The sequence below is a fragment of the Leptidea sinapis genome, chromosome 16 (assembly GCF_905404315.1).
Source record: "Leptidea sinapis chromosome 16, ilLepSina1.1, whole genome shotgun sequence".
NCBI lineage: Eukaryota > Metazoa > Arthropoda > Insecta > Lepidoptera > Pieridae > Leptidea > Leptidea sinapis.
In genome coordinates, this window is record NC_066280.1 from 8165630 (window position 1) to 8309808 (window position 144179).

The 144179-nt window shown below is 34.4% G+C and overlaps 1 protein-coding gene and 1 pseudogene across 1 annotated transcript; one reads left to right on the forward strand and one right to left on the reverse strand.

Moving 5' to 3' along the window:
* Window positions 1–19007: 19007 nt before the first annotated feature.
* On the forward strand, window positions 19008–116231 carry LOC126968677 (leucine-rich repeat-containing protein 24). Its single transcript, XM_050813723.1, has 2 exons — window positions 19008–19151; window positions 113289–116231. Exon 2 carries the CDS (start codon window positions 113334–113336, stop codon window positions 115626–115628), a length of 2295 nt encoding a protein of 764 aa, XP_050669680.1. The 5' UTR covers window positions 19008–19151; window positions 113289–113333; the 3' UTR covers window positions 115629–116231.
* Window positions 116232–137424: 21193 nt separating this feature from the next.
* On the reverse strand, window positions 137425–137885 carry LOC126968759 (nucleoside diphosphate kinase-like; annotated as a pseudogene).
* Window positions 137886–144179: the final 6294 nt, after the last annotated feature.

Sequence of the window (144179 nt, forward strand, 5' to 3'; positions counted from 1 at the left end):
TCAGTGGACTGAAATAGGGGAGGGGAATGATGTAACAAGGAGTAACTCCTTGTTACGTCATCCCGCGTCAATGTGATTTGCGCGGTTGTACATAAAGATTAAAAATATAATTTAAAGAGATTGAAGTGACGCGAAGAAGAAGACAGTCGAAAAGAGAGAATAGATTAGATGATGACGTAAAGTAAGAACGGCCTGCCTTCGGCCTAATACATACTAAAATGTATTGAGATATAGAGAAAATGAATCAAATAAAGTAAATACAAAAAAATATTTTATTCTACACGTGTGAGGGAGGACTCACGCGCTACAATATCTATTTTTATGTCATTGAATTAAGTCAAGCTCCTTTGCAAAGGATGCCGGCTAGATTATGGGTAGCACAATGGCGCCTTTATCTGCCGTGAAGCAGTAATGTGTATACATTATTGTGTTTCGATCTGAAGGGCGCTGTAGCTAGTGAAATTACTGGGCAAATGAGACTTAAATCTAATGTCTCTAGTTGACGAGCGCAGTTGTAGTGCCGCTCAGAATTTTTGGGTATTTCAAGAATCCTGAGCGGCACTGCATTGTAATGGGCAGGGCTTATTAATTACCATCAGCTGAACGTCGTGCTCGTCTCGACCCTTATTCTCATAAAAAAAAACTAATATAGAATTACTGTAATCATTCGATGTCCTAAAATAGCATTCGTAGGCTACCCCCGTATCCTATTTAATTATATCGATACCCTCAAAAAAGAACCACTCTCTATATTTATAGTAACACTTAAAATTACTTAACATTGTATTCATTACATAAACTGCATTATTTACTCGCACTTGATTGCCTCTCTCGAGCTATCACAAGTTAATAAGAAAATAAACAAATGGCCGACATCGCGCTGGCAAGCGCATCGCGATCGAGTTAATTTTTCCAATGAGATTTCTTTCTTCGAATGCCATTCACTTTAGAGATTAATAATTAGTACTCTTGGGAATTGATTGTTCTATATGCTTTCTACTTTTAATTTCATTGTATAGAATTAGGACATAGGATAAGATTTTGCAATTTCAGTTTAAATTTGATAATTATGACAAAACGTCACTCGAACGGTTCGCTCAGTTGCCAGAGCACTGGCACGGAACGCCATAGGTCGTGGGTTTGAGTCCGCATCGTTCATAAAATTTTGTTTTCAAATTTTATTTGTTTATTAGCTCTAGAAGTTAGGGTTATCACTTTAAAAACATAACAAATTGTTTAGATTTACAAGAGCGACATCTCAAGTCATTTTCTAATATCCAAATATTAGGGCTGAACAGGTTATCAACTGTAAATTAGATAATGTAGATGAAGTTACAATCTGAGAGTTGAATAAAGCATACAACATTTTATGACGATACGTCACTCGAACGGTTAGCTCAGTTGGCAGAGCACTGGCACGGAACGCTAGAGGTCGAGTCCCTAATCGTTCATAAAATTTTGTTTTCCTTTTTTTTGTAAATTTGATAAATTGTGTAAATTAATACAAAAATAAGGGGTGGAGAAATGAATTTAAGATCTAAAAATAAATAAATAAATAAATAAATAAATAAATAAATAAATAAATAAATAAATAAATAAATAAATAAATAAATAAATAAATAAATAAATAAATAAATAAATAAATAAATAAATAAATAAATAAATAAATAAATAAATAAATAAATAAATAAATAAATAAATAAATAAATAAATAAATAAATAAATAAATAAATAAATAAATAAATAAATAAATAAATAAATAAATAAATAAATAAGTCATAAGTAAATTAATACAATTTCTTACTTTTTTATTCACGTTTTATCAAGAGACATTGACGTCGCGTCATTGTGTGTCTTCTACCGCATTTATCACGGGGAGTGTTCTGAAGAGCTGATTTACCTGATTCCTGCCGCCGAATTCCACCTTCGCACGACACGCCACAAGTTAGGATATCATCCTCACCATCTGGATGTGTGGCGGTCCTCCACAGTGCGGTTTTCAAGGAGCTTTCTTCCACGTACTACAAAGCTGTGGAATGAGCTTCCTTGTGCGGTGTTTCCGGGACGATACGATATGGGTAACTTCAAAAAAAGCGCGTACACCTTCCTTAAAGGCCGGCAACGCTCCTGTGATTCCTCTGGTGTTGCAAGAGATTGTGGGCGGCGGTGATCACTTAACAACAGGTAAGTACCCGTACCAGTACGCTCCCGACCCGTACGCTCGTTTGTCCTCCTATTCCATAAAAAAAGACAATATTTGTTTTGATTTAATGTAGAACTTAAATTTTATCAATGTGAAAATCCATCTATTTATATTTCACTCTTTTGTATAAATAGTCGTAATTACAAACACTCGAAGGTGTCCAAAATACTTTTGGATTGAATTAGTAAAATCATCCCATAATTATGACAATAAATTATCAATGAATATTATTATTTACTATGTTAGTATTCTAAAATTATTGCTATAATTATGATTAATTTTTATTATTGTATATTGTTGTTGTGTATAGGAAATTGTTTTGTCGAGTTAGTTAGTTAATGGGGTACACGATGTAAGATAAAATAAATTATGTGTAATGTCCCGCATCGTCCATAAAATTTTGTTTTCAAATTTAATTTGTGCATTAATAATTTGGGAGTGTTCTGAAGAGCTGATTTACCTGATTCCTGCCGCCGAATTCCACCTTCGCACGACACGCCACAAGTTAGGATATCATCCTCACCATCTGGATGTGTGGCGGTCCTCCACAGTGCGGTTTTCAAGAAGCTTTCTTCCACGTACTACAAATCTGTGGAATGAGCTTCCTTGTGCGGTGTTTCCGGGACGATACGACATGGGTACCTTCAAAAAAAGCGCGTACACCTTCCTTAAAGGCCGGCAACGCTCCTGTGATTCCTCTGGTGTTGCAAGAGATTGTGGGCGGCGGTGATCACTTAACAACAGGTGACCCGTACGCTCGTTTGTCCTCCTATTCCATAAAAAAAAACAAATATTTGTTTTGATTTAATGTAGAACTAAAATTTTATCAGTGTGAAAATTCATCTATTTTTATTTCACTCTTTTGTATAAATAGTCGTAATTACAAACACTCGAAGGTGTCCAAAATACTTTTGGAATGAATTAGTAAAATCATCCCATAATTATGACAATAAATTATCAATGAATATTATTATTTACTATGTTAGTATTCTAAAATTATTGCTATAATTATGATTAATTTTTATTATTGTATATTGTTGTTGTGTAAAGGAAATTGTTTTGTCGAGTTAGTTAGTTAATGGGGTACACGATGTAAGATAAAATAAATTATGTGTAATGTCCCGCATCGTCCATAAAATTTTGTTTTCAAATTTTATTTGTGCATTAATCCTAGAAGTCAGGGTTATCACTTTAAAAACAAAACAAATAATATTGCTTATCGATTTTCGTAATAGTTTGTAGAATAGTGTACTCTTTCCAGCTACAACCACACCGCATTAATCAATTTAAAATCCCATCCGTTCAGCCAATAATAGAATTGAAAATCCCCAATTCCAGTAAAATTTATCTTCCATTAGGTAGAGAAAACAAATCAAATTGACTCAATTCAAATAGAGGCGAAAAATAAAGGAATACTTCTTTTGTATGTGGAGCCGAGTTTCTGCTGCATATGAATTTAAAACGTTTAAATGGTTTTTCCACTTGGTTGCGGCGTATTGGGTAAATGTTTGTTTTATATTCACTAACGGTGTTATTAGTTGACACATTTTAGACTAATTTTGATTCACGTTGTTGGTTGAATCAATTAAGCTAGTAATCTTGATATCTATATTAGAAAAAGAGACCTATATTATATAGTTAATACCAGTGGGAGGCTACTTTGCACCGGATGACGACGACAATGTGCAATCATTACTGTGTTTCGGTCTGAAGGGCGCCGTAGATAGTGAATTTACTGGGCAAATGAGACTTAACATGTTATGTCTCAAGGTGACGAGCGCAGTTTAAGTGCCTCTCAGAAGTTTTGGGTTTTTCAATAAACCTGAGCGGCACTGCATGGTTATTGACAGAACGTATAAATAACCATCAGCTGATCGTCCTGCTCGTCTGGTCCCATTTTCATAAAAAATATTCCTGTTTTGGAAACAGTAACAACGTTAAGGAAACTCGATTGATTTTTTTTTAAATTTCATCATTCTTTATTACAGAAACCTGGCAAAAACTAATAAAAGGCTCTAAAATATTAAATATCATATTATTTTCACTTTTAAATATACTACTTTCGTATACGAGTAGTACTCATAGACAGGAGTATGTTTTTGGTACTTTGATTATCATTATTAATTTATAGAATAAAAAACCAGTTTGATAAAATTTTTATGTTCTACTAGTTGACCCGACAGACGTTGTTCTGTATATAATAAATAAAATAATGTTTTTTTATGAATTTGTGAATAATATATCATAAAATCAAGGATTATTTTATAAAATATTCTCCCTGTTGTTGTAATGAAATTGTTTTACAGCAGAACTGCCAAACCGTGCGTCAATAAATTCTCTCATAGAAAATGATGTCCATACAAAACAAATATCGGACGACGGGGGACACATCAACGGGAAAACAAAATTGTTGTTTTTATTTAATTCTGAACACTTTCATATTTATTCACCTTTTAAATCTTCCCTGGACTTCCACAAATAATTCAAGATCAAAATTAGCCAAATCGGTCCTGTCGTTCGAGTAGCGAGACTAACGAACAGCAATTCATTTTTATATATATAGATATTCAAAAAGTATAGTACCCGCATCACGTCGACGTCTGGCATTCCATAACCGCGCGATTTGCAAGAAATTTCTTGCCTCACACAGCCACTTTGTGGAATCAATAACCGGCTGATGTTTCCCGAACCGATACGACTTAGGGACCTTCAAGAAAAGAGCATATTCCCTCACCTTAAAGGCTGGCAACACATATCTTGACATCGGGTGGTTGCCTCACCACTCCTCATCGCGTGTGCCTCTTGCTCGTTTTCCACCTCTTATAATATAAAAAAGTAATAAATATAATAAGAACTCTGTTTTTGATTACTTACGGTCGCAGACGTGGTCGCTAACTATGGGCCTTATGAGGAAGCTCAAGGACGCTCAGAGGGCAATGGAAAGGGCTATGCTCGGTGTTTCTCTACGAGATCGAATCAGAAATGAGGAGATCCATAGGAGAACCAAAGGTACCGACAGAGTCCAAATGATTCCGCAGCTGAAGTGGCAGTGGGCAGGGCACATAGTTCGACGAACAGATGGCCGTTGGGGCAGTAAAGTCCTCATATGACGACCACGTACCGGAGGACGCAGTGTTGGTAGGCCCCCCACAAGATGGACCGACGATCTGGTCAAGATCACCTGAATACGCTGGATGAGAGCAGCGCAGGACCGATCGTCGTGGAAATCTTTGGGGGAGGCCTTTTTACAGCAGTGGACGTCTTCCGACTGAGGATGATTTGATTCCTTTTAATTTCTTTAATGCCTCTGAGGCCCTAGCAAATTTTTCTCTGACTGATTGTCATTGCTATTGTATTGTTCTACACTGTAAGTGGTAACGAAAATATAAAATTTATGGTTAACGTCATTCACACATCGGCTTTAGTTGACACAAATGGGTGTTACATGGCGGCTTATTCTCATTCAATAACTACAAGAATTTAATCATTTTCATATTTACTAACCTTAATATTTTCGATTCAAACATGAGCCAGGCTATAAACAAATATAATAAGATAGAAGAATTTGCTCTTAACAAAAACATTCTAGAAAATCTCTTTAATAATACAAAGCATCTCGAACGAACCCTCCCGTAGTAAAATGTCGCATCTCTTATTGACACTTAAAGGGGCCCTTAGCGGCCTATTTGCTGAATAAATAAATTGATTCCGAATCCTTTTTGTACACGCACTCTGCATTCTTATAGCCCTCGAAATGTCTAAGCTTTTGATATTGTCGCCGGCTTTATTAATGAAATAAAGATATTAAAAGATTTGAATTAAATTATCTAACTCAACCAAAAACCGCATTCGAATAGTCAAAGTCAATAGGTATATGTATATTATGTGCCAGCCAAATTTTGGAATTTCTGAAGAAGGTACTGTTAGGTTAATTGCAAAAACTTTTTCTTGGAGGTTGTATTTTTGACGTGGATCAATTGTGTGTTTGATGTTGCAGCTACAATATATCTATCATCCACATTAAATGTTCAATGCAGAACAATAAACAATGATTGTAAATTTATGGAGCCTGCATTTTGAGGTATTTCTATTACGCACTACTTTTTAGGAGGAGAAGCTAAGTCCCTCTGCTATATACTCGTATATAAATGGACACACTTTGAAACCATTTCAACCACATACCAAGGCAGGCTATTTTACTAGAACCCCCAGGAAAACAAAACGATAGACTGTCCTTGGCGAAGCGTACATCCGTACTGCCCCAGCTTTGGGGTCGTAGGAAAATAAGACAAGTATATAAGACAATATAGTCGTTTTCGTCCAATGTTGGAAGCTACTTAAGAACTACTTCCTGATTTTTGGTATGAATTTGAATAATATGGTGGACCTGGTTAATAATGGACTCGTCAAGTTTGGGTTTGTTTTATTCGGCCTGAAAAATATTTTGGTGTTGAATGGCTAATAATGGAGCTGGATGGTAACCATTGGAACTCCTAAGCTAATAAGCCCAAATCGATGGGGTTTTCTTACTTAACAATAGAGCCCATCTGATTTGGGTTCATCTTTTTTGTCTTAGCATACATCAGCACTGGGAATCATCAAATGAATGTGACAATGGTGCTTGCAGGTGGAACGTTTCTCTTGTCTTGGTAACTTTCTAGTCTTGGATAATTTTCAGGATCTGATGATATTCTGAATGGTGACCAGAGGAACTTTTGAGCGATACAAGAAAGATTCGTCGTTTTTTGGGCTTGGTAGTATTTTACTGGCTAGCACGTACAATCACAAATGGTATAGAGGGCCTAAAGAAGGAGGCCAAAGAAATTTTAGGGTCATTAACAGATTAACAGATACTCGTATTAAGAAACTTCTTAACAAAATATAAAAAAATAAATAAAATAAAGATAAAACTAAAAACAAATCTCTATATAATTTTTCTTCATTTAAACAATGTTATATTTTAATGAAATAATAGACATTTTTTTTTAACACCAAAGCCTAAATTTTTCTGGTAAGCTAAATTTCAAGTCATTGGAGCAAGTTGCTTGAATCACACTGCCCACATTCCCATTAGTAACACAGTGTGAGTTAAATAAACAAATTATCCTCCAGCCCTTGTTGCACTCAACTTTAATTACGTTTTCGAAACACGTTACACGAGTGAGAGTGGCCGGTCTTACGTCTGGCCGCTAGTGATGGGAAACCCTTGCGATTTTATTTTATCGAAACATCCATTATTAATTAAAACACAATATTTTTTTTATAAAGATTCTTTTAAAATTACTATAAAATATATTGTATGTTTGATCAGCACCATAGATTTTTTACAATGTAGGCAATGTAATGTCAATAGTGAAAAATATGACGAACGAAGAATTTGAGTAGACAATAAAATAAGCCACACTTGTATCCGCAAAATATATCCTTATCTATACTTAATATTATAAAGCTGCAGTGTTTGTTTGTTTGTTTGTTTGAACGCGCTAATCTCTGGTACTACTGGTCCGATTTGAATGATTCTTTCAGTGTTGGGTAGTCCATTTATCGAGGAAGGCTATGTTTTTCAAAATTAGGGATCCGTAATAAAATTGCTATTTTGTAACACAAGGTGTAAAATCGAAAACCTATTTTTGCGTGCGATGCAAAAACTATTGACAATAGAACAAAATGATGCACAGGCTATAATATAGGCAATATTTTATTACTTATAAAACTATCGCGTGAATTATACTTTATATGGCAAAACAACGTTTGCCGGGTCAGCTAGTATACATATATATTTAAACTACGCTTAAATAAAACTGATAAAAGACGAAGCGAACGTCAAAAGCAAGAGATACAAATTTTGATTAAATAAATATTTTAAGCAACTGATTTTTAAGGAACTTTATAGCGATGTACGCAATAAGTTGTATCTGTCATTTGCCGTTCACAATGCAAGAAATTAACAGAACGTCCTGTTCGTCTCGTCCCTTATTTTCATAAAAAAAATATAGTTTTCTAAATAACTTGAAAAATTGCCCTTCCTTCTCCCTCTTTAAAAACTTAAATTCAATAATAAAAATATTTTGAAAGTAAAAGTAGAATCCATCATAAATCACAAAAACTTTATTCATTTGTTATGATTTGGGTACATCCCTACTTCTCGCATGCATTGAGTTACCGTTTCGCCCTCGCGCCATCAAAAGCGCCAAAAATGAATTTTACAAGAACATGTCTGCGAAAATACAAAGAGTACATCGCCCTATTCCTATATTCATCATTCCCGAAACTCGAAGTTAGCTCAACAACATTCAATTGAACGTAGCATAAGAGATGCCAAATATTTTATAAAAATTTTCATATGACATATATCTTGTACTATCTACCCAACAGTGACAAAATAATCCGCCTCGTAAGTCATCAAAAAACGATTATTGGTGTAGCGTATCGTAATGGGGCTTATTTTTATATTATTATAGATAAATAAATTTTGTCCTCGTGTTTTTTATGGATCACAAACGAGCATACATACGGATAATCTGATGTTATCTGATCACCGTGGCCCATAAAATGTGCACAATTGGTAATTGTTATAAATTCGGAAATATTTATGAAGTAGGCGTTACTTTGCGGAAATCGGCTGGATCACTTGGCGTTGCGTAGAGACGTCGCTTCATTGTGTGTCTTCTACCGCATTTATCACGGGGAGTGTTCCGAAGATCTGTTTAACCTGATTCCTGCCGCCAAATTACACCTTCGCACGACACGCCAAAAGTTAGGATATCATCCCCACCATCTGGATGTGTGGGCGTACTACAAAGCTGTGGTAAGTTTTCTTAAGTGTTAATTCCGCCAATATTTGTCTTTAAAGAATTTTACAAATGATTTAATTCTACAATGATCGCCTAAATCTGGCACGACACACAACACGTCCTGAGGATGCCTCGTGTAGAGGCGAAACACGTGTCGAATTGTTTTAAAAACAAATATTGGCGGAATTAACGCTAAAGAAAACTTAAATAATTTGTATAATTATGGATTTCCGTAAAGTAACGCCTAATTCAATATTTGTTTTATTTTTTTAAGAATTCGACATCCTCAGGACGTGTTGACTCGCCAAAATCTGGCACGAGATTCAAATGAAGTCTCGTTTTTGGATAATTAGGAAATATTGTTAATTCAAGATATTTTTTCAAATACTATTCATAAAAATCACAACAATCATGTTTTAATAGTTTAATTTATTCGTATTCACGTTTTTATTAAAATTATGTGCATATTTATGTTCATATATAAATGTTTATTTTTATAGATTGCAATCATCCTAGTAAAAATTCATACATAATACCAAAAATGTAAATTCTTCTGTTAAAAATGGTAGCAATTAAATGTTATTGCTTTCATTCGTATTCGTAGTTAGTTTCGTATTTAGTCTTAACAATAAAATACTTAAATATAAAGGAATGAACTTTTACCACTAAAGTTTCAATTTTCAAGTTTCATGTAAATTATTATTAAAGTAGCTTTAGAAGTCTTCTAATTATCTTGACAGTGTTTAAGACGAGTATATAGTTGACAGTTAGTTGACGCTTGAGTTGTACCACAGAGCAAGCAACGTTCGGACGCGACGTTATGTCACAGAGATACTGATTACACCGAGAAAGTCTTCACAAAAATGTAAAAAAAAATTGAATGTCTATAGCGTATAAGTGCTGGGACTGGTCACAGCATATGCCGAGCCTGTGCTTATTTACGGCTGATGTTTAATCTAGTTTTATTTTATTATATTTTATGTTAATTTATTGAATTAGGCGTTACTTTGCGGAAATCCATAATTATACAAATGATCTAGGTTTGACTTTGAGTCTAGTCTCGTGCCAGATTTTGGCGAGACAACACGTCCTGAGGATGCCTCGTGTAGAGGCGAAACACGTGTCGAATTGTTTTAAAAACAAATATTGGCGGAATTAACACTAAAGAAAACCTAGATCATTTGTATATTTTATGTTCATATTTAATTTTAAGTAAGTATTATTGTTTTTTGTACTAAGTGTATCTGCAAATAAAATATTTTATTATTATTATTAAATTAAAAAAAATCGGAAAAACTAAAAATCAACCATACGCACAACTTGAAAGTGAATATTTTTTTATTTAATGCTTTATAGTTTTGTTTGTTTTTTAATCCTTTTTGAATGATAACGTAACAGTGAGTGAGAGAGAAAACCTTGCAAGGAGAAGACATAACGTAACCTCCTTAAGGCATACAACTTGTAAACTTGCCTTGATAAAGTTTTAACTTCTGTTGTGTATATTTCGCGTCTTAATATTTATTGGTGAACCGTTGTTTATGCTACAGTTTTAGTTACAAGTCTGTTTTTTTTTTAATGAAAATATGGGACGAGACGAGCAGGACGTTCAGCTGATGGTAATTGATTCGCTCTGCCCATTACAATGCTCGCTCACGATTCTTGAAAAGCCCAAATATTCTAGTCACCTCGAGACATAAGATGTTAAGCTTATTTGCCCAGTAATTTCACTAGCTACGGCGCCCTTTAGACCGAAACAAAGTAATGCTTACACATTACTGCTTCACGGCAGAAATAGGTGCCCTTGTGGTACCCATAATCTAGCCGGCATCCTGTGCAAAGTTAGCTTTTACTCCGAACAAAGCAATAGTATACATACTTTAATTAAGGAGTTCGAATGCCTACTGTGCAGTATTTCAGCAGATCAGTTTAAAGGAAATATTTTAATGTTTTTTTATGGTAAATTTATGTTTTAACGTTTATGAAAACATCCTGTCAGTGAACAAACAATTCTTCATTTGCACCTTTAAATATTAAGGATGTCTGTCAATTACTCATGGTTTCCATCATCAACTCCTATTATATTTTATTAATTAATTTTGGAGATCTGAGGTTACAAATAAAAAAGTACATACAATCGAAGCTGGTTAAAATATATGAAAAACATTAGTCAACAGCGGCCAGTAGGTATGGAACCCATAATTGAGTGATATATTCTAATATAGTGTGAAATTTCATATAACTAACACAAGATAATTACTCTCACTCCTGTATGAAGCCATCAATCCCAGTTACCCCAACTCCGTCTGCAGCGAACGCGTAATGACCTCAGCGAACTACAATATGCGGGGTCAATTCCATCAATAAAATAACACTTTGTATGCGTTTGGGACAGAATTGACCAACAGTCCCCTGACTAATTGTAACTAATTATTAATAATTGAGGGCGTTTCCACAAATGCTGTTTGAAACCTAATTTATTGATAGACTGACGCAAAATTTGTGCCGAGACTTAACTAGATACTATTTGCATTTGATGATTAGTAACCAATTAATTTAAACGTTAATTGTATAGTAATTACAAGGCATTCCGATTATTTCTGACGTTTCGAATCAATAAGTATTTCGTATGGTTTTATAAATGAAGTATAATATGTATTATCTTTTGAGCACAGAATTACGGAAAGAAATGAAATAAGTTAAATTTACACAGAAAAGTAAGCTTTGCAGATGACAAAGAAAATATTTTAAAGTGGGAGGCCCCTTTGCACAGGTTGGGGGCTAGGTTATGGGTACCACAACAACGCCTTTTTCTGCCGTGAAGCAGTAATGTGTAAACAATACTGTGTTTCGGTCTGAAGGGTGTCGTAGCTAGTGAATTTACTGGGCAAATGAGACTTAATATCTTACGTCTCAAGGTCACGAGCGAAATTGTAGTGTCGCTCAGAATTTTTGCGTTTTTCCTGAGCGGCACTGCATTATAATGGGCAGGACTCCATCAGCTGAACGTCCTGCTCGTCTCGTCCCTTATTTTCATTAAAAAAATAATAATATAAAAGATTTACTGCAATATTCACAAAGAAGCTTAAGCTGTTTTTTATTAGACACAGAAAATTATTAGAGTGATCTTTAATATGTTTAACTTTTGAACTAAATTATAGCAAAATTACTAGAACTTTTTGCAATTTGCAAGAAAAATTAAAAAGTACTCATTCTCCTTTTACAACATGAAGTTCTTATAAAGTCTTAACATACCCAAATATTGCCTTATAATTAATATAAATTATACTTCTTTATATAATACTAGCTGACCCGGCAAACGTTGTTTTGCCATATAAAGTATAATTCACGCGATAGTTTTATAAGTAATAAAATATTGCCTATATTATAGCCTATGTCAATAGTTTTTGCAGCGCACGCAAAAATAGGTTTTCGATTTTACACCTTGTGTTACAAAATAGCAATTTTATTACAGATCCCTAATTTTGAAAAAAAAAAAGCTATATATCCTATAGCCTTCCTCGATAAATGTACTACCCAACACTGAAAGAATCATTCAAATCGGACCAGTAGTACCAGAGATTAGCGCGTTCAAACAAACAAACAAACACTGCAGCTTTATAATATTAGTAAAAATTTATATAATACTTCCTTAAAGGCCGGCAACGCTCCTGTGATTCCTCTGGTGTTGCAAGAGATTGTGGGCGGCGATGATAACTTAACACGAGGTGACCCGTACGCTCGTTTGTCCTCCTATTCCATAAAAAAAAATCTATGGAAGAGGAGGATAAATGAGCGTTCAGGTTCACCTGTGTTAAGTGATCAGCCCACCCTCTCAGCGCGGGGTGCGCCAGACCAGAGATGACAGCAATAGTATAATAAATCGAATTTGATAAAACATTAGATAAAAACTAATATTTCTTCATTTTTTTTGTGCAACAGGAGGAGAAACATATGATTATAGTTATAAACGTGTAACTAATGGAATGTCATCACAGCAGCCCATTCTCTCTTGTAACACCAGAGGAACCACAGGAGCGTTGCCGACCTTAAGTAACGTCGAGTAACCATACAAATGAATCAAAAAAACTGAAAACACGTGGAATGCGAGGATCAAACAGACAGCACCATGAAAGTTTCAACGATCACCCTCATTCCTCATGAGATGTCAATAAGTATAAAATTAAAAATTAAACATAAAATTTCTCCTTACGCAGGTAAGTATAGATTACGGAGAAACTTTTAAAAGCCTCTCTTGAGAGCCCAATTCCATGTCAGTGATCTTCGAACAAACTGTGACAGGAATTAGGAAGTTTTGCAATTAGATTCGAGCACCGAGTGTAGACATGCCCTTACAGAGCTCAATGTTAAATGAAAAGGAATTTATAGCTTTTAGTAATGCCTTTGTTATACATAAAGAATTTTTAATGAGTAATGTTTTAGTTGAGTGTTTAAAGCGTAACTTTTCGTAGTACGACATAGTAGGTATTGTTTTAAGTATGCGTGGACAATCTGAGAGAAGGATAAAGACTAAATAATACAAAACAGATTTAAAAATTTAGGCTTTTTGAATGAATTTATTGTTATCCATACATAGTTTGAGCAACCATCATACATAATAGCTTTAAGGGTAAATGTTTACACTTTTATAATAAAGTCCCAGCCACTGTTCAGGCATTATCTATACATAAGTTTATATGTTTTATTAAAAAATGTCTCCGTCGTAAATCCTACTACTCTACAGCTGAATATCTAAGTGATTGGACAGCCTGGGATTAGATTATGTTTACTTTATAGCAATAGCTATGACAGTACAATACTGTATATTTCATTAAAAAGAGCGAAAAAAAAGAATGCAAGGCGAGTTTCTTGCACCCCTTCTTCTCAATCAGAGCGCCATTTGTTTCCGAAGCGGTAGTACTATCTAGTATATTACTAGAAATTATATCAAAAATAATTCTAAATTAATGCCTTTTATGATTGAAAATTTATGCATGAGACATTTTAATTTTTGTAGTGCCTTATATCGAAAACTGCTGGAGCCATTTCGATGAGAATTTCACTCACATCAGTAAGATTATATAAAAAAATATTGAAATCCAACTAACAGATGGCATTTAATATAAATATAAACCTCAATTAATATGATCTTAATTGACTTAATATTAATATGATAATTACATTCTTGAAATAATTACTTTTTGAAATTTAGTTTTATAAATTCAAGCTCATATATATTTTTCATTTTACCATAATAACCAATTCGGAATTATTCAAATTCAAAATCAAATTCAAATATTTTTATTTAAAATAGGATGTGACATCACTTATTGAAAGTCAAAACTACCACCCATTCCAAAACGAATGCCTCAGACCTGAGAAGAATGGGCGCAACAAACTCACCAGGCATTTTCTTTTTCATCAAAAAATAAGTTTACAAAGTAATATTGTACAATTAAACTTATTATATAATTTATATGTATGTTTATATGAATTTATGTATGTTTAAGTAAGTATATTGTATTAAATATATAATTGTCTTGTAACCCATAACACAGGCTATATATGCTTAACTTGGGGCAAGATAATTTGTGTAAAAAGTGTGTCAATATTATTTATTTATTATTATTTATATAATAGCCTGACGGTGGTCGCTCTATTCCCAATCTGTGGTATCATTAAGAAAATCTTTTAAGTTATTGTAACCTTTACCACACAAACGTTATTTAAAAATTCTTTTGAATAACGTAATACTTTTGTTTTTAACATTATCTGGGATCTTATTGTAAAAGCATATAAATCGCCTCACAAAAGATTTACTAACTCGACGTAGCCGATTAGTAGGCATTTATGTCTGCTCCTTGTTCCTGGTGTTAACATTGTGGTTATGACAGTTTTTAGCAAATTCACTTATGTGCCTATGAACACACATTACATTGTCAAGAATACACAAATAAAATATTTTATTGAGAAAATCATTCTTAAACTTAATACTAAAAAAAATGTGTGCAAATAAACAATTCAAACTGTTGTGGTACATTTTATTATGTATGTTAAAGTACTTAACGGATGGTATCTCAAAGAGATCAACCATCTTTTATTCACAAAGCACAACCGCACCGCATTCTTGAATCTAGGCGGATGAGTTCACTCGCAGAATACATTGTATAAACATAAACATAACATCTAAAGAATAAGTATAAATGTAGTGAATTTGAAACCGATAGCGTCCTAAGATTGAAATTTTTATGAGTTGATATCATAAACAATTTTAAATATCTAAGATAATTATACCACAGATTGGGAATGGAGCTAACGCGGGTTCGACTTGGTATCCCGTATCACGATTTGGGGTAAAAAATATTGTAGTTGATAGAGCTTTACTCCACGATTACAATGATACCATTATTATTACAAGGTAATAGACGGCTTTCAAGAAAATAACAAAAAAAAAATCTAACCTAAACAGGTAAATCACGTAAATAAACATACATACATAATAACAATAAACATACTACATGAGCGCTGACATCGCGGCGGGAAGCTAAAAACTGTAATGAAATGATATTGGTTTCTTCGTAAAATATTAGGACAGGAAAAGGGTTCAATCCCATACAGCCATAAATTGTATGAAAAACAGTGAAATGAAATGTAAAAAATAGTCTGTGACAGATTAGACGGCTTCATCAATAATTATTTTTAGATAAAAGGAAAATATTTGTACAAGGGTTCATTGTTCATGTTCATCAATCCCCAAAGCTCTACCAACTAAAATTTATTAAAAATTTAAAAATGGTTAGGTTAGGTTATGTTAGAACAATTAAAACAACGCACGAGCCGAGCGTAGCGTGCCGCGGCAGCGGCCGGCGAGTGCCAGAAACAAATTCTAGACGTTTCCCTTTCTTTCCTCCCCATAAAAATGTCACAATAATTTAAAATATCATAATTTGTGGTTAGGTTATATATAATATTTAGAATACTTTTTTCTCTGCAACGGTGCATTACCTTATATTAGGAGTGGTAGCATTATAATCGTGGACTAAAACTATCAATTACAATATTTTTTACCTCATAATTCGTGCTGCGAGATACTAAGTTTTATCTGCTAGCGCCCTCAGGCTATCTTTGTCGTGTCACGGTTTTTGTTACCAAACTCCTCCAACGGCTGAACCGATTTGTATGAAATTTTGTGTGCATATCGGGTAAGTCTGAGAATCGGCCAACATCTATTTTTCCTACCCCTAAACGATAAGGGTAACGTACCCCTAAATCATTTTTTTTGACAATTTTTTTATTTTTATTTTATTATGATTAAGCATTCAAAAATACATACAACTTCAGATTTTCGCCCTTCTACGATCTACAATTACTATTTTTGTATCGCAACTTTTACATTTTTCTGTTTCATCCACAAATCTGCAATAGAGTCGATGGCAATCAAATACAGTAATTGTAGTACGATATATTATGTAGGTCTGAGAATTAGTTGTATCTTTTTTTATACCCCAAAAATTTTAACCATTGATTTTTTTTAATTTCTTAAATGGCAATACAACGCTTGCTGGTTCAGCTAGTTTAATTAGAAATTTTATTGTGCGATATCCTTTCTACTTCTGAGGAATACTATTTCGAATTGGTAGTTTTTGGCGTTCTATAAGTGATTTTAAATCCAATTTTGAATAAAATATTTCAATTTGAATTTCGAATATAGATATAAGAAAAAATTTGTCAGATATCTCTATATGGAAGTAATATGAGAAATCTTTCCCCGCAAAAATAATTTATTTTTATCCATTTTCGTTGGTATATATAACACAATCACAACTAAAACTAACGCCGTAACTTAACTAAACTAGAGTACACAAGATGACTAGCTAAAATATATTATGTTTAAAATATAATATTACTAGTTGACCCAGCAAACGTTGTATTGCCGATATTAATATCGCGATACGAAAGTAACTGTTGATCGTAGATGGGTGAAAATTTGAAGTTTAAAGTGTAAAATATGTATTTTTTAATGTTGACTCATAATAATACAAATTTAAAAAAAAATGTCAAAAAAAATGATGAAAAATAGATGTTGTCCGATCCTCAGATCTACCCAATATGCACTCAAAATTTCTTGAGAATCGGTCAAGCCGTTTCGAAGGAGTTTAACTACAAACACCGCGACATGAGAATTTTATATATTAGATAATTAAACAATCAAAATTCTAAAATAATTTAGGTGAGTTTGTTGCTGATGAGATTCACATATAAAATAGCAATAAAATGTACGTATGAAGTTATAGATAAGAAACAATTTAAAACTATTAAAAGATTTTATGTAAAGTAGTTATTATAATATATAGAAACTGTGGAAATGTACTCTCTGATCTTACATTGATGACTTGCTGTGATATTTACGACAGTTTTTGTGGAAAAACTCAATATTATTACAAAATGAAATCGAGAAAGAGAGTAAATGTAGAGAAGACCGATGAGGAACTCTCAGTGTGTCGGAGATATCATCATAACGCAGTAACGTGCACCGCACACTAAATTACTCCGAGGAATCTTACAGAATGCTCTCTTGAAAACGTCACGGAATGCAGAAACTATTCAATTTTGACTTACCTCCAGAATACTTGCAACTCGGCGGTCATCTGAAAGGCAAAACCAAATTGCCTTTCATTGAAATGGGGGTCTAAAGCTCTACAAAGCGCATAACTGGCCACATACCTCCATATGTTACCGCATGCAGCAGAGCTGCTCAAGTTTTTGAGTTTAAAGAGGATTCTACGTTATTATAAACTTACTTAGTACATTTATGAAAATTTAATATAAGTTCACAAAAATCGTCACCTTTTTGCTCTTAATAGTGATACACTAGAAATAAGGGATTGCTTGTAACTAGTTCTAGTAGGCTTCATAAGATACATTATAGAATTAAGGGTAAATGTATATACTTCTATAATAAAGTCCCAGCCACTATTCAGGCATTATCTATAAATAAATTTAAATGTTTTATAAAAAAATGGCTCTGTCGTAAATCCTATCACTCCACTGCTGAATATCTAAATGATCGGACAGCCTGGGACTAGATTGTGATTATTTTATAGCGATAGAAATGACTGTAAAATATTGTATATTTTTATTGAAAAGAGCGCAAAAAAAAGAATGCTGGGAGAGTTTCTTGCGCCGCTTCTTCTCTCTCAGAGCGCCATTTGTTTCCGAAGCGGTAGTAGTATCTAGTAGTATAAGAAATGATATCAAAAAGAATTCTAATGGATTCAATTTTGAGTAAATAAATGCCTTTTATGCCTTTACATCTGCCAACAACTACTTTTAAGAATGCTTGTTAGATGATCGTGTTGTACTTGGTATAAGAAAATTATCAACCTTACCAAGGTTGATAATTTTATCAACCTTACCAAGGTTAATGCTTGCTGTAAGAAAAAAATACTAGTGGGACGCTCCTCTGCACAGGATGCCGGCTAGGGTACAACTGCCGTGAAGCAGTAATGTGTAAGCATTATTGTGTTTCGGTCTGAAGGGCGCCATAACTTTATATTACTGGGCAAATAAGACTTAACATCATATGTCTCAAGGTGACGAGCGCAATTGTAACGCCGCTCAAAACTTTTGGATTTTTCAAGAATCCTGAGCGACACTGCCTTGTAATGGGAAGGGCGTATCAGATACCATTAGCTGAACGTCCTCTCCCTACTCCCTTATTTTTATAAGAATAAAGTATTTCAAAGTTGAGAGTCGTGTGAAAGAAGAAATTTGAAAACCAAAAATACGTAACATAACAAACATCCTTTTAAAAATCCGTTCCGTTCCTGACTTTACACATCAATTCAGCGTCAAAAATGCCTTAAATTCAATCCAGCCAGACGTTTTAATTGCACTTTTGCCTAGCACTGCATAGGGAAAGATAAGTGGGTAGTGAAAATAAAGTTGCCGATTCCAACCGCCTGCGCGACGCGAACCCCCACCTTCCCGAACCCACCCCGCAGTCAGTCGAACTCTCTACATGCTCCCCTAATAACGCTTCGATCTCCAGCGAAATTGCGCCAAATTTTATGTGTATGTGTGTGTTGTGGTTACTTTTGAAGTGTCTGAGGTTTTAGTGAGTTGATGTGTGAGGAGTTTCGAGGCACCATCGAAAGGTTTGTAAGTTTTTTGTGTAGATCTATATAATGTTATGGGTTTATTATTGAAGTATAAGCGGGGCAAAGCAAACACCGTGATTTGAACAGAGTAAAGTACATAAAATCCTAAACCTAATGTCGGGTTGTGTTTGAATGGTCCGAAGGACTCATAAATTACATGAGATTTACTCATATAAATAGAAAATCGTTGGAATAATATTACTTTGTTTTTCATTAAGCCATTAACTACATTTTGGAAATCAACTTAGGTACAATTGATTACACAATGAAACTAAGATTATAAATAGATGGTGTAACTTTATGAAATCATTTTTTTTCGCAAACAATAAGGCAAACCTTTTTTAACACTTTTACAAAAATAATCTAGCCTTAAACTAGAACTAAACTACAAGTGCCAGAGAATTATATAAATATTATATAAAAAAATACTCGGAAACAAACACTTAAATAAAAATTACCTGCTTACCTACCGAGATTCAAAACCCTATTTCAGAGATCGTCACTAAGCATTGGCTATGAGATGCTTGGCCCTAATGAAATCACATTTTCGATGTTATTATTAAATTAAATTTCATATTTTTGGGATTTTATATATTTGCTTGGAGAAAGGGCGATTTCGATCGATCTGTCATATTACTAATGAAAATGAAGGAAGCATACATTGTGCTTGTTTTCCAGAAAGGAAAGCAGACATTAGAGATAATAAATTTGTCATGGTCTTAAAAAGTTCAACTATCATCAACCATTCGTATCAACTGCATATTTTAATATAGAAAATTTTCCCAAGAGCTAGACTTGATTCCTATCACCGAACACCACTATTGCAATAAACACCATAAACTCAAATAGTGCGGCTTTCAAGGGATTATTTTTTGATATTTTCCACGCACATGCAAACTATGAAATAAAGTCCCATGCGTGGTATTTCCATAACGACGACACTATCCATACACAATAATTTACTTGCAATACACAGATATGTAGACGTCAAATAACATAATATAATTTTAACATTCCATTCCGACATCGTTACATCCCCAGTCATACAACTTATAGATAATATTTTCTTTGATAAACGTGAGTACCAGTGGGAGGCTCCTTTGCACAGGAAGCCGGCTAGATTATGGGTACCATAAAAGCGCCTGTTTCTGCCGTGAAGCAGCAATGTATAAACATTAATGTGTTTCGGTCTGAAGGACGCCGTAGCTAGTGAATAACTGGGCAAATGAGACTTAATATCTTATGTCTCAAAGTGACGAGGGCAATTGTATTGCCGCTCAGAATATTTGGGGTTTTTCAACAATCCTGAACGGCACTGCATTGTAATGGGTAGGGCGTATCAATTACCATCAGCTGAACGTCCTGCTCGTCTCGTCCGAAATTTTCACAAAAAATTTGTGTTACACATTTAAAGGATTAAAACGCGTGTAATCGTTACTTATCTTACATTAGATTTTTGCGTAAAAGTTGCATTTTTATTTTAGTTAACCCAACGTTTCAAGACCTTTCCAGATCTCGTTTTCAGGGAGACTCAGACAGTGCCCCTAAAATGTAACTTTTACGCAAAAATCTAACGTAAAAACACAGTTACAATTACACGCGTTTTATTCCTTTAAAAGAGTTTTTTTTAAACTCATAGATAAGTTCCGTAGGTATACTATATCATTGTAATAAATACACTATGCTAGGACCAGATGTTATAAAATATAGAGCGACGCATATCATAACTGACAGGTGCTAAAACTAATTTAATAGCCTATTCTCTCAGATTTATTTGTAATCCTTTGCACTGGAATCTATACTTAATATTATAAAGCTGTAGTGTTTGTTTGTTTGTTTGTTTGTTTGAACGCGCTAATCTCTAGTACTACTGGTCCGATTTGAATGATTCTTTCAGTGTTGGGTAGTCCATTTATCGAGGAAGGCTATAGGCTATGTTTTTTTTTCAAAATTTGGGATCCGTAATAAAATTGCTATTTTGTAACACAAGGTGTAAAATCAAAAACCTATTTTTGCGTGCGCTGCAAAAACTTTGAAAATAGAACAAAATGATGTACAGGCTATAGTATAGGCAATATCTTATTACTTATAAAACTATCGCGTGAATTATACTTTATATGGCAAAACAACGTTTGCCGGGTCAGCTAGTTACTTATATGTGTAGAGTACATACACACTGCCAAAGTCAATTGGAAACTATTATCTTTACTTACATTGAGTTCGTGTAAGTAATTTATAACTATAGTTATAGTAAAGCCAGGTGGCATAGCTCAAGCCAGCGCTCTGTATAATTTTACCTCTACGGTTACGCGTGAGTATGCCCCGCTATTCCCTCGGGAAGCGCGTAGAGGGAAACCCCCTTCATCAAACGTTCATGATATTTCCTTTCCTTTTCCAAATGAATATTACAGATGTAATATCACTTTTGATACAACGTTACATTAATAATATACTTACAGCTATGTTGGGAGCTTTTATTATGAGGTAGATATGCGATGAATTAATAATATAAATAGTTTTTACTGATGTTCTCTATATGATTTCAAAAGGGTTTACAATTGTATTGTTGCATCCTAGGATTGTATAGTAGATATCTTATTGCATTCCTTATTTTATCAAACTTTCTTGTCAAAATAGATGCAACTGATGCACTAAAACTATTTCAAGTAGGACTTGGTTGTGAATTGAGGTTAAAACTTGCAATCTACGGTTCATATATGTTTATGCTACGGTTCATAGCTTTTACATTTATCTATCTATATAAAAGAGAATGTATGTTTGTATGTTCCCTAATAACTCCTAAACTATTCGACCGATCTCAATGAAATCATTTGTAATAGATTCGTTGAAGCTCAAGGAAGGTTTGCATATATAATATATATGGCAAAACAACGTTTGCCAGGTCAGCTAGTAAACGATATTTGTGGCCTTATGCAAATTCAAAATATATAATGTCTCAGACTTTAGACGGCGGACGCAAAAAACTCAGCGGTTTTTATTTTAAATAGAAATTTCGTTATAATAAAATGTTATCATAAAATAGCCTTAAGGCGGTCGCTCTATTTCCAAGATGTGTTACCATTTAGAAAGTCAATTATGTTATAGGATTCTTTACCACATACACATCTACCAGTGGGACCTCCTTTGCACAGGACGCCGCGCCGGCTAGATTATGGGTGCCACAACGGCGCCTATCTGCCGTGAAGCAGTAATGTGTAAGCATTAATGTGTTACGGTCTGAAGGGCGCCGTAGCTAGTGAAATTACTTGGCAAATGAGACTTAACATCTTCTGTCTCAAGGTGATGAGCACAGTTGTAGTGCCATTCATAATTTTTGGGGTTTTTTAAGAATCCTGAGTGGCACTGCACTGTAGTTTGTGGGGCGTATCAATTAATTAAACTAGTTATATTGATATCTTTATTATAAAAAGAGACCTAAATTATATAGTTAATCACAGTGGGAGGGATAATTTCTGCTGTGAAGCAGTAATGTGTAAGCATTTCTGTGTTTTGGTCTAAAAGCTAGTGAAATTACTGGGCAAATGAGACTTAACATCAAGGTTTTTCAATAAACCTGAGCGGCATTGTTATTGACAGAGCGTATAAATAACCTAACATCAGCTGAACGTCCTGCTCGTCTCGTCCTTATTTTCATAAAAAAAAAAACATTTTCACGATTCTTTTAATTCTCCCGAGAAATTTGAACATTTACATGTTGTAAAAGTAATTAAATCGCCCAAAAAAAGACTGAACCGAGTAGTAAGCATAACAAGTTTATGTTTGATCCTGGTCTAAACATTATGATTATTACGGTTTCTACTAAATTTGCTAATGAATGTAGAGACAACAGTTTATAATAATGTGCTTATATCATTACATTTTTCTCTTAATAATTTATAATATTATATGACATTGGAATTTGTGATAAAGGTCGGTACACCGGATTTAACGTTACATTATCTGCTCCCAACAAGATTGTTTTATCTATTTTATTCATGTGCTTGGTTACAATTGATAATCAACAAAATATATTCCACTCACAGATATTTGAAATAGGTTTGCTTAAAATAAAACATTCAATTCATTATACGACATTCAAAAAATCTAGTGACACTGATAAAATTAACTATATGTCATATATTGACAAAAACATTTAATTTATAATTTTATAGAACTAATTAGTATTTAAAGAACAGAATAATATATGATATTTAATAACACTATTTATATAAATAAGTATAATAATGTAAAAATAATTATTAATTATTACAAATAGTTAACATCATTAACAACGCTTTCGGAAGGCAGCTGGCAACGTTACCTCCTTGTATGGTCAAACTTATCCTCTGACAGAGGTACGTACCAGACATTAGGCCACCTGTGAAATTGATTAGACGCCTGGATAAGTAAAACAACTCACAAAGTACAAAAACTTAGAACAGTCTGAGTTTTTGTGCCGATGAACTCCAAGTACCCATCGTCTCCACCCCAAAGGGAACAACTTTGTACCCATATTTAATTTTTATCTGTAATTTAATATTGTTTTAAATTAACCTGAACTCACATATTATAACTTAAGCCTTCGGATCTCATTTAATAATGTTATTCTAAAGTAGCTTCTATATATTAACGATGATCAATTGTCACGAAAGCCCCAAAACCCTCATTATTCTGCTCTCTAGATAACATACAGTTAAATTTATACAAAGTTTTATTAATTTAGGTCGTTTGGTAATCTTATTGGATCCTCACATTGACAAGTTCCATCACAAAATCCGACTGGTAATAGTAAACTTTGTAAATTTATCCTTTAAATTTGTCTTCAAGGAAGGGTCAGCTAACCAAAGTTTACTTAAATAAGCCCATTTAAATGATTCCCTTTCTAATATAATCCACCAGTGGGATGCTCCCTTGCACCGGATGGCGGCTAGATTATGGGTACCACAAAGGCGCCTACTTCTTTCGTGAAGCAGTAATGTGTAAGCATTGCTGTGTTTCGGTCTGAAGGGTGCCGCAGCTAGTGAAATAACTGGGCAAATGAGACTTGACAACTTATGTCTCAAAGCAAGACAAGCGCAGTTGTAGTGACCGCTCTGAATTTTTGGGGTTTCTTAAGATTAATCCTGGATTGTAATGAGTAGGGCGTATCAATTACCAACAGCTGAACGTCTCGTCCCTTATTTTCATAAAAAAAATCCTATAATGATATGGATGAATATAATATGAAACTGTCATTAATATTAATAACTAACTTTATACCCGTAACTGCGTCCGCGTACATATGACTGAGGACCTAGTGCTTATCATAATCGTTGTGTCTTAAGTTATAATAACTTTATATTAAATGACGATATCACAATATTTTTTTAAGAAAAGAGCCACGCGTCTAAAGAATAAAATGTCGAAGTATTAATTTAAATCTATCGAGTTGTTTTTCCGTGATGAAATGAGATAAAACAAATGAAAACCTCGATATTTTCTTATACAGATATGAATGCGATATAAATACCTATATATTATTTAACTGTTATGCTTTCACGGAAAAACTATCAAATGAATATGCATTAATTTCTTGTGTATAGTCAAATATATTTTTTTTAATTGTGTTGTATCTCGAAATATTGCGAGTGATTCATATAGCGTGATAAAATTCATTAAGAAATAATGAAATAAAGTTTGAAACACTACTTACACTTCATGTTAAAACGGCATTAACTTGAAAAATTAATGCCGTTTCAGGGAAAATAGGGAATTTAATGTCACTCGAACGGTTGTCTCAGAAGAAAGAGCGCTCGCACGGAACGGGAGAGGTCGCGGTCGGGTTAGAGTACCGCATCATTTATAAATTTTGTTATAAAAATTAATTTATCTGATGTTAAACTATAACGATACATATTTTTTGAAATTATACTGATTATTTACGACACTTATATTTACTGAGGTATGTCTCTATTCATTGTATGTACGGAATAAGAAAAATTTGAATAAAACTTGGAAGAAATTACTTTGCCTTGCAAGCATTTAAGTGTATTCAAGAATCGAGGTCGAATTCAAGAATCATACAATTAAAGTTAGTTAAAATTTATACTAAGTTAAAATCCGATACCAATATTAAAAAATTCATAAGCTCTTTGAAAAAGTTACTTTTGGAAGAACGTTACTATTCTATTAATGAATATTTAGAAAAAAAAATTTTTTGAATGTCTGCCCCTCTCGTTCATTGCTATGCCTTACGAGGTGCGTGTGATCATTATTTAGTAATACAATTTTGTTTAGTTACAAATTTTATTGATTTAAATTAATTCATTAGTACGTATTTTAAAGGATAGCCGAAACTGCTACCCAAACATCACAGCCATAAATTTACTATGAATATTTGACCATAAGAATTTAAACCATGTAAATAAATCATTTAAAAGGGTATTAATCTTTTTCTGTTGTATATAACACTTAATTTAGCATCCAACCACGGACTAGTAAAAAAATAAGGACTCCGTGTCACCTTACATAACAGTGTAGCACCAAAACAAGCCGATTAACGTGTAAATACATAGCCTCACGCACACACTACTACAGGCCGATAGGCGGCCATTATGAGAATTGTCATCGTCTGTGACAGATCAGTTTGCGTCTCAATAAAATATTTTAAAAACCGACGTTCGTTGTGAAAACGTGTAAAAACAATACTACAGAACATTAAAAGTAATTGTGGCCATATATGACTAATTATTAAGGGAGAAAAAATTGTGATACTAGTATCCACACACACACTAGCTTAAAGGTGCCTCACTTGGTAATATCACGGCGCGGAGTCCTTTTTTTTTTTACTAGTCCGTGCATCCAACTTCATCTGGAATCAACTCAGCATTACTTTCGTTTCTGACGAGAAAAATGGACTTCGAATGGCTGATGAAATATTGCCAGCAATAAAATAAATCTATTATAAAGGACAATATAAGTCCACACAATTATACTCTATCTAACAATAATCAACTCATATTTATTTATAAAAGCTACCTCAAGTATTAGATAAATAAATCATAGCATTTCTAAAAGAGCTGAATCGTTGCAAAACTTCAAAGGATTTGTAAAGAACAAATAAAAGCGACACGGATATCGGAATCATGAATTATTTAACGTTAAAACGAAAAACAATTTTAAATCAAAACAAATAGTAATATTATGGTATCGGGCAACATATTCCTGTGTTTTTATAATATTGAATTCGATTACACCGTAAGGAGTTGAACAAGACATACAAGATTTATCAACGATACGTCATTCGAATTGTTCGCTCAGTGGAAATAGCGCTCGCACGGAACGCGAGAAGTCGCGGGTTCGAATCCCACATCGTTCATAAAATAACAAATTGTAATTATATCAAATAATAGTGGTAACGTTCACTACCCCGTCATGAAATTCTGTTCATGAGTTAACAGTACATTTAATTTTAATTCGTTTATTAATACGTCTAGATAGAGCCTCTTGCTGCTAGACCACCTATGAAAACAGGCCAGGTTTATTACTTTAGTGTGCGTGACAAGCTACCTCTTACACTCGCGATTTGTATGTCACTTTGTGTTACTGTACGTGCATTGCTCAAATTAGAGGTTAACTGTCACCCTCAATTTTTTTCGACGTATTCACAGCTGTCACATTATATGTATATGTATAAATGGTGTAAGTTAATTCCATATAAACTAAGTACTAATGAATATGGTATAGAAATGCAAAACACTGTTTTGTATTAGTTTTAGTTTAAGAAATAAGAGAATAAATATTAGGTCCATGAAATTAATTTTATTATTACTGTAACAATGTGTATTTTCCTTGCAAGATAATGTTTATGCATTAGTCTGAGAATAAACCATTGTGGAAATATCGGAGGGTAGACATAAAAACTGTTTGTTCATTAGCATACTACGTTAGACTGGGATACGAGCCAACTTCTATAAAACTGTGTAGCATAAACATGAGTTTTGAACTATTTTGATACATCTATAAAACTTCACTTGAAGTAAACTTGAGATTTAATTAGGCTATATATAAGAGTATACTAGGATGCTGCAGTCGTTGTGATTTGATCAATCGGCTCAAAATATGAATAGCGCGTGCTAATTTAGAATAGTTTGTAAATCATGTTTGTTTTTAATTATAATAATTGAATCAAAATTCAAAATTCTTACTTGACAATTACCTAGAAAATTTCGAAAGCTTTCTATGAGTTCAAAAGTTTTCAAAATCGGTACAGAAATGGCTAAAAACCAATTTAACAAAGAAATCAATTCGAGTCACCCGGTGGGAGATTCACTCAGCTTCGTTTCGCTCAAAAATATATCGGAACACGTGAGGGACCATTTTATCAACAATAACAGCGAGTGTTGTATCATCACTATCATCATCATCAGCCGGAATACGTCCACTGCTGGACAAAGGGCCTCCCCCAAAAATTTCCACGACGATCGGTCCAGCGCTGCCCTCATCCAACGTATTCCCACGATCTCGACCAGATCGTCCGTTTATATTGTGGAGGGCCTACGAACACCACGTCTTCCGGTACGTGGTCGCCATCCAATTTTCTGCCCCAACGGCCAGTCCGTCGAAATTTGTGCCCTGCCCACTGCCACTTAAGTTTCGCAATGATTCGGGCTATGTCGGAAACTTTGGTTGTTTTACGGATCTCCTCATTTCTGATTCGATCTCGCAGGAAACTCGTATATTTAGAAAAAAATTGCAGTATTTGAGACTGCCGATAGAAGTCTTAAAACTTTTAGTAATAAAATTTTAAATTGCATAATGTATAAGAACAATTCAAGTATCAATTAAAATTTATTTTTAAAACTTATTTTTCATAAATTAGTAATCAAACATTATTTCAACAATGCACATTATATACACATAGATCTTTTCACTAAATCTATTCAATTTCACTACTATTGTTGCACAAATACGTCAGCTGTATAACTACAGATTTACTGCTGTAAGCATTTCGGTGACGCGAGCTAACGAGATTTCTTATCGTTTTTTCTTCGAGAGAGAGATGGTTGTGATATTCTTTCGAGACTCACACCCGTCCAAGAACTGCCTAACTATATAAATTTATATTTATTTTATTAATCATTTATTTTTCACTTGCGCCAGTCATGAGCATGTCGGTGACGCGAACCCATAAGATTTTCTCGTAACAAAAAGTGCCCAACGCGGCTAAAGAAGTTTTCACTTCATAATTTTTTGTAGTGTCGGGCATTTTTAATTTTAACCTTTTGTATTTTATATATTGTTAAGTTTAATAACAATAAGTTTTAAAATTTAGTTTAATTTAATTATGTTATTAGGTATGGGAATAAAATCCTTTTCATTTTTTTTAAATTATATTATTATTTTATACATTGTTAATGAATTTGACTGCGTGACAGCACATACAGGGAGGAATTAATGCGGTTTATTTTTATTAAAATCAATGTATTCGTATTTGACGACCTGTATAGCCGAGTGGTTAGCGATCCTACTGTAGAGTAGGTAGACGTTAATATTGTCTCTGGTTTGATGTGAATTGAGAGATGTCATAAAGTGATTGATGGTTGAAAAAAGTGGTGGTTTCATTTCTTGCTCCTAACACGAGATATTTTAGTGGCGGCGAGTTGATAATAGTTATTTATGCAACTGTTGTGTAATAAGGGGTATTAAAACACGAATGTGGATGTATCTCACGAGGCGAAGCCGAGTGTGATAATAGTAACACATGAGTGTTTTAATACCTAATTATCAACAGTTGCATACAAGACTTTATCTACACCCAGAATTTGAATCCTCTAAAAGATTCTGGAACAGTTAGCTTACTGCTAACATTAAAACACCAGTCCTAGTAGTAACCTAATATCATTAATTATTACTGCAAATAAACTAAGTATTAATGAAACAATTATTTATTTTAGTAGTAATTTACATTTTGTATAGTGCAATAATTAAAAGTCACTGGAATATAATGTATTTTTGCAGCGTTTAAAATGAACCGCTCATTTTTTGTAAACAAAACAATAAAAATATCGAAGAAAATTGGCGGGGATTCGAATTTCCTACTTCTTTTTTACGGCGCGCGACGTTCTGGGAGTGTGGAGCGCGCGTAAACGAAAATGTTCTTTTTTTGAAATTCATACAGATACCACGCATCGAGCAATAAGAATGTGGCTGTATGTTGAAACTCTTTGCGCATGAAGGGATAAAAAAAACATAGGAGTGTTGTTATGAAATTCAGTACAACATTACTACACTCTTTTGGGTGATGTAATGGTTATTAGAACATTGGGTGTTTTAATGTTGGCAATAAGCTAACTGTTTCAGAATCTTTAATAGAGGACTTAAAGCATGGGTGTAGATAAAATTAATTAAGTGTAAGTTAGATAACATAAACTACTAAGCTAGAGGTCCCGGGTTCGAATGCCGGTAGGTGCAAGCATTTATATGATGATTATCGATGTTTGTTTCCGAGTCATGGATGTTTATATGTATATATGTATGTTTATATATATTTATCTTTGTTTAAGTAAGTATATTGTATTAAAGATATCGTTGTCTTGCAACCCATAACACAGGCTATATATGCCTCATTTGGGGCAAGATAATTTGTGTAAAAATGTGTGTCAATATTATTATTATTATCATTCTTCAATAAGTATTTTAGGTAAGATAAAAACCTCCAAGTGATTATATGAATAGCAACAATAATTGAAATGTTTCGAGAATACACATAATTCCTGCCCGACTGCCAGGACAATAGGGGTCGTAAAAATAATACCGCTCCAGTGGGACCGGGCGAGGGGATGATGGAAATTGTCAGCCCTTCTAACCGACTTTAAAAACAAGGGTCATGACTCGACTGTTACGTCTTTGTTCTGTTAAAGAAAAATGTTTTATGCTTTGTTTATGAGAAGAAATGTCAAACGAGACGCCATTTTATGTTGATATTTAGTTTTATTACAAATTAAAAAATGTTTGGTATTACGCAATATTGTTTAGATTAATCTACTAAATGCTTATGAATAGCTTTTTTATTCAAATAAAAATCATGTACATAAATAAAATTTGAAAATAAAATTTTATGAACTTTCCGCATAGTTCATAAAATTTTGGTTTCAATTTGTATATTTTGTGTATTTATCCTAGTTGTGTGAGTTTTATCACTTTAAAAACATAACAAATTGTTTAAAAACCAAGTATCCTTAAAAAAATTCTAAAAAACATTATCATTTCACTTGCTACCTCAAAAGTAGGCCTTACCACAACAATCAGGTAAGTAGGTCAAGACACTTTTCGAATTTTTTCCACCTTGTTAATTAAGAATATAATCAATATGTTAAAAGCCGAACATGCTAATACCTCACACAACATTATATTGATATTAAAAAAATCGGATCTTTATAGTCGCCTTTTCAATGACAAATTAATCAAATAAAATTTGTACTTACTGTACGGAGTAACATGTTATTCGATTGAGAATTACATTAACGAACAACAGGGTTAACTAAATTATATACAGAGAGCTTTTTTGGTTATTTTTCAGTTAAGAACTTTGTATATCTCCTTGGAGTTTACTTATTAGCGTTTAGTTTATCTCAACTAATATTTCCTATGCAGAAGGTAAGAAGGAAAGATATTTTTAACCGACTTCAAAAAGGAGGAGGTTCTCAATGCTTTGGGTATTTTTTATGTATGTACATGGATTACACTGCGATTTATTATACGATTAACTTGATTCTTCTTTAGTTAGATGCGCGGAATTTTTGCCATTTGGTTATATAAAAATTTGACATAACTGGGCCTAGTACTTTTCATTGCTTTATTTTTCTAAAATAAAAGATTTTTTAAGTTACTCCTTATAAGAACAGCTATGTGCCAATAAAAGTCTCGTCAAAATCGGTCTAGCCATTTCAGAGATTAGCCGGAACAAACAGACAGACCGACAAAAATTGTAAAAAATGTTACTTTGGTGTATGTACCGTATATATATATTCATATACAAGTGGTAAAAAATGGTTATTTCAATATTACAAACAGACACTCCAATTATATTAATATATATAGATATGTATAGGTTACTAACTTGTGTCCCGATAAGTGGGTCTTAAGCTACCTGTCCATTCATAACTAACAAACGATCTTCACGATATTTCATTATATCACAAGAACCTGAAACAGAGATTCGAAAAGGATTTTTTCGGAGTCAATCTCAAAGGCACGCGGCACATTTCGTATGCACCTACAGCTACTAAAAAAATTACTATTAAACATATTACAGTAAAAAGCAACGAAATCGTATAGTTTGCCTGATTACACTAAAAATAATTATAAATAAGCAATAAGTGGAAGGCTCCTTCGCACAGGGTGCCGGCTAGATTATGGGTACCACAACGGCGCCTATTTCTGCCGTGAAGCATTACTGTGTTTCGGTCTGAAGGGCGCCGTAGGTAGTGAAATTACTGGGCAAATGAGACTTAATATCTTATGTCTCAAGGTGCAGCGCTCAGAATGTTTGGGGTTTTTTACAAGAATCCTGAGCGGAACTACATTGTAATGGGCAGGGCGTATCAATTACCATCAGCTGAACGTTCTGCTCGTCTCGTCCCTTATTTTCATAAAAAACATAAATAAATATAACAGAAGGCACTTCCTACATTCTTTTTTTGGGACACTCGACCTCCTTATCTCAGCGCTATAATAACGATGTAAGGTTAGAACGTGACTGATGTGGCAAAATGTTTGTTAAAAGCTCGGAAACAGGAATATATACGGTTTAGAAATGGATTTTGGTCTTGTTGAAAGTATAGTTCATAGATAATTTGCTAATGAAATCATTATGGCTGTAACAAATCTCTTATTGAATCATAACTTCGAATTTACTACTTCACTTTATTTAAATAAGTTTTTTATTCATGTTTTTTTCTTATATAAATCTGTCTAAGTAAATACTTTATTTAATTTATATAGTTTTTCAGTGGTATTATACTTTATCAATATTATTTAGATAAATCAAATCAAAATCACTTTATTCGTGGATGTTACGGAAATGACGCTTATAATTGTCAGAAAAAAATTTTTGTTTCTTATTTAATCTACCACTTCTTCGTAAAGGATTGAGCTAATGAGAAGAAGTAGCAAGAGACTCATTGCCACTTATTTAAATCAAGAACAATCAAGTACAAATACTACATGCAAATATATTTTTGGTTGATTTGATTTATTATTATTATTTACTTATTCTATTTAAATAAAAGGACTAACTATATTAATAGAACAGATAAACAAACTGTTTTTATATATTATTAAGTATAAGCAGAGCCGACAGACGATGTTCTGTACAAAATAAAAAAAAACTGTTTTATTTTGAATTTGATATAAAATTCAAATTCAAATATTTTTATTCAAAATAGGATTTATAATCACTTATTGAACGTCAAAATCTACCACCCATTCAAAAGAGACTGCCTCAGACCTGAGAAGAATGGGCGCAAGAAACTCAGCGGGTTTTTTTTTATATAAAATATGGATTACAATGTAATATCGTACAATAAACATTAATAATTAAAGAGCCTGAGGGTGTTCGCTTTAATCCCAGTCCGTGGTGTCATTAAGAAAATCGTTTATGCTATAATAACCTTTCCCACACAAACGTTTTTTAACAATTCTTTTAAATTTCGTAACACATATTTTTTGTACATTTTCTGGGATCATATTGTAGAAGCATATACATCGCCCAACAAAAGACTTACTAACTCGACCCAACCGAGTAGTAGGCATAACAAGTTTATGTTTGTTCCTCGTGTTAACATTATGAATGTCACAGTTTCTAGAAAATTCCTCAATGTGCTTATGAACATACAAAACATTATGAAAAATGTATTGAGAAGCAACAGTCAAAATGTTTAGTTCTATAAATTTTTCTCTTAATGATTCTTTAGGACCTAGGTTATAAATCGCGCGAATAGCCCTCTTCTGCAGCACACAGATAGTATTAATATCGGCCGCACTGCCCCATAACAATATACCATAGGACATAATACTATGAAAATAACTAAAGTATACGAATCAGTTCATAACATCAAGAAATATTTCGTAAAATATGCTCCCCGTTGTTATAATGGTATTGTCGCACAAACCGTGCGTCAATAAATTATCTCACAGAAAATATGTCCGTACAAAACTAATTTTGGAAATAAAAATAATTATTGGTCCCAAATCTAAATAAACGCTATCTCTCAAGTTGAACTAAACTGAAGTCCTGAACTCAGTTCACTCTCCTCCACTCCTTTCACTGGAAACAAACATCAGGACACTGAGTTTATAAATATTAAGAAAAACAAAATGGCGCGTAACCGAAAATCGTGACGATTTGCTGCAAAATTTCTCTCATACGTCGATAAAGAAGTTTCACTTCAAAAATATATCATTTGCTAACCATAAAGCAACAACAACTATATTTTCTTTTTGTCGATTTAAAGTTTCAATATCTACTATTGTAAGTGAACCGACAATATCAGCAGTACGGATCGATACAGTCGCTATCTGTTCATTCACAAAGAATGCTACCGTTGAGAATAAGGACAAAATAAATCAATGGAGCATCTGAGTGGCCCTCAGGTGTCTTGTTAGAAAGACTGTATTATACAATCGTTGGAAGCACTTTGAACAATAAATTTATTCAATTGTCTCGGTGACTGGTGGTTAAATTACTGGTGCGTTACTACATTATTGCAAACTGACTCTATAAATACAATATGAATTATTGTACAAATGAAACTGAAAACTGGGCCTTATGAGAAAGCTCATGGTCGTTCAGAGGGCAATAATAATAATCATTATTAAAATATGAAAACAACCATTATACAGCTTCTTAATCTATACAATTAACTAAACACACTATAACTAATTATTATTCAAAGTTAACTTTCATTATTATATGTAACTTAGTGGCTGTCATTAAACTGATTAACCCTATCGTTTCGTACTAGTAAAAACTGTAAAACGAGAGGGCTATGCTCCGTGTTTCCCTGCGAGATTGAATCAGATATGACGATACCCATAGAAGAACCAAAGTTACCGATATAGTCCAAATGATTGCGAAACTGAAGTGGCAGTGGGCAGGGCACATAGTTCCACGGACATATGGCCGTTGGGATAGTAAAGTCCTCGAATGGCGACCACGTACCGGAACACGCAGTGTTGGTAGGCCCATAAGATGGACCGAGTTTCTGGTCAAAATCGGCGGAATTCGTCGGATGAGGGTAGCGCAGGACCGATCGAATCTTTGGGGGAGGCCTTTGTCCAGCAGTGGACGTCTTCCTGCTGATGAATCATCATCAAAATCATCATCAGATGATGATGATAATGAAACTGAAAACAAAATTATATGAACCCGCGGCCTCCTCGTTCCGTGCGAGCGTTCTTTCCAACTGAGCCAACCGTTCGTGCGACGTATTGTTTATTAAATCTTGTATGGTTTGTTCAACTCGCACGGAGCGTGAGAGGTTACGGGTTCCAGTCCCGCATTGTTCATAAAATTTTGTTTTTCAGTGTTATTTGTGTAATTACTCCCAGAAGTGAAGGTTATCACTTTAAAAACATAACAATTGAAATATTATGGTTTACATACCTCGTGAAAACTTGGAGGTAGGTAATTTATTTTATACTAGCTCACCCAACAGATGATGTTCTGTTAAAAATAAAAAACTAATTAATTTATTATAATATAGACCTGGTGTGCAATCTGTCTGTTACTGAAGAGTTTTTCCAGTCAGAGGCTCCTTTGCACACGAAGCCGGCTAGATTATGGGTACCACAATGGTGCCTTTTTCTGCCGTGAAGCAGAAATGTGTAAACCTTTCCGTGTTTCGGTCTGAAGGGCGCCGTAGCTAGTGAAATTACTGGGCAAATAAGACTTAACATCTTATCTCTCAAGGTGACGAGCGCAATTATAGTGCCACAAACCCCACCCACATTTTTGGGTTTTTCAAGATTTTTGAGTGGCACTGCATTGAAATGGGTAGGTCGTATCATCCGACCATCAGCTGATCGTCCTGCTCGTCTCGTCCCTTATTTTATTAAAAAAAGAATTATTTCAAATAACGCTGGGGCTTAAGGTACACCGAAAAACCGTGAGTAAAGTTTTGTTAATAAATAAAATTAAGAAACATCTAAACTTAAGTTTCTTTCTTAAATTTTCTTTATAATGTTATAAAAAATAATTTTTATACCAGGAAAAAACATAAATACTTGTTATGCCAACCGCTCAGTTGAGTCGAGAAAGGTGTTATGTGTTTATTGAGTGATGTATATGCTTTTATATGATTCCAGAAAAACAAATGTGTTATGGAAATTCAAAAGCGGACTAAACAGTGGAAATGGAGCAACCACCTTTAGGCTATTGATAAATTTTATTGTTATTGAATGAAATTTAAAACAAGCCCGCTAACTTTCTTGCGCCCTTTCTTCTCAAGTCTGAGGCATCAATGATTTCGAATGATTGGAAGGTTATCGAAGAGGAGGACAATTCAGCAAATGTGTCACCTGATGTTAAGTGATCACTGCTACAGACATTCTCTTGCAACAAAAGAGGAAACACAGGAGCATTGCTGGCATATTAGGCAAGTGGACACTTTTGCTGAGATTTGCTTTTGATGTTCCATGGTTTGTAGCAAATGAATTATTACACCATGACCTCGGAATACCAAGAGTCAAGGATGAGATAACGAAATTTGCTAAGGCACACAAAACGGCGTCTATTTCTGCCGTGAAGCAGTAACGTGTAAACATTACTGTGTTTCGGTCTGACGTGCGCCGTAGCTAGTGAAATTACCGGGCAAATGAGACTTAATATCTTATGTCTCAAGGTGACGAGCGCAATTATAGTGCCGCTCAGAATTTTTGGGCTTTTCAAGAATCCTGAGCGGCACTGCAATGCAATGGGTAGGGCGTATTAGTTACCATCAGCTGAACGTCCTGCTCGTCTCGTCCCTTATTTTTATAAAAATAAAACTAGAACAGAAAATCACCGTAACATACCAGCAAAAGCCCTAATGAACAAAAGAACGAAAGTATAAAGAAGAATGAAACGCAAAAGACCTCAAGATCCCCTGACCATCCAACCAGATGTTTAACCTTTATGTTATGGAAATTGGCTCTGGCATAGGCTATTCTACGAGCAAGCCAATATATACCAGTAGGACACACACATATTTTTGAATGTCCCAGCGAAGGAGACAGATAATAGTAAAATGAAGACAAAAAAAAACTATTGCTGAGAATTTTCTAGATATTTATGCAGCAATGTCAAAACCATTAACACTTTATTGAATTTAAACCAACCATTTAATGAGTGAGACTTTCAAAATAACGAAACATTCGAAAATTAAAGCATGTTTTGTAAGTCCGGATTAAAAATTCAATTTTCCCCCTCATAACGAGATCGCTACGCATTCAGCCGTGTATGGAACGCTTATTGGGCGAAACCCTTTTATTTTAAAGTACCGGCGACAACGGAAAATTAATTGTGTTGTTGCGATGCTACTTCTATGTTTGTGTTTACTGAAGCATTTCATTGAGAGATAATTAAAAAAGTTTCGTTTGAACCTCAATCAATACGAATTAAAATGGGTAGACCAAGCTGCCTTGGCTTAGTGTTTAGTGTGAAAAGCTGAACTTAGATTGCTTCTAGGTTCCATTTTATATTACAGTTATTGTGTTTTGTTTGAATGTTGTCAGGTTTACTTACGTTGACCTATACCTTCGCAATGTCCTCGGTATTCAGTTGCCCGACAAAATTTCCAACGATCGTCTTTGACAACACTGTCATAAAGATTAAACGCTGCAAATGGATATAAATGAATAAATGGATAGGCTACTCACATCGAATTGATTCCAACCTTATACCGAGACAAGCCCTAGACAAGGAATACGCAAGCGCGGCCATCTAAGGCAAACTTTTTTTAATGAAAATAAGGGACTAGATGAGCAGGACGTTCAGCTGATGGTAGTTGATAGGCCCTGCCCATTACAATTAAGTACTGATAAGGATTCTTGAAGAGCTCTAAAATTCTGAGCGGTACTATAATAATTTCGCTTTCGATGTTAAGTATCATTTGCCCAGTAATTTCATTAGCGACGTCCTTCAGACCGAAACACAAAAATGCTTACACATTACTGTTTCACAGCAGAAATAGGTGCCTAATACTCATTATCTAGCCGGTATCCTGCGCAAAGGAGCCTCCCAATGGTGTTTAAATTTAACTTTGTATTATGGTTGTGTATAAAAAATAAACTTACAATCTTTGATTGAAACATCCATTTAATTAAAATTGAAAACGTCTATTCGTTGTCAAATCAAATCAACTCGTATTTTGTAACTCACACAAAAATTAGCAGAATTATTTAGGTAAACTATGCAAAAAGTTTTAGCTCCAACCTCGATTCGTTATTCCTACTGCGGCAACTTTCATAAAATTGTCGCATATTTTACGTAGAAGAAATACAGAACGAAAAATAGAGTGTTGAAAAATAACATTTCAGGCGAAAGTATTTCTGTGAGATTAGCAAGTGAAATCGTTAACGACGCAGTTTGGAATGAAAAAGGAAAAGAGAGATACAACGAAAATCTTTTGTGCCCTGCTCTTGGGTGTGTTTGTGTTAGCATTATGTATGAAACTTGTCGCTCAAGTGTTTACGTTGAATGCGTAGGACCTAAATACGTGTTTTGCGTCGCGGTTGTGTTATTCGTTTTTCTTTTATGAAAATAAGGGACGAGACGAGCAGATGTTCAGCTAATGGTTATTGATATGCTCTGTCCCTTAAAATTCAGTGCCGATCAGGATTCTTGAAAGACTCATAAATTCTGAGCGGCATAACAACTGCGCTCGTCAACTTGAGACATAAGATGTAAAGTCTCATTTGCCCAGTAATTTCACTAGCTGCGGCGCCCTTCAGACCGAAACATAGTAATGCTTACACATTACAATTTCACGGCAGAAATAGGCGGCGTTGTGGTACCCATAATCTAGCCGGCACCCTGTGCAAAGGAGCCTCCCACTGGTATATTTATTGGTTTATGTTACCTTTTTAGTTTTTATAGATTTTCTAAACAGTTCGTTAATTTAAGTGGATTTTTAGGTCACTTCTGGGATTAAATATATGAATTTAATTTGTACTAAAATATATGGACGATGCGGTACTCAAACTCGCCCCTCTCGGGTTCCGTTCGTGCACTCTGACAAACTGAGCCAACCGTCCGAGTGACGCATCGACTGTAAATCTTGGTTGGTCTTGTTCAACTCTCAGGCTATGGCTCCTAGATATTCTGTTATATTTTTTGTTTTAAGCGTCTCGCGATGTGAATGAAAATAATCATCATAGCTTACTCGCACAAGGTATTATTTGAAGGAAAACAAAACTAGTTTAAGGTGCAATGCTAATTTGGTTTAAAAAAAAAACTAATAGAGCCTCATTGATGAAGCAGCTATTGAAGCAGAATAGTAACTTGTATGAAAGTAAAAGAATTGATAAAGGTTCTTGTCACGAAGAAAATTTTCTAAAAACATATGGATGATTGACATTTAAACATTGTAAAAATCCTTACTATATTTTTTATAAAAAAATCAACTTAAGTCCTTGTGATCGACACAGACGCATGTTTTACCAGAGTCAAACTGAAAGGTCTTTGAAAATATATATTTTAACTAGCTGATTAAGCTAGCTTGTTAATACTTTTCTTATATCTTTACAAAATAGTGTCCATTCACGTCAATACGACAATATCTGATGGAATAACTAAGAGATGCACTTTGCCCACTCGTCCTTGGTGGTCTCTTCAATAGGCTTTTGAGATGCAGCAACTGCTGTCACAGCGTCTATTAAATATTTGTTTTCTTTTTCTTTTATTTTTGGGAATAGATAATAATTGCAAGGTCAGGTCGAAACGGTGGGTGACAGAGTAATTTCACATGACGTGACGTCATCAAATAGTTTAATCATTCGCCTGGTAGTATTAAATACGACAAGACGTTGTCGTATTTAATACTACTGATCCTACTGCGAGGTCGTTTCTTCTGAACTTCTTACAAGACAAGTAGTATACAATTGTTAGTGAACCACTCTGCAGTAACTATTCTTCGATCATCTTAAGCAATTGTCGCATTATGGCCTGTCCTTCTGAAGAACGAGGCCACCTTCTTTTTCCCACGCTTCATCCTCTCTTCACTTAAGTTGGCAACTCCTAGGAAACAGTCGAGAGAGAGAGAATAGGATATCTTTTCGTTTCAGCATCATAACAGTAAATTCAGTGTTCATCACCCATAAGTATGCCAAATACAGCATTTGAGTCACCTCCGTTAAATCTTTCAACCATTTCACGGCTTTCAAAACTTTCAACGATTTTATGCGATTGATTGATATTTTAGGATCGCTTGTAGAAAACTGCGGATATCTCACACTTTTATCAGTCTCTATTATACGCCACACAATACTGATGTTATCTTAAGTCAACGCCGTAGAAGGCCGTCCCTCACGCAGATATAATGATGTGAGATTAGAATCGAAGTCCATTATAACTTTCTTGTTGACTTTAATGACAAACATAAAAAAATATTCTCAATTTGCCGCCAAATCGTAAAACAAAATATGAATAAAATACATATTCAATAATATTAGCAAAGTACTTATTCTAGTATTGTAACGAATAAAATTGCATTAATTTTTTTATGACAAAATGTAATCGTTATAAAACTAATATGCCTATAGTAGTCTCACAAATAAAAAAAATCTAATCGAAAAGACTGCTAGAAATTAAGACTCCAAATCGGCCTTTCGCTTAGAGTACTCGTAGGTCATATCTTCTTAAACTGACCATAATTTTTTGTCCAAGGGGTTTAAATCTGAGCTAGACGAGGCCCAATCTTTACCTTTTATTTTCCACTTTGACTTCCAGCCTAGCTTAGGTAGTTCGCGCCTGTGACCTAGTGCAGATTTTTTCTTTAAAGTTCAAAGTAAATTTTTAAAAAGCGTAGTTCTATGAGGTTCCACAAGCCGATCGAAGACAGTATTTTGATATATTGTGGTAAAAGATTTAACTACTTTTTCACAAAGCATGACCTACACAGGATGATAACACGGTGCACTTTTCATCATCATCAGTCGGATGACGTCGACTGTTGGACAAAGGCCTCCCCAGAGATCTCCACGAGGATCGGTCCTGACCGATCCAACGTATTCTAACGATCTGGTCAAGGCCGTCGGTCAATCTTGTGGGGGGCGTACAAACACTGCGTCTTCCGGTACGTAGTCGCCATTCGAAGACTTTCTGCCCCACCAGCCATCTGTTCGTCAAATTATGTGTCTTGCCCACTTCCTCTTCAGCTTCGCAATCATTGGGGCTATGGCGGTGACTTTGGTTCACCAACGGATCTCGTCATTGCTGATTCAATCTCGCAGGATATCTCCGAGCATAGCCCTCTCCATTGCCCTCACAGTAACTATGAGCTTTCTCCTCAGGCCCATAGTTAGCGACCTCGCCTGCGTACCAATACATACTTATATTACGTTGCATTTTACTAACTACTTACATAAGCTTCTTAGGAGCTATGAGCGTACACTCTGTCATTTTTCTCTTGTTGTAAATGGTTTCAACCATTTAACGGGTCAGAGAGTATTTTGATTGAGCCACTCTATTTATGGACTGACTCAGCAGGGATTAATTTAGGACGTATCCTGTTTATCGACGATAAAGCACCGAGCTTCAGGTTTTGATCATCAATTTAATCATTGCAATGTTTCTTGAACTCCTCCTTCTATTATTATGATTTAATATTAACCTTAATTAACAAATATTAAATTCCGGTAATTGATATGGATGACATAATAAACACACAACAAATTTTTATTTAATAAAAAAATATATATGAAGTTTTTAAGTTGTATCAATACTTATCTTCAGACTCGTTAGAAGAAACAAAACTCTTAATTGTTTATTAATAATATCGCGAAGCTGGGCGGAACTCCCACCGGGTGACTCCAATTGATTTCTGAGTTAAATTGTTTCTCGACCATTTTTGGACCAATTTAAAAAAATTGAACTCATAAAAAGCTTTCTAAATTTTCTAGGTTATTGTCGAGACAGAATTTTGAATTTCGATTTGATTCAATTATTATAATTAAAAACAAACATGATTAAACAAATAATGCGCTAATTCCTCATGTTTAAATATAGCGCCGAATTCCAAAAGATTATATTTTTTGTTTTGTTTTTGTACACAGACTTAATTTACCTTGCTTCGCTCAAATATACACCGCAGCCAACCGGTACGACTAGCGACTGCGGCTAGTTTACGACGGCGTCCTAGTTTTATATTTGATTGATCCTAAATCGATTTGACAAATTGTTAGCTCTGGCATAGATTTCATTATTTCGATTGATAATACAATGCGGTCACGGCCATTAAAGAACAAAGAGCTGTTATGAAATCCATTGGGACTAGTTCTATTTCAATATAATTTTAGTTTTCAGACGCATAATTAAAAACTGCATTGTTCCGCGACTCATTTGTGACAGCTCTGTCTGCAATTCATAGATTTGTTCGTGATAGAGCAGCGAATATAAATGAACTTTATACTGATAGGCATAAAGATTGATCTTCTGTAGCAGTATATAAATAAAATTAAAATAAAGCATTTATTTGTATCCGTAACATTGTGTATACATTTAAAATGAGAAAGAGTTAGCTCATATCAGAACAAGAGCTAGGTTTGATTAAAAGTTTTACTCTTTCTTCAACATATTGCTGTTGGAAAATAGAAATATATTAATTCACTTTACTGACAAGAACCTCCCAGCCCCTCCTTTAAATCATATTACAACTTTCCTACTTAACATATTATTATACAATTTTAAGTAGCCTGCGCAGAACCGAACAAGAAGTGCTCAGTGAGTCCTAGTATATGGAAGACCTATGAAGGAGCCTTTAATCTAGCTAACTCAACTTAACTCTAGGCGTTTAGGAATTCATCAGCGCTTGAACGAACTCTTATGTTTTCATAGTTATAGCTATGTTTGACCGACGTCAGTGCTAACTGTCGGTCAAGCACTAAATGTCCAAACATAACCATCTACACGTGCTGCACCAAGATCTATTAAATCCACCAACCGAGTATCTCGTAAAACATCATGACTGATAACTTTACTCGTTCCAACTCCTAGTCTTTGTGATTGTTTTGTCAATAAAAAATAAAATGCAGCCTTATAAAAGGTACGTACAGTTCTTTCTTCTTGAATTGAATAAATTCAAATCACTATTTTTCTTGAATTCATGCATATTTGCTTATGCTAAGCACCCTAAGTTCCTTATATGCAAATATTGGGATTGAGCAGATTATGAACTGTAAAGTAGAGAGATGAACAAGACATACAAGATTTATCAATGATACGTCACTCGAACGGTTCTCGGCTCAGTGAAAGAGCGCTCGCACGTTAGGGGCCGCGGGGTCGAATCCCCCATCGTTCATAAATTTTGTTTTCAAACTTAATTTGTGTTTCAAATCCAAAATAAATAAAGTGACAGTGAAATATTATTCCGTAGTTAAATAATTCACGTAATACAAAGATGAAAATTGGAAGCTTGAATTTTTAATAGATATGACAAATGATTAAAGAAAAAAGAGAATTTCAAAGAAACAGCAACATATCAAGGATAGTATAATGTCGAGACACAGCGATATAATCTTTAGCATCATTCACTTCAAAGCTTCACGTGGATTAGAACTGAACAAAGGAATCCCAACAATAAAAGAAGTGGGTCGGCCGAACCCTGACTAATCCCGTAGCAAACATGTTTACAAATATCTCGTAACACATCTCATTCGGTTAATAGAGACGAAAATAACTTTAATAAAAAACAAGTTAAGAATGAAACATGTTGTCTGTTTTTTATTATAATGTCGGTGTCATTATTGTTCATTGAATGAATATGCGGCAACGCTGCCGATATTAATACAATATTTGTGGTGCAGAAAGTAATAATAATATAATAATAATAAACTTTATTCCACTAAAACAGAGGTTCAGAACACTTAAATATATAATATGTACTACGTTTTAATTTTTTTAACTTATCTTAAATAAAATACAGTGTTGAATTGAAACTCTGATACCCATGATAAGATCTAACTTGTGTTATGGGTAGGAGACGGCTATTCGCGCTATTTTTAATAAAAAATCACTGAGAGCAAAATTTCAAGAAATTAACATATTTATTGTTGCTTCTCAATGTATTCGTGATAATGTTATGTATGTACATAGGCACATAAGTTAATTTTGCTAGAAACTGACATACCCATAATGTTAACACCAGGAACAGACATAAACTTATAATGCCTACAAATCGGCTAAGTCGAGATAGTAAGACTTTTGTGGGGCGATGTTTATGCTTTTACAACAAGATCCCAGATTTTTTTTATAACGAATGTATGACGATATTCAAAATTTTTTTTTAATAACATCTGTGTAGTAAAGGTTACTATAACATAAATGACTTTTTTAATGATATAACCATATTTTTTATGAAAAAAAAGAAGCCCGCTGAGTTTGTTGCACCCATTCTTCTTAGGTCTGAGGCATATTTTTTGGAATGCGTGGTAGTTTTTGAATATATAAATATATAAGTGAGATTGAATCCTACTTTGAATAAAAATATTTGAATTTTTAATTTAAATTTGAAATTCAGATGTCGCTAACACTTAATGTTTTGCGAAACCTGTATATATTTGGAACTTGTAAGTACATAGTTTTCCGGGCAGTTGAACGATGTTGTAGTTTAATTAACTATATTTTTCACGAGCGACGATGCGAATACGTACGCGGCAATTAAGAGTTTTTTTTTTATTCATCGCCAGATCATCGGAGGGAAAGTTTGAAAAGGAAAGTTTTAGAGTTTCGAGACAAGTATTAGAGATTTTTAATTTTAATATACACATTCAGATTTCTCTACAACCATAATTTTCTTAAATACTTATTTAAATAATATAAATAAAAGGAATAAGCAATTAAAGAGGTATATGCGAGTACTTTATAATTTAAGCTCCGGTTAATTAAATCGTATCAAAACATTATTTTATATTAAAAACCTCTTCAAGAATAATTGAAGCGTTGCACTGCTACGCATGTTCGTAGCATGCATTCCGCTACGTACGAATGGGCGTATAGCCTACGTTTGGCAGGTTGTAGCACTTAAATTATTGGCTTGAATTACCATCGCTTTGATAATAATACAGAGTCCTTCTGATGGTGCAATTTTATTTAATCTCGTACTGCATTTTGTTTGTAAACATTTTTTATTTGGGAGCATTTTGTCTTTTTCTATTTAATTAATATTATTAAGAGAAGACAGAAGAGGAGAAGACAGTTGGAACAATCTATCAATTAATTTCAATTCATAATACTTTTGGTACTACTAAACGTTACTGCTTCTGATATTTTCTTTAAATTTCTTATCGTCGAACGCTTATTTGAGTTTCTTAAATGGAATTTTAGGATCTCAATATTTTTAAAATGTGCTGAAAATAAATCCGGTAATCTTTATTCAGTATCTTTAAAATTTAAAACTTTATCTTCTCTTTCTTGTTTCCAAAACTTCTATGTTTTTTTTAATGGAATAGGAGTACAAACGAGCGTACGGGTCACCTGGTGTTAAGTAATCACCGCCGCCCACATTCTCTTGCAACACCAGAGGAATCACAAGAGCGTTGCCGGCCCTTAAGGAAGATGTACGCGCCTTTTTTGAAGGTACCCATGTCGTATCGTCCCGAAAACAAAGCCCGCACAAGGAAGCTCATTTAACAGTTTATTAGTACGAGGAAGAAAGCTCCTTGAAAACCACACTGTGGAGGCCCGCCACACATCCAGATGGTGGGGATGATATCCTAATTTGTGGCGTGTCGTGTGAAAATGGAATGTGGTGGTTCTATGTAAGTGATAATCGTCTTAAAGCCTAATAAAGCATGAATAAATTTTAAAAGGCCAACTTTTACTTACATTGGCATAGAGTACAAGTTAATCTTAATATACATAAATCCAGTGTCCATGTTTATTCCCAGTGAACTCCAAAACTAATGAACGGATTTTCTTGGAGTGTAGCTTAGTCCAACTTAAATATAGGATAGTTTTTATTTCAACTTGCGACCCATAATTATTTTTATTTACAAAATTTGTTTTGTATGGACATATTTTTATGAGAGAATTTATTAACGCACGGTTTGAATATTCTGCTATTAGAGAGCATATTTTACGAAATAATTCTAGAAGCTATGAAATATTTTTGACAAATTTATAAAAACAGATTTTATATTTATTTTCTACAGGACAACGTCTGTCAGATCAGCTAGTATAGAATATAGTTCTATATACGATATATGACGACTGTATAGCCGAGTGGTTAGCGATCCTACCTATTAAGCTTGAGGTCCCGGGTTCGAATCCCGGTAGGTGCAAGCATTTATATGATGAATATGGATGTTTGTTTCCGAGTCATGGATGTGTTTATATGTATTTATGTATATTTATATGTATTTATATATTATAAAGCTGCAGTTTTTGTTTGTTTCTTTGAACGCGCTAATCTCTGGTACTACTGGTCCGATTTGAATGATTCTTTCAGTGTTGGGTAGTCCATTTATCGAGGAAGGCTATAGGTTTTGTTTTTTTTTTTCAAAATTAGGGATCCGTAATAAAATTGCTATTTTGTAACACAAGGTGTAAAATCGAAAACCTATTTTTGCGTGCGCTGCAAAAACTATTGACAATAGAACAAAATGATGTACAGGCCATAATATAGACAATATTTTATAACTTATAAAACTATCGCGTGAATTATACTTTATATGGCAAAACAACGTTTGCCGGGTCAGCTAGTGTATTTATATATGTTTTAGTAAGTATATTGTATTAAATATATCGTTGTCTTTAAACCCATAACACAGGCTATATATGCCTAATTTGGGGCAAGATAATTTGTATAAAAAGTGTATCAATATAAAATATATTTATAAATATTGCACTGTTCCATCATTTTTTACATGCTGCAATTTTAACGAGTTTATATATAAATTGTTGCAGAGACCTAAAAATCAAACTTAAACGAAAACTGAACAATACATTGTAAGACACAGACTTCGAATAGTCTAAAGCGAAACGGGAGCTTTAAAGTTTGGTAAAACTTATAATAGTTTGTCCTATATGGAAATACGTAAACTAGAACTGGAAACGAGAATACTGTTCCATCGTCATTTATATCTGTAACCGGCTTTATTTTGTTAGAAAACGCATTTATTAACAATATTCGCTAATAATGATAAAACGTAACAAAATTTTCATGTAAGGATACTAACATAACATTTTATTTCATTACACAAATTAAATTTATGAACAACTCGAACCCGCGACCTCTCGTATTCCGTGCGAGTGCTTTTCCACTGAGCCAACCGTTCCAGAGACGTATCATTAATTAATCTTGTACAATATGTCTTGTTCAACTCTCAGGGTTGTGGCTTGACTCGCAGGGAACGTGAGAGGGCGCGGGTTTGAGTCCCGCATCATTCATAAATTTTGTATTCAAATTTAATTTGTGTAATTAATCCCAGAGGTGGGTGGTCATCACCTTAAAAAAGAATAAATAAATTAATTTGATTTATAATGTTATATTTATAATGGAGAGACTAATCTAATTATGCAAACAAACAGTTATTATAAAAACTACATTAATGAAAAAAAAATCCTATTATACGAGTTAAATTGAGTTTGAGTTTTTCTAAACATGCTGCTAATCCTAACATGGATACAATCGTTAATAAAGAAAGTATTGTAATGTAATCTGACTTGACAGTTGAGTTAATTTTCAAGTAAATAAGTGTCTTAATTACGTACGGCGTGGGCGCTGAAACTTGGACACTGAAAGCTGCAGACCACAAACGCATTGACACCTTTGAGATGTGGTGCTGGAGAAAGATGCTCCGTATCCCGTGGACAGTTTTTTTAATCTAATCTCTCCATACTGCGTGAACTCATGATCTCCTCGCGATTCACTTCCGAATGTCTGCGCAGAGTTTTAGAATACTTCGGTCACATCGCAAGAAAGGACGATGGAAACCTTGAGAGGCTCATTGTGGTCGGCAAAATAGATGGGAAAAGGCCTTGTGGACGCAGTCCAACACGATGTTCCGACCAGATCCACTCTGCCCTCGACTCTACGGTTCACAATGCCTTTCGCACCGCCAGAGACAGGAATAGATGGAGAGCGATCATACGTGAGAAAGTGATACAGAGGGGTGGTCACGACCCTCAGTACTGAGGATTACGACGCAGGGAGGAGGAAGTGTCTTAAAGGGAGTGAAAATTAAGTTCAAAGACTACGCACTATTTTTCTGTATTGGTTGCTTATCTATCGAAAATTAGAATTAAGCATTATATTGCGGAAATAAAGTCAATTTTAAATCTTACAAGTGATGAATTTTATTGATGATTCCACCAAGCATGGCGAATGAACGAGCTAGAAGCACTTCTTTATAAGTCAGCCTTGGATGATCTTTTGATCTCATCTACTGACAAAACAGGGCGTGCTCGTCTTTTGACACAAAATGAGTTGAGCTTTTGGTTATAAGCCTTGCCTTCTGCGCCGATTGGAACGCCACTTGACTATATGACTTTGTCAATATGCGTATCACTCCGGCTAGATATAAAACTGAATGAACCACATGAATGTAGATGTGGCGTTCAGTTAGATGATCTTGGGTGTCACGGTTTATCTAGCCTAAAATCGACAGGCCGAATCAATCGTCACGCCAGCATTAATGAATTCATCCTCAGTGCATTTGCCCCTCTTAATAAACCAGCTGTTTAAAGTCAAATGGTATTTATTACCCGCTGCTATGGCAAGCGTCCTAATGGAATGAGGCTGGTAGCTTGGGCATGTGGAAGGGCGCTGGTGTGAAAATGTACAAAGTACTATATTCGCGGCTCAATAAGGCTTCTGGAAACCCAAGCGCTGGCAGCTATTTCAGTCAATGAATTACTATAGCTACCCAACGTGGACATAGTTTTAAATTTATGTAGTCATAATACGGTAAATATAGTTATAAAATTTCTTTTGTTTGAATAAATAATATAGTTTTACGCCAATAATCTTATTAATTAAAACAAAAATCTTATTAGTTCATTACAAAACTGTCTAAGGCGTATTCCAATGCAGCCGCCTCTCTAAGAGTTGAAGATGATATGTTTAATTTGTTTGAAATATTCCTGGGTATACATGAGCAACAAAACTATAAACTTTTGTGCATAACTAATATTACGTAAGTTATCTAGTTATTTATATATGTATTAACCATTTTAATGCTTACATTTTTAAGCCTATATTAAAAGTTGCACATTTTGAAAAGAATCGGCCCAAAACAATTTCTTCAAAACAAGAAAATTTACTAGATTAGGTGTTATCTTGCGGAATTACATAATCTACACGAGGCATCCTGGGGAGATGTTGACTCACTGAATGCTGAAACCATGACCCATGAAATTCATGTCGCATTGGTTTGGTAAATTTACTGTTTATAGCAAATACAGACATCACCCATTTTAAAACAAAATCACGAACATTTTCCTGTTTAAATGAATAACATTAGTAAACAAATAATTTCATTTGCAAGATAAGGATCGCACAATAATATGTAATTCCGTTCAAAGTTGTTCAAGACAATAACTTTTATCGGGTTGAGTTACGTTTAGGGTGAACAGCAATAAATTATGAGTATTTTCTTAAAAAACTTTGCGAATACATAAGTAATGTAATAAATAACATGAATATAATATTATGGAAGGAAAGCGATTCAACTTAGTAATATAATATAGCTATATTTTGTCGGTGTTTGAAGCGAGTATTTTGTAAATGTCTCGTAGAGTTCTACTTCGAAACAAGGATGATTTCCGTTTAGATTTATTTTATTTTCCTAGTAGTTAAAAATTCAAATATTATCTCTTCGTAATAAATATTTAAATATTCAAATAATAGAAGTGTTTAAGTATAGAAATAGAAAGCCAAGGTATGAATTGCTCTATAGGATGTGAGCTTCTACTTGATCTTAATAAAAATAATATCAATAATAATTATGAGTTATCCTTATAAATATATTTCTTTTGTGCGTCTGTTGTAACTGAACTCCTAAACGGCTGGACCGATTATAACGAAATTTTCTGTGTGTCTTCAGGTGGATTCGATTCAGTGAATGGTTTAGATTCTCAATTCCGTCCATATAATATAATTCTCCTGCTCAGGTGTATGTTAGTGAATTCCTCCTAACGGCTGGTGTGTACAGGACAACGTCTGTAGGGTCCACTAGTATTATGTAAATTTAATCAAAATGAAGTATTATGTAGATGAACTTAATTTTTTGTTGTTTGGTTGGGTTTTAATAATAGATTCTATAAACTATGGTCGGGGGAGTCGATGGCTGGTCCATGCGTCAAGCTCGAGAACGGGCGCTGACTTGTGGTAACTGGATATTACCGGGAACGCTGTTTCATGTTTATTATTAATTAAATGGCAGTGATGGTATCTGTTACAAAAAGAAAACCTTTGATGAAATAAATAAAGTGATTTTGATTTGAATTAATTTAGTATACTTTCAACAATCTGCAACCTTTGATATGCAAGTCACATTAAAACTTCACTGTATTTTTATAGATTAGGGGATAACATTAGCAGATGATTAATTGGTATGATCACCCGATGATTAGTTGCTACGACATAAATAATAAAAAAAAAAACATGTATGTATTTAATATCACACATTCAGAAAATAGGACCGAAACAAAACCCCAATATTAATTAATAGCCAAAAGTTGTAGAGACATTTCCTCGCCACATCAAAGCGAACGTGTAATAGTCGACTAATTGATGTAAATACAATAATTAAAGATAATTCAAGTGGAAATAGGAGCTGGAAAATGGCGGATATAATTCAATTAGTGGGGATATTTACCGAAACGAGCCGAACACATATCTGCTATTTGATGTGGGATACGCCTCTTGGGAGAGCCAATGATAAGTGTATGTTGTTTTTGAATAATGATAATTGTTTTAAGTTACATATAACATCAAATTTGGCATCATTTCGCTACATTCAAAATTGACAGGTTACTTATGAGCAGTTGCGTTCATTTGATAAAATAAAGCTTCCTGAGAGCATATTTAAAATCCGTTATAATTGTTTTTACCTTAATTTATTTAGTTATTTTTTATAATAGTCGTAAAACCACCAGGGGAGGCTCTTACACAGGATGCCGGCTAGATTGTGGGTATCAAAATGGCGCCCATATCTGCCGCGAAGCAGTTATGCAAGCACGCCGTAGCTAGTGAAATTACTGGGTAAATGAGACTTAACATCTTATGTCTTAAGGTGATGAGCGCAGTTGGAGTGTCACTCAGAATTTGTAAGTCTTTCAAGAATGCTGTGTGGCACTGCATTTTAATGGGCAGGGCGTATCAATTATTATCTGCTGAACGTCCTTTCTGTCTCGTCACTTATTTTCATAAAATAAAAAAAAAAACAACGTAAAGGATAATGTTAGTAAATGTGGGTCCAATTGTCTTAAAAACTAAACGTTCCATTGAATTCAGATTTTTTTTTTTTTCTAAGTAGGGTTCCAGGAAACCAAAAATTTATTGAAAAATCATTTAAACTTTTATATTGTCATTTATGGAGACGGAGAACGAAATGAACTTTTTTTTACAATTCACACGTTCAGTTTGCCAATTATGGTCTTTTGTATCAATTCCAGTATGATACATTATTCTCTTGGTGTATGCAAATTCTTAATATCTTATAAAAAATGAAATAACTCATAACGTAGATTTAAAACCGTTGCTTTAAGGCTCATAATCCCTCGTATTAAACATGCGTAAGCACTTTTTTATCCTTCTGCTGTTTTATTATATCACAGTTAAGCTTTTGTCTAATTTTAAATTATATTTACGTAACTGATATATTATTAATTTTAATGCTATTTTATCGTAGAAAATCTGTATGGTTAATATTTCAACACTTTTAAATTTTCAAATATAGGTACCTCAGTTGTAAATTTTTTTTTTCCGCAGGTGTGATAATAACGTTGTAGAAAAAGCGTATTCATTGATTACAAAGAGGATGTAAGTACTACGTCATAAGAGGCAGGATTGCCTGAGTAAAAATTTAAATTTAGTTTAGTATCAAACGTGCAGCATTTGACTTAAGTTTGAAATAGTAGTAATTACAGTATGGAAATTGGCGATGAAGTATAATCCGCCTAAGTTTGAAAGGGAATAGTTGCTTAAATCGTAGTGGATTTCAGCTATCTCCATTTTTGCAAGATTATATCCGTCATCTGTCAATCTATCAATGACTGCACGTTTCATACAATCGAGTGAATCGCTTTTTTCTTAGAAATTTCGCTAGGCTGATTGATTGTGAAATAATATGACACTCTCGTTGTCTTACGTTGCTCACAATACCATAACGATTGTAATGTTAAGGCACACCACAAACAACAGAGTTATGAGGTATCACACAACCAAAATGTTTACAACCAGTGGGGGGCTCCTTTGCAAAGGATGCCGCCTAGATTATGGGAACCGCAACGGCGCCTATTTCTGCCGTCAAGTAGTAATGTGTAAGCGTTACTGTGTTTATATCTGAAGGGCGCCGTAGTTGTAGTGGCTTGTAAATTACTGCACAAATGAGACTTCTTATGTCTCAAGGTGACGAGCACAGTCCTTTATTTTTATAAAAAAACCTGACTATGTCCACCTTCGTTCGATATAATTCGAAAATTAGAGAGATATAGACAAAAGAATTATCGCATTTTATTCAAAGCTACGGGTCCCATCAGCATAATTCCACGTGAAGATCAAAAGAGTGTTAATGCCGAGTGGCATTCCACCAGTTGTTTACCCAGGGTGCTAAAAGAAGTTCACGAAAGACAATCAAAAAGCCGCGTTCTCCTACATGATAACACTTCTTCACACACCGCCAAAACACATTTCATTTTTAGCTTCTGAAAAACTACAACTGGTCACCCATCTTGTGATTTCTGTATTTTCCCCAAAATCAAATATTTGTTATGAGGTTTCACTTTTAACGATTCCGAAGAGGCAGTAATAGCATTCAATCAGCACGTAGAAAACATGCCTTCAGATTTGTGGTCCTCCTGTTTAAAAAAAATGGTTCGATCGCATGAAAAAACATTTAATAAGTTGTATTTTTAAGTTACGCAAAATTTTTAGTGACCTACTACCCATAAATACAAATTATTGTGCGATCTTGGTGGTGGCTGACTGCGATTGTAAACCCGTTTATTATATATTATACGCTCTAAGGGATTATAATATCCTAGTTAGAGAGATGAGTTATATGCGCTATATGTGAATAAAGGTTATACGCACTAGTGTGTGATACAACTGATAGGAATTATTCATTTGAATTCGAAAATATGTTTTCGAAAGACTATTAAATTGAACTTAGAAACAGCTCTCGATGGGAATCAACAAGCCGGCTGAATGATTTCGTGATCTGATAAAACTAAAACTCAGTCAAATGAATGTTGTCGGATTTACGTTTCACGTAATACGGAATCACGGTTCAGTGATTTGCCGATAATCACGTGAGCGGCGAGGCCTCGTCATGTGCTTCACCTGCCGTACTATATTTACCCCGGCACGTGTTACCAGACACAGCCCTAATAAATGTAATTTGAAAATATTTCAGAATATCAGATATAAAAATACAGTGTCTTTGATAAAATATCATATAATATTAGGGGTGAACCATTTTTTTTATGGAATAGGAGGACAAACGAGCGTACGGGTCACCTGGTGTTAAGTGATCACCGCCGCCCACATTCTCTTGCAACACCAGAGGAATGACAACAGCGTTGCCGGCCTTTAAGGAAGGTGTCCGCGCTTTTTTTGAAGGTACCCATGTCGTATCGTCCCGGAAACACCGCACAAGGAAGCTCATTCCACAGCTTAGTAATACGAGGAAGAAAGCTCCTTGAAAACCGCACTGTAGAGGACCGCCACACATCCAGATGGTGGAGATGATATCCTAATTTGTGACGTGTCGTGCGAAGGTGGAATTATTAATTCTACAGGAACTGTAATTAGAAACCATTCATCACCCTCCGTATTCGCCAGACCTTGCTCGGACGGACTACCATTTTATCGTGATTTGGACAATTATTTTCAACGTGATAAAAAGTTTTCTTCTCAGGCGGCAGTACAAAATCCATTCACACAGTTTGTCGAATCAATGTCATCAATGTATAGATAATAATGGTTATTATTTTGATTAAAAACAATGTTAAATTAAAAAAAAACAACGAATTTAATTTTTTCAGTATAAATCTTCAATTTCATACTCCTATTATTATTTGCTCTCACTGGATGTAAAAAAAATATATAGAGTACTTATGGTAGATTGCTAAAATTAGATAAGATTAATTCTTAAATTAATTTTAGATTAATAATTGTTTTTTATATTATTATAGCTATTATAAAATTCTCTATTGATTGAAAAGAGTGATCGTTGAGTTTCTTGTACGTTCTTCTCACGAGCTTTACTTTTTCCGAATATGGTGCACTTACTAATTAAAAAATATTTTTATAGTGACGCTTCAAAAGCGCTTATCTTAAGCTTAATTGAATAAAGTTTATTTGACTTTGACTTTGAAAATAAACTAACAACCAATTATATAAATTAAAATAAACAAAGAAAATAAATTTTATCTTAAACTGGTATAAGAATCTAGTCGATTGAGGACAATGGTGTTAATTCTGTTAAATATGATCTTCAATAATAACCGCTAGGGAAAACCCCGCTACAGACGAAACAAAGTCAGTGTAGAATCAATAACAATAGAAGTTGTTGGAGTTTTCGAAGTTCATTGAACAGTAAAATGCTCATGGCGTTTTCCAAATAATACTTAAAGCAAATATTGGGCTTCATATATTATCTGAGATGTCATAGATCGTTCTTATATGCGACAATAAATGTTAAGATGTTCTATGATATTATTATTATATCTTTTTATGGAAAATGAGTGACAAACGAGCGTACGTGTCAGCTGATGTTCAGTTTGACATACTCTCGCAACACCAGAGGAATCACAGGAGCGTTGCCGGCCGAAGGTGTACGCGCTTTTTTGTTAATTTATTTGCTTTATATATTTTTTTATTATTTTGAGAATTTTTAAGGAAGAGTGTAATAACCAAATGTCTTATTGATACGGTGCCTTGCAGAAAATCTTGAAATTTTCTAAAAAATGTAAAAGACTTGTTAAGCTCAATATTAACATTTACATTTATTATCTAAGCCGATTATTATGAATGATAAAACAGATTTTTTTATACTTTTCAATGTGAAAAAAGCATAAATAACTTTAAATAAGAATATTTGGTTCAGCCAAAATAACAAATGCAGTAATTTAAAAACAAATAACTGGGCGTCATAAATAGAGCACGGCAATACTTCAAGCCGGCCTACATTCTAGCGCTCTACAAAGCGCAGGTCGGGCCTCACATGGAGTATTGCTGTCATCTCTGGTCTGGCGCACCCCAGTATCTGCTCGATCCATTTGACCGCGTGCAACGCAGAGCAGCTCGAATTGTCGGGGACCCAGTACTCTGTAAACGGCTGGATCACTTGGCGTTGCGTAGAGACGTCGCTTCATTGTGTGTCTTCTACCGCATTTATCACGGGGAGTGTTCCGAAGAGCTGTTCAACCTGATTCCTGCCGCCGAATTTCACCATCGCACGACACGCCATAAGTTACGATATCATCCCCACCATCTGGATGTGTGGCGGTCCTCCACAGTGCGGTTTTCAAGGAGCTTTCTTCCTCGTACCACGAAGCTGTGGAATGAGCTTCCTTGTGCGGTGTTTCCGGACGATACGACATGGGTACCTTCAAGAAAAGCGCGTACACCTTCCTTAAAGGCCGGCAACGCTCTTGTGATTCCTCTGGTGTTGCAGGAGAGTGTGGGCGGCGGTGATCACTTAACACCAGGTGACCCGTACGCTCGTTTGTCCTCCTATTCCATAAAAAAAAAATAGATTTATGGTTACGTTTAACTATTTTGAGCGACATTATTAACGATAATATAAAATACTGAATGTGTCTCAAGATTACAGAATAAATTACATTGTAGCCAAGATGAAACCATCATTGAACCACTAGACCCTCTAAATCCAGCGGTCTTTTTGTTAATTAACAAAATATTACACTGAAGATTATACAGAAACCATTTCTCTAGAGTAAATGAATCTCAGACTCTCATTTGGTAATCCATGTTTTAAGTAGATTAACTGCTTAGCCATTAATATATCCACGCATTAATATACATGACATTATGATTAATTAATTTGATTCAAACATCTGTATTAATAGTCCTTGATCTAAGAGTTCTTATAACATCTTTTGTATTATGTTAAGCATTTTCATAGTCCAACTATTATTATAGTGCTACTTACAGTATATAAATTCTCGAAATGAATATGTGGCTGAAGTTGCGATGAATACAAACATACACACACATTTTCAAATACAAAATTCTAACAAAAAAAAGACGTGTGGCACTCGGGGACTGCCGCAGTGAAGCTATTGCATAGCATTTTTTATCAACTTATGCAATTATAATTATTTATTTATTTTATTTATGCAGTATTTTTTTTGATAAAATTAATTTAAAAAAAAGCAAACGGGAAGTGAGTAAAATTTAACTTGCAAGATTTGATTCCAGACAGACAACGATACAGGTGAAACTAAATAAAAATGCTTGTCATAATAATAAAAATTAAAAAAACGTGATAAAAAAAATCAATATGTACCCCAGGCTCGAACCTGGGACCTTCTGCTCAAAAAGCATACGTGATAACCGCTGTTCCACGGCAACTGTAACGACCGTGCCGAAATATCTATATACATCTAGTAAGTAAGTGTTAGGTTATTTTCGTTACGGAATATCTGGATTCGGTCTCCACGCTCAAGGCCCGCGATAGAAGCTATGCAATAGCTTACAAGTTTGACCAATTCGATTATTTAATACTTTGTTATTTATGTAAATATAGGAAATGAAAACAAGTTAGGTACTAAACACAATTTTTCAGAAAGTACTAGAAAATAGAAATCACAACGCAAAGTGAACAAACATCGCCGAGCTTACACAATACCTCATTCTGTAACTAAACATTGTTAGACTAAGTTTTAACACGAAAAGAATGGAATTTTAGCAACGAATTTCCAAAGTTGCTTCTAGCTTTTTACAATTTTGTTTACTAAGCTCGATGGCAGCTCGGTGAAAAACTTTTAGTTTGAGATAACAGATTTACTTAACGATCTAAGGAACTATTGTTGTTTTTAAATAAGTCTCTCTAACAATATAGCACATTGAAACTCAGCTATCGAGGTATTTTGTAGCATAATATATTTCCTTCATACTATTATCGTTTTTTGGGCTTATATAATATAATTTATTATAATTAAAATAGTTTTGTGTTTTTGCCTCAATGAAGATGATAACTTTCTTGCTTAGTTGGCGAAAAGTGCATCACCATATAATCTCCCTTTATTTTATTCCACTTGCTTCACCAATTACAGTACGCCACCAGGATTGCTCTGGAAGGTACCGTTTTAATATTTTAAGGGTTCCAGTCAAGGGCATGCCTTGGTCTATGGTCGGAATCCCTTCGAACTGTGCCCTATTCAGCTTTACTTGCAGTATTAAATCTTTCGTCGACCGGGACTTCATGACAGCGTTCCCAAAGATGATCGTTTGACATTTTTTCGGGCCAGAATCTACTGAGGATATTCCAAAAGTATATGCTAATGAACTACACCAAGAATCTGGAGTTATTGAGGGATGGAGTTGGTGACCTTCCAGGTCTCACACCCATACAGCATTACAGTCTTTACATTGGACCGGAATATTTTGAGCCTTTTTTTTATGGCAATACGGGTAGAGACGAGCCGGATGTTCATCTGATGGTAATTGATATGCCCTGCCCATTACAATGCAGTGCCACTCAGTATTCTTGAAAAACCCAAAAATTCAAAGTGGTTCTACAATTGCGCTCGTCACCTTGAGACATAAGCTGATGTTAAGTCTCATTTGCCCAGTAATTTCACTAGCTACTAATATTTACACATTACTGCACGGCAGAAATAGGCACTGTTGTGGTACCCGTAATCGTGTTGGCATTCTGTGCAATGGAGCCTCCCACTGGCTTAGGTTGAGCTTAACTCTTCGTGACAATCTCTGTAACGATCATGATAATCGATTCCTGATGGCTTCTTCAATCTTTCTAGTCTCTGACACGCAGCTCCCGAGATAAGAAAATTTATTTGTGGACGTACCTAGAGTCTGTCATATTGTGACCCACACTTTATTTTTTCTTCACTCGGAAGTTTCCTTCTTCATGCATCTGTAGTTCACAATCCACCCCTCCCTAATGTTTGTGTCAAGTTATTTTCACAGCATCATGACGTATGGTATATTACTATGGGGTCTTGCTGCTGACATTGATGTAGTGTTTGCTCTGCAAAAAAGAGAGCTGTTCGTGCTATATATCAGCTTGTTTATAGACAGTCTCTCAAAGAAAAATTTAAAGAAATAAATATTATGACTGTTCATTGTCAGTACATTTATGAAAATTTAATATACGTTCAAAAAATCGACACCTTTTTGCTCTTAATAGTGATTTTCATTATTATAACACTAGAAATAAAGGATTGCTTGTAACTAATTCTAGTAGGCTTCATAATAGCTTTAAGGGTAAATGTATACACTTCTATAATAAAGTCCTAGCCACTGTTCAGGCATTATCTATAAATAAATTGAAATGTTTTATAAAAAAATGGCTCTGTCGTAGATCCTTTTACTCCACTGCTGAATATCTAAATGATCGGACAGCCTGAGACTAGATTGTGATTATTTAATAGCGATAGAAATGACTGTACAATATTGTATATTTTTATTGAAAAGAGCGCAAAAAAAGAATGCTGGGAGAGTTTCTTGCGCCGCTTCTTCTCTCTCAGAGCGCCAATTGTTTCCGAAGCGGTAGTAGTATCAATTTTGAGAAAATAAATGCCTTTTATGCCTTTTAGTCCAATAAGAATGGACCTGGTCTGTATGCAGGCCATTTTAATACGTGGAGGTGGTAGGGTACGAGGGTTAAAAAGGGTTTATCAGCAGTCAGTAACATCAAACCGGAATTCTGTATTAAATCGTTGAATATTCGCCTTTTGCTATGCACCCTCTGTTCATCTGCACTGCAAAGGTGTGGATGAAGCAGTCTCCAGTGGGATAGTCCAGTGGTATTTTATTGGTAATGCTGTTATTACTATCAGGGATTTGAAGCAGTAGAATAACCTAATTTTGTGTGATAACATTTTGTAACAAATAATCGATTGAACAATATTTAAATATCTGTCCATAAACGTCTCTATATTCTGATCCATTGCTAACGCTGTTACTATCATATTATGTCACTTCTCCCCTCACCCTGAGCCTGTTATATCTTGTAATACCTATCACACAGGACCCTATAAATTAAAAAAAAAACAAAATAACAACCGACTTTAAAAACATTATTCCAAAACAAAAGATATAATATGAACTGAAAAGTATGAAAATAATTACGTATCTTTATACAATCTAATTAATCTAATTCTAGTTACGTTACGTTACGTTACGCGACCCTGTTCTCGCCTCTCGCCTCCTCACGACTCAAGCACATCTCACCTATAACTATGTATGTAGTTACAAGCCTACCTTGGCTGACACCGACTCCAAAAATAGCAACAATCGATACTTAAATTATATTAATTAATTATGTTGTATATTGATTTTTAATGGATGCCATTGTCTGATTTTGACCAAATTGCTATGGGATGCAACTTTCAAATAAAAAAATTCAACAATTATCAAAATCGGTTCACCCAGTCTAAAGTTCAACAGTAGTAACGAACATAAAAAAAGAACATACCAACTAATTGAGAACCTCCTCCTTTTTTGAAGTCGATTAAAAAAGGATAAATTAATGCATGTACATTTTTATAATCCTCTACTCAAGAACTTTTTACTATACAGCGCTGTTTTGAGGAACTTTCTTCCTATTCGATAAAAAAAAGGATTCTTGACTATTTTCTTTATTTGAGTTTTGAATAAAAATATCAAAAAATTATAAGAGTAATAATAAATTAAAAATAACTTCATATTGGAGCAGCCCTATTTCATATGAGTCAGAGCTTAGCATAAACATGAATGATGACTCGAATTTTTCACAATACCGTATCGATGTCAGCGGGAAATATCTAACAGATAATATTGTCTATTCTCTGCATGCGTCAGCAATGCTTTTCTGTCTATAAATGCTTCACAATCTCCATAGTCGGCTCGTCAAACAGCGATAAAACCCACTCTCTCAGTAATCTTCAATAGGGCTGCTATCTGTACTGTTAAATAAATGTTTACATTTTTAGGATGGGCTTCAGTTAGGTAAGGTTTTGTCAATATTAATTCAAACTTAATTTAGAACGGTCATGCCTCGCTTTGTCACTTACTAGAATAATCTATCGGCTGCAGAATTCCCGAAAAGATACGACTTAGAGTCCTTCAAGCATAGTGAATAACTCTCAATGCTAGAACAGCAATACATCCGATTCAGATTAACATGGGTATTCCACTAATTATCAGAATAACATGATTCTTATATTTAGTGCACTTTATGAGTATTTAACCAAAACTTAGTAATGTTACTCAATTGGGTCGCGACTTGCGTCGACCCTCTGGCCAAGTAACGTCAGTTGGTGCTGGGGCTGCTGCTTCGACTGCCGAAGACAGCAAGCGTCGAAAATATGTCGGTCTCAGTGAGTCATACATCTAAGTGAGGTTTGTTGTGGAAACACTTGGCCCGTGGGCCCAGAGGCGCGGAGAATGTACAAAAGGCTACTAGAAACCCAAACGGTTGCAGCTATCTCGGTCAACGGATCAGCCTAGCTAATACCCCACGCGGAAATGCTGTCAGTATTCTTGGTACGCTTCCACGTAATGATAGTATTATAAATTTAGTTATAAGATTTGATTTGTTTTGTTTTTTAAATTTACCAAACATCCATTTGTAAGATTCTTTAACAATATAACTTTATAGCACTACTGCAATATAAGCATTCTTAGTAGAGTTCAGGGTTACTGACCAGTAGGTAATAGGTCCAAGGTCGAATCCCGGTACGTGCAAGTATAATAATGCATTTGTAATGAATGGTTTAGATATTACATTACTGCTAGACAACCGATGAAAACAGGCCAGGTTTACTACTTTAGTGTGTACAAGCAACGTCTCACTCCCGCAATTTGTATGTTACTTTGTTTGAGTGTGCTTGCATTTCAACCTAAATGTTTTTCACCGTTTTCACACTGTTACAGTCTATCTAGACGTATAAATGAAAAGTAGATCAAATATTTATACTATTATTCTGCAAATGTCAATATGTGTAGTAATATTTTGGATGATGATGAGATTATGTATCGAGATCAAAAGATTCGTAGTTGCGGTGTTACTATATTAAACATTTACCAGTTCCTTTGCACCGGTTGCCGGCTAGATTGTGGGTACCACAACGGCACCTATTTCTGCCGTGAAGCAGTAATGTGTAAGCATTACTGTGTTTCGGTCTGAAGGGCGCCCTAGCTAGTAAAATTACTGGGCAAATGAGACTTGACATCTTATGTCTCACGGTGACGAGCGCAGTTGTAGTGGGGTTCAGAATATTTGGATTTTTCAATAATCTTGAGTGGCACTGCATTGTAACAGGCAGGGCCTTCAGCTGAACGTCCTGCTCATCTCGTCAATTATTTTCCATTAAAAACAGTGTTTTAATCAGTAGTCAGTATTAACAAAAATAATATTATGCACCGATACCTCAGTTCCAAAGCCTAACAAGTTATTTTGAGATAAATATGAGACATTGTTTTATATACGATAACCCACCAGTATGCCTTAGACCAGCAAGAATTTGCGCGCGCGCGCAGCGCCTATTTCTGCCGTGAAGCAGTAATGTGTAAGCATTACTGTGTTACGATCCGAGGGGCGCCGTAGCTAGTGAAAATACCGTATCAAGTTAATGCATATTATTTTACGTGTATTAATAGATTGCATATAATTATGATGATTTGAGTGAATGTATAAGAAAGCTATTGAAATAAGCCATAATCATGCAAAATAAACCATCTTATCAATCGTCAGAACTTGGTCAGGGGGTAGTGTGCCGTACGACACTTCCGATTTTATCATGTATCTGAAAAATCTGGTGACATATGGAACTTTCCGAATATTTCTTCATAAGTCTAGAATATTTTCATTTCATACAATAACAACTCTAGTTGTTTTTTTTAGAACCCTTTTCTGAACTATTACACTTTGAAATTGAGGTATCTATACAATACAATAAGCAATTTCTTATGTTTTTAAGGTGATAACCTTCACTTCTGGGATGAATCCACAAGCAAAATTTGAAAACAAAATTTTATGAACGAGGACTCGAACCTGCAAACTCTCGCGTTCCGTGCGAGTACTCTTCCAACTTAGGCAACCGTTCGAATGACGTATCATCATAATATCTTGTATGCTTTGTTAAATTTTTATGAAGACACAACCTCACTGGCATGGAACGGGAGAAGTTATGGGTTTAAGAACCGCATCGTTCATAAAATTTTGTATTCAATTTTTTTTGTTCATTACAATAAACTTAAATACAAAAAATAGTATTATAAATATAACTGAAGACACAGCCCTGAAATATAGTCTCTAGTTTATCAGCGTCACACAGTTGTAACTTGTAGCAGTAAAATGTGGAAATCCCGTATCAGGTGACCGTCATAAACCAGAAAAATGTCGCGAGTTTTTCTTCAAAATACTTTTTTGTACGCCTCAAGACAATCAATCATCTCCAGCCGTCTCTTAAAGCTGTGCCACACGACGCTACAAAACGTGTATATGTTACAAAATTTATTTCTTACTATTAGACATTTTATACAGAATGGGGATTTTTTTATGACAATAAAGGATGAGATGAGCAGGACCTTCAGCTGATGGTAATTGATACGCTCTGCCCATTACACTTGCCACTCAGGTTTTATAAATACCTAAAAATTCTGAGCAGCAGTACAATTGCGTTTGTCACCTTTAGACATAAGATGTTAAGTCTCATTTGCCCAGTAATTTCACTTGCTACGGAGCCCTTCAGACCGTTTGTGCCGAAACACATTAATGCTTCACGACAGAAAAAGTCGCCGTCGTAGCACCCATAATCTATCCGGCAACCCGTGCAAAGGAGCCTCCCACTTGTTGATGAAAACAAACGAGTTTTTATATCACCCAATGGTAAAATATTTCCTCAATAAAGTTTAATATGGCCTTGAAATCATATGGGATTTTTCGAGATTTAATTTTTAATAATTATTACAAATTATAATTAATTTAAATATAATAACACAAAAAATAGCCAAATAAATAGCACATTGAATGAGAAAAAGTTTGTAACTCTAACACTTGTATTAAATATTTTTCTCACATTTTCAAACTATTTGTTAGAATAACTTAGTACATGTCGAAAGAAAGTAATAATTACTGTAATAAGTATAAAACAATTTTTTTTTTATGAAAATAAGTGACGAGACTAGCAGGACGTTCAGCTGATGGTGATTGATACCCCCTGCCCATTACAATGCAAAGCCTCTCCGGATTCTTGAAAAACGCCAAAAATTCCGAATGGCACTACAACTGCGCTCGTCAACTTGAGACATATGGTGTTAAGTCTCATTTGTCCAGTAATTTCACTAGCTACGACGCCCTTCAGACCGTAACACAGTATTGCTTACAATTTACTGCTTCACGGCAGAAATAGGCGCCGTTGTGGTACCCATAATCTAGCCGGCATCCTGTGCAAAGGAGCCTGGAACTGGTATTAAATATGGAAAATACTAGAATTATTAAAAAAAAATTTTTACATTGTCTAATTTAGCGAGCCCATTTAATAATAATGAGTATTTATTACTAATCATATAATAATTTATATTGTCATACATATTATTTTATTTGTTAATTTTTGATAAGTTATAGAAGATTATTTGTAGAATAAAAAGCATCTGCAAGATATAATATGAATAACTTAAACAATTTATATTTATACAATCGGTGTAAAGTACCTTTACATAACATTATACGTTTTAGCAAATATTTGAAGAGATTTTCGCGACGTTTTTGGGATGAATGGGACATTAATGGTCATTAAGACTTTTTTATGACTGGAACGAATTCTTTTGTGGAGTTGTAATCTGACTGACGTACGGAATGGAAGCTCTAAAGACTTAACGTTAACGATTTCATTCTTATCTTATTAGGTGTAGAAATGTGGTAACCGACTTGGTAACCCAACAACGTAACCATAAAAAAAAGTGTGTGTGTACTTATGTATGCACGCAAGAAGTCTTCTTTGACTTAACGAAGCAAAAATCATAAAAATTCCTCGTGATATTCAAAATTTTTGGATAGAACAATTTTGTAAAAATCTTGCAAAGATGGCTTTGACAATTAATTATTAAATAATACATACAGCTGTATGGGCTTGAACCCTTTGCCTGTTCTAATAATGGACGAAGTAACCAAAAAAAAAACGAAAGACGCAAACGTCAGAAAATTTGAGGAACCAACTCAACCAAGCATGTTAAAGTAGTATTGAAGCAAAAAATGTGCACCATTTGACAATTTTTAGAAGACATGACAGCTTTGCTGTTAACCATAACCGTTCAATCTTCGCCGGTTAAAGATATTGTTAATGTTAAATAGTTTAGATAAAAAGGCCAGAAACGCTTTTGTGATTTCTCTGTCACCAGACCCGTACCCTACCGTACCATACCCTAAAAGAAGTGAGGAAGACAATTATACTCCTTTTTTGAGCAGGACGTTCAGCTCAGATGGTAATTGATACGCCCTACCCATAACAATGCATTGCCGCTCAGGATTCTTGAAATACCCAAAAAATCTGAGCGGCATTACAACTCCTACTTGACAAAAACTACCAAATTCAAATCAGAAAGTCAAAAAAACTACCACTCATTCCAAAATGAATGCCTCAGGCCTGAGAAGAATGGGCGCAATGAACTCAGCGGGCTTTTTATTTCATCAAAAAATATGTTTACAAAGTAATATTGTACAATTAAACTTATTAATTAATAGCCTGAAGGCGGTCCCTCCATTCCCAATTTGTGGTATCATTAAGAAAGTCATTTACGTTAAAGTTACTTTTACATCACAAACGTTTTTTAACAATTCTTTTGAATAACGTAAAAATTTTATTTTGAATTTCATTATCAAAATTATATTGAGAAGCAACAGTCAAGATCTTAATTTCTTTGAGTTTTGCTCTCAATGATTCCTTAGGACCTAGGTTATAAAAAGCGCGAATAGCCCTTTTTTGCAGCCATGCCCCATCAACGCAACTTAAGAACTTTTTGAGGGCTATGCTGGTCTAGACTTCAAAAGTTAAATTCGACGATGTGGGATACGCGCGTATTCACATACATATATTTTAAATCTTAGTAGTAAGTTTTTTTTAACTCTTTGAAAGTTGTGAAAGTCAACTTGAACTTAATAAATTGAACTTAAATCGATAATTATAAATACAATAAACGGCGTTATCGGAAGAAATACTAATATCATTGAGAAAAAAGACGAGAAGGTACACACAACGATTCCAATAATTAATTAATTGAATTGTTACACGATATCTAGGTCGGGATCTCCTTTGTTCAATTTTAATTTAAAAAGTCCTTATTGTATTTCAACAATAAGCACGAGATGAAAAGTAATTCACAAATTTATTTTTTAAACTATAATAAAAAGGTTTAGAATTAAAAAAAAATAGATGCCTCATCATTTTAATATTGCGAGGGTTTATATTTTTTTGCGCCTTATCGAAGGCGGTGGCTTAGAGTGAAATACTTTCTCGCCTTTCTGAGTACACCAAGCTTAATAGAGGCCAGTTTGGCCTTCGCTTCTAAGTGACCAATATGATATGACTCTCGATATATCGACGCCAAGTATGCCGATACAAGCTGTGGCAGTTAGAGGAGTGATCTCGAATTGAGGGGATACGACAAAGGGAGACTTTTAGCGGTAAACGCATAAACTTGTGTTTTCTTGGGGTTGAATTGGAGTAAATTTTGTCGACCCCATTCGAGACCTTGCAAAGCATAGACTCGATTTCAGACACCAGTTTGTTCCAGTTCTCGTCGACGCTATCCCGGGACATGTTGTCACGGCCGGTGTAAGAAGCATACCCTGTGCTGTCGTATGCATAGCAATGAATACTGCTGATTTGCAGTATATCATTGATATGCAGAAGAAACAGTGTAGTGGATAGCACGCAGCCTTGTGGGAAACCAGCGTTTATGGGTTTTAAGACGGAGCATGCACCGTTGATAAGAAACAAGCTCCGATCGGCCAAAAAGCTAGTGACCCATTTGCACAACATCTCGGGAAGCGCATAGGATGGCAGTTTTGCTGTAAGCACTTTATGCCACACCCGATCAAAGGCCTTCACTATGTCCAAACTCACCGCCAACGCCTCTCCCTTCGACTCAACCGCTTGCGCCCATTTATGGGTGAGGTATGCATGAAGATCACCAGCTGAGCGACCCTGACGGAAACCGTACTGGCAGTCGCTGATCAGCTTGTGCTCCTCTAGGTATCCCAAGAGCTGGCGGTTGATAATCGACTCCATTCGTTTGGAGAAAATGTTGGTAGTGGCAAGGGGGCGCTAGTTTGGCGGATCCGATTGTACACCTTTCTTAGGGATCGGGCGCATTAAAGCCGCGTTCCATAATTTTGGGACTACACCTGATACGTAGGAGATCCGGAAAAGACGGGTAAGGACCAGCGCCAATTCCGAAGCACATGTCCGCACTATAGGGGGAATGCCATCGGGCCCGCTCGACCTACGAATGTTATTTTTAGTCATTTTTTAGACTATCTTCACAAGTATTTACTTATACAAATATGGGATCCCTGTATGAACTCCTATCCAATTCTTAATGACTATAATCTTAAAAAAACTAATATCTCCAAATGCATATTAAAAACCAACAACATTCTATGCTTTATTAGAGTTTATTATATTATATTTTGAAGTAAATTGTGATATAGATTTCAAATTATAATACCCATTATTGTATCTTTAATAGGATAGTAACATATTTTATTATGTTTCAATCAGTCACTATAGCTAACCAATTACACCTACAATTTGTTAAGCTTTACAAATGGTAATCATTTCTTTGCAAATGAAAAGAATTGTTTGCGTTTAAGTAGAGTTAGACGTCGACCATTTATTCAGACAATAAAGTCCGCAATATCGTGATAACGTTCTTTATAACGGTTCTTGTCAGATTTATTGATGTTTTTATAACTTTCATTTATTCTTAATATAAGTCAAAGTTATCACAGGTTTCATTTAAGTTTCATATAAGCTTAATTTTTGACATAACTGCGACCTATGTTTTAAGTTTTGATGACCTGATGTATTCGAACTGTCTGGCAGTTTTAAGGGTTCCGTAGCAAAATGGCAAAAACCGGAACCCTTAAAGTTTCGTCATGTCTGTCTGTCTGTCCGTCCGTATGTCACAGCCACTTTATTCCGAAACAATAATAACTATACTGTTGAAACTTTGTACGTAGGTGTATTCTGTGAAGCGCATTAAGATTTTTACACGAAAATAAAAATAATAAATTTTGGGGGTTCCCCATAATTAGAATTGAAACTCATTTTTTTTAAACTGATGCCAGGGTCTAGTTGGTGTGGATGATATCCTAACTAGTGGCGTGTCGTGCGAAGGTGGAATTCGGCGGCAGGAATCAGGTTAAACAGCTCTTCGGAACACTCCCCGTGATAAATGTGGTAGAAGACACACAATGAAGCGACGCCTCTACGCAACGCCAAGTAATCCAGCCGTTCACAGAGCACTCACAGTTCACAGGTCCCCGACAATTCGAGCTGCTCTGCGTTGCACGCGGACGAATGGATCGAGCTGATACTGGGGTGCGTCAGACCAGAGATGACAGCAATACTCCATGTGTGGCCGGACCTGCGCTTTGTAGAGCGCTAGAATGTGGGCCGGCTTGAAGTATTGCCGTGCTTTATTGATGACGCCCAGCTTCTTCGAAGCCAATTTGGCTTTGCCCTCCAGATAGCCATGAAATTATCAATCGCTCGAGATTTCGAGACCCAGTATTCTGATACTAGGCGAGGCTTTAAGTGAAGTGTTGTCGAAGAGCGGTGATACGACAAATGGGGTTTTTTTGTGGTAAACGCGCAAACTTGATTCTTCTGGGGGTATTAATTGGACAAGGTTAAATTTACCCCATTCCGCGGCCTTCACGAGAGAGGACTCGATAGAAGACACAAGTTTCTCCCGGCACTGGTCGACGATTTCCCGAGAGAGCCCTGCATGGGCTGTGTGTACGGCATCACCAGTGCTGTCGTCTGCATAGCATTGTATGTTGGAGGTGTCCAACATATCATTGATATGCAGAAGAAACAGCGACAGCACACAGCCTTGGGCTACTCCAGCGTTCACGGGCTTGGGATTCGAGCAATATCAGTCGACAACGACCTGTATGCTGCGCCCAGTGAGGAAGCTGGAGGTCTACTTGCATAAGCTCTCGGGAAGCCCAAATGATGGAAGTTTTGAGAGGAGCGCCTTGTGCCATACACGATCAAAGGCCTATATACATGCTAACTGCCAGGCCCTTGCTTTCAATAGCCGCCCATCTATGTGTTAGGTATACCAAAAGATCGCCTGCCGACCGACCATGGCGAAAGCCGTACTGCCGGTCGTTGATAAACTGGTGACCCTCAAGAGCTGGCGGTTAATTATGCTCTCTTTGATTTTGGAGAGCAGAGAGGTAATAGCAATAGGCCTGTAGTTTGCCGGATCCGAACTGTCTCCTTTTTATGCTAGGAATTTTTCAATAACGTGGCAATCTAACCCACACCGTGGAATTCTTCATAAACTCATATAAATATATAAGTAATGTTATTCCCTTAAGGCGCGGACTGACTAGGATTGTAAACGCTACAACCAACTGTACAATAATTGTGTTGATCATGTGGCTATGCTGCAAATGGGCATTAATTTTACTCGTTTTTTTTTTGTTTATTCAAAATTTACATATGAAATTGAATAATTTTTCGGTTTAAGTTTTAGACAAGTACTAATTCTATCATATTTTTTAAAAAATAATGTTATCGCTGAAAATTCAGAGATTTTTGACTCCAAAGTTTATTTTTGGGAAGCAACTTTCAAATTTTTTATTGGTTATTTCAAAATATATATAAATATTATATTCGGTTTAAATTTTTCTTAAAGTCCTTCTTTGTGCACTGTATTTTTTGCGTTTTAATATTTTCATTGCGTTATGTTGTAATTGAATCTCTAATAAACCAAGTTTTATGAATATTGAGGTATGACCGCGCCTTAAACAGGTGCTATCAATTTCGTGGATAACTTGGAACAAACAGACAGTCTAACCAGATTTATATTTTGTATATATAAAAATAATTCATTCTTACATTACAACGAACACTTCTATTTTAATTAGAAGATGATTCGTAAATCAATGGAATACTTAAAATGATATCAAGGGAATTTACACCCCAAGCCAATAACATTAAATATTACAGGAAACGTTATAAATTCTGGACGGACGTCGAGATTGATTTAACAGCCAGCCTTTGTAAACGTTTCCGATTAACTCTGCAATTTCAAAAATAAATACTATATTTAATTTGCAAAGTAAATACGATTTATTTGAATATTATTTCATACACGGTCAATGTTTTTGAATTGGATTTATGAATCTGTTCAAACGGAAAGCTTATATTCACAAAAATGAATAGTAGCTCGAATCATCGACGACCAATGGACTTTTTGGAGGTGCGTAGTGATATAGGGCTCTTATTTTTATTTTATGAAGATAAGGGACGAGACGAGTAGGACGTTCAGTTGATGGTAACTGATACTGATGACTTCATAGCTTTACGGACAAAGCATTTTTGTGTTCACTTTTTCCCGGATATCGCAGCGAGCGGTTCACTTACAAGACAGCGCACGAAGATTGTTATTTGTGGTGTTATACCTAATAATCTACAATTGCTATGTCTGCTTGCTCCCGAGGTGGCAAGCAGACATATATTGTCTGTATACAAAACTACCGTTGAGTGGCAAGCAGACAAATTATGTCTGCTCGCATGAGGCGCGCGGATATATTTTTTTCGATAAATATACACTGAGTAAGACAAGCTACACAATATACCACAAGAAAGGCAAATGCTAAGAATTTCAGAATTCTCAAGTAGTAGTCAAGTAGTAGTAGCGAAGTTAGAGCATCCTTGTAAATACACGTAAGCATTTGTGTAAGCGTGTGTGTGTGTGTAAAGGTTTTGTGTCCACGCAAGCTACTTTCGTTTAACTTTTTTCAATAGTTTTTGTTTTATTGTGTACATGTTTTATATATTGCTGAAAAGGCCATTTCATTGCCATTTTGATAGATATAGTGTATGAACAGAAAACATCTATGTTTTCTGTTCATACACTGTATCATGACAAAATGAACAGGATAAAATCTTTGGACTTTATAATGAATTTTCTACCCCAGACTACTTTTTGCTTCAAATAGTATAGGATTTTATAAATAATCTGATCTACTATTATTAAAATATATCTAGATTAAATTTCCTACCGAATGGTATATAAATAAAAGTCTAGAAGCTAAATATCTATTCATAAAATCGTTTTGGAAGAACGGCTCTTAACGCGAGCAATTTCTGTTGATTATCATTTTAGTGGATATGTTTCTGCATGAATATATCAAAATATTACTATGAAGGCATGTATATTTTATTTTTATTTTATAAAGAACATGTAATGCTTATTACAAAAACATAAAAGTTAGTAAATAAAACAAGTATTTATCATTGAAAATCATTATTTAGTCTAAATATACCTATTTTTACACTTATTGTCGAATGAGAAGTCTGTGTGAAATAAAATAAAAACACAATATGAATAATTTATACATGGTCTTATAGCTTGTTTCAATAGCTTTCAGTGACAGTCACTCAAATCACCCTAGTTATAAGCATTTTATTACTACACGTAAAATAATACGCACGGGGAGAACGCTGAACGCTTGCCGAACATTTTGAGGCGGAGAGCGCCGATGGGGGAAGGTTAAATCGCTGCACCACCGATTTTGGTGATTTTTTTAGAGTGTTCAAGTGAATTTGAGATTGGTTTCGATAATTCTCCTACGTATATTATTGATCTCCTCCTAACGTCTGGACCGATTTTTCAAATTTAACACGTGCGTAGGTACAAAACGAAATTTAAAAATTATCAAGAAATCATCGTACGCGTATCGCTAGCGTCCGTTCGTAATACTCTCGTCATGCCGCTTTCTGCCTAAGTCAAGCGCGCAAAAAGATGTCTTACTTCAAAAAAATTCATTAAATATATACATATATATTACAAACCAACAAATCCTCAATTTACATTGTGAATATTTCTAGCAAGCCTTATTCCTTTGAGACAGAAACCATTGTAAATGGAATCTGCACCTAATTCACAATTAGCTCGCAATGCATAACTTAATGTGCGCGACCGTCACGCCCATGTTACAATTCAATAAATTTTACTTTGCTCGTTATGACACTCTTTTAAATTTATTTAAAGAAAACAAATCTTAAAATTATATTTACAATACTATGATTACATTAAATTAAAACTAACATTACGAAAGAATACACCAGTGAGAGGCTCCAACAACAACAGCGCCTATTTCTGCCGTGAAGCAGTATTGTGTAAACATTACTGTGTTTCGGTCTGAAGGGCACCGTAGCTAGTGAAATTGCTGGGCAAATGAGACTGAGAGAAACATTTCCACGTTGGATAGCTAGGCTGATCCGTTGAGCGAAAAAGCTGCCAGAGCTTGGGTTTCCAAGTAGCCCTATTGAGGCGCGTAGATAGTACTTTGTACATTCTCCGAGCCTCTAGGCTCCACAGCCCCAGCACTAACTGACGTAACTTGGACATGAGAAGGAGCCAGAGTGTAGACGCAAGTCGCGTCCCACACCAGCACCCTTCCCCTTACCCAATATTATACTTGTATTAAAACAAGATTCACTTTTAAAATTAATTAATCTACCCATGCTTTAAATCCTCTATTAAAGATTCTAAAACAGTTACCTTATTGCCAATGTTAAAACACCCAATGTCCTAATAACCATTACATCATTCAAACGCGTGATGTTATGCAATTCAGTAAAACATTATATCATCCGTTTTAATAATAACACTCCTTTGGATGATATTATGGTTACTAGGACAGGCTTTTTTAATGTTAGCAGTAAGCTAACTGTATCAGAATCTTTTATAAAGGCTTCATATTATGGGTGTAGATAAAGTCTTGTATACAACTGTTGATAATTAGGTATTAAATCACTCATGTGATACTATTATCACTCTGTAAACCCATATTCGTGTTTAAATACACCTTATTACACAACAGTTGCATAAATCACTATTAAAATAATCACAACCAGTCATTTGTATAAAACAAATCCTTTAGTTTACACATCGTATTTCAACGGAACAGACGCGCTTTGATAAAAAATAAAATCGCGCAAAAAGCCCGGATGAATAAATCGTAATGCAATAAAAACACTCGATAAGCCCGTGTTTGCATGAATATTAGTTCTCGATCGATTTCACAGCGAGCTTTAGCGCTAACGGCTTCATATTCAAGCTTATAGTTATTTGACGTCTGGAGTCTAGACTTGGTAATCCCCGCGCGCTGGTGACCAGATGAGATTTGCTTTTCGATGTGTATTTTGTATTCAAAAGCTATTTGTGATGACCATTTTAAGTTAAAGAAATCTTGTAAGTTTTTACAAGTTATAGCGTATACGTTCTACATAAAATCCTAAAATCATTGTCAGTACATTTATGATATTTTAATATACGTTCACAAAAACCGTCACCACTCACATCACAGCACTTAATAGTGATTTTCATTATTATAACACTAGAAATAAGGGATTGCTTGTAATGGGAGGCTCCTTTGCACAGGATGCCTGCTAGATTATGAATATCACAACGGCGCCTATTTCTGCCGTGAAGCTGTAATGTGTAGGATTACTGTTTCGGTCTGAAAGGCGCCGCGGCCGTAGCTAGTGAAATTACTGGGCAAATGAGACTTAACATCTTATGTCTCAAGGTAAGCGCAATTGTATTGCCGCTCAGAATTTTTGGGTTCTTCATTAATCCTTAACGGTTAGTTAGCTTAGTTTCTTAGAACGCAATATGGCACTCATAAATTTTATAACAATGTTCTTTCTCAAGCATAAATCGTGTACATTCTCAATAGAGATTTTGAGCGGAACCTATAGTAACATGAGGCTCAGGAGATTTCTCTCCATTCATATTGACCTTCTGAATTCTTGTGTCAGTGGGAGGCTCCTTTGCACAGGATGCCGGCTAGATTATTTTTTTGGTACCACAACGGCGCCTATTTCTGCTGTAAAAGCAGTAATCTGTTAGCATTACTTTGTTTCGATCTGAAGGGCTCCGTAGCTAGTAAAATTACTGGGCCAATGAGACTTAACATCTTATGTCTCACGGTAACGAGCGCAGTTGTAAAGCCGTTCAGAATTATGGGGTTTTTCAAGAATCCTGAGTGGCACTACATTGTGATGGGCAGTGTGTATCAATTACTATCAACTGAACGCCTTGCTCGTCTCATCCCTTATTAAAAAAAAAAAATACTAGGCACTACTATCGCTTCGGAAACAAATGGCGCTCTGAGAGAGACAAAGGGCACAACAAACTCTCCCAGAATTTTTTTGCGCTCTTTTTAATCAAATATACAATTTTGTACGGTCATTGTAATTGCTTTAAAATAATCATAATCTAATCTATTTCCAAAAACATTATATTCGCAATATCCAAAATAAACTAATCGAACAAAGGAGGTAATGGAGGGATTACCGACCTCAGCCGGAAACCCTCAATTAATAACAATGAATGAAATTTGTCTTCGCAAAATACATCTGCGTACATCTCAATTTATATATCACAAGCTCTTTCACCTGGAATTACCTGCGATTCTTAATAGTAAGCAAAAGTAAAATATATTATATTTATTGAATCATTGACTGTGATGGGAATCTGAATAGGGTACATGTTCAATAATTAAAAATTTACCAGTGGCAGCCTAGATTATGGGTACCACAACGGCGCCTATTTCTGCTGTGAAGCAGTAATGTGTTAGCATTACTGTAATTCTGTCTGAAGGGAGGAATGAGACTTGACAACTTATGTCTCAAGGTGATGAGCGCAGTTGTAGTGCCGCTCAGAATTTTTGGGTTTTTCAATAATCCTGAGAGGCAGTGTAATGGGCAGGGCATAAAAATTACCAACAGTTGAACGTCACGCTCGTCTCGTCCCTTATTGTCATAAAAAAATATGGATTTAGTTTTTATACAAAAAAAAATTGTAGGTTGTAAAATACACTTTTAAAAAATTGTTATTTGTATCCCTCTCTTCTTCGAGTCCCGCATCGCTCATAAATTTTAGTTACAAATTTAATTTGTTAAGATACTTTTATCTATTTGTGATATTTTATCTGAGTGCAATTTGTTTAGATAAAGAATTAGAGCCTTAATAGAATTGAGTCGTTTTAAGGATTATTTTTATTAGTGCCCCTCAGAAATACTATCTGCAATTGATTGATAGAACAGCCCAAGGGTGAACTACCAACATAATTGAATAACAATGCCAACCCCCAACACGTTTTTCGATTGAGCCTTTTATAAGTACTATTAGCAATTAACTATGGGAATAGGAAGAAGCTGCTATGTGATGTTGATTTTAACTGATTCCGAATAGGAGGAGGTTCTCAATTCGATTGGTATTTTTTATGTATTTTCACCGATTTACTTCAATTTAAACCTTATCAATAGGTAGAGCATACAAATAATAGTATTTCATTAATATTAAACGTATAAGATTTGCATAAGAGGTGTATTAAATTAAATTTCTGTTAAGTTATTTTAAAAAACGACATAATTAACTTTATTTATTCAAACTATGATTCGGTTTCGATTTATATTCATTTTTACCAAGATAATATAACACATAAGTAAATCTATTTATCATTTATATATAGATATAAAGTAAAGTATCTAATATTGACGATATATAATATAATCCTATAGCCCAGTGGTTAGTGACCCTTCCTATTGAGATAGAGGCCCTGGGTTCGAACCCGGCAGGGGCAAAGATTTATTTGATGACTATGAGTTTTTGTTTCCAAGTTATGGATGTTTATATGTATTTATGTATGTTTAAATAAGTAAATTATATTAAATATATCGTTGTCTAGTCCCCATAGTACAGGCTATGCTAGCTATTATTTTGGGGCAAGATAATTTGTGTAAGAGTGTGTCAATATTTATTTTTATTTATTTCAAAGTAATTTAACGCATTTATAACACAATAGGTATATATTGTGTTATATATGTGTTCCCTTATTGTAATAAAGTTTCTAGGATTAATTTTACAGGCTATAGGTAATGGCTAAAATAAAGATACCTTAAGCTATTGAAGGATCAAAATTGTACCGTCTTATTTAATGACAATTAAATGGATATAAATGAATCAATGAATTGGAGGAGTTTGGGTTAGTACAATCTGATAACGGATTGATCCGCTCTTGAACTTTTCCGAGTAAAAACATCAAAATGCTTTAAGGCGAAGAGTAAGCAGAAAACACGCAAATATGGTGTTTTTCGACAAGTTTTGTGGTGAAAGTATAGCATTTCGAGCCTATCCATAAGTCTTATTTGTAGGTTGCTAATGCTTGCTGTTGGTTATAGTTAACACTGCCGAGCCTTTTTAAACTACCACTTTTCTTTGAAGTTAAACAAGTTTTTTGGCATGGCGTGACGCATTTTTTTGGTACTTCTCTCAGAAAAGTTATTCTTATAGCTTGTACTATTTTGTGTAGGTTCATTTATTCAGATTAGTAGTGAATAACGAGGATTCTAAGCATATAAACTGTTTTTCACCCAAGAATTTTGAAAATATTGGCTTTGTTACATAGATGGCGGGCCGGCAGCCGTGAACTCATATCGCTCAAGGTCGCTGGCATTTAGTATCGCCTTAAATAAAACTTTAAACTTAGACTCTCCCGCTTTGTTATCTCAAATAAACATAAATATTAGACAAATGGACCGAAGATCAAAACCCTAAGCATTTGTTCAAATAACACCTCGTATTATAACCCAGCCATAAGAGTGTGGCGCTCATATAGTGAAATAGCCAAATAAGACTTAGATGTTTTCGATTACAGACTTTCATTATTTTTTAATAAACCAAGTAAAATAATTAAGAAAATAAGGAACTTTGTAGTTGATTTAATTTTAAAATATTATTGAAAATGTGCGACCCTATAGGATTGGAAATAGATTTAAATGTAATTTAATTAGGACTTTAGCTAAGAAATTATTGCAATCTGTTGGGATTGCCTAAATAAATAAATAAAATAATTTTTTATGTGAAATGAAATGAAATTTTATTTACAAGAAACATTGTACATAAGATGTTAACATAATATTATTGATAATCCAATATGTTTCGTCAATTGACATGCAAAATATGTTATAAAATTGTCTAAATACCAACACACTACTGTTATACTGAAACATGACGGATTTCACAATGCTATCATTAATATTTATAAAATTTAAATTTAAAAATATTATAATATAAGGCGTAAATAATTTAATAATTCATTTAGTACTGTGTTAAAAACCTCATATGTTTGAGTATTTTCTATATTTTAATAAATTATTCTGGGCAATGAACCAAACATCTAATTTCAAGCCACTCTCACCGATAAAAAGAAAAGCCTTTTTAACAAGCCTGTCATGTCAAAGCCCGCGTTGACACAACACTATTTCACACCTTTAGAAATCTTAAGCAAACGGCGTCTAGACGAAAATATAATATTTTTATGAGGCGAGACGATCGTAAATTCAGATGCAAAATTTATATAAAATATTTTACTGTACTCAGCCATGTTTTAAACATGATTTGAAAGTGTATGATTGCATGTTTCGGGTTAAAATTTGAAGTTTTTGGAAATAGAAACTGTGTCGCATTTTATTTAGCGATATTTTACGATCATTCAAACACTTTTTGGCTACTTATAATGTATATATATAATATTATACTGTATAAAATTATAGCATGCTTAACAAAGATAAAAGGTTAGGTTTCGTTTATTTAAATAAATACACTCTAAAAGTATTAAACTGATCTTGTTTTTTTTTACCAATCTACTGTTTTTCTTTAAAGATTACATGTCAATTTTATTTAACATACATATTATAACACTAGAAATAATGGATTGCTTGTAAACTAATTCTAGTAGGCTTCATGAGATACATAATAGCTTTAAGGGTAAATGTATACACTTCTACAATAAAGTCCCAGCCACTGTTCAGGCATTATCTATAAATAAATTTAAATGTTTTATAAAAAAATGGCTCTGTCGTAAATCCTATTACTCCACTGCTGAATATCTAAATGATCAGACAGCCTGGGACTAGATTGTGATTATTTTATGGCGACTGTACAATATTGTAAATTTTTATTGAAAAGAGCGCATAAAAAAAGAATGCTGGGAGAGTTTCTTGCGCCGCTTCTTCTCTCTCAGAGCGCCATTTGTTTCCGAAGCGGTAGTAGTATCTAGTAGTATAAGAAATGACATCAAAAAGAATTCTAAAGGAATCAATTTTGAGAAAATAAATGCCTTTTATGCCTTTTTATCAACGAGATTCTTAATTTATTCGTATTGCCCTCATTTTGCACACTATTACTGCGGAAACTTTTCCACAATCTGAAACTCTAACAATCAAAATATTTAATTTTTTTATATCGGTTAGACACCTAATAACTAAACTGCTGTCTTTTCTATATAAAGCATTGGAAGTGTTTTTTATGAAATGTATATAGGTGATATGTTTATGTAAGTAACAATCATACCACCACCTTTATTTTTAGATTTCTATGCTTACAATTAATTACACTATCAAATGTAAAATGCATAAGTATATCTCTGTTTAATATTGCAAATAATGTTCAGACTATTCTGTTCATACGAAGTATTGTGGTCTTAATTCCATTGAAGACAGTAATTATATTTCACCTGTAACGACAGTAACTGTATTTAATTATTCAGTAAAGGAGCTCGTTAGATAGACCTCATTGACTGTACTGAAGGTTTAATTAAAAGGTTGCAGACCTTTACAAGAACAGCGATTCAAGTAGTTTAATCAGGCTACGTAATGGGCTATAATAATACAGCCTCTTTATGTTTTTTAACCGACTTAAAAAAAGAGGATGTTTTCAATTAGTCGATATGTTTTATTTTTTGTTTGTTACCTGAAAAGTTTGAGCTTCGTGAACGGATTTTGATAATTCTTATTTTATTTGTAAGCTGGTGCTTTCCGTGTGATCAATTGCAGATCTGACAATGGCAACCATGAGAAAACCATATAAGTCTTTAATTTGCTATGAGTATGTACAGGACAAATTTACGAATAACTCAATATCGCGCCAACCGATTTCGATAATACTTTTTTTATTGGAAAGGATATACTTTAAAGGAAGTTTGGTGACAGTTTGGTAAGGTTCTAGTTGTGGGACCAATGACAAAGTAACGGAAATCTTCAATTCTTAGGAGCAAAACAAAACGTAATGATACTAGGCCAATTCTTTTTCAAGCTTTCCAGATATTTTATTATCTAACTACGTAATATTAATTTTATTTTACTTTCAATGTAGGTTTATTTGGGTCAATTTTGAAACTGAGTTTTTTATCTGTTACTCTAAACCGGTTGAGTTGAACTATTACTGGTTGGCACATTTCCAATAACAATTTATTTTTATTACAAGAATGGCCAGAACTGACTTCTAGAATTTGCTCCGCGTAAGGGAACCTTCAGTTATTGACACTAAAATACGTTTGTGAAAAATTGTTTTATGGAAATCTGTTTGATGTGTCATTATGCTGTGGATACTGCGCTAAGGGTAGTTTCTTATAGAAAGATTTACTTAACGAGTAACGACCACATGATGTGAAATGCAAGGGTTTTCCTGAGATGATAACTAAATGGAAAAGTGTTAAGGCGCTATAGTCCTAAAAAGTAACATTTTTAAAAATCTACTTAAAATACTTCTACAAATACTACGGTTCCAATTTTTTGACATGTTTATCTTCATTTCTTTATCTAAATTATCGCTCTTTTGAAAACACGATTACGAAAAAAAATCTCGATAGATTTATTTTTTGAAAAATAGTCTTTTTTATTTGAATTGTTTATATTATCATAAAACTATGATAGCTATAAACACAAAACTTATTTTATTCGATAGTTTATTAGTATTTATAAGTTTTCACTGTGGGATCTATCAATACGCTTTGTGAATTATTTTATATTAATTTTTTTCGTAACAAACCAAACGCGACGCATTGGTTGCATGCTCGCTCAAGCCAGCAGTACGCCTGTGACCACTATCAAGGAAGGTACTGTGTTCGTGTCTCTCGGGCTCACATTACGTAAGATTTTAGCAAACAAGTACAAAGCGGGAATCATAGTAAAAAAATAATGATGCGACAGCGTATTTGTTGAAATATATAGGTAAATGTAAGTCGGAAAGTACTAAAATAAAATTTACGTAATATTATTTTGAATATTATGCAATGCGGGATTTTTGTATTTATGTACTTTAGGGAATTTAGATAAATCCAAGATGACCGCCGCACATAATTATGATTTCAGCAATATGGATATCGTGTCCGAGGTTCTTGAGGGTGCAGATAACGATTTTGTGATCATTTTTGAAATCCAAGATGGCCGCCGCACAAAATTATGATTTCATCAATATGGATATCGTGTCCGAGGTTCTCGAGGGTGCAGATAACGATTTTGTGATCATTTTTGAAATCCAAGATGGCCGCCGCACAAAATTATGATTTCATCAATATGGATATCGTGTCCGAGGTTCTCGAGGGTGCAGAGAACGATTTTGTGATCATTTTTGAAATCCAAGATGGCCGCCGCACAAAATTATGATTTCAGCAATATGGATATCGTGTCCGAGGTTCTCAAGGGTGCCGAGAACGATTGTGTGATCACATTTGAAATCAAAGATGGCCGCCGCACAAAATTATGATTTCAGCAATATGGATATCGTGTCCGAGGTTCTCGAGGGTGCAGAGAACGATTCTGTGATCATTTTTGAATTCAAAGATGGCCGCCGCTCATAATTATGATTTAAGCAATATGGATATCGTGTCCGAGGTTCTCGAGGGTGCAGAGAACGATTTTGGGATCATTGTTGGAATCCAAGATGGCCGCTGCACAAAATTATGATTTCAGCAATATGGATATCGTGTCCGAGGTTCTCGAGAGTGCAGATGAACGATTTTGGGATCATTTTTGAAATCCAAGATGGCCGCCGCACAAATTTATGATTTCAGCAATATGGATATCGTGTCCGAGGTTCTCGAAGGTGCAGAGAATGATTGTGTGATCATATTTGAAATCCAAGATGGCCGCCGCACAAAATTATGATTTCAGCAATATGGATATCTGCACCTTCGAGAATCGCGGATACGATACCCATAATGTTGAAATCATAATTTTGCGCGTAATATAACATTTCTCTCATACGTCGATAAAAAAGATTTACTTCAAAAATGCATAAAAAATATTATCACAGTAATTCCGTACTCTAGCACAACTGTAAGTTTTGAAAAATATTACGCGGTCTTTCTGGGTCGGCGGTCGTTGACCCGCATCGCTCGGTTCGTTCTCAGCCATGCCCGACGCCCGTGTCCATGCGTACCTATAGAATCTAACGTTCCCGCAATTTTTACCTAAAGTGTTGAGAAAACCTCGCCTTAAAATAGATAAGAAGTTATAAGGCTTTTACCAGTGGGAGGCTCCTTTGCACAGGATACCGGTTAGATTATGGGCACCACAACGGTGACTATTCCTGATGTGAAGCAGTCATTTGTAAGCATTATTGTGTTTCGGTCTGAAGGGCGCAATAGCTAGTGAAATTACTGGGCAAATGAGACCTAACAATTACGCGGTAAGTTCCATATTTGAAATTTAAAAAGTCGACATAAATTGGTGGGTTACTAATCTGTGCTTATATAAACAACTAGTTTTATTTTCCTCATATTCGAAATGAAAAGTAGAGTGTTTAACTCGGGTAAAAGTATCAATTCCTTCTCGGACTATAGCCGACCTCGCTGCGCTCGGGCGTCTAAATACCTCGGGAATTGATTCTTTCGACCCTCGGTTAACAGTATAGTAGATACTATTGTCATACGTATGTTTGAGCCATTCTAAAATTTCAAAGTATTAAATTAAAAAAAATTACGCCTTAAGTTTGAAAGAGCTTCTATTGTACTATTGAGTGCTTCTTTCTTAATATTATCCAAAGTTTCAGATATCATTTTTGTGCACTTCTATGAAAATAACTCCATTAAAATTCTAATAAAAGAGATGAATAATTCATATTCACTTAGGATTTATATTCTAGTCTTGTAGTCGTCGTAAAAGATGTTTAATTGTGGGAGAGTTACGATGCTCGCATGTTTAGAATATCGTAGAATCACAACCACTCTCAAAACTCCTCAGATAATATTCCAATGACAAATTCATTTATTTATTCATTAGGGTCAACAAACAGTGTTTACAATAGGTATTCATAATATAGGTTACGTAAAAAGTATTCTCGAATATTGCAGCAATATATGAAACAAGCAAATTTTTAAAACATCTCAACTATCACGCACAAACAATTACGTGGACTACCCTGAATCTTGCAGGTTTCATGATATGATATCATTTGAGGACAGGCGCAAGAGAGATCCAGAAACTCTCTTTCCTTCATAACCAAGTTCATGGTAGGATCGACAGTACAGAGCTAACTGAACTATTCTTACAATTACGAGTACCATCAGTTTGCACTCGACACACGTCTCTATTCCAAGTCCCGCTGAGTCACACCAATTATTATGAAAAAATTCAGTAATCTGTCGCACTCTATGCAACAGAAAAGACTGCTTTAGTGTTAATAAAAATCTAATGGAAGGTATAAATTAAAAGTTTATCACAAACATACGCAAAAATACCACGTCTCATTATAAATCCATTATTAGAAGTATGTTTTACATTAGTATTAATATAACCTTATTTAAGTTCTGTGGATATTGTGATGTTTTAAATAAATAAATAAATATAGTATTAATCTAAGTTAAGAGTAATTGTGTGACCAGCACCGCTACCCGCGTGTTACACTACATAGTCATAAAATGTTGAATAATTGTGATGTATATAAGAACAATAATATAATTAATAAAGAAAGTTAGTTAAGAATTCTAAGATAAAATAATTCAGTACCTTAACAGTAATATTTATAGTGTTTCCAAGGCAGATACTAACATGCTTTTAAATTATCCCACACGAGAAGCAAAGATATCAATATGAGTAAATTTTTTATTAGAGTTAGTAGCCAGTCGATGAATGGGTGATCGTTTTCCAGCATTACTACTATAGAATTTGGTAGCAAACAATTTGGATGTTTCACAAGTTGTATTATGGGAAGAGCACATTCACCCACTCCTTGCAGAGGGCAAATTGTGCGAAAACAGTGGCGTTTGCAATTCAAATTTGGATCACGGAACTTCACACATAGGCACCGCAATTTGAATGTTACAATTTACACACAATTATAATTCTACTGCGATAATATTTGTACGAACTATATGACGAGGAAAGAACCTCTGTATTGTTTTTAAAAGGTGTGACGTCATTACTGTTGACATCACAATTGCTATCTTGCTGAAGATCACTCATATGTTCTTCTAAAGAAAACTACACGAGTAGGTATTTTATTACTTTCGTTTATACAACGGGCAGCGTTACGACGTCACAGAGAGGTCCATACCGTACGACAGTCCGAGCACGACTGACTTAAGTTTCGACCGTGCGGCTGTATTTATAAAACCCGGCGCACGTGCTATCCACGTGTTTTGATTTTTTTTTTTTTTTTTTTTTTTTTTTTTTTTTTTTTTTTTTTTTTTTTTTTTTTTTTGCGCCCAAGCAAGGGAATGGGCTACCCTCCGGGATAACGACGGGAGGGAGGTGGTGAATGCTCATGCATACCAACGCAGCCTAAGTCTGCGTTGGTTATGTGGGACTCACGTGAAACCTAGGTGCCTACCCACTAAACACCACCTGCAGTTGGCTTTGGGCAGGTGCCCTCTAAGCCTTCATCGAAGGCGACCTTCTCATGGGGAGAGAGAGGCGCAAGCGGCACTCCCTATGGAGTTTCCGCTGGGATATTGCACAGAGGGTGCTATCTAATTGGGACTAGTCACATCAGAAGGATGATCACAAAATAGAGGTGAGTGCGTCTGATTGTCCCCGGATGCCAAGAGGCGTTCCAGGTCAGACGATAGTTTGTTAGGGGGATCGGAGAGGGCGTGTCTGGGCCTCCTGACTTGATGACGTGAAGGAGGGGAGGCGGTATAATCCGCTGCCTCCTTAATCAGGGGATTTGGGTGATTGTCTGAGGACTTAAAGAAAGTTTCAGACAAGCACTTAAGGTGTTGTTGGATGGTGGGGAGCTCTAAGTCCCGGTGAAGGTCTGCGTTTCTAACACACCAGTGGGCATTGACAGCCTTACGGCAGAAAATGGATTGAACTGTTTGTAATTTGTCTATAATATTGGGTTTCGCATGAGCGAAAACTGGAGCGGCGTAAGTCAAAACCGGTCGAATGCAAACCTTGAAGAGTGTTCGCTTGTTCCTAAAAGACATTTTACTGTGCCTACCTAACATACTGTTTAGGCGGTACAGATAGAAGCGGGCGGTTCCGGTCACCTTCTTGACGTGAGGCCTGAAGGTGAGTTGGGAGTCGAGGGTCACACCCAAGTACTTGGTTGTGGACCTGAAGGGGATAGGGGAGCCTAATAGATGAATGGGTCGATCCCGGCAGAAGCGTCTGCGCTTAAAATCAAAACGGACTGCGGAGCTTTTATCCGGGTTGACCTCAATACGCCATTTCCTGAACCAGTCACCTAGCTCATTAACTGAGCGTTGGAGCCTGGAGAGGACTGAAGAAATCTGTTGGGACTGGACATAGAGAGCGGTATCGTCTGCGAAAAGAGAGAGTTGGACTCCATTTCTAGGGATGGGAATATCGTTGGTATACGATATGTATAGAAGTGGTGAGAGCACTGAGCCCTGTGGTACCCCAGCCGTGAGCAGGCGAGGGGAGGAGAGGACACCTTCGTGTCTGAAACGAAAGGTACGTTTGTGAAGATAAGAAGCTACTATGCGGACTAATCGGGATGGGAGGCCTAGAGCGTGGAGTTTATATATTAGGCCTTCGTGCCAGACTTTGTCAAAAGCCTTGGCGACGTCGAAGAAGACAGCGATTGTCTTCTTACGTTTGGGATAGAACCCGCTGTAGATGTACTCTACAATGCGGTGGACTTGCTGAGGACAAGAGTGTTTAGCACGAAAGCCGAATTGTTGGTTTATTATTAAGGGAGGGCCGTCCGTTGGAAAGAGATGCTTTCTCATACGGAACAGAATAACCCGTTCAAAGACTTTCCCCATAGCCTTGAGGAGGCTGATGGGGCGATGGTTGGAGGGGATATTGAGGGGTTTTCCTGGTTTAGGGATCCCTATAACTATGGCCTCTTTCCAAGCGGTTGGAAAGAAGCAGTGGTCGAGGCAGGCGTTGAAGAGAAGGACAAGAAAGAAGATCACCTGCTCGGGGAAGTGTTTGAGCGCCAGGTTGGAAATACCGTCGGCTCCTGGAGCTTTGCGAGGTTTTAATCCACGGATGATGGATTTAACCTCCTCTACAGAAGTTGGAATGGGATCGTCGGTGAGAGGCATTGAGTTCAGACGGCTGACCTCATTCTCCACCGACGCTACGTGGAGGGGTTCGAAAGAAGAAGTGCTGGGTGAGCATTGTGAAGCAATGCTTTCAGCAAAACACTCCGCTTTATCCCTGTCCTCGAAAGCTGTACTGCCGTCGGGGCGTATCAAAGGCGGAGTGTGGAGTATTGCGTCAGTACGAAGGGCTTTCGCCACTTTGTAATACGCCTGGTGTGAAGGGGATATGTTCTCCATGAGTGAATCCCAATTGGAATTCCTCAATTCGGAGAGACGTAACCTAACTTGGCTTTGGAGGAAGTTAGCGCGTGACCTATAGTTGGGCGTTGGGTACTTGGCGGCTCTTCTGAGAGCTGCATTCTTGGCTCTAATGAGGTTCATGACATCAAGCGGGAGCTTATGGCTGTTAACCTTAACCACCCGCTCGTTGTCATGGAGAGCGGACTGCACTGTTTGAGTAAGTGCTTTTACCGTGATGTCAATCTTATCCGTACTATCGAAATAGTTGGACGAGATTGCATACGGTGAATTGTGGGCATCAAAAGTTGATGCAAGAGACTCCCTATAACCCTCCCAGTTGGTGAGGGTTTTAGGGTGTATGGTGGTAGGAGTGGGGGCATGGGGCCCGAGCTTGAGGGAGACTGGACGATGGTCGGAGCCCAGGTCATCGAGTGGTTCAATCGCCCTTAAATTAAGAGCGACACCCTTGACCAAGGCGATGTCTAGAATATCGGGACGTGTTTTGAAATGCGGCCGTATTTATGAGGCTCGGTGCACGTGCACGTGTTTTCAATTCGTGTTGTAGTATTTCTAGTAGGCTTCATAAGATACATAATAGCTTTTAGGGTAAATGTATACACTTCTATAATAAAGTCCCAGCCACTGTTCAGGCATTATCTATAAATAAATTTAAATATTTTATAAAAAAATGCCTCTGTCGTAAATCCTATTACGCCACAGCAGAATATCTAAGTGATCGGACAGCCTGGGACTAGATTATGATTATTTTATAGCAGTAGCAATGAAAGTACGATATTGTATATTTTTATTAAAAAGAGCGCAAAAAAAGAACGCTGGGAGAGTTTCTTGCGCCACTTCTTCTCTCTCAGAGCGCCATTTGTTTCCGAAGCGGTAGTAGTATCTAGTATATTAGAAATGACATCAAAAAGAATTCTAAAGGGATAAATTTTGAGAAAATAAATGCCTTTTATGCCTTTAATGCCTACTAATCGGCTAAGTCCAGTTAGTGAGTCGCTTGTGACGCGATGTATATGCTTTTACAAAATCAACAAGATCCCAGAAAATGTTAAATACTTTATGTGGTTAAAGATCACTATAACATAAATGATACTACAGATTGCGAATGGAGCGACCGCCCTCAGGCTATGTAATAACATATTAATTTTTATTGTACAGTATTACATTGTAACCATATTTTATGGAAAAAAAGACCGCTGAGTTTCTTGCGCACGTTCTTCTCAGGTCTGAGGCATACTTTATCGAATGGGTGGTAGTTTTTTGGCTTTCAATAAGTGATATCATATCCTATCTTGAATAAAAATATTTCAATTTTAATAAGGATTCGGTAAAATTATTAAAACCCTCTTTTAGTCTCAGATTTATGAAAGACTCAGGTGTGCTTCACAACTTGTTAGATGTAAAAAGTTTCATTTCCCCGTTTCTCGAACTAAATGCATAACTTAAGATATTACATTTTAAGCATCTGCACCACTCTTGAATACTAAAGTAATATAAATCTTAATCCCTATTGAGCTGTCAACCACTTAGATTGCTCTCGTGACAGAATATTATCTTAGTTCATTAAAACAACTGAGAAATGTAGTTGGCTGAATGGATAGTGGAAATAATTAGTACTCTAGGGAGGTAATGAAATTTTATACTGACTGCATAGATATCCATTATTTTCGCAGCACTTTAAGTCTTTATATTTTATTCTAAGGTATTTTTATTCATATTGGCTTGTTGACTATGATTATATTAAATTTACTTACATTAAAACTTAGATTATTAATACGTCTATATAGTCTCTTGCTGTTAGAAAACCGATAAAAACAGGCCAGGAATATTAGTTTAGTGTGACAAGGTACGTTTTACACGTACCATTTGTATGACACTGTGTTAGTGTGCGTGAATTGCTCAAAATAGGGTTTTACTAAACACAATTTTTTCGACATTTTCACAGGTGTCATAGTCTATCTAGACGTATATATGATCTAAGCATTAAAACTATCATTACGGAGAGGTTTTTTTTTAATAAAAAATTAGGAACGAGACGAGCCGGTCGTTCAGCTGATGGTAATTGATACGCCCATTACAATGCAGTGCTGCTTAGAATTCTTTAAATTCTGAGCGGCACTATAACTGCGCTCGTCACCTTGAGACATAAGATGTTAAGTCTCATTTGCCCAGTAATTTCACAAGCTACGGCGCTCTTAGGACCGAAACACATTAATGCTTACACGTTACTGCTTCACGGAAGAAATAGGCGATGTTGTGGTGCCCATAATCTACCAGGCATCCTGGGCAAAGGAGCCTTCCACTTCGTAGCTTACCATAAATTGAATATCACACAAAAATACGGTTTCACCACAATGAGCTATCGTTCATTCAGCTATGAGTGTTATTTTCAACACTCATCCTGCAACTTATTTGTCCAATTCAAATCGGTTGGACGGCGAGCGAATGGAGCCATTGATTGAATCTTTGTATTCTCAGAGCTTTTATTAGAGACCAGTGAATGATCATAGTGCAGACGTAGAGTTTATTTGTTACCATTTAATTACCTTATTAGCTGGCGCCCGTGAATTTAATCGCGTAGAATTTGCTAACGTGACAATTATAGTTTAATTGTAATTTTTTGTATAATTTTTTACCGACTACAAAAAGGAGGAGGTTCTAAATTGATTTGTATTTTTTTATGTATGTACACCGACAACGCTGAGATATATGATCCGTGATTCTTCTGTAGTTTGATGCGGAATGTTTGCCATTTGAGTTAATATTTTTTATGAATATTTTTGTTTAAGCGTATGATGTTATTATAGTTTGTGTACTGCTTTTTTAGGAGTTTTCATTTAGTTTGTTAATATATTATTATTTTTAATTCGTTTGCCGATAAGATAGTCTTGGGCTGCCTGTCAAACAAAGTCTCACAAGAACGTGAAATAGGGGAGCTTTATTCTATAAGGCACGCGGAACTTTTCGTAGTAGGCCAACAAAAGGTTTTTATAACTACTTAAAAAATTACTATTTAATATTATTACAATAAAAAGCAACGAAGTCTTATAGTTTACCTGATCAATGAATGACACTAAAAAGTTAAAAATATAATAAAACTACGTTTAAAAAAACTGACTTCAAAAACTGAAAAGTATGAAATAACTTAAGAAAGATTTCATAAGTTACTTCTTTTTAAATTTTGATATTTTGATTGTGAATCAATTATGAATTAAAAAATCGGTTAACCTTAACATTAATCACAAACGAATAGACAAACCGCCAAACCGATAAAGCATCCAATAAACTTTTTGTCGTACATAAGACGGTATACTCGTAGTGCATTTCAAGCCTTCACATGTAGCTTATATCGAGTATTAAAAGTAGGATTAAAATCATACATGTATGACTATCATCTGATAACATTAATGAAATAAATAAAATTAATTACTTTCAGTAAACAATAATTAAATACAATTGTTGAACTGAGGCATTTGAACTGATAGTGAAGGGTTACGAAATGAGTCATTATTTGGGAGTAGGGACCGGATAATTAGAGTTGTACGATCTTTTGTGGGAGAGGGTTTCGGAAACGTGGGCCGCAAAAATCGACAAAGTTAGTCCTTTAATAGAACTCTACTTATATATGGTTAACTTTCCCAATAACAAAATAATGACTTCCACGTACCACTTGGTTGATCGAAATTAACTTTCTTCGGTGAATTTGACTTTGAAGTACTTTCACTTATATTTCTGGCAGGTTGAAACTTGTTATGTCTACTGCTCGTCTAACTGGAGTTAGTATATTTTTTGTGTGGGCGATTACCACTGGCAGGCTCCTTGACCCAGCTCTAGCTGGCATCCTGTGCAAAGATGATGATCTATCATGGGTACCACAACGGAGCCTATATCTGCCGTGAAGCAGTAATGTGTAAGCATTGCTGCGTTTCCCTCTGAAAGGCGCCGTAGCTAGTGAAATTACTGGGCTAATGAGATTAAACATCTTATGTCTAAGGGTGACGAGCGCAATTGTAGTGCCGCTCAGTTTTATTTTCAATTTTTCGGGTTTTTCAAGAATCCAGAGCGGCACTGCATTGTAATGGGCAGAGCGTATTAATTACCATCAGCTGAACGTCCTGCTCGTCTCGTCCCTTATTATCATAAAAAAATGTATATACTACCCAGATAATATTCAAATCAAAATAATGTAGTACGAAATTCAAAAGAATTTGTTAAAAACATTTATGTGGTAACTATAACATAAATGACTTTCTTTATTATGTCACAGACTGGCAATGGAATAACCGCCGTCAGGATATTTACATTATGAATTTGATTGTAAGGTAAAGCCTTCTGAGTTTCTTGCGCCCTTTCATCTTAGTTTTGAGGCATACATTTCCGAATGATGGTAGTTTTCGATTTTTTTTATGACAATAACAGATGAGACGAGCAGGACGTTCAACTGATGGTATCGACCTGCCCATTACAAGGCAGTACCGCTCAGGATTCTTGAAATACCCAAAAATTCTGAGCATCACTACAACTGCACTCGTCACCTTGAGGTATAAGATACTAAGTCTCATTTTCCCAGTACTTTCTCTAGCTACGGCGCTCTTCAGACCGAAACACAATAATGTTTACACATTACTGCTTCACGGTAGAAATCGGCGCCGTTGTAGCCTCACACTGGAAAAGAAAACATTGCGATACAGATCTCACGCATATAATGTAATAATATCTAAGTCTCATTTTCCCAGTAATTTCTCTAGCTACGGCGCCCTTTAGACCGAAACACAGTAATGCTTTTCTGCGTTAAGGCAGACATAGGCGCCGTTGTGGTACCCATAATCTAGCCGGCATCCAGTGCAAAGCAGCCTCCCACTATCTGGTTGACTATCAATAAGTGATTTTATATCCTATTTTGAATAAAAATATCAAAAATTGAATTTTTGTTAAGTACTTATATCCCAATTTCAAAATCAAATTTTCAAATTCAAAAATATCTTTATTCACTGTAAAACTTTATAAGTTATTTAGTGCAAGTCAGGATGAAGTACAAAAGTTACAATAGCATTTAAATGAGTATAACAATATTCATTAAAATTTTTTGAATAATTAATATTGATACTGCTTATAGAGGAGAATAATCTTACTATAAAAATATTGTATAATATTGTCTCACGACAGTTCAATGATCTAGGAGACAATGTCAATTGAATGATATTACTTTTTTGAACTCGGTGAACATAAGTACACAATACTTCCCAAGGGAGTTATGAGAATTGAAGAAGCAAATGTCGAAGTAAATTTATACGATAAATTTAATATTGATGAAAAAATGTATAAATTTTTTTGCGTAACAATTTTTTGTGTATTTTTGTATGTACTTATTGTAATGTTCCACGTTTGCTCACGAGTGAAACTACTAATCATTGCTATGTAGCACCCAGGGACGTCCGCACGCAACCGATAGCCGATTAGAACTGGCCTTCCAATTTTTTTTTGCGCCCAGACAAAGGAAAGGGCAGGTACCCTCTAAGCCTTCATCGAAGGCGACCTTCTCTTGGGGAGAGAGAGGCGCAAGCGGCACTCCCTATGGAGTATCCGCTGAGGTCGCCTTCCGCTGTACTGTGCATATCTTATATAGCACTCAACGTCACACGGTTAAGGCGACACTAAATGCTAGCGACCTTGAGCGATATGAGTTCACGGCTGCCGGCCCGCCATCTATGTAACAAAGCCAATATTTTCAAAATTCTTGCGTGGAAAACAGTTTATATGCTTACAATCCTTGTTATTCACTACTTATCTGAATAAATGAACCTACACAAAAAAGTACAAGCTATAAGAATAACTATTCTGAGAGAAGTACCAAAAAATGCGTCACGCCATGCCAAAAAACTTGTTTAACTTCAAAGAAAAGTTGTAGTTCAAAAAGGGTTGGCAGCGTTAACTATAACCAACAGCAGGCATTAGCAACCTACAAATAAGACTTAAGGATATGTGTAACAGGATTAAATAGTGTTCATAGCTCGAAATGCTATACTTTCACCACAAAACTTGTTTAAAAACATCATGTTTGCGTGTTTGCTTACTCTTCGCCTTAATGTCACTGTCGATGTCATGACAGTGACAATGATAGTTAACACATACTCATTTCAGACTAGATGTCAATACACTACACTTAGGTAATACTATAAGTTTTGGAATCTCATTAATATACCACAATTTTGATATATATATTTTTTTCAAATTATATTCGTTTATTATTTACACAGTTTCACATACATACTCTGACACCATTGTTATAAGTAATTGTTCAAATCGTCTTGAGGGACGTCTTAAATGTCAGGTGTAAATTCGAGATCTTCAAATCAGTTGTTGTATATAAAAATTACTAACGGTAGCAGCAAATTTCCATAACTTTGGCCATAAGCAGGATCACCAAGTAAAATGTAGTTTCGCATGTCACGGAAATATTAAACTTAATTTTTACCCCTTGATTGTTTGCACCACACAATTTTACGTCATTTTCCCTTATTACAAAATGCGTTTTATTTTTGTAGTTCTAGAGACTAATAAGCTTTATGTATAGATAAGATTATACTTTCAGTATTTTCATATCATTGGGTTACCTCGTAGTACGAGGGAGTATTTAAATATGTTTAATAGGTTAATTCATATCTTACAACTGAAACAATTCTTTAATTTATTTGAACACGTATCAATGAATGAAGATATTATCATTATATTTATTTTTCTGGATATGTATACTAATCAAGATTATTAAGACAGAAATAAATCGACACACAATACAAGACCAAATCAAATTTTCTATTCGTGTACTTTTTTGTATTTTTATTAATATACATAATATTATATTATGTTATTTTTATTATAGAATAGAATAGAAGAAAATAAATTATAACTTGAAAACTTAGCAATCACGCTTTTAAAAAGTTTTAAAATTTATTTAAACGAGTTTAGAAAATTTAGTGAATTGGGCGTTACTTTGCGGAATTTCATAATTATACAAATGATTTAAGTTTTATTTAGTGTTAATTCCGCCAATATACGTTTTTGTATTAAACGAGTTTACTTTTTATTTAAATCTACGTCAAATATTTTGGAAAAAAATAAATGTTGGAATATCGTTGAAGGGAAAACTATCAAAATAATAAATACGTTATAAAATAAATTATTTTTTGCTTTCATGTTTAAAGAATTTAAAATCAAGTTAACATCATGAAAAGTTCAAAATTAATTAAGATCTTTGTTAAAAGGGGTTTCTACTTTCAATAGAAGTGTTAAACGAGCCTGTGTTGCCTGCAATTAAAAATTTCTCAAGTAAATCCGTGATAAAATTTTCGTATTTATTAGGAGTTCACTTTGACAAGGCTGTCTCGCAGGCACTTAGCGAATCCACTCAATATCTTAAGGGCTCCGATCTCAACAGCCCAGCTCATATTTAAATGTTTCTCAAATTTTGCTTGAGGCGAAAATTTTTCTGCTTAAATATTGTATTGTGTTTTGGTTACAAAGGAATTTTCAAAGCATTTTTTTGCTGTTTGTTTTTACAGACGCGGTCGTTGACTACGGACCAAAGCGTCCTTTAATAATTTTCTCGCTTTCCCGAATGAAGTTCAGTCTATTTTAAAGTGGATATCTGCATTTTATTGAATACAGTTATTTAGGTAACAACATTTATAATATATTTGTGTCTTAAATTATCCATATTTTTTTGCACTAATTGAATTAGTTTTTGGTAATTTAATAGTTATTAAATGTAATTTATGTTTTTAAGCTTTTATCATTGTAATTATTATGACGGGTACTCACAATATGTATTTTATTAATTTAGTGTCGATATTTCGATCCAATTGCATTAATCGTGATCGCAGCCGAACTGCGGTGGCGGCGAGAAACTCTTGACACATTGACACTTGACACTAATACAGGACTTGGACAGATTGATGTGATATTAATATATTCCGCCGCGACCACGATTCATGCAATTGGATCGAAATATGAGCACCAAATTAATAAAACATATAGCGTGTGTACCCGTCAGTTGATAAACAAATTAAGGCCGTTTCAATATGAATAAAATTGTAAAAAAGCTGTAATACGGTTTACGGGTTATAAACAGTAAAATTGCTTAAATAATAATAATGAGTGAGCAGTAAAAAATATTAAAATAATTCAAATAACAATTAGGCGGCAAAATAATTTGTATAGAAGTATCCCTCGTAGGACATTTGAATGGTCATGTTAATTTTTTTTTTAAAACCTCAATGTTACATATTTAATTAATGATATTTAATTGGAAAGAAATCCTAATAACTAAGATGTATTAATATTATCATTATAATATAGGATTGCATAATATAGCTTACATGAATGAAAGAATGCTGGGAGAGTTTCTTGCGACGCTTCTTCACTCTCAGAGCGCCATTTGTTTCCGAAGCGGTAATAGTATCTAGTATATTAGAAACTAGCTGACCCGTCAAACGTTGTTTTGACGTATAAATTATTTTTAGAGTTAGACCGTTTCTTGGACATTGCTAAATTATTTTATTTTTCTAAAATTGAAGAAATTTTCTAAAATAAACGTAGCCTAAGTTATTCGTTATAACATCAGCTACTTGCCAGTAAAAGACCCGGCAAAATCGGTCCAGCCATTTCAGAGATTCGCCGGAACAAACAGAAAGACAGAGAGACAAAAATGTAGTAAAAAACGGTTATTTCAATATTACAAACAGACACTCCAATTTTATTTATATGTATATAGATGACATCAAAAAGAGTTCTAAGGGAATCCTTTTGGTAAAATAAATGCCTTTTATGCCTTTTAACAATAACCATCTAATATGACCCATATCACACTTCTATTATCTCAAAAATAGCTCGTCACAATATCACTCCACGCAAAAAGAAAGATTTAGATAGCAGATAAGGCTGTATGTGATTACGGGGTTTTAAGCAAAAGATAATGTTCAATCTTTACAGAATTTTGTTTTTACCATGTCAATACGGTTAGCGATCCTCCCTTTGACGTCACGATGATTGATGACGTAATGCTCCAGCCGAGTACCCGACTGATTGATGAGATCACTATTGTCATAAATACCTATGATGTACATGTATTTTATATTAAATTTCAGCTTATCCAACGTGGAGCATATTACCCTTAATAGATCAGGGTCGAGTTTTCTCTGATTAGTGTCAAGTTAAGAGATTTGCGAGTGTTATAAATTTAAATAAAATACTTTTAATGGATTACAACGCCTCGTTTTCAGGGGAGCAGTCACCTGAAAACGAGATCTGGAAAGGTCTTGAAACGTCGAGTTAATTAAAATAGAAATGTAACTTTTACGCAAAAATCTAATGTAAAAACAGTTACAATAAACATTAAAAGTGTTATATTTCAGTGGACTAGGGTCGATAATTTTTAAAACCAAAAAAAAATATAGTAGGACGAAATTAATTGAAAATGGAAGAGAACCGTTTTTTACCCTTTAACGCCCCCCTTTTCCACTTCCCGACCTCAGATAGCCCGTAATTCATTATTCCTTTCACTTTTTTATAACGATTGTCTTCCTTTTCCATCATGTTTCATCCTACTATTATTTTTTTCACTTTTTATCATTTTCAAAGGCTTCACCACTGGTCTATAAGAGCTGCCAACACGTTTCATATTTTTCATACAAACGCCCGTACGTATAAATGACTTTTAATGCATCTTTCTTTAAAAGAAAACTGATAGGTATCTTGTGCATTGTATCTAGGTTTCTATCCAAGTAGAAAATATGAATTTCGAGAAACAAATTCAATATCACCCTCCAAGTATCTGCTTTATTGCATAAATTTTAACTGAACTTTATCCGTTTGTCATAAATTATAAAAAAAAAATGTGACTTGAACGAGCACACAAGGGCTTCTTTTTTAAATAAAATTTACTTGCAATAAAATTTTTTACTTAAAAAGCCTAGCGGTCGCCTCATTCCCACTCTGAAGTATCATTAAGAAAGTAAGTTATTTCATACAAAGTACTGTTTTTCCACATTTTTTTAATTCTGTTGATTATTTTTTATGAAAATAAGGGACGAGACGTGCAGGATGTTCAGCTGATGGTAATTGATGCGCCTTGCCTATTACAATGTAGTGCTGCTCAGGATTCTTGAAAAACCGAAAAATTCTTAGAGGCACTACAATTGCACTCGTCATCTTGAGACATAAGTTGCTAAGTCTCAGTTGCCCAGTAATTTCACTAGCTACGGCGCTCTTCAGACCGAAAGGTCGCTAGGTCTTCAAAATTGACATTGAGGTTTTAACTATAATTTTTTTCTAAACTGAATAGTTTGTGAGAGAGACACCTCCAAAGTAGTAAAATGAGTGTAACTTCTAAAGTAAGAGAATGATATAACTAAAAAAAAATATATGATGTACAAAGCTTCCACCGAAAATGGTTTGAATGAGATACGAATACATATAATTGATGAGAGCTCATATGCACCGTATAATTTTGAGCAAAGAGTTTTTGCCTTTTCCATTTCAATAATTAATATTAATTAATATCATTTTCCTTTGTATATAACTTTTATATTATGTTACTTGCTGCTACAGAAACCTTCATGGGTGAGTCCGAATCACACTTGGCCGTGTGACACAATTAGTGATATTTTAATTTACTAAGCAGTATTTTCTGATTTCATCCAAATATTAAAATAAAATAAATAAATTTATAAAATGAATTTCAGCTAGAGGAAAAATTCAATAACAAGAATCATTTGAACTGATTTCACAACAATAAATTGAATAGACATATTATGTTCAATCGCAAGCAATTGGTGTAGAAATTTTATTTCAAAGTTAAATTACAAAAACAATTTTAATGATACTTATTTGTAACAGTTAGGAAACTATATTAAAAGTTAGCGAAAATTGTTTTTTGTGAAGCAAATGAATAATTGCTTCTAATTTATTAAAGACCATGTTTTAGCATAACAATAATTTGATATCACACTATTACATTAACATTTCAACTTACTTCGTTAATTTTTTTTTTATGAATTTCGGGTCAGTAAGTGCTTGTTATAGATAAACAAATATGTAGTAAATAACAACTCATATGATACGAATAGATTTCATTTATGTTTTAAACTTGCGAGAATAGTGCGAAATAGTCATTGACGTCTACATATTTTGTTCCCAAATTGGTTTTTGTTTATTGTGGGAATACCAGTGGGAGGCTCCTTTGTACAGGAAGCCAATAGATTATATATTACCACAACGGCGCCTATTTCTGCCGTGAAGCAGTAATGTGTAAACATTACTGAGTTTCGGTCTGAAGGGCGCCGTAGCTAGAGTAATTACTGGGCAAATGAGACTTAACATCTTATATCTCAAGGTGACGAGCGTAGTTGCTGTGCGGATTTTAGGTTTTTTCAAGAATTCCTAGCGGCACTGCATTGTAATGGGCAGGGCATATCAACTACCATCAGCTGCATATCCTGTTCGTCTCGTCCCTTATGGTCATAAAAAAAACTCTTTGCATGATTCAGAAACATATTCTATAAAATTTCATCGATATTATTATGGCATCCATTATGCGGTAAACAGAATTGCAGCTTTCATTTCCATTATATTGAAAACACGGGCTCGTTTAATAACGACGTAATATTGGAAAATACTTAAATATTATTAAGGTTTAAAAATAAGGGGAAATCTCAAGATATTACAGAAAACCTTTTCATGGTTTTTATTGATTTCTAAGTTACTTATGTTAAAGGGGTTGCTAATATAAACAGACTTACTAAAATTGTTATATCGTTATTTTAAAGTTTCCACTTTGAATTACAAAAATCACTGACAGTCACAATTAGAGCAGAGCTTCCCCTTACAATTCACAATAAGTAATGTTTACTCGAAAAAAAAAAACAAATTCCTAATTTCTATATTTGGTATTAAATTATATATACAAAATTACTTAAATCTACTTATTAAAGCAATTTACAATTAAGCCTTATATATGTAGGTATCAGAAAACTTATTTCTACAACCCTATCTACGTATTGAGGGATAAAATTTTATTATGCTTAAAAAACTAATACATGAGGTTTGTGGGGGGGGGGGGGGAATCCAGGAAACTGGGAAAACCTGGCTATTTGCTATTGATATAACGTAATATTAATCGTAACCTATCACTTAACCTAACTTAAGACTAATGACTAGAACTTAAAAACTAACTTAAAAACTAAGGTAAATAAATACATAGATATGTATACATACATATATAATATATAAATATAAGAGGGGTGTGGGGTGGGGGGGAGGGATCTTGGGAAAGGGAAGGAGGGAGAGGGCGGGAGAGGGAATGTCTACTCGAACTTAGTGCTCTGGCTTATATAGGGCACGTCCGTCTACCGTGATGATGCTACCAACTGTTAGATGGCACTACTGCAGTGCCAACTAACTCACACGAATCAAGTTAACTAAAGGTCTGAATATTTTATGCTGTTGTAGTTATTTCTAATCATAGTGATAACTATCTAGTGTAATTGTTGTGCCGCTCAGAATTTTTGGGTGTTTTCCAAGAATCCTGAGCGGCACTGCATTGTAATAGGCAAGGCGTATCAATTACCATCAGCTGAAAATCCTACGCGTCTCATCCCTTATATAAATAAAAAAAATCAATGAAGAAACCTAAATGGCAGTATGTAAATGACAAAACACAGAAATAAGTTAACTACTATGTAGTTATAAATGAGTGTGCTTCAAATAAAATTCAGCTTAAAAAGAATACAAAAATAACGGTAGAAGTTTCAGGATTTAGTTGAATGAAATGATAATTTAAAGATTAAATATTTAAAATGTAAGCAGAAGAGACATAGCGAGTAAAGTTTGAACATTACATAATCTAGGACGTTGGGACGGTATCGTGCAATTTTCTTTTTAAAGTTTTTAGTTTTACACGAATATTTTTACTCAAATGACTCTATTATCTCCATATAAATGAGAGCCTTTTCAGAAATTTCTTATGTTACTTATCAAACTACGAGTACAGGACTCAATTGATGGCTGTTTAAAAATGATGATTTGTTTAAATGAATTTATATAGTTATAAAACGAACCTTGTATATTTAAATTAAATTTAAGTATTTATAAACTACAAACTTCGATAATTTGTACGACTAGATAGACTGTGATAGCTGTGAACACTTCGAAAAATATTGCGACGAACTGTTAGCCTCTATTTTCAGCAACACACACTAAAACAAAGTAACTAACATTTGCGAGTGTAAAACGTAGCTGTCATGCACACTAAATAATTAAACCTGGCCTATTGTCATGCGTTGCCTAACAGCAACAGTAGCAAGCTAAACGTATTAATTATATAAGACTACTAATTACTTTTTTTTTAGTTTAACCGATATTAACAGTACTTATTATTAAAAGGCCTTAATTAAATTAACCACAATAGTGATTTTAATTTGGGACGTGGAAAATCGTGCAAAAAGTCTTTATTTTTTTTGTAAAGATATTTCATTCAAAAGTTGAACTGTTTTATCGAACTGGCGTCAATTATTGAGCTAGCCAAAATAAGTAGAATTCACAAGACACCGTTGCAAAGAGTTCCTTTGATTAACTCTACAATAAACACACCAACACGCATTTTAATTCTTTAAAACTATTTTATTTAAATAAATGTTTAACAATTAAAGTATTGTGTAAAAAAAAATAACAAAAAAAAAGAACAATCGACTTCAAAAACACTATTCCAAAACAATAGATATAATATCCACTAAAAAGTATAAATAAAAATAATTGCGTATTTTTATACTATCTAATTAATTAAACTAATTCTAGTAACGATTATTGTTTAAATAAAAAAAAGAATTATCCAAATCGGTTCACCTAGTCGAAAGTTCTGAGGTAAAAAACATAAAAAAAAACACACCGACGAAATGAGAACCTCCTCCTTTATTGAAGTCGGTTAAAATTAAACTAAATAAATTCATATTTTAGAATAAGGATATTTACAAATTCGTTTGATTTGGTAGTTTTTATAAAATAGGCGGTTGCACAATGAACCACTTTATCTAATCGCTTATAAAATAATTCTGAAATCAAATTGTAGACACATTTCGTAATCTAGTAATAGAAATGGCTGAAGCTCACTGCGGACAGCTACGACTAATCGGCTTAAGTTGTCGTCACCAAGTTTCAAAGGCTGATAAGACTTCCGCAATAGCAATTGTCCTCACAATAGACATTTCTATCAGTTACAGTAAATTTGCTTTACCAATTTCGCTTTACAATATTAAATCGTGTTATCAATAATTATTATCGAGGTAAGTATTAAAGTCTTTCAATCCTACTCAATTTTCTCTATAGATGTAGCAGTAAGTGACATAGTATAAAAGTTCTTGTAGTTCGTTGTAACGATTTATGACGTATAAATAAACTACTTAGTAGATATAACTGACATACATACGGCGAGATTAGTATACTTTAGTTATTTTCATAGTATGATGTCCTATGGTATATTGCTATGGGGCAGTGCGGCCGATATTAATACTATCTTTGTGTGGGAAAGGTTATTATAGCATAAACGATTTTCTTAATGACACCACGGACTGGGATTAAAGCGAACACCCTCAGGCTCTTTAATTATAAATGTTTATTGTACGATATTACATTGTAATCCATATTTTATATAAAAAAAAAAGCCCGCCGAGTTTCTTGCGCCCATTCTTCTCAGGTCTGAGGCTGTCTCTTTTGAATGGGTGTTAGATTTTGACGTTCAATAAGTGATTATAAATCCTATTTTGAATAAAAATATTTGAATTTGAATTTGAATTTGAATATCGTTCAAACCAATTTTCGGTGGAAGTTTGCATGGCAATGTACATCATACATATATTTTTATTTTTAACATTTACTTATTTTATAATATAATATAATGCGTCCCCCACCGTAATTTATAATATAATTATAAGTTACAGTGGGGGATGCATTGTCTGTCGCGCAAACTATTCAGTTTAGAAAAAAAATTATATAAGAAATTATTTTTGAAGACCTATTCTATATAGATACCTCACACGCATGGTTTGATGGAAAAAAAGTTTGAGTTTCAGTTCTAAGTAGGGGGAACCCCCGAGTTTTTTTTCCTTTTTTGTTTAAAAATCTTAATGTGGTTCACAGAATACATCTACTTTACAAGTTTCAACAGAACAGTTCCTAAAGTTTCGAAATAAATTGGCTGTGACATACGCACGGACAGACAGACAGACATGACGAATCTATAAGGGTACCGTTCTTTGGCAACGGAACCCTTTTAAAAGACCCTAATAAGACATTAATATTACTTTAATATAATTTAGATAAAGAGTTAGCAATATTTTTGAGTTGTCATTTCATGGAAAGTATCCTACTGGAGATAAACAACCTCTTACATAACAATAAATAATATTAATTCCAACTATTTTTGAATATTAATAATCTTAAGACTACGCGTATAATATAAAAGTTATGTTATTGGAACCCCACTCTGGGTATAGGCCATCTATCTTCATCCATCGATATCCATATTCAAATCAAATCAAATCAAGTCATCTTCTGTGCTATACTTCTCCATTCTTTTCCTGCCCTGTTTATTATTTCTTCTACCCATCTGTTTCTTTTTCTTATGCCAGATGGTCCTTCCTAAATTATCGTTTCTACTGTCCATCATATGTCCATGAATCTATAACAAGAATATAACGATAGTAACCTTAACTATATAAAGAAGGTTACTATCAAAGACCCAGAACTGTTGAAGCAAAAGATTCAACAGTTCTGGGTCGATAACAAAAATTATTTATTTCCTTTATCTACTAACTCATAAAAGAAATGAAGAAATTAAATGACTAAAAGTTACAAATACAGTTTTAATAAAGAAAAAATTAAGTTCTTTGAGTAGCTGAACTACAGTAGTTACAATGGATCAAATACTGTGATACAAATGATTTAAGTTCTCTTTAGTGTTAATTCCGCCAATATTTATTGGCGGAATTATAACTTATTATAACTTAAATCATTTGTATAATTATGGATTTTCGTAAAGTAACGCCTAATTCAATATTTTTTCACTGCTGAATATCTAAATGATCGGACAGCCGGGACTAGATTGTGATTATTTTATAGCGATAGAAATGACTGTACAATATTGTATATTTTTATTGAAAAGAGCGCAAAAAAAAGAATGCTGGGAGAGTTTCTTGCGCCGCTTCTTCTCTCTCAGAGCGCCATTTGTTTCCGGAGCGGTAGTAGTATCTAGAGTAGTATAAGAAATGACATCAAAAAGAATTCTAAAGGAATCAATTTTGAGAAAAAAATGCCTTTTTTATTGTTTTATGCTTTACTATGCATAGTTTGGGGCAAGATAATTTGTGTAAAAGTGTGTCAATATTATTACAATTAAATGTTATTATTACAATGTTTTATTGTACCTATATTCTACCCACAAATGACAGGAAATTTACCTCTGGTCAATATAACTGTAACATCTCTCGCAAAAAAGCCTAACATGCTAAGAAGGTCTAAAATAGCCTACCCAACTATCAGCATTATCAGCAATAGTAAAAACTTAAATCAAAATCAAATCAAATACGTATATTTCTCCTATTATGTAGTATAGCAATAGTACAGCAATACTTATTCTTAAAATGTTAAACTACAGTTGGGAGACAGAGCTCAAACTAGATAGAACCTGTGCTATGAGTCTTCTGGCCCTCCCAATCTTAACTAATTATATCATTGCATTTTAAAGTCTATATTATTGAGACTAAATATAAAATATGTTTGTGTATGCATAAAATGCACGGGTTAAACGTACCTGATTAAATTTAGAGCATGCTTAAAAAAGGTCACGTTAAGATCGCTCTTGTCCAATGAGCTTGTATGAAACAACGGATGAAAGCTGTTGACGAAATGAAAGACATTCTCGTATATTTTTTGAAATAAACGAGTATTTTGGAAACCTTTGTCTACCAATCTGAGAAAGTATTGTTATGCCTTAAATAAAATATGCAGATATCTCGCTATTACATATGATTTCTTACTAATGGTATTTAATATTACTCACAGTTAAAATACGCTTTGATTGCAAGCCGAACTAGAAATCAAAAAAGATTTTTAAGTATTAAGAGTTTGTTAATCGAAATTAAATTAAAATCTATGATAATGCAATTATTCTTTTTTGTTTGACAAATATTTTATCGTGTGGAGATTCATATTAGAGATACGAACTTGTTTTTTTTTTTTGTAACACAAATATTAAACCGTAGCGATTATTTTCCTAGAAATAAAAAGAAATATATTAATTTACTAAAAGTACTGACAAGTACTGAAGCTAAGCTAGCTTTGACATGGGGAAAAGAAGTGATAAAAAACCATCAGCTCATCTTTTAAATCATATAACAACTTAGCCTTTTTTATAAATATTATGCAATTTTAGGATGCCTGCTTAGAATCAGACAAGAACCGTGCATTAATATCCCCTTTATTATATATGACGAAGAAAGAACCTCTGTATTGTTTTTAAAAGGTGTGACGTCATTACTGTTGACATCACAATTGCTATCTTGCTGAAGATCACTCATTGGTTCTTCTAAAGAAAACTACACGAGTAGGTATTTTATGACTTTCGTTTATTCAACGGGCAGCGTTACGACGTCCCAGAGAGGTCCGTACCGTACGACAGCCCGAGCACGACTGACTCAAGTGTCTTTTTTTTTTTGAGAGGAGGAAATACTGTTACGTATTTACGCCCCGGAACGGGGCGTAATATGTCGAACTCGAGTGTCCGCGTAAGCGGACACCCCATACCGACTAAGACCTCCTCTGTGCTGTTAGCAGCCCTGGCTTTCACAGCGAAGTAGGACGTGGTCCGTGGAGGCCGCAAAGACTACGCAACAACAGTCGCGGAGCGTCTCCTAAGGAGACTCGAACCTCAGACCGGCTGTGTGCTTGTGGGAAGGAGAAGACTCAAGTGTCGACCGTGCGGCTGTATTTATAGGACCCGGCGCACGTGCTAATCCACGTGTTTTGATATGCGGCCGTATTTATGAGGCTTGGTGCACGTGCACATGCTTTCAATTCGTGTTGTAGTATTTGCGCCGATATATACTATGCTATATAAAACTGAAAACAAAACGTTATGAACGATGCGGGACTTGAACTCACAACTACTAAGTTTTACACAAGTTAAGACTAAGCAAAGTCAAAGTACTGCTTAATAGATCTCAGACTTAGACTATTGGGTTTTTCAAGGGTTCTGACTAGCACTGCATAAAAATAGGCAAGACAACCCGTTAAACAAAGTGGTTAGAGGTAGAATGTTACTGCTCTAACTGTCTATAAGTATCAAAAACGTGTTGTAGTGTGAGAAAAATAACGTTAATCACTAATAAAATTTAATTCTACTGAAAAAATTACTTTTAAAACAATGGTTTTAAAACTCAAATCTCCTTGAATGCAAGGAGATTTGAGTTTTTATTACACACAACTATAAAAATATTTCCTCTTAATCTTATCTTTAAATAAATAAATGTTTCCTTGTGCGGTGTTCCCGGGATAATACGACATTCGTTAAGATTCACCTTACTTAAAGGCTGGTAATGCTTCTGTGATTCCTCTGATGTTGCAAGAGAATGTGGGCGGCGGTGATAACTTAGCACCTGACCCTTACGCTCGTTTTCCTCTTTTCCATAAAACTTGGGACTTGAACTCGCAACCTGTCGCGTTCCTAGCGAGCGCTCTTTCCAACTCGAGCTAACCGTTCAAGTGACGTATCGTTCATAAAATTGTATGTTTTCAGTTTTATTTGTATAATTAATCCCAGAAGTGAGGATTATCACTTTCAAAAAATACTGTTACCGGGAGGCTCGAGATGAGATGTCGGCTAGATTATGGGTACCACAACGGCGCCTACTTCTGCCGTGAAGCAGTAATGTGTAACGCCGTAGCTAGTGAAATTAATAGGCAAACGAGACTTAATATCTTATGTCTTAAGATGACGAGCGCAATTGAAGTGCCGCTCAGTATTTTCTCAAGAATCCTGAGCGGCACTGTATTGTAATGTGTGGGCGTATCAATTACCAACAGCTGAACGTCCAGCTCGTCTCGACCCTTATTTTCATAAAAAAAGGATTTATCTATTAGCCATAGCCACAGGTTGGTTTCAATAGATTAGCTTGATAAGCTACTGGATATGGATTGTGTAATATTAAAAGCCGTGACGATAATATCTAAGCTACGGTGACACATAAATGTACACCAAAAATATTTTCAATAAAAAAGATGCCAACAAAGCTACAACGACGTAATCTCGTTCAATTTATTTCATCTAGACTGGTACAATCCTAATAGGTTAAGGATTACAATTCTCAATAAATGAAATCCCAGCGATGATCCGCACTTACATCAATTATACGAAACATCGGGTTCGAGTCTTGTTGTTAATGTGGAATATTGAATGTGAATTCGTTCCGGTATTCCTTTGACACTGCTGTATTCAAATGAACCCAGTAAGTACTGAATGGGACTGGAGTGTTACAGGCGCATTTAACACTAACTCCTTTTGAAATAGGAACTGTTTCTACAGTTAAACTTATTCTATCAAATAATGATTTTATATTATTGATTTATTAAGTGATGCAATCAAGAGGACATAATTTTATATTTGTGTGTAAAAAAAAAACTGAAGAAACGTTTGTAAGTAATATTGTACAATTAAACTTATTATTTAATAGCCTGAGGACGGTTGCCCCACTCCCAATGGTGTGGTATCATTAAGAAAGTCATTTATGTTATAGTATCCTTTACCACACAAACGTTTTTTTCAAACGTTTTCAAACAATTCTTTTGAATAACGTAATACTTTTGTTTCAAACATTTTCTGGGATCTTGTTCTAAAAGCATACCTATACATCGACCCACAAAAGACTTACTAACTCGACTTAGCCGAGTAGTAGGTGTTATATGTTTATGTCTGTTCCTGGTGTTAACATTATGGTTATGACAGTTTCTAGCAAATTCACTTATGTGTCTATGAACATACACTACATTATCAAGAATATATTGAGAAGCAACAGTACGCTCTATACTTGTAAGCCTAAGAGGCATTTAAATTACGCTCGTCATCTTGAAAAAAAATGATGTTAAATCTCATTAGATAACTAGCTACATAACTAGCTAAATTTTTCACAAAATTTTTGTATATTTAATCCCAGAAGTGAAGGACTTTGAAGGAGTGACATGTCAAGTCAATTTCCTAATATGGAATTATTGTGATTGAGCAGGTTATCATCTGTTATTTAGATATTGTAGATGGAGCCACAACCCGAGAGTTGAACAAACATACTTAGATTAACGGATCATGCGTCATGCGGACTCTTGGCTTAGTTGGTAAGAGCACTGGGACGTTGCCCGAGAGGCACAGGTCTGAATCCCGCATCGTCCATTCATTTTTATTTTAATCATTTGGCTTCCGTTATAATACTCTTGTTCTACTTCAAGTCCAAATCTTCTTAACTTCGACGTCTCTTTAATTTATTTGTTCAAACTTCAACTTCAAATCAAAAGTTTGCTTACAACATTGGACGTTCAGTGAATGGAATTTGAAAAGTTGGTTTTTCATTTCCTTCCAAAATTATAAGGTAGATTTCGTATAATACACATAAGTGTAAAGATGTATGTAGTATTGGGATAAGTTTCAAGATAAAGTGAGTTGTTGAAACAGTAATAATATTAAAACAGTTAAAGAATATATTCGTATGTATTATCTTTGATGAAAATATTGATATTTGGATCCTAGTTTGAATATATATAGGTACCTAGAACTAGCCTTGCTATAGATAATATTATTGTTTCAACTTAAAAACTTATTCCTTTTTATTTAAATTTGGAATACTTTTTATGTTAGAAACTTCAATAATTCCCGCAATTTCATATATCTTTATCGAGGTCAAAATTAAACCACAATAATGAAATGAACTGTTGAAGAATACAGAATTACAGTGATTTATTTTGAGTATGGCGACCCCAGGACATTTGCAGAGCTAGGTGTCAGTCCTATGTCTGTCCTATATAATGTAGACATTATGTCGTACTATCGATAGATATTACAACAAGTCTTCTAACAACTGCCATAAAAAATCGAAGCGGTGGGACTGCTGTTAAAATTAATAACTCCTAAACTATTCGACCGATTTCAATGAAATTTTTTAATAGATTCGTTGAAGCTCAAGGAAGGTTTACATATATAGTTTGTCGTGTCATGATCCCACCCACGCATTTACCTTATCTCTCGAACCGTTTATTGACAGAACAACGTCTGTCGGGTCTGCTAGTTACACAAATAAAACTGAAAACAAAATTTTATGAACATTGCGGGATTCCAACTCCACATAACAAAATATTAAGATTTGAAAGAGCGACATTTCAAGTCAATTTCCTTATATGCAAATATTGGGGTTGAGCAAGTTATCTACTGTAAAGTAGATCCTGTAGGTAAAGCCACAACCTGAGAGTTGAAAAAAGCATACAAGATTTTATCAACGATACGTCATTCGAACGTTTGGCTCAGTTGGAAGAACGCACGCACCGCCAGAGGTCACGGGTTCCAGTCCCGCATCGTTCATAAAATTTTATTTTCATATTTTATTTCTGATAATTTCAGATTCTGATTCAAAATTCATCGAAATTTTATCGCTATTTGAAACAGTCAGTAAATCTAAAGGTTCGTGGCCAGATATATTATTTAAAGCCAAAAGCAGTCTGTACCAAAAAATATTTTATTTATTGCTAAAACTTCAATTAATAATAACTTTTATTGTAGTTACATTACGTCATAAAATATAAAAGCATATTTATTAGTAACTGAAGTTATCTAACCTAGGTATTTATTAAGATTAAATTATTAATAAGTCTTTTGCGGCTACACTTAAAATATTCTTCGAAGAAAAGAAAAAGAATACTAGGTATTTTTTTTCCTTAAAATACAAGACTGGGTTTAAAATAAGTATATTAATTAATTTGATGAATGTTGCTGTTTTTCTTCAAAACTTATCGCAGTAGAGGTTAAATTGATCAATGACAATGATGTGCAGAAATACGTTGATATTTTTCTAATAAATCCACCCCAAGTAATATAAGCTAGCTGGAGGCGTCTACTATGATCAGTAATTCTAGAGGGTGAAGCCGGTTTTAATCTTACAACTTTTCCTGCTCACCCCAATCTACCCGAGCTCAGAATCGATTAACATTTGGAAATTACTTTTGAACCTTGAAGGGACTGTGTGTCAAACGAGACTGACATTTGTAAGTACCTATTACACTTTTACGTATCTATGTCGTATTTCTGTAAAGATGTTGATACGTGGTTGGGGCTCCGAAGTTATTTTTGGCTTTAAATTAATTAGTTGATTATAATTCCTTTAAGTTCTCGCTTTCTGGAGCATAAAGGTTATATTACAACTGGCATCTTTGACATTTTAAAACAAGGTTTAAAATCTCTTAAATTCAAGATCAATTAATTAGATTACTATTTAAGAAACGCCAAATGATTTTGCAATAAGAACTTGGAAAATCACAATAATATTACAAACAAAAATTAAATTTGAATGTATTTATTCCAGATAATTACCAAAATATATTTATTTGAGTAAAACATTCTACACTGCACAGTAAATTAATCACAGCCTTAGATTACATATACCTCTAGATACATTATGACAGCTGTGAAAACATGGAAAAATTTAGTTTAGAACTAAGTTCTATTTTGAGAAATGCACGCACAGTCACACAAATCGCGAGTGTAAGACGAAGCTTATAATGCACACTAAACTAATAATCCTGGCCTGTTTTTATAGGTTGCTTAACAGCAAGAGAATCTATCTAGACGTAAAAAATATCTATGATTACAACATTAAAACCGTTTTATTGAAACACAAAAATTCTAAAAACATGAAACATGTACATATTTAATTAACCGGGTACATGGTGTAATAGCAAAACGTAAAACAGTTAACGTGCCTGTGGCTGAGCCAATTATTTTATTACGAGTAACAACTCAACTCCTAATAGTCACGTTAAAAGGTTTCATTTATACTAAAATATAATTTGTCACTGTTTTAGTTTTGATTCATTCCATTTCAGCGATAATTTTAATAATATGCATAATTCTTAAAACAAACTAGCTATGTCGCCTAGTTCGTCAACATGGAATAGCATCTACCCCGGATTGTTAATATAAAATAAGCCAAAACATATATTTGTTTGGCCGTTTGACAATAAACACCATATATAGTTACCAATATTCTTGATTTTCAATGTTGTAGATTGACTTCGATAATGACCGACTGCTTGAAGGCGCAACCAATTCTTATGTACCTTTTTAATCTCCAATAAAGCATTTCTCTGTATTTCAAAATAGATAAGCAACTCAAAATCAAATCTGGATTCAATGAACGGAATATATTCTCACGAAGACTAAACATGTCATAATTTAATAGGAAATATATAAAAAGAAACTGAGATTGATTGATTCATAAAATATACATTTATCAAAAAAAAAAAAATTCAATAAAATATATTTACAGAGACCAGAGATTAATATAATATTACAGATTATGATTACATTAGATTTTTTTGATATTATTTTTTTTTTTATGGAATAGGAGGACAAACGAGCCTACGGGTCACCTGGTGTTAAGTGATCACCGCCGCCCACACTCTCCTGCAACACCAGAGGAATCACAAGAGCGTTGCCGCCCTTTAAGGAAGGTGTACGCGCTTTTTTTGAAGGTACCTATGTCGTATCGTCCCGGAAACACCGCACAAGGAAGCTCATTCCACAGCTTCGTGGTACGAGGAAGAAAGCTCCTTGAAATTCAACGATAATTGAATCTGTGCGTCATTCAATTGTCGAAATAATCGTATAAAAATATATAGTGTATAATCCGGTTCGAAGTTACAGAAAAATATGTAAATAGGTTTATTGATTCATTCCGGTTCGAGTGACTCGCCTATCTTATTATTTCAGCCTGAGACGATAAGTTAGACGACAGAATGTTATTTTTTTTTTGTCTGGAGTCTTTCCTATTCAATGTTATTTCATTGCCAACATCGTACCCATCCAACTGGATAAATATATCTAACATTTGTACAATATTTAACTTTGTTAGTCGTGTCTAAGTTCATCTTAGCTAGGGTTAACTTGACGTCTATTGGTAATACAATACTGAAGGTCGACACATATTGATCGACGCCTTTGAAGATAAAGCATTGATTTAGATGACTTAAACATTACAACTATATATACAGTTTGTACAGGGTAAACGATACATATGCTACTAAAAAATATATATATAATAGCGGGCAGTTTGACTAATTTGTTCTGCTTTGAAAGGTATTTATACAGAAATAAAATTTTAAAAACAACATTTTATGAACGATGCGGGACTCGAACTGAGCTCAGTTGGTTAGAGCACCGGCACGGAACGCCGGAGGTCGTGGGTTCGAGTCCCGCATCGTTCATAAAATTTTGTTTTTCAAATTTTATTTGTGTATTAATCCTGGAAGTGAACCCTCACTTTCATAATAATCACGTTAAAAACACATCATATAGAAAGGTTGTTTGATATTTGATGCATTTGAGATCCAAAAACACGTAATTGGTTTCTATTTTTTAAATTTTTTTTTTTTTAATTACGCAACTTGGTTTGATTATTTAAAATTAATTCGGTTGAAAGCACTGATCTCTTCTTTATACCACTGAAGTGGCGGCTGTCAATGTGCTTTTGTGCCTGTTTGATATTCGCCATTTTGGCGCTGTTGGCCATATGTATATATAGCGAGAGTCTGCGGTACTAAATCCAGTAATGACAACCTCAGCTAAACAAGCATCGATAGAAAAACTACGTACAAAAAAATGTGTACTTTATTACGTTGATTGCTAAAGTATAAATAACACGGAAAGCGACCGAAATTAATTCAAAATGCAAAAATGCTTCAGAGTATTGTACGCTTCTCTCGCAGCCATTTGTATTATACGTCAAAATTAGTTCTCTGGACGCTCGCGAGTGGCGCTTCAAATAGGCACAATAAAATCGCTGTCAAACATATAGAACAGCCTGTCCAGTGGTATTTATACAGGTCAGTGGTTGAAAGTAAAATATTTTGTGTTTCTTTGTGGCCGGACATAGTATTGTATCTGTATTTATGGTATTTCCTATGATTAAAACAAATATGAAGTCACAATTTAATCTATTACAACCATCCAGTAGTTTTATTGTGTATGTAAATGTGGAAATCCCTTAAAATCGAAAACATATTGGAAGCAATTTCGTATCTCAACCCAAGGCCTGCGTAAACAAAAGCAAAGGGTAGTATAAGTAAGGAGATGAAATAGGATGACCAATGCCATACATAATGCACATACATTATTCAGATACAACCATAGAGCCCTGTATTTGTAGACGGAACAAAAATTTGTGTATATAAAATGCATTCATTTGATGCTAGAATGTCGATTTCAAAAGAACTTTCGTATAATTAAAAATAATGTTCTTTCTTTTATTCGCCATCCCTCAAATTTGCATTTAAATGAATAGCTGTGCTAATAATGAGAATGGCCGTTTTTCAAATAAGATCTTTAACCTTTCTTTTTATGATAATAAAATTTTTTATGATAATAAAGGACTAGACGAGCAGGACGTTCAGCTGATGGTAATTGATAGGCCCTATCCATTACAATGCAGTGCCGCTCAGGATTCTTGAAAAACCCAAAAATTTTTGCGATTCTTGAAAAACCCAAAAATTTTGTGTTGTAGTTTGGATTATCCAGGGTGTATAACTATTAGTATTAGATTCATTAACGAAAATACAAAAAAAATACTGCAACCTTTATAGGAAAGATAGAAATTTTCTAATTGCCACGAAATTCTTCTAATACGATGAAATTAATAGATTATACTAAGATCAGGATCAATGATTTAATTCGGTATTTAAATGTTAATTATATATGCAGCTTTTCGCATCGCAATGGCTGACGTAGCCAGCGGTTTATGTATCTGTCTGTCTTTAACTTGATCTGTACATCTGACGTAACATACGTTGGTTGGCCTCAGAATATTTGGGCATTTTTGTTTTAGGACTTCAATAACGCTGATTTCCATGGACTGGATGAATGTTGTAATTATTCAACACAAGCTTCAAATGTTTTTGTTGCCCATTTTACTTAAGAGCCCGTTTAAATATTATTAAGAATGCACTACTTCTTGTTGTAATTTATCTGCTTATTAGTTTATTATCAAAAGAACAAGCCTGATCGTAAAATAAGGGTTTTGTTATGAAAATAAGGGATGGAACGAGCAAGACGTTCAGCTATGATGGTAATTGATACGTTCTGCCCATAACAATGTAGCTCAGGATTTTTGAAAAACTCAAAAATTTTAAGCGGCACCACAATTGCGCTCGTCACCTTTATACATAAGATATTAAGTCTCGTTTGCCCAGTAATTTTACTAGCTACGGCGCCCTGCAGACCGAAACACAATAATGTTTACACATTACTGCTTCACGGTAGAATAAGGCGCCGCAGTGGTACCCATAATCTAGCCTGCATCCTGTGCAAAGGAGCCTCCCACTGGTAAATACACTCATATATAAATGAAAATAAAAAAAGATCGTTTAATATTTTATTTTACAATAATTCGCATCGTCATATTGAATAACATTCATTCCGTTTATAACAATTTAAATGAACTAGAACAGCTCCACATCAAACGAGTACAATATGACGGAATTTAGGAATACTGTTTTCATAAATCTTTCCCAGCTCAGTAAATTACTTATACAGAAATTTTATTGCTATCTGTTTAATGTTTATTTGTTGAACTCATGATTTTAAATACAAAATACATTTGGGTCTGACATCTACGTACCCACATCAATGTCATTTACAATTTCAAATTGAGGTACTTTGGAAAATATATAACTTTTTAATTATTTTCTTTGTTTATCCTTCAACAAACTCGAAGTTCAAAGAATACATTTAAAATGACGAGAGATTATATTATTAGTAAATAAGTGTTCCAACAGAAAGTCATAATTTAATAAAATATGTACCTACATTTTAATTAAAACTCTTTTTAAAGGATTAAAACACGAATAATAATTGTAACTGTCTTTTTAAATAAATAAATAAATACTTTATTTTGCTAGAAAACATGTAACAATGGGTGTAAATAGTTTTAATGTATCAATGTTATCGGCCATTTCTGGCATGTTAAATTATTATTAACAAAATTCTAGTTATTATTAACATTAATAAACTCTATATTTTAAACACTTAGGTCAATTTAAATTATAATTATTATTTTTAAATGGCATTATTTAAAGACTAGATTTAATATATACTTTAAAGTCAATTTAATTTAACCTAATGTGTCAACATTTCATTTATGGAATAAAAACATTTATCTATAAGCCATGTAAAAAGATCCTTTTTAAATCGTTGGACGGGTAATACGCGTAAGCTTGGATTATTTGTTAAGATTTTATTCAATATTTTTATACACATGACATAGCTACATTTTCCGTAGGATGCATTATGATATTTGTGTGCAGTCACCAGTCTGTCACCGTTTCTTGTATTTCTCGGATAAATATCTCTTGGTTTTGTAAATAAATGGTCATGTTGTTTGACAAAGATACATATTTCGTATATATACATACAGGGAAATGGAAAAATACGTAATTCTTTAAACAGTGGTTCACACGAATCTAAGTAAAAAGCTCCTGTCATAGCTCTTAAGCATCTCTTTTGGGCTATGAAAGCCCTATTAACCTCGCTAGAGTTTCCCCACAAGATGAGCCCATATCGAAGTACTGATGCGACATAACCATGATAAGCTGCCAGGACTGTACTTGGTAAAGCCGTTTTACGCAATCTATATAACACATAAACATATCTATCAATTTTTTGGCATACCATGTCTACATGCTCTTTCCATTTTAGGTTTTTATCTAAAAGTACTCCTAAAAATTTAACATGCAGAGCTTCTTCTATTTGGGTATTTGTATAATTTATCTTAAAGTTATAGTTATTAGAGCGGTTACTCAAACTAAATTGCATAAATGAGGTTTTATTAATATTAACTTACTAAATAATAATTTGGCTCATTTGAGAGAATTACATTAAATAATAACACAATAGTGACACTAAAACCTTTCAAACATTAAGTAAATTATAAAATAAATACAAAACTTTCGTTAATTATACATTTTTGTAATAATTGACCACTTACTTGTAACTATATTGTGAACTTGAGTGAACAAGAATAAAATAAGTGTACAAAATGAATAACCATAACATTCCAAACGTTTTGAGTTTTCTTTAGTGTTAATTCCGCCAATATTTGTCTTTAAACAATTCGACACGTGTTTCACCTCTACACGAGATGTTGACTCGCAAAACTCTGGCACGAGACTCATGCCATTGATTTGACTCTCAACAACACTAAAGAAAACTCAAAAGATTTGGATAGTTATGGATTTCCGCAAAGTGACGCCTACTACAATAATTTTTTTTAACCATAGCATTATTAAATTTTCGTTATTTCTTTGTTTCAGATAATGATACCATCTCCTGCGAGTCCGCCGCTGCCTTGAGGCAATATGAAATTAAACCGGAGTCTAGACGTGCGGCTCATAGTCCTCTGCACCACCTGTTTTCTTCTTCCGGCTTTCGCTTGTCCTTCACAATGTATATGCAAATGGAAGAACGGTAAACGGTATGTAGAATGCACAGACAAAGATCTCAAATCGATACCGAACTCTCTAGACTCAGAAACCCAAGTATTAGACTTTACCGGCAACGATTTGCAAGTTTTACAAAAGGAGACCTTCCACAAACTAGGATTATTGGACTTACAGAAAATTTATCTGCAAAGATGTCGTTTGCAGAAAATCGATAACGCCGCCTTCAGGGGCCTTGCCAATTTAGTCGAGATAGATCTATCCAACAATTATATTACTGTAATACCGTCTACAAATTTCATCTTCTTTCCTTCTCTAATGAGGCTCTCTTTGAACAATAATCCAATATCAAGCATTAAGACACACTGTTTTCAACATCTGTCGTATTTGAATACCCTCGAGCTCAGTAACTGCAAAATTGAGACTATTGAAACAGAGGCTTTTGCTGGTTTAAAGCATTTGGAGTGGTTGAGATTGAATGGAAATAGATTATCAAATATTCAAGGCGACAGTTTGTTTCCCGATACGTTGCGAGGGATCGATCTACAAAATAATAACTGGAATTGCGACTGTCATTTGAGAGATTTACACAGTTGGCTATCGAATTTCAATATGCCACACGCAGTTGAGCCAATTTGCTCTCAACCTGAACGGCTCAAAAAGCGTACAATCACGAGTATCGACGAATTTGATCTGGCTTGCTTGCCGAAAATAGCCCCTACAACTTTGTTTATAGAAACGAATATTGGAAACAATGTTTCACTAGAGTGCATGGTGAAAGCCGTGCCAGAAGCGAAAATACAATGGTTTTATCAAGGCCAACTTATTCGAAACTATTCAACTTCGGCCGCCGAGCCTCATCATGTTTTTTTCGTTGAAAATGGTGTTATAGATAAAAAAAGTGAACTGTATATATACAATATTGGAACAGATGACAATGGTACGTATTCGTGCTTGGCGGAAAATTCTGCTGGCAAGGCGAGAATGAATTACACTATTAAAATTATAGTTAAAGAAGAACCCGTAGTAATTGTCGTAACTTTTCCTCATAGGCATTTAGTTGTGATAGTGACAGTGATATTTCTTATAATAGTTTTACTTATAGCCATCATAGCGGTTGTTTTGCTTAAATTTAAAACAGATACTAGAAGTCGAAAAAAGAAGGAAAGTGGTAAAGATGTTGCAATGTGTAATCAAATTTTACCATCGGGAAGGACAAATGGTTCTCTGGCTAAAAACAACGGCAGTTTGATAGTAAATGCACACTCACATCATGCTCTACATTATACAGTACAAACTAATCGAGATTTTGAGTCACATGACACATATCAAAGCAATAACATGAAAGGCTTTGTCGATAGAAATCCTGACCTAATTAACGATGCGGAAACCGTTGCGAACAATGCTCTTAACGAGAACACAGCGTCGGTATACAAAACACAAAATGCGAACGATAGCTTTGAGGATGACAGCGTATTTAGCACACAGCCTGTTCAGCGACAAGTGACGTGGCAAGATCAACAGACTACGACAAATATGAGTTTGCCCCAGAATGCCATGTACCAACATTCTGCTGATGTTCATCTTAATCCAGGGTGTTTCTTAGATAATGATGGGTATCCATTTGATTATGGTCTCCCAAAACATCCATGTCGACAGCCAATTATGTCTAATTACTCCATGGTGGGGCCATTCTATCAAACACTACCCCATAATCGGCCAAAAGGACAAAAACTCGTTTGTAAGTTTGCGAAAGACAACGAGTTTAACGCCTCTTCACCACCTTGTCCTAATTATGAAGTATTTAACGCTAACAATGTACGACGTACTCTGGAAGGTTATCCTGTGCCACGGAACCGTCAAATCGCATTTGTCGGTAATGGTACCGTTTACTTTAATGAAGAGTTTGTACCTTCTCCACCTGAAGGCTATAAATCTGAGCCAGTGCAGTGTTGTGCGCCTGAAGCGTGTGCTCCTTGGAGTCCAAAAGGGACGTGCGCTGTAATGGTCCCGGTTGGGATCGCTGAGACACCGGGAAGGTGTTATCAGGTTGAGACCAGATGTGTGGATACGCAAACAACTGATACAAGAGCAGCTGAAGGCCCAGAAAATGTCCTTAAGCCGCTGCCCCAAGTATCTAACGCTAAATGTGCGGCCGATATTTGTTCGGAGAGCCCAGACGAGGGTTATGTAGGAGACACTAACGACATCTGACGACGTCGACGGCACGATAACGCGTAAACAGGGCAATTTAGACGCTAATAAAGTGATAAAGCGACTGAGTATGAAAATATTATGTATATATAGCAGTGATGTACAGTGCATTTGGTATACACTCTTGATATAAGTTTTTATACAATTTTCATTCAATGTTCTTTTTTTATTCATTATGTTATATCCGATACCAGCGGAAATTTAGCTCTAGTCAAATTAGATAATATAGTTACAAATGTATTCTCTTACGAGTAATTTTGTGGCTAAATTTAAGCAATCTCGACTTTACCGTTATACATTTATGTTATTTATTACAACTTCAGAAATTCTTTATTAGAAATAGCGGAGCGAATGTTGAAATGTGCCAAGTCTAAAATAGTAGTTACTTTAGTATAGAACTAACCCGGCGTGAAGCGTTTTATTATAAAGTAAGAATTTCTGTTATTGCTTTGAAAATAAAACTGGTTGTTAGAATGAAATATTTGTAGCCTGAAAGCTTGCGGTTTAAGACTGCTAACTTATTTAATAATTATTGTTTTAAAATAAATACTAAGCTGTTATAGTTCTTAAAAATATTACTAAAAGAAGCAATAATATTTTTTATACAGGCATTTTTTTATTCAGTTTTTATTACATTTATCCTCCGCACTAAATTTTACTGGTAAATGAAAGAATATAAATTCCAGAAGTCTTCTTAAAAATAGAATGATTTATTTGATGAAAATTTTCTTTGTTAATAATTACTGTGAATTACTTAATACTAACATGTTTATGAATTGTGCTGTATTTTATTTGTAAAGCTTATATTCGTCATTTATCGTACTTACTACTAGTATTGTATTATTCTTTACTGATCAAACAAGTAGTATCTTAAAGGTAAATAACTTCTAACGCTTCCGAAACTCAGGAAAAGGAAACATTTGGTGATTGTGTTCAAACAATGGCACTTGTTTCAGTAATTTCCTTTGAGTATTTGACTGTATTGTATTTAGACAATAATAATGTCAGGTATTATTAATGCTGTCATATATTTGTTATATTCTTGGTTTTAATTAACTAAAACTTGACGTTATGGTATGCGTCATTTTATCTATAGTAATATTCTAATTTTGTCTGTGTCACGGAAAACAAAACGAAATAGTATTTTGAAATAATTGCAGGTACTTTCATAAAATTTCTTTATTATGTTTTAAATCCTAGCTTAGTATACTAGCCAAATATAAATAGGCAAACACTACCCTCAATACGGCGAGACTAAATTAAAAATGTTCATGTGTGTTAGTTTTACAGATGTGTTAGTGAAGTGTGTAACTTTGCTTTTAGACAATCCCTATGACAAATACTATTGATAAGCAGCGTCATATTCGCGTATACAATACCTTATTTTCTAACACATATTCTATTTAATTAAAATAATCTTTAGAAAATAGAGTGTTTACTGCGTATGTAAAATGTTATAAAAAATATATTTAATGACTACGAGTATGTTCTACGAAAATAAGCACCACGAAAGCAGTATAGAAGAATCGGTACCAATACCAGTGAAAAGAATTTTTATTTGGTTTATTGCTGTAGATAACAACACAATCATACACAGAACACGACACCAATATATTTTTAAGCTATTGCATAGCTTCTATCGCGGGCCTTGAGCGTGGATACCGAATCCAGAAATTCCGTAACGAATATAACCTAACACTTACTTACTAGATCTATATCACGTATGCTTTTTGTGCAGAAGGTCCCAGGTTCGAGCCTGGGGTTACGTCTTGATTTTTTTTATCACGTATTTTTAATTTTTATTATTATGACAAGCATTTTTATTTAGTTTCACCTGTCCCGTTGTCTGTCTGTAAATAAATCTTGCAAGTAAAATTTTAGTCACTTCCCGTTTGCTTTTTTTTAAATTAATTTATCAAAAAAAAATACTACATAAATAAAATAAATAATTAATTAAAATTGCATAAGTCGATAAAAAATGCTATGCAATAGCTTTACCGCGGCAGTCCCCGTGTGCCATACGTCTTTTTTTAATGAATATCCGTTTAAACACGAACAAATATGATAAAACACTAAAATTAAAATGCGGTCCAAGAGACAGGAGACTAATGGACACTAATTGTTTCTAAATGGTTTCACGGTCCATCTATTCCTAGATATCTCACTATTACACAGGGTTCGCCGATTACGCTAGTATACTAAGTTTATGTTTGAAATAATAATATGCGTACGTAATTTTTTTTAATTTATTTTGAATATTTTCTGAAGCATTGAACTATTTGTTTTCATTCGATTATAAGGCTTACTAAAAACCATTTTTTTTTATTTAACTGAAATAAACAGTTTGTGACTAATCATTAAATAATTAAATTTGTAAATGAATTTGTAAATAATAGAAATAATACTGTAATAATTTCTGGGTTCGTAGCTAAATAGAATATCGACTACTTGTAACAAAACCTTCGTAAGCAGAGTGGAAAATGTAATTAAAAACTATTTCTAGAACATTCTAAAAATCAAACACCAGATCACTGCATTGTGTCTTTGTGAACCTGTTTCTACTGTCGATTTCTTACAGTAATTAGAAATTGTAACTTTAATTATTATACTTTCAACAGGTAGAAATTTATCACAACAATTCTTAAGACTACGACTTTTTCAGCCTCAGACGCTGAATATACCCACAGTTCAGAGTTAATTAAACTCAATCATCTGTGTTTTTTAGATGTCATGTACAGAGGTGATCATCTGCCATCTAGTATGTCCCAGTTAGGGTTACCATCCACCCGGTTTTATCCGGACATATCCGTACTTTTAGACTCTAGTCCGGATTCTGTCCATCTTTTCTAACTTGTACGGATTTTATTTTCAATAAGATAATGTAGAATATAGTTATAAAACCACATGTTAACGAATATCAAATAAGTGTTTAATCTTTACGAGAAACAAAATCTAAACGAAATCAACCAGGAATTCCGGACTTTTATTGAAATGAGAGGCCTTTTGTCCGGTCTTTTCTAATTACATTAAATGGTAACCCTAGGCCCCAGGTAACCGTCTATTGGCTAACAGTGGAATATACTTCACAAAATGAAAATTATATATTATATACTACCAGTGGTTTATATGCATTACATTTCATAAATGGGTATTTATAATACTTGGCATATTTTTGATTTTAAAAATTATTCAAATGTTATTTATGCCTTTCTGTTTGAGATATTTTTAATCAATTATTTACAATAATACTTAAGTATGTATCTTACATTTATAGTTGCGGACAGGAAAATATCTCAAAATCGTAAGATACGTAAGAAAGTATTATATTTTTGTCAATATATCCGTATAATGTACCTTTATGTATGTAAGAAGGAAGAAAAAGTAAAATAGTTAACGTTTGCAGTGAGTTGGTTGGTAATCAATCAGTTACAAAGTTTTTGTTACGAGTTGCGGACGAAGCACTATATTTAATCTATATCAGGGTACCTCCCTTTCTTTAGCCAGCCGTATCTCTGACGTTTCTTTTGTGCGCCACCCCATGTCTTTATATTAACTCTGTTTGAACGATTCTATTTTATACGACTTATTTTCAAAATGACACAGTATAAAAATAGTAGTGAGTCAATTAAATTTTTTTAGATAATATACTGAGTACGTGGTATTATTATTTCATTTTATTGAGCAGTTTATTGTATAGGTTTTAAATGAGACTGTAACGTTTGGTTTTTGTAACGCTTGTTTTTTTATGATAATAAGGGAGGAGACGAGCAGGACGTTCAGCTGATGGTAATTGACACGCCCTGCCCATTACAATGCAACGTCACTCAGGATTCTTGAAAAATCCAAAAATTCTGTGTGGCACTGTCACCTTGAGACGTAACATGCCCAGTAATTTCAGTAGCTACGGCACCCTTCAGACCGAAACACAGTAATATTTACACATTACTGCTTCACGGCAGAAATATGCGCCGTTTGGATAATCTCGACTTGAGACTGATTCGTATAACCCTCTGGCCATAGCAAAGAGCGGTGCGGCACGCGGCTGCGACGGGTTGCGCGGTGTGCGAGTGAAACAAAATATGTACTAGCGAGTATCGATGCGGCCACAAATCAGCGGCACAATTCAAGTTAAAGAACAGTATCGTAACTCAGCGATCTCATTGATATTTATATCGTTTATATTTATTAATATAAATAAAAACGATATACGTCAGCGCTAAAACAAAAATACAAAAAGATTGATGACGCGGATGGTGCGGTGTAGCTAATTTAACTCGGACAGCGACCACTGTTGGCAGCGCACGGTACTCAATAGTTTTGTCTTTCCAAGATTGCTTAGCGACCGTGTACATCATGTTTATGTGTGCGTGTGTCGATTCGGCTTTCTAATATGAAGTCAAAGTACTGTTCCATTAAGGTTTTTTTATAAAAATAACGAGCAGGACATTCAGCTGATGGTAATTGATACACCCTGCCTATTACAATGCAATGCCGCTCAGGATTCTTAAAAAATACAAAAACTCTGAGGGGCACTACAACTGCGCTCGTCACCTTGAGACAAAAGATGTTAAGTCTCATTTGCCGAATCTCATGACCGAAACACAATAATGTTACACATTAGTGCTCATAATCTAGCCAGCATCCTGTGCAAAGGAGGTAACACTGCTAAAGGTGTTTATTCAGCGCCGTGCGCGGCGGCATCGATGGACGCATTCGGCATCGCACGACTGAAATATTATTTTATCGCCCGTTGATCTTTAAGGATTTTAAATAAAGAATATGGAGCGATTTTACCACTGACGGCACCACGGTCGCAACTAGTAGAGCTGTGGCATGTCATCTCGCATCACGCCGCCAGTCGCACCACACCCGCACCGCCAAAAACTGTGGCCAAGCTCTATGGGAAACTCGCTCGCAAGTTCGCCTTAATGAAGTTTTAAGAAATGTAACTTTATAACTACATACCCTATCCAGATTACCCGATGAGAAATGATCGCCATTGACTGCACTCCCGTATACACAGGAGCATTGCCGGTCTTTCAGGTACCTACGAGTATATGACATTCTGAAGATATCTATATGTACGGGGATGAGAACACCGCCCATGGCAGATTAATGTTTTCTTTGATCCCGCTACACAGGTCGGCTTCTCGAATCATGCGACGCCGCGTGGTCCGTCGCTGTTCGTCCCTTAGACCCAATTCCTTCATATCCCTCTGGACATTCGTCAACCAGTCTGAGGTCTTCATCATAATATCATTCATAAGAGGGGATCTTAATGGTAGCCATAGGAAGGCACTTCCTTACGACATGATCCTCGGTTACCACCTGGACTCAGTTTGTCCGTTATCTTTGCAACTTTGAAGATCCCGCTGATATGCTCATTGCGAAACTTATATAAGTGTGACTCCTGCCCATGGTAGCATACGAATTTCTGTTCTATGGAGTATTTGTTTCTGGCTTATGCGTTTTTTTATGCCCAGGCTTCGCTATCAAAAAGTGGCGCAGGTCTAACAGGCATGAGAGATTCACAATTCGACCTGGATAAAAACATATAATAATAGTTTTGTTATCATAATAGATAAGTAGCTAAGAAGTAATATTTAGTTCATCCATTTCAAAGTAGCCGTGTAATATGGTCCCACCAACGATAATATTTAGTTAAAGTCAACGTAAAATAAATAGGAAACGAGAAAATGCAAGAATAAATTCTTAGTTACTAGGTTAGTTCAGTTGACATCTCTTGCTGCTTTGAGACTATTAACATAAGTGAGATGCCATAAAATAATTTTCACTTATTATCTTTTCAACGAAGCTGCATTTTAGATACGAAATCATGTACGTTATTCATGTAATTAGTGGGTGATTTTTAACCATTGAATAACTCACTCGCACACATTTGTGTGGTTAATTACTGTTGTTTTTATACTGTGTCACACATTGTGTACTGTTTGTCAAGGAAAAAGTCAGAGAAACGGTATATATAGGGAAACTTAATATTTTGTAAGAAAACATTCCATTTCAAATATTTTGTATCATGATATAATTATAGCAATTCTTAATTTAATGTGAGTAGGTAACGGTTAGTGGCAAATGATGAATTTTATATTTATTTTCCTATTTAAAAGTTAAAATATTAATCATTTCTGTTTTGTTTTGTTTTGAAGGCTAACGTAGTGAGTGAAATCACATGGCTAATAAAACTTATTATGTCTCAAACTCAATTACGATGTGGATCAGAATTTTGGGTTCAATCAAAAATCCTGAGTGGCACTGAATTGTATTCGGCAGGGCGTATCACTTAACATCAGGTGTATGTCATGCTCTCACATCATTAAAAGAGACTTATTCATTTGTTGTGATCCAAGATTGACAAAAAATATCTGTCATATTATGATTTACTATGCTGCGTATGGTCTGTATGTGTTTTTATATTCTTTCAGACATTAATACTATTAATCTAATTTCCTTGTATCTAAAACCTAAGTTTTTTTCTTGTCTTGAAAACCCACTAGTAAAAACTTTCGCGGGTTAAACCTCTTAAAACGATGGCACACATCCCAGAAATTAAAATGCGATCACTCCACAGGTTTAAAACAAAATAATATATATAAATCCAGTATCCTGATGTTTGTTTCCAGTGAACTCCTAAACTAATGAATCGATTTTAATGGGGATTACTTCATCGAGTGCAGTTTGGTCCAACTTGAGAGATAGGTTAGTTTTTATTTCGATTTGGGACCCACAATTATTTTTATTTTCAACATTTGTTTTGTATGGACATATAATTTACTGACGCACGTTTTGACAGTTCCGCTTTGAAACGATTTCATTAGGTATAACAACAGGGAGCATTTTTTACGAAATAATTCTTGATGTTATGAAATATTATTGACAAATGCATAAAAAAACAGTAATGATTTTATTTTGTACAGAACAACGTCAGTCGGGTCAGCTTGTTGCAATATAAGCATTCGACTGTACAATGAACAACACTAAGAATATCTGTAGTTGGCAACCCGTTGTGAGAAAATAACATCGTGTTTCGCGTTATTAAACCTTAATTATAACGGTTTAAGCTTGTAATTGAATTGCACTTTGTTGACAACAATTAGTAGGTCGAAACTCAAATGATGAGACGTGAAACGCAACAAAATTACTGAGGATACCTTTTTTTGTGTGTATTTGAGCTTAATGTATATCATGTCGTTTGTAGTTGGTAACACACAATAAACACTCACCTCTTAGATAAATAATACGGCTAAATAGAGTCTCTTGCTGTGAGACAACCATAAAAACAGGCCAGGCTTAATGTTTAATAGTGTGCGTGACAAGCTACGTCTTACATTTTATGATTTTTATATAATTTTGTGTTAGTTTGCGTGAATTGCTCCAAATAGAGGTTAGTTCTACAGTAACTTTTTTCGAAGCTTTCAAAGCTGTCATAGTCTATCTAGACGTATAAATGATGTAAGACTTACTTTTGTGATAATACAACATTTTGATTGTTTGAAACGTTGGAATAATAGTTTAATATAATAATAATAAAATAACAAGACATTTACCAATGACAAGTTTAAATTGTAGGGACGCGGTGAAGTTGAGAGCCTCACACGTACATAACGCTTCATTTAAAACATTAAACAATGCATTTATAAGAAAATTTATTGAAGTAGGCGTTACTTTGCTGAAATCCATAATTATACAAATCATTTGAGTTTTCTTCTTCTTCTTTCCAATATTTGTCTTTAAACAATTCGACACGTGTTTCGCCTTAACACGAGGCATCCTCAGGACGTGTTGTCTCGCCAAAATCTGGCACGAGACTGAACTGACCGAAAAGCACGAGTCTCGCGGAATTAATACTAAAGAAAACTCAAATCATTTGTATAATGCATTTATAATTTCAGCAAATAAACTTCAAATATAAATTAAAGCACTTGAACGTAGAGAACTACTTGAAGCCTTATTAACAGTTCTTGAAAAATATATTTAAGACTAGCTGACCCGGCAGACTTCGAATTGCCTCAATTGGATAAATAAAAGACCCAAACTTTTGTATAAATAAACTTAAAACAAACAAAAAGAATCCTTTTTTTAAATTTTTACCCGTGTTTTAAGGAAGTTTTCTTTTTACCTCCTGAGAAAGTTAGAAAGATATAAAAATTCTAATTAATTATTCATTTTAAACTTATATTTTTATTTGATTTCTAAATAATGGGGGACACATCAAAGGAAAATCAAAATTGTTATTTTTATCCAATTCCAAGTTCGACTTATAAACCTTCTCTGGACTTCCACGAATAATTCAAGACCAAAATTATCCAAATCGGTCCAGCCGTTGTCGAATTTTAGCGAGACTAACGAACATTAATTAATTTTTATATATATGCATTATCACATAGTTTGTAAGTAAATTGTTACTTACCAGTGCCGTTTCCCGTCAAAGTATTCAATAGTCAAACAAAATAAAAATGAAGACCCCATTAGAAATGAATTTCCATACATTATTACTGTCCGCATATTTATACGAAATAATTCATGGATTTAAAGCCTAGCTGTCTGCCGAGAGTGCAATAATTTATAGGCGCGAGACAATGTCGAGGCTTTCGATGCATCCGTTTAATGGAACCGCAATTTCGCAGAAGTGATACTTCCTCTGCATTATGCACCTATCATTTAATAAAAAAAAAATCAATTTTAGCAAACAAATTCCAAATAGCAGAGTTGAGTTGGTAGCGGACCCCAGCTTAGTTAGCAACTTGCCTTGTATTGGTAAACTTTGTTTAATGACAATTAGGGCCGAGACGAGCAGGACGTTCAGCTGATGGTAATTGATACGCCATTCCCATTACAATGCAGGGGCGCTCAAGGTTATTGAAAAACCCAAAAATTCTGAGCTGCACTACAACTGCGCTTGTCACCTTGAGACATAAGATGTCAAGTTTCATTTGCCCAGTCGTTTCACTAGCTATGGCGCCCTTCAGATCGAAACAAAGTTAACACATTACTGCTTCACGGCAGAAAGAGGCGCCGTTGTGGTACCCATAATCTAGCCGGAATACTTCTGATATATCAGTAGGAGAAGGTATATTGTTGGTAAGTAGAAGGTAGCTTCAATATTAACTTGGTCATCATTTGCCATTAAGTCTGTTCACTGCCTAGTTCTCTATCTACGCTGTCATTTATAAGTTGAAAGTATTGATCACCAAGGGCGTTTCAACGCAAATTGTTTAATTGTGCGGACACACACTTAAAATATGATATATTGTGTACTAGAATTGTTAAATTTTTTTTTTTTTTAGAATTAAACTCCATAGAGCAAATAAATAACTAAGTGAAGTGAGAATTATTACTTTAAAAACATAACATATTGTTTAGATTTGCAAAAGCGACATCTCAAGTAAAATTTCCTATTATGTTAACATTGGGGTTGAGCACGTTATCAACTGTAAAGTAGATCCTGTAGATGAAGCCACAAGCTGAGAGTTGAACAAAGCATACAAGGTTTTATAAACGATACGTCACTCGAACGGTTTGCTGAGTTGGAAAGAGCGCTCGCACGGAACGCGAGAGGTCGCAGGTTCATGTCCCGCATCGTTCATAACATTTTTTTTTTTCAAATTTATTTGTGTAAGTAACTCAAAATAAATTTATGCCTATGAAATTCCGGTGGTATCAATAAAAAACGATAAACATACAAAAAAAATTACAAACCACTTCACTAGATTTATTGTTTCTAAATCATTTTGGTTTCAAGTGAAAGTAACATTTGAAATGAGTTGAGATACCAATTATGAGTTTTGAAAGTCTCATCGAAAAGCAAAAGAAAATCTCATAAGAATCTTTCTGTGACTAACGCGAGTGTTACACATTTAAAGGATTAAAACGCGTGTAAAAAACAGTTACAATTACAAGCGTTTTATCCTTTCAAAGTGTTTTGTTTAAATCTCATGAGAAGACAGATTCTTAAACATTAGAATACAACGGAATATTAGACATATTGTTAATTATTTATGATCGGACACAGATTGAAAAAAAAGTTTAATCAAATTTAACAGAAAACAAAATAGAGGTTTACTATCTAATATAGTGGTTGTGTGTCCGTACTCACGTAAATCGCAGACTGGTTAGATTCTCTTTGTATTAAGATAGGCACATTATCACCAAGTTATACTTAGCGACAACAAAATGTAGATGTGCATGACTTTTGAATAAAAGTGTATTTTTACTATTGTCTTTTATTTATCAGTAATTACCTGTCAAAAATAATGTACTTATTAATGTTATACATCATATATTTGAATATCAAATTCATACGTTTTACTGCCACTTTGGAAATTTAGCGTTAATAAGTAGATGCTGTGTGAAACTCATTGCTATTGCTGTACGCAATGTTTACAGCTTCGCCATTTTACAAAATATTTCTTCAATCTATGCAATGAGATCATCATCAGCTGGAAGACGTTCACTGCTGGACAAAGGCCCTCCCCCAAAGATTTCTACGATGATCGGTCCTGCGCTCCCTTCATCTAAGTATTCCGGCGATCTTAAACAGATTGTTGGTCCATCTTGTCTATTGGGAGGCCTAACAACACTGCGTCTTCCGGTACGTGGTCGCCATTAGAGGACTTTACTGCCCCAATGGCTATCGGTTCGTCGAACTATGATCCCTAGCCGCTGCCACTTCAGTTTCGCAACCATTTGGGCTACGTCGGTGACTTTGTTTCTCCTATGGATCTCTTCATTTCTGATTCGATTTCGCAGGGAAACTCCGAGCATAGCCTTCTCCATTGCCCTCTGAGCGACTATGAGCTTTCTCATAAGGCCCATTGTTTGCGACCACGTCTGCGTACAGTATGTTATCACTGGCAACACACACTGGTTGAAAGCCTTCTTCTTCAGACACTGTGGTATTTGAGACGAAAAGATTTTACGGAGGTTCCTAAACGGATCTGAGTTGGATTCGACGAGTGACCTGTTTTGCGAAATTGGATTGTTGCCTAACTGGATTGTTTGTCCGAGGTAGACGTACTCGTCAACAATTTCGAGAGTACAGTTCCCAATTGTTATGGGAGTAGGTGTGACATGGACATCTGACATGATCTTCGTCTTGCCCATGTTAATTTTGAGACCTACTCTAACTTTATTTTCATAAAAAAGAAATCCATCCCACCATATGGCTTATGTCTTCCATGATGGTCTCTGCCATGATTACGATATCGTCTGCGAATTGAAGGAAAGATGTGATGTAACAAAAATATTCGAACAATAAAACTTATATGAGTTAGGTAGAATTAAGTCCATCTTAATAAAACGTTAAAGTAGTTCGGAGACATTTAATTAATGTAAACACATTGTAAATAATGGTATTTTGTGAATAACGTATCAAACATGTGAAATATTTATCGGAAATATATAAATTTCAGTTATCTTATGCACAACAGCACAGTTCGTAATAACAGGATTGCTATCCCTAGTTGAGCTAAGCCAGTTTATAACATGGCTTACTAGTTGACGGTTGTTTGAAAGTAAGCACCGCAATCCATCGATATCTGCATTTTTTTAATGATAACCAATGACGATATGAGCAAAATGTTTAACTGATGGTAAATCATGTTGTAAGTATTTTAATTATTAATATTACAATGCAGTACTGCACAGGAATCTTGAACACACCTTGCTACATAATAGTCAAGTCTCAGTGGCCCATTTTGATACCGAAACACAAATTGTGCTTGCATACTACTGCTTGGGAGAAAAAATAAGTGCAAGAATTTAAAAAATAATAAAGATTTAATTCAAAGAGCACCAGTAAGTTAAGAAGGAGGAAGACTCAGAATAAGAGGGTTCATCTTATCACCTTATGTAAGTATGTATTGAGCACGCTCATATTTATTTGTCTCCCATATGCACTGACCTGTATAAATACCACTGGACAGGCTGATCCATATGTTAGACAGCAATTTTTTGTACCTATTTCAAGCACCACTCGCGAGCTACATTTGACGGACCTAATTTTGACGTATAATACAAACGGGTGCGAAGGAACGTACAATACTATGAAGTATTTTTGCATTTTGAATTAATTTTATTCGTCTTCCGTGTTATTTATACTTCAAGAAGCAACGTAATATAGTTTCCACCATATATCGATGTTTGCTGAGGTTGTCATCACTAGTTTTAGTACCGCAGACTCTCGCTACATGGCCATCAGCGCCAAAATGGCTAATATGAAACAGGCACAAAAGCACTTTGACAGCCGCCAGTCTAGTGGTATAAATCAAATCAAATCAAAATATATTATTGCAAGTCACATTTTACAGTAGGATGGTTGGTACATTATTGGGTAGACAATATGTGACGCCCTGCAAGGGCACAGCAACGTTATACATAAAATAAATAAGTCTTATACATTTTATACATTCTTATACTATATTGTAACTAATTCTCACACTTGTAATTAAAAAATTCGGGTAAATCGTAGAAGCATTTTGAAACTAAAAAAATTTTAAGATGTCTTTTAAATAGAGAAAGCTTCTCTTTATTTTTAATTTCGTTTGGGATGTGATAATACATTTTTATTGCCATGTGGTGAGGGCTCGATGACACTAATGACATACTTGTTTGGGGAATTTTTAATTTGTTTAAATTTCTATTATTTTGTATATAGTGGAGGTCAGTGCCCATATTCTTATTAATTTACTTTTGAATTCAAACTTACTGTTGTTATTAAACTATCAGTTCATGTAGATGTGATGAATATATTACACGACTATCGGTCCTGCGCTGCACTCATTCAACGTATTCCGGCGATCTTGACCAGATATCATTATCAGACCAACTATCATTTTATGTAGATGTGATGAATATCTACATTCCTATATTTCTATATTGTCTATATAAGTAATGGTCCTCAACGTTATACATGTTCATATTGAATGCGCCAGTCATGCAATACGATCGCAAAATCCACATGTTTCAGTTGAAATATTTTCTCCGGGTCTTGAGTAATATTTTGATTCGTAGCTCGTCTCTTGGCTACACTCCAATTTTTTGTATTGGCCGTGGAATTGTCGCGCGGGTATGGGGAATAATTTTATAACTTCATGGTTGTTTTGTTGTAAGAACTCAATACTCTATAAAATATATAAAAAATAAAAAGGAAACCATAAAAAGGGCGAACCACCCTTTTTATGGTTTCGTATTCCAAAAGCAAAATACGCTCTTAAAGGATCACTTTGTTTTCCACCGGTGTGTCTGTCTGTCAAGATCATTTACCTCAGGATCGCGTAGAGGTATAGAGTTAAAATTACGATAACGATATACTCAAATCTACAGTCACTTGGAGTTGTGAAAAAATGTTCCAATTCCCTTTTCCTGATAACAATGTGCTTTTTAGGGTGCCGAAGCCATATTTCAAAAAACATAATGCTTATAGATTCGTAATTTCTGTCTGTCTGTCTGTCCGTCCGCATGTCACAGCCACTTTTTACCGAAACAATAAGAACTATACTGTTGAAACTTGGTAAGTAGATGTATCTGGTAAACCGAATTAAGATTTTTACATAAAAAATTCCCCATACTAAGAACTGAAAATCAAAAATTATTTTTCATCAAACTAAACATACAAATACTGGTATCTATGGATAGGTTTTCAAAAATGAAATTGAGGTTTAAAATATCATTTTATTATAACCCTAATAGTTTGCGTAAGAGACACTTCCAAAGTGGTAAATTGTGTGTCCTCCCCTGTAGCTTCTAAAATAAGAGAATGATAAAACTAAAATAAAATATGATGTAAATTACCATGCAACTTCCACCGAATATAGGTTTAAACGAAATCTAGTTAGTAATTTTTTTAATACGTCATAAATCGTATTATTAATAACTTAATAGAAAAAAATACACTATTATTAAAACATCGATCAAAGTTACAACGAACTTCAATAACTTTTATATTCTGTTACTTGCTGCTACGTCTCTTACAACTCTTCATGTCAAGTCCGGCTCGCACTTGGCCGCTTTTTCATTCAAACGGTTTTTAGTTCTTCTTCGGTAAGGACACCGAGTAACTAAATACTGGTATTAGAAATCCTTATACCGGTAACAGTTTTTACAAAAACACTTGAAAGTAAAAACACGTCTTATAAATCACCGCCTTAACTACATACAACGGTTTGTCATCAAGAAACTTTTTCTCACAAATAAGGCCCAAGACGAGCTATCTTAAAATTAAAGATTTACTTTCCATTAATATATTTCTCCCCTAATCATAATTTAATAATATGAGATTAAAATACTAATAAAATCATTTATTTTAAACGTTCTTTGTTGCACAGTTGTTCTTATTTGTATAGTTTATTTAATTTTATCAGTCTACTGGCAATCTCAATCCAGCGTCTCTGTGTGGCGCAGTTCGATCTGGCAGCGATCATCTTCAACATGCTAGGATGGCAGAACTATCAAAGTTAGTTTCGGGATATTGTTATGGGGCAGTGCGGCCGATGTTAATACCATCTTTGTGCTGCAGAAGAGGGCTATTCGCGCGATTTATAACCTAGGTCCTAAAGAATCATTAAGAGAAAAATTTACAGAAATAAAAATTTTGACTGTTACTTCTCAATAATTTTTTGATAATGTTCTGTATGTTCATAAGCACATTGAGACTGTGAAACTGTGACATTCATAATGTTAACACGAAGAACAAACATAAACTTGTTATGCCTACTACTCGGTTGGATCGAGTTAGTAAGTCTTTTGTTGGGCGATGTATGTGCTTCTACAATATGATCCCAGAAAATGTACAAAACAAATGTGTTATGAAATTTAAAAGAATTGTTAAAAAACGTTTGTGTGGGAAAGGTTATTATAGCATAAACGATTTTCTTAATGACAACACGGACTGGTCAAAATAAAGTCAAAAGGACGATATCACATTGTAATCCATATTTTAAATTAAAAAAAAAGCCCGCTGAGTTACTTGCGCCCATTCTTCTCAGGTCTGAGGCAGTCTCTTTTGAATGGGTGGTAGTTTTTGACGTTCAATAAGTGATTTTAAATCCTATTTTGAATAAAAATATTTGAATTTTAATTTGAATTTGATTTATCATAGCAATCTCTGCGCAGTAAACTTTATGTAAATCCTTGATGTAAATTTTACTTTTATGATTCTCGTAGCTTTGTTATGTATTTTTAATAATTAGTTATTTGTCTTATGTAACACTAGCTGACCCGGCAAACGTTGTTTTGCCATATAAAGTAAAATTCACGCGATAGTTTTATAAGTAATAAAATATTGCCTATATTATAGCCTGTACATCATTTTGTTCTATTGTCAATAGTTTTTGCAGCGCACGCAAAAATAGGTTTTCGATTTTACACCTTGTGTTACAAAATAGCAATTTTATTACGGATCCCTAATTTTGAAAAAAAAAGCCTATAGCCTTCCTCGATAAATGGACTACCCAACACTGAAAGTATCATTCAAATCGGACCAGTAGTACCAGAGATTAGCGCGTTCAAACAAACAAACAAACACTGCAGCTTTATAATATTAGTATAGATTTGCTGTAAAAAACGGTAAAAAGGGGCCAGTACAAGACAGTGAAAAATTGATAATCACTATTGGGTAATATTCAACAAGGATATCCGATTTTTTTTAACAAAATGCAATTTATACAACATCTTATCTTTGTAAGAAACGCTCTGATTGCGTATCAGAATCAGTTTACGGTATTTTTCTGTTTTTGTAAACCTACAGAGTGCTGTTTTTTTTTATAGTAATATATATTTGTATGACGTCATTGAGTGCTGTGCTAAGTCGTTAGCCACTCAAAGTCTGACACTCCAGCTATTCCAACCGACGAGCCCGTGAAAAGTTTTCCAAGAAAATGCATTTATAGTTGAGTTTCCAAGCCAATGAGAATTCCAAGTTGGCTCCACGTCAAAGCCACTTAAAGCTATATGAAGTCAACTTTGCGTTCTGTATGACCTTTTCAGAACTATATTTTTGTATGAAATTGTTGAAGTTCAAATTTGAAAATGAACTGTCTGAAATGAATACAGAGGAAATATTGCAAGAATACTGTAATAATAAGTAGTAAGACATTATTTATTCCTTCAGCTAACTCTGTTTAAAAATTCAGTGTGGAATGCAAGGTATTTGATATATTATGCGCTCTTAAGTGGCAGTTCTCGTTAAAGTTATTAAGAAACTCTTACTTTGTTCTTATTTAGAATATGGTGCAGGCACTGCCTCCTTATTGTTAGATTATCAACGCGGGTTGGGTATCACAAGCACTGCTGCTATATATTATCATGTTTTAATTATTGAAGTTATACTTCTTTAGGCGCGTTATGAAAATATGATGAGAGTGAAAGTATAAGATGCGCGCGCATCACTGTAACACTAAAGTAACAGGGTGAAGTTGGCTCCTAAAATTTTCTGACGTTTGCAACTTTTGATTTTTTTTTTGTTATCTTCGTCCATTATTAGGATAGGCAAAGGGTTCAAGCCTGTACAGCCGTATTCGTTATTTAATAATTAATTGTCAAAGCCATCGTTGCAAGATCTTTACAATATTGTTCTTTCTACAAACGTAGAATAGCACGAGTAATAAATAATTTTTAGGAATTTTGCTTTGTTAGGCCAAAGGAGTATAACTTTTTGCATGCATACATAAGTACACACACCATAATTGGACGTCGCAATTCACATCTAAATAATTAAAACTCCGTTTGCCATTTCAAAATTATGTACTGGGTCAAAACGAAAGAAAAAAAAGAGAAGGGACTTTTAAACCAATTATAACTTTTTTTCTTGTTGTTGTTATGACTTAGTTATATTTAAATATATTTATTCCGGTATATCTTCAAATATTACACAAATAATTTGATTCTTTGACAGTTTCTTACAACTTAATTTACCCAAAAACAGTACTTTTGCTATAAAATCAAAATTAAAACACATAAAAATCCGGTGCTTTTTGGCGCTTGACATTGACAGAGTTTTTTCGTATTTTTCGTGGCCTGGATCTTTTACATTGCATAAGCATATATAAGCATAACAAAATATTACCAACATTAATTAAAAAAATTGAGATAGCCGAAAATTCTTACCAGTAAGGTTTGAATTAAACCTGTTTTTATGTCCCTTGTCACCCCGCAATCCTTTAACTCCACATTCTACGGCGCGGTGGTGCTCGTACCAATAATTCTTATCTCATTGAAAATACTAATACATTATAACACCCGTTTTGGTGATATGACACAATAACCGATTCCAAATAATGATCGATAGTAAATAATATCGCTTTGTGACATGCGATAGTTGTAGTCACCGGTCACTGTCCCTTGAACAAGCATCCGTCTATCATAGGTGTAACAGACAGCCCCTTGTGCAGAGGAAGCATGAAGGCAGAGGAAACGCCAGAACACGTGCTTATGGAGTGCAGCAGTGTGGCCGAACAACGGGTACAAATACTCCAATCACCAGCATCGCTTCCAGATGCCTGCAGTAACTTAAAAATACTGCTAGGCTTCTGGAATGATCTGGGCTGGTTGAAGTAAGAAGACATTTTTAACAAACGCACAATGGCCCAATCAAGAGGCTAAGTGTGTAAGCCCAGCTAAACTAACTATGATGGTACTGGTCAAGATTGGGGTACAGAGCCATGCCTATACCAACATGAACACATGCAAGCTGGCTTCGGAGTACCAAATTCAACGCTGCAACAATAAAACTCAGACAGATTTTTGCAAAATGTTCATGGAAAAATTTGGCAATAGAATTGCGATATTGCTGTGGGGCAACGCTGCCGATATTAATACAATATTTGCGCTGCAGAAGAGGGCTATTCGCGCTATTTATAACCTAGGTCCTAAAGAATCATTGAGAGCAAAATTCAAAGAAATTAACATCTTGACTGTTGCTTCTCAATATATTCTTGATAATGTAATGTATGTTCATAGGCACATAAGTGAATTTGCCAGAAACTGTCATAACCATAATGTTAACACGAGGAACAGACATAAACTTATGATGCCTACTACTCGGGTAAGTCAAGTAAGTAAGTCTTTTGTGGGGCGATGTGTATGCTTTTACAACAAGATCCCAGAAACTGTTCAAAACAAAAGTATTACTTTAGTTAAAAGAATTGTTATTAAACGTTTGTGTGGTAAAGGTTACTATAACATAAATGACTTTATTAATGATACCACAGATTGGGAATGGAGTGACCGCCCTCAGGCTATTAAATAATAAGTTTAATTCTACAATATTACTTTGTAAATATATTTATTCGATGAAAAAAAAAACCCGGTGAGTTTGTTGCGCCCATTCTTCTCAGGTCTGAGGCATTCATTTTGGAATGGGTGGTAGTTTTTGACTTTTAATAAGTGATGTCACGTCCTATTTTAAATAAATAATAAAAATATTTGAATTTGAATTTGAATTATGTTGGGAAGAACATTTGGATGTGCTATCATGGAATACGTATGGTCATATCCAGTTTGTATCCTGAGTACTTTACAATTTCATACAACAAAAAAAATATTTATTCATTCAAATATTTCGTTGAGGCAAATAATGAACTTTTGTGATAGTTTAATCTAGGAATACCAAACATCCAATCCAACCTCTATCTGTTATCAAATTTAGTTGGAAAATGACCCATCCGTAATAGTGATTTATTAAACCTTGCAAGTTTCAAGAAGCAATTACTCGGTTGCAAAGACTATTTAGGACTACGAGGATTTCAATCAAAACTCTCAATATTGAATCACTGGAGTAACAATGAGTCAAATTTAATGGGGCTTTCTGATCACAAAGACATATCTGAACTTTTAAGCTTTGTTGACAACTTTGTTTAAGTGTTGACAACTTTAATGCGCGAGACACTTGATAGTTTATAAAGTTAAAAACAGATTTTACGTGAAAAAATGTTTTTACCTCAGTTCCAGATCGTCTCCTTTCCTCAAACAAGTGGGACTTGACGATGGTTAGTTCACGCGGCAACTCGTTAAGGCGACACTAAATGCCAGCGACCTTGAGCGATATGAGTTCACGGCTGTTGGCCTGCCATCTATGTCACAAAGCCAATATTTTCAAAATTCTTGCTTGGAAAACAGTTTATATGCTTACAATCCTCGTTATTCACTACTAATCTGAATAAATGTACCTACACAAAAAAGTACAAGATATAAAAATAACTTTTCTGTGAGAAGTACCAAAAAAAATGCGTCACGCTATGCCAAAAAACTTGTTTAACTTCAAAGAAATGTGGTAGTTCAAAAAGGCTCGGCAGTGTTAACTATAGCCAACAGCAAGAATTAGTAATACTTTCACCACAAAACTTGTCTAAAAACACCATATTTGCGTGTTTTCTGCTTACTCTTCGCCTTAACACTAAAATCGTTGCATTTCTTTTATATTTTTGCTATAGAGTCATCGATTAGTTGAGTTATAAATTTCAACAGAAACATTTTTAATTATAATTTTAATATTTTTTAGAGTCAACGTCTAAAAATCGGCTGAGAAATAATATTAATAAGTAATTATTAGCATTAATTGTAACCTTTGTGGTTTTTAAGTTGCTAAGTTGACCTAGTTTGGATATATAATAAGATAAATACATAAAAAATAAAGATAATTATGTCAAAAATGTAATGCGTTTTTTTTTTTTACATTTGAACTTTTGCCTAGTCATATTTGAATTTTAAAGAAACTGTGATAATCATTATAAATAGGAGCAAACATAAACTTGCTTTGCCAACTGTTAAGTCAAGTTTCACGACATTCAAAAGTATTAAAAAAAAAGTTTATGTGGTAAAGTAGTAGTTTCTAAAACATTAATTACATTAGTAACGATACCACACATTGGCAATGAAGCGATCACCCTCAGGATTTTTAAGTAATAAATTTAAAGAAAATAAATTTAAAGAAATTTTATTAAAAAAAGAAGCCCTAGTTTTTCGTTTTTCTCAGATATGAGGCATACATTTTCAAATGGGTAGTAGTTTATTAACTTGAAAAAAGTGTTTTAAAGTCATATTTTGTAAAAATATTTGAATTTGAATTTATCAAAATGCATATATCAAATGCATAGTCTACCTATCAAGCTAAAATATTGACTTTGATAATAGTCATAGTAGTATACTTGAATTGAGTGAGTGCAGACAAGCAAAAGAGACCCTACCTCAAATAGACTTCAAGCTTTCTCGTAAGCTGTTAAAACTTCCATAAGTAAGGTTACGTAATATAACTCATTTAATAACGGGTCATGGCCCTTTTATCAAGCATGTGTTTAATATAGGTGTCACCGATAGGCCCCTGTACAGGGCTTGCGTGGAGGTAGAAGAAACGGACACACACATCATTCTGGAGTGTAGGAGTGTGGCCACATACCGGGCTTGAGAAACTACCTTGAGGAGCTGGGATGGTAGGATTAGCCGCCCACCTCACTCACGCAAAATAAAACCTCCATGTAAGTTCACCGGCAGGTGTTTTGTCAGCTCGAATGACAATAATACATATTATGGCTGTTTGATTTGCATAAGCTCGTTGCATTCTAAGTCTATGTACTTCATTGTCACTCTCAAACTAATGACTTATCAGTCTACATAAAAATAATCTGATAGATAATTATCTACACGTGTAAACTTACAACTGTTGTTAATCTACCAAATATAGTTAGCTAAAATTAAGTTAATTTTTACCTCCTGAGAAAGCTAGAAAGATAATAAAAGATTCTACTTAGTTATTCATTTTAAACTATTCTCTCAATTTGATTTCTGAACGACGGGGACACATTAAAGGAAAAACAAAATTGTTCTTTTTATTTAATTTTGAGTTTTGTCATATTTATTCAAAAATTCCTTTTAAACCTTCCCTGATCTTCCACAAATAATTCAAGACCAAAATTAGCCAAATCGATCCAGCCGTTCTCGAGTTATAGCGAGACTAACGGGCAGCAATTCATTTTTATATAATTAATGTGCAATGTTTCCGTTTTCAAACTATATTTTTCAATATCACCTAACCCTACAAATACGTGTGTGCCGTATTTAATTAAATGGTCGCGAAAAATCGAGACTTCTCGTCTGACCCCATTGGTCACAAACTGCAAGCCATGCACTAAGTCGTGCTCTTCAAGTTTGGCAAGCGCTTTGGGTCAGGGCGAGCCAATGTGAAGAGTCACCATTAGATTGAAAATAACGTTCATGTTTGATTGAATTCTGTTTATATTATAATATATTTTCCATGACTTGAATAACTACTTATTATTATTATTATTATTATTATTATTATTATTATTTGCCTCATATATAAAATTTCTCTGTGGTTTACTGAAAACGAATTTGTCGGCTGGACTTCTGCTGCGGAAAACTGGGCTTACGAATAAGTGCATCTGTATATTATATTCAAACTATAAGTTAAGCTTGGCAAAATAAATTAATTTAATTTAAAATCAAGCCGAGTCTACCACTCTTACTATTATAAATTTAGTTATTTTTAATAGGAGAGGCGACAAACGGGCAAAAAACTCACTAGAAGGGAAGTACAAAGAAATCACCCATGGACATTCATATACCACAGGTTACAGGCATCTTGCCGGTGTTTAAGATAGAAATGAACTTTTATCACGGGGAGTGTTCAGAAGAGCTGTTTAACCTGATTCCTGTCGCCGAATTCCACCTTCACACGACACGCCACAAGTTAGGATATCATTCCCACCATCTGGATGTGTGGCGGTCCTCCAAAATCCTTTAAATTTGAAGGTGCCTTATAGGTAACTTATTCGTGAGCCCAGTTTTCTGCAGCAGAAGTCCAGCCGACAAATTCGTTTTCAGTAAACCACAGAGAAATTTCTTTCTTGGCTGAATCAACAGCGTCGGAACCATGGATGATGTTGCGACCAACCTGAGTACATAAATCACCACGGATAGTACCAGGTAATGTATCAGCCGGGATTGTAGCACCGAGAATTGACGGCCGGTTTTCACGACGTTATGGCCTTCCCAAACCATAGGAACGACTGGACCAGAATTCATGTAATTAACTAGACCTGGGAAAAATGGGCACTCAGAAAGGTCACTCTAGTGCTTCTGTAAAAGATCTTCTGATGGCCATACGAATTTGAGTACTACTAACTTAAATCCTTTCTTCTCAAAACGTTCGATGATAGTTCCAACCAGCCCACGTCGTTCGCCGTCGGGTTTCACCATGATGAAGTTTATTTCACCTGGTTCAGCCATTTTAGTATAATAAATTTAACTAAATGCAGTCGACATTCAGCTGCTGCAGGTTAGAAAATAAATTTTGCATAACAACACAACACATAACATAATAACAACATATTTAGTTATAACAAATAAACATTGATTCGATATGTTTTGTGATCAAAATGGCGGGTAACGGCCTTCTCCGAGTGCATTGGCCCATCTTATGTGCCAATAGTACTACCGAAATTCAAAAACTATCTAATTCAATAACCGAACGAGTAAATGAACAGGAAACTTTTTATTTATTACAGTGGAAACTAGTATTAATTTGTTTACGTAGCATTTGTATTTTTGTGTATGTAAATAGATGAATGCTGCAACGATTAAAAAGAAATAGAAAATATGCAGGAGGTTTTGTGTAATGGACTGTATATAATAAATAAACCGGCAGATGTATGGGGATATAGATCTAGGGATATGACATATTGTATTAAATAATACGCATAAGTAGGTAGTACCTGTAGGTAGTACCTGGACAACCGAGCCTTGCTCGGATTTTTAAGAAGATACAAAACTTGAACAAAAAAAACTAATAGGACATCTGGATTCAAACCGGGGTCTTCTGCTTTCTGGATCACCCAATGCCTCATCTGAGCTATTATAGTATTGTATATAGTGGCAAAATCTAATGTTATTGAAGCAGTTTCTCATTAAAACACGGATAAAACTACATTTTTTTTAAATTGAAACCCATACTTTAATTTCATTAAAATCGTTGGAGCCGTTTCCGAGATTAAATAAAATTAGAAATTTTAATACCTCCAACTAAAAATTTACAAGCAAGCTAAACTCTATCTAAATAATTAACTTTTAAATTGAATAGATCAATTTGTTAAGCTTCTAAGAATAAATTTCAAATAACACATTGACTAATATTCGAACAGAAATTGGACAGAGTACCGACCTAAGTAGTCAACGGTTGCAGCGGAAATGTGTCGACGAGCCTGCCAACTGTCACTGTCAACAATATTTTATACAAGAATTATTCGTTTAAAGATATAAGATATATAGCTGAGAGGTATGACGATAGAGCAGCTGTTCTTACTGTAAAAATGAAAATAATCCGTTGTTTTATATAAACTGTTTAAGTAATTTTAATTTTATCCTGTAAGACATAAAGTTTAATTTGCTTATTGCAAATCAACAAACAAAATTTCAAATTTCGTGAAACTGCTATATGGAAATTATTTGCGGTTAAATGTGGTGCCGAAATGATAACTCTAACTTATGACATGTTGAGTAATTATAAAAGTTATTTTAATTAGTTACCTAATTACGAACCCATATTTCCCGTGTATGTTAACAGCCTGTTATCTAATAGATATAAAGTTCTATTCAAATTAAAATTTAGGCTATGTTACTATAGCAGTGCACTTAGTAAAAAAAACTTCAAGTTAAGTCGCATTTGCTCGGTATTTCACTAGCTACGGCACCCTTCGGACCGAAACACAGTATTGCTTACACCTTCCTGCATCACTATAGAAATAGGCGCCGTTGTGGTATCTAACCGCCATCCTGTGCAAATTAGCCTGTCACTGGTCAAAATGTTTTTTCCGACTTAGTTTTTATTATATAATTAAACCAGAGAGACCACTACTTCATTACACAATGAAATCACAAGTCAAATTCAATCTTAAAATAAAAGGAAAAAGTTTTTTAAACGTCATTGTTATTTTCAGCATTACAAAGCAAAAATCCTGAAAATTCATTCCTCGTGCTATTCTTCGTTTGCAGAAAGAACAATATTGTAAAAAACTTTCAAAGATGGCTTTGACAATTAGTTCATTTTTCCGGTGTTTAGTTAAAATCATGAGTTCTTCTCCAGTCGTTCCTATGTTTTTTTTTTATATGAGAGGGGGCAAACGGGCAAGAGGCTCACGGGATGGGGAGAGGTGAGGCAACCGCCCATGGACATCCGCAACAACAGGTGTGTCAAGAAATGCGTTGCCGGCCTTTAAGGTGTATGCTTTTTTCTTGAAGGTACCTAATAACGAATACGGCTGTATAGGCTTGAAGCCTTTGCCTGTACTAATAAAACACGAAGAAATCAAAAAAAAAAACGAATGTCGCAAACGTCACAAAATTTTAGGAACCCTGTTACTTCTGTGTTACAGTATGCGCGCATCTTAAAATTTCACTCTCATTATTTTCATAACGAGCCTAAAGAAGTATAACTTCAAAAAGTTGGCATATTAGGCAAAGGAGTTTTCATTTTTTGCTACAAATCGGCAAATCAGCAAAGTGCCCTTTAAAAACATTCAAAATTCGATAACAGCAGTCTACATACTAAGCCACAATTGTTCTTCTTGAGTTCTTAAATTTCGGGACCCCTAACTCAAAAAGATGATTTATTGAGGCCAACGGACTTGAAAGAAAGATTAAGTCTGAAAATTTTCCACGATTATTAACACCAAATAACTTTAGAACAATATTTTTCGAAACGAACAAAGAGAAATTCAACATTAAGTTATTAAAGAACAGTAAAATGTTTTCTCCTTTGTTGTGAAATGACAAAGTTTTAAATAATTATCGCTTTAATGTCTTTGCGCTGGAAATTAGCTCGCTTTAACTTTGTTTAATTGCGTTTCTAAGAAGTTGCCCAGATGCTTATGATTATTTTATTTTAAATTTAGAAGTTTAATTTGTGTTCCTTCGATATTCAAAAACAATAAGCATGAACTAAACACTCTCATTTAAATAATTTAAAGAATTCAGTTCAAACTTTTAAGTTATTTTTATAGCTGTACTGATTTAAGCATGCTGATACGCTGAAATGACAGCAAAAGTATCCATATACAGTAAATATTATAAGAAAATTCGTGAATCAAAGTAATAATTATGAATTTAATGATAAACCCCATATTACATTTTGTTTTCTGTATCAGTCTTTCTAATCTGCTGCTTAACTCCCGTGAACTTCAAAGTAAAGTCAAATTCAAATAAACTTTATTCAGAAAGGCTAAAACTGAGCGCTTTTGAATCTTCCCTACATATATTTATTTTTAATTCCTGAATTTACCATATGTTCGTAAAAAGTTGAGCTCGTGAGAAGAACATACATTAAACTCAACGGTCACTATTTTCAATCAAATAGAGTATCTTACAATGGCTGTAATATACATAACAAATCAGTTTTTAAAATGCTGCATTCAATATATGAGTCGTGTTTAAATAATATAAATTATTTCATGAAAATTAATAATGAATTAAAACTTTAAATATAAATTATGATATATTGGATCCATCATCCTTTAGAATTTGAACTCATTGTTTGTGTAAGGATGCTTCGTGAACATGATGGTCGTGATTACTATATTATTAATATTATTATTACTAATCTTTAAATAATCAATGGCTTCGAGAAGATGCACTGCAACTTATTAAACGAAAAACCAAATATGTGCGTATGACAACGTAAACTCATAAGTTGTCGAATTGTTATACTTATGAATGAGAAAATCATTCTACTACCATTGCAATTCCGAAAAATTGATATTTAAACAGAAATGTCAAGTAATTCAGTGCGTACTGTCTATAAACATATACGGTTGTTTATTTGACATAATATTTTAAGTACAATCAATGGATGAACAATAAACTCTAGTAATTAAAAAAGCAAACTTATTATAAAAAGTCAGCAAAATTGTGCACAGTACATGCATTTATCCACACACACTACATAAATTTATAATATAATATAAAAAATATACTGATATTATGAAATTATAAGCATAATATAAGAACTCTATAATATATAAATAAGCTAAATTTAGATTCTCGATAACAGAATCATTCAGCAACCCAAAGCAGCACCCGTTCTCGATTATAACGCATGGACCAGCCATCGCCTCCCTCAACTCTCCTTCCGTCAAAACATACTTTTTTATTGGACTTACTTCTAATATGAATATAGTGGTACTTAAAATTCTGACAATCTGTAATTTTTCCTTCTTAACTTATTTAAATTAATATTGTTTAAGGATTTGATTAAATAATTTATTTAGTTAATATAAAATATGATTTGTATTATTATTAAACATATCATAATTAATTGTTTTATTTTATATTATAACACGCACAATCCTATTGCTATTCCCCATAGATCCTGAGGGGGATGCATGCGTGCGGGGAGGAGAAGGTATACGCCGCCACGGCGGTCCACCATTTTGTTTTGATGTAAGTCGCCACTTGGTATTGATAGTTGGTGAGCTAATTAGGTTAACACGACAGTCCAGAATGTGTTTGTGTTACCTATCCTGTATTTATACACAATAGACTACATATATTATCTTATAATGCCATAGTTTGATTTCGTTATAATATAACATATAAAAATACTAATGTTCGTACGTATGTCCACGGTTTTCTCTATCATCCGCAACTTCGATCAAATTCCCGTTGGGATGGCAAATACCCCTCGGTCCCAACCAAGGTCTCCGGTCCCGACCAAACCTCGGCCCGAGTTTGGTCGGCATGGGTGGAACTGGGTGGTTGTGGGTGGCAAATATATGAAATTATAATATTCATCTGTCCTTCTCTAATTATTGTAAACTTCTGTAAAATTCTGAAAATCTCGGGAATGATCTAGAAAGTTCTAGAATGTGTGCAACTGATGTAATCAATCTAGAAAGTTGTAAGGCTTTCTGGAATAATTTAGAAAGTTCTAAGACTTTCTGGAATGATCTAGAAAGTTCCTAAACGTGTACAATTGATAAAATTGATGCGAAACGGTCCAGAAAATTCTAAAAAACTTCTGGAATGATCTGGGAAGTTCTAAAATGCGTGCAACTGATAAAATACGCCCAAAACATTGATCGTATCGACATGAAACTACCACCATTCGATGCGAAATTTATCCTAGATGGTTTATGGCTACATATTTTTTATTGTTTCATTTATTTCCTTTTAAAATTCGCCATTCAGCGAAGCGGGAGGGAACTGCTAGTACAACATAATATTATGATCTCAGAAGTATAATATTTCAGAAATTCAACTAGTTTCAGCTAAACTGGGTAAAATAGAAAGAGTATTAAATTCCTTGGCATCTACTATCTGCTGCGATTGGTAAATGTTATATGATATCCGTTCCCATATTTCGGAACAGTTTTCTCTGAACTACAGACTTTAGTAATGCAATAGATGGAGTGTGTCAAAAACTGAAACCAGATTGTTACATAAATATTATTTATTTTAATACTCATTTGCTAATCATTTTTTCATAGTGAGTTGTATATAATACCCTGTTAAAATTTAACAAGATATAAAGATATTTTATGTAAGTGTAAAATACGAAAAATACTTATACAGAAGAAAATGTAATATAATTGACAACCCTAGAAAATTGGGACCTTGAATACAAATGAATATGAGAGATAAATAGTTTTTAACACCCCGCACCCTAGTTGAAAATGATAGAGGTACTACAGTGCTTTTAGATAATAACTAGCTGACCCAGCAAACGTTGTATTGCCGATATTAAATAGTAACTGTTGATCGTAGATGGGTGAAAATTTGAAGTTGCATGTATTTTTTAATGCTGACTCATAATCAAACAAATTTAAAAAAAAAATGTCAAAAAAATTAAAAAAAAAGGTCGTGTGGACCACCCTTAACATTTAGGGGGATAAAAAATAGATGTTGGCCGATTCTCAGACCTACTCAATATGCTGACAAAATTTCATGAGAATCGGTCAAGCCGTTTCGGAGGAGTACGGGAACGAACATGGTGACACGAGAATTTTATGTATAAGATTATTTTAGAGATGCCTTTACCATTTCATTTCATCCTAAATAGCTAGAAGACTGACTAACATGATACTTTAGATAATTTTTCTTGCTGAAACGAAGAAGCTAAAATAAATAGATTAACCGGACGTGGATTCCCTGGATATGTTGCGTACAATCAGTACATTAATACCTTTCAATGCATACATTTCTTAGAATCATTTGTTTCGTCTATCTTCATCTTAAGTCTTGAATCTACAATATACAATGTCCTGACATATCCGATTTGTAAGTGCCGCTTTCGGTGTCATGGAAACTTACAAAATATTTTCTCACACGAGCACAATCGTTTTAGTGTTTAAGTTCGAATTCTACATTATTTCTATTCTATTTGATGTATCCTATAAAACATGCAGTATATAATATATATTATTCCAAAGTATGTACCTATATATACAAAATATATTTTATAACTATATAATTCTATGTAAAAAAATAAAATCATTGTTATTGTGCTTAATAAGCTGGTTTTAAGGCAGCATT

Bases quoted from the DNA above. Each gene is read 5' to 3' on its own strand.
- LOC126968677 (XM_050813723.1), top strand. From the start codon at position 113,334: ATGAAATTAAACCGGAGTCTAGACGTGCGGCTCATAGTCCTCTGCACC.